Below are 123,241 nucleotides of genomic sequence, written 5' to 3' on the forward strand. Positions count from 1 at the left end.
CTAATTAGCTCTTAATACTCTACTGGCGAAAAATATCAGTAATTTTTAAACTGTTAGTCTCTCTAAAGTTGGTAGTATAATTTGATGTAACTAATCTTGGACATGAACTTATAATCTTTTTAAGGTTTGTTTTTATTGCAAAGGCAGGTTTACAGAGCAGAGGAACAGAAAAACTCGTAATTTTAATGAATACAGAAGTTTTCACAAACTCCATGAAAAACTACACAATACTAAATGTGTGTCTATATGCATAGTTGATCTAATGTTTAGTTTATCAATATATACAACAATACATCCAGAACTGTAAACATTTGTTGAAATCTAAAACCTAAATCCAGAGTATTGCTAAGTAAGACAATTCAACCATAAGGTCATCCTCTACAATAATTCTGTCCAAGCATAAATCCTGCACTGCATCTGTGACTCACATTCCACAGCTTGTTTGCACCATGTTTCCACAAACAGAAAATGTAATCAATGCTCCTAGCTTCCTCCATGACCACCACAGCAGCTTAACCCACTGCACCAAATCAGGCATCTCCCTACAGAGCTGCACTCGGCCATACAGCTGCTTCTGTGAGGGAGTCTCTATCTTGCTAATTTGGTACATGACACTCAACTAAGATCATGTATAAATGAGATGGTAACCTACAGAGGCCTGCATGAATATTTTTAGAATTCTAAGATCCAAATCATACAAACACATCCTGTGATTTACAGTTAAATTAGAACTCATCCATGACAGAAATACTGGAGCAAAGTCATTGGACCAGTCCAGTAAATTAGCCTTATCACCACAGCCCACTAATTTGGAGGAACTGAAATCAGCCGCAGATCAGCTTCTTTAACAGGATAAATTTTCTCTCAATTCCATGAAGGTTAATGCCAGCTTACATTAGAGACAACACCTATTGGTCTGAAAAATGCAATTCTCCACCCACTGTTCATCTTTATAAATCCACCATGAAGCAAGCTCTTGATATGTTTTCTACTGGTCTAACAGCCTAGCAACTAGTTCACTGAACAGCTCTTCCAAAAACAACCATCTTGACCCTAACCCTCATTGTGTCCGCAGAAGAACAAGCACATTGACAAGAGGTATCAAATTTAACAGCACATCAAGAAGGTAAAACGCAATTGCCTACAGACAGTAGGGTAACATAGGCATTCTTTCAATATTCCTTTGTTCCCCAATTTTAACAGGATTTTCTTGTCCAAAGATAAACAGTGTTTCTCAGCCAGTATTTACATTGCACATTTGATCACATACTCAAATTGAAAACCAACTCATCAATATATCCAAGTCATTAACAATGCTTTTGGACAGTTTTGTGAATATAGAATTTCAGCATAGAATCGGAAGAGACTCGGCCTTTCCCCAAGAGTAGGTATGGAGGCCAATAGTGTCATCCTCAACCCTGTTCAAGGGTAGGGAGGGCTTGAGCTGTATCCACACTCATTGATAAACTTTCAAACAACCCATCAAATGGATGTTCTAGAAAACACTGTGGTAAAGGGCCAGTTAGGATGGCAGGGACAAGCCTCCTGACATTCAATGAACTTGGTGAATTTGCCACAGCAAAAGCTGGTCTCGCTCTACAAAAACACCACATTGAGAACAAATTTGTCTTAATGGCACTTGTGAAATTGGTATTGAATCAGATTGTCGTGCTCGCTTCGGCAGCACATATACTAAAATTGGAACGAATCAGAATGTCATTCATCTGCAGTGAAGACTAAGTCTTTGAGGAAGGCATTTTGTCCAGCCACCAAGACAGCACTTGGGATGCACACAATCATCAAGGAGTTCTTGGGTTCAGTCTAGGGTATGCTATCTACTTCAGCTTTATGGAGGTAGCAGGTAACAGCTCAAGTGCTTGGTCCCTGCCACTCATGTGGGACACATGGGTGAAACTTCCTTTGGGGAATGAACAAATGAATACCAGTTTCTCTCTGCCTTTCACATAAAATTAAGATAAATAGGAATTTAAAGACAAAGGATATCCTTGGAGACGGGAACACGAAGTTTACATAACTGACCCAAACAGGAAGCCCATTCAGAATTGGAAAATAGTCTCAGAAGCATGAAATTAGACCCAAATCAATTAAAACCAAGAGAACTCATTAAAAGGCTGTATTCCAACTGCTCTCCCAGTCTTGGTTTCTGATGAAATGTTTAATATGGCAGATGTACTGTCCAATATTAAATTCTGAAGTCAAATCAGAGTGCACAATCTCACCAACAAATCCTTGGGATGTCTCACATCAGCCCTCAGCTAAGAGACATGACCCTAACTTCCCACCCTAACTCTGCACTGTTTTAATTAACAACCCCACACCTACCTCACAAAGTGTTTTCTACTTTGTCAGGCTCAGCAAACTTTCCCTCATTTAGAGAAGCCAGACAGGAATCTTATTTATGTCCCAGTATCTCAACTAAGACTGATTAAGGAAGCTACCGAGTGGGGTGTTGTGAAATGCCCAGATCCTTTTCCTGATGCTTTAAAAACTACCCTGGACTTAAGAACTCAGTGTTATTGTCACTCAAATGAAATGGTTTCTGCTGGGAAAACACAGATGTTCAGAAATATACAAACTCAGAAGCATTTAGCATATGCCATAGCTTCTTGCTGGTGGGACGTCATTGCCCTAGAGGCCATCAGGGCTGATTTAACTGGATGGGCCATGTCTTAGTGTCCCTGACACAACCTATGGAATGCACTTGTCTGGGGACAGAGTAGCCCACATGCCCTGGTGGACAGGGATTTTTTTCTCAGTCAAGCTTTTGCAGGCAGCTGCATATCCCTGTGGGATGCCCTAACAAGCTTTCCAAGCGTGTTTGGCAACCCAGGAAGCACAGGATTCTTGAGGTGTGCTTGGCAAAAGAAGAAACATGTTTTCAAAATCTGCTTCCAAACTGGCATGTAAGGATTTACAGCTCACTCCTGTGAGGTTCATGACTAGGAGCTGAAGCTTCCATTTCCAAGTTGTTCAAAGGTTCGGTTGTTGTGTTTGACCTGTTTCTACTCTAATTGAGAGGCCAGATAACAATGAACAGAACCACTCTGGTTTGCACCAGCCCCCATCACAGCATTTTGGCCCTTGCTGACATCTGAGTCTTTGGTGGTTCTAGTATGTGAATGTTTGTACTGAACTAAGTGCAGTAACATCATCCAAAGTTCAACACTGAACCGATATTTTAGCAGGCAGCTTGGAGTAGGGATATTCAAGTTATTCTTCAGGAAAAAATAAATAGGCAGAAAAAAACTTAACAGATGAATCAAACTAAAATTGTAATACACAATTTCCCACAAGCTGTAAAAGCTTTTTGAATTGTCCTAGAAATCAGCTTAGGATTCCATATTTTGAGGACACAGTCATGATTACCTGTGGCCTTTCTTTATTGGAAACCTTGACCATTAGATAATTTTTTCATTTTTCTGAGTTAAAGGTCTCAAAAAATTCCTGGATCTGACCCCTTTATCAGAATTTTATACTGTGTAATAAAATCTCTAATTCTAAGATCTCCAGTTCCATCAAAAGCACAAATCCTTCATTGCTTACTTCTCCACATTCCACTTTCTGGCACACTCTGTCCAGTGGGAGGTTATAACTGGGAAGGCTCATGATTCCTGAGAATTTCCTCCAAAGTAACACTTCAAATTCCATCTCTGAACAGTTAACACAAAGATTATACAGATGGAAAAGACTGCATCTAGTGTCCTCAAAATCAGTTGTAGTTGTAGAACATGAACGCATATAAGGATAGCTCTGTACTGAAGTAAGACCTTGTCCTTACCTGCCTGAGGATATGCAACTGCAAGGTCCCAGTTCCTCAGCCGCAGTTTACTGTTTTGCTCCCTCATCATCCCATTCAGTTCACAGGTGCCACTACTTCCAAGTATCACTTCTGCACACATCTGTCACCTGTCTCCATGAACTTGTCTCCTCTTACACCCCATCGAAGTAATCTCATCCAGACTTCGTCTTATGTGTAACAAGCAGTCTTTAACAAAGAATGGTCTCAAAAAAACCTCACTCAAAATTAAGTTAAACTTCGCCCTGTTCATACTTCTGCACTGAAGGAAGCTTTACAGAGCACTCGAAGGGGATCGCTTCTCAGCCTTTGGCTTGGATCACGTGTAGAAGAAGGGAGGTTTTCACCTTGTTTTCTAGTAACACATATATTCATCTGTTCGGCTCATTCTACCATTGACTAAACCAAGCCTTGGCTAAGAGAAACCATTTGTCAGGAAACTTGGAACGTTGATGGCACAGTCAGGAAAACATAGTTGGATCAACTCCATTAAAGCACACAAACAGGATGGTGTTCAGCTTAGCAGTTAGCATGCCCATGTCCAAATACCAGGGTGGACTCCCCAGTTCAGCTCCTGATTCCATCCTCTTCACACACACCCTTGGCCGGCACCAGGTGATGGCTCAGTTTGGTTCCTGACACCCACAGTGGTGACCTGCTTTGAGCCCCCGTCTCTCTACTTCTGTCCTGGCTGCTGCTGGAATTTGTATGATGAACCAACAAATGGCAAGTCAGAGTTGTGTCTTTATGTTTCTCAAATATATACATTTGTTTTACAAGCAAATATGTCCAATTATAAGCTGTGTTTTACACATGGGGAATATTCTTTTAAGCATTAACCTTTCCTGAAGATACAATATACATTGAGAGATCTTAAAAAGAGATTTTATACTCTCATAAAATATCACCTGGTAAAATTTCAACGTTTACCCAATCTGTCTCTATGTAGAGTTATTGAATGGCATTTCCTCCTTTCTATTTGGTATTGAAGCATCTCATTTGTTCCCTTAGGTCATGTCTGCAGTTTGTATTACCCCTCAACCTATCAATGCTGACCCTCCCAAGATTTAACATAGCAGGCTAATTTCAACAATAAAGCCAAACACTGCCCTGTTATATGTTAAGAGTTCAGTGCTTTTCTCATTTCTTCATGGCCACAAAAGCACTTGAACCATGTATTTTTGTAACACATACAGATAAGGAGAATTATCCTTAAATTTGTATTAAGCCATTTTAGGATTAACTTGGTCAGTATTACAATTCATTATCAATAAATTAATAACCAATTATTGTAACACTGATCTTTGTCCCATCATTATCGGGGTAATTTTTTAACAGATTCGTAACATAACACGGGGCCACCAAAAGTCATTCTTCCCAATGCACTCTTTTGTTGTTGTTGTTCTTTTATTAAATTTATTCATTAATTACATTGGGTTGTAATTACATAGAATCTGGGATTCTCCCCCCCACCCTCCCCCCATGGTGGGTTCCTCCACCCCGCTGCATAACCATAGTTCAAGTTTAGTTGAAATTCCCTCCCTGCAAGTATTTGCCAAGCATAGAGTAATGCACTCTTACTGTGGACCAAACTTTAACTTCTTCCCTTGCAATTCCAGACATACACAGCCACCTTTAAATGCTGCTCAAACATACCAAAGGGCAACAAACATGTGGAAGTTTGCAATGCACCAAAGAATGAAGATTGATTCAACTTTAATCACTTGAATATTAATTTCACGAATTTTACACCTAGAGGATTCTGATTGCTATAGCTCTTACTGTGAAGAAATTTTGCTCTTGAAAACTGATAATTAATTCTTACACCTTGCAATACTGAACAGCCTCCACTGCCAAACACATTTACATGAAAATTAACAGTCTTTTCTTCTGTTTGAAATTTCTTTGGTGATCACCTTTCCTCGTTTTAGTTCATACTGTATTAAACATCCATTAATAGTTTCTCTAGATTCTCACAGGCTTAGCATTTAAGAAGCCTTGAACACACACAGAAACATACCAGGAAACTGGACAAATCCAACAGTGTTAGCACTAAGCTGCTGTCTCTAATCTTGAAAATGGTAAGGAGAATGCTGTCAAGTTGAACTGACAGACTTCTACTTTGTAAGAATCCATCGTAGCAAGGATCCAGCATTGTCACCAAATGCACAGGTAGAAAGGGACAATTGTCTGATGCAGATGTGTCATGTGACTGTAGGACCTGGTAGGCAAGGCTAAAACGTCAATGAATGTTACAAAACTATTCCCATCAGACATGCCTAACAATTCCACTTTCCATTCTTTCTTCTTTCCTTTAAATTACTTTGCCTTTTTCTTTCACTGCCATTTATTTTTCAATCTTTGGACCATTTATTTTCCCATTAAACTGAAACCCAAAGAATGGCTTTCATGATATCCAAGAGGTGAAGTGCCGGTTGATTAGCAGCAACATATAGGTTCCCTAAGAGTCATCTCTATTTCTCTTCCTGGAGACCGACTCTTCACAATGCTTGAGTGATGTGAAAATCAAGCAGGCATTCCTGACGAAAGAAGGAGCAAAGGCAAGTGGCAATATGATCAAACCCATTATGATCTATGCACTGAGTTGGGAACAAGTAGACCAAGCTCTCCAAACAAAAACCATACTAACTCCTGTGTGAATGCTCACACTATCAAGTAGGACTGTAGAGGAACACCAGGCAGTGTCCCTTTGTGCTGTATGTGTAATTTGGGGAAATACTTAGACAAACTGTTGTGAACAGAAGAACAATGCAAATATAGTTCAGCGAAGTTTATAACCCCTATTCTTAGACTCTGATATTCTTCTGTCATAGACACTGCATGTCAGATTTCACTAATCTCATAGTCCTTTATAAAAACTTGCCTCTAAGTCATTAATTTCAATAAATTTTAATAAAGCAAGTTTATGCAGATTAAATTTATTAAAGCCTAAATATTTAAAAAAAAAGCCCATGCCTTCTGTGGATACATCAGAAATGCTGCATCTGACCTCATCACATCTGAAGATTGTCTGTCTAGGAAGACCAGATATGTTACAGTTCTATAGATGACCCGAGTCAGATATCTGCACATCATTTTTCTAATTGTAAAAATAAGAGAATATCACTAACAGATCAAATTTACCACCCATACAGTGGGATGTTCAGCCATTTTCAATTCTGACATTCCCATGTTTTGTAATCATCTTGTACTTATAGAAGAATGCAGTGGTGGAAATACTCCTTAGGACTGAAGAAGAAAGGGCTCTGTGTACCTTACTTTAACTCATCAAGATCAACATCTCCAAAGCTATAAAAAGAATTTCTTTAACTTCTGATGTACCATGTGAGATGCAAAAAGTTCCACAGAGACTATAATCTCAAAAGGTCTACAAAGATGGACACTTAACAGACCACAAATGGTTGACAGCTTTGGACAGTTCAGAAGAGAGGAACATCTCCAGCTTGTGCTGATTCAAAGAGACTTTCAGGAATGCAGTGTGCTGATGTGCAAGTTCTTAAACCGAAGGCACCCCAAGATCAAGCAGATGGGCACTGATGAAAATGTGCTCACAGAATGCACGCGCAGTGTAGACAACACCGCAACCAAGTGTTCAGTAGTTGAACAAGGGAGAGACTGGAGATTGTTCTGATGTACAAGGCACATCACTGTTAATGGGCTGATAAGCTTTTCTACAATTATCAAGTAATAACAAAATTAAAACAAAATCATTTTGGAATTTAAAATCCAACCACCCTCAAGCGAGCATTTCCTTTACTTTGTGTGGTCTTCCAGGGATTTGCCCATATGGCTGAATATTTTTACCTAGAAGTTGTCATACAATTTTGCACTCAGATTTCTTTCACTGAAGATTATAACATCGAACATATCTCTGCTGCTTCTTAAAACATTCTTTGAGGAAATACACTTCCCTGGCAGACAGATTTAGATCAAGTGAGAGGAGCTAAAAACAGAAATGATGCCTTGGTGGCTTTTAAGCACACTGCTCAGGAAAGGTCTCACCCTGATCCTACAGCCCACATCTGAGTGGCAGAGCTTCTCTAGTCAGTACTGGCTCTGTTGTCCTTCCCCAATTACCATTGCTCCACTCGGTGATCCTGCTTTCTTGACTGATCGTCATGCTGATCTGTATTTTTAGCATGTTTGTTTCAATCCAAGTATCCCCACGCTGCCGCTCCTCACACTTGCTCGTCTACAACTGAATTTCCTCCTATAGGAAATGGAGGCAATGTTCATTACCTGCCTTGCTGTGAAGGATCAGGAAGGGTCTCTGAGAGGCAGTGTGGATTACTCTAGCAACACGCTGCCTGCATTCCTAATCTTGTTCTACTCCTAGCTTCAAGGACCTGCAGCAAATTATCATCTTGCTTTACATGTACATTAGAATGACAATCACAGCACACATGTAATCTAGGTGTGTGAGGAACTAAGGGGAAAAGTAGGTCAAGTGGCTAGGAATGATAGCTGCAAGTGCTACAAAAGTATTTATCGTGACAAAACTGCACAAAGCATGGGACAGCCAACAAATGGTATTCACAAATACCACTTTTCATGCAAATAAACACTTCTATCACCTCCAGTGACTGATCTGTTTTCACTCCAGTAAACTGGAAAATGTGAGCTTAATTTATTTAACAAAAAATTATATAATATTTACCTAGTGGCGAGCACTCACAGAACACTTTACAAATAGCTTTCCCAAAAATCCCATGGGGGGAGGTGGGAGTAGGGGGTAGGAACTAAACCACTGTTGCAACTAGTAGTTCACGAGTTGAAATTACGATCCACATAGAGATGATGCAATGAGCCCAGTGTCACCTGGAGACTGTCTATGTCAGAGTGGGCAGCGCATAACACGGGGACTCTAACCCGCTATTCGCACTCTTTAGAGCCCAGGTTCCCCACTAGGACTGGGTCTGGTTTCCAGGCAAAAAGCACATTCACCCTGCAGGCATTTTTCTCAGGCAATCTTCTGGGCCACATGCCAGACACTGTAAGCCCCTTCTAAACGCTTCCAGTTCTATGGGAACAAGGTCTATAACCATTCAGGCTCCATGGCCTGTGGCCTCCCCAGCTTCTGTCACCAATCTTCCCACAGCACAGCAGCCATACACAAAAGCCTCATAGTTCAGGAGCTGTCCGGGAGGATCCAAAAACAGAAAGCAGATGCGAAGCCCTTGTGGGGAGCCTCAGCCACGAACGTCTTCACATGAGAATCTAAGTGCTGATGGAGGGCATGTTGCCCTCCATTGGGCAGAGACCAGCCCCTGCTGGCAGGAAGCTGGGTGCTGACAGCAGTCCCTGAAAAGGAGGGGAAGTGCCTTGCCAGCTGGGGACAGACAACTGGCAGAGGATCAGAGAGGCCCCACAGCAGCTAATCCAACCCAGAACTCGAGTTAAGAAACATTTCCCCTTGGTTCTATGCAAAGGCTTACCGAATGCACTGCCGAAATAATAGAAGTAAAGAAATCCACCCGGAAGCCCATCAGTTGGAAGGTAAGGAGGATGTAACTCCTAATTATTTATGCATGATTACAGAGCTCTCTTGGCCAGAGTTAAACTGAGGCTAGCCAGAAATGAGTCTGAGCTCCTCTTCAGAGGATACAACATCCTGAGACCAGGGTGAGTGCAAGATTTTTGTCTCCACCCAAGCCACATGCAGGCCAGTATTCTGACAATTGACTGCATCTCCTTCTCGCCTTCTCTCACCTAGTGAGGACCCCATCTTAAGCTTTTAGCACTAGAAAAAAGGTAGATAACTATTTTCACTCTGACACCTAAATTACAACCTACATACTCAAGGTGTCTTCATTTTAGTCAACAGAATTGCAAGCCTTACATTTCTTCAAAGCGACGGCTGAGTGCAGTTATGCAGCAATGAGGGCTGAGCTTGGCCCTGCATCGGCAATGCCAGACCCTGAGTGCCTACGTGCAATGTCCACTCTCTGGTTTGCCTGCTCCTCCTGTTCTCTGCCTTCCTGCAGTAGCCAAGCCCCTGAGGAACCCCCAGCTCTTCCACAGCCAGCCATAGATGATCTTGGTCTCCCCCACTGAACTTCAATGGCCCCTGCATCAGGTTCCTAAATAGGCTGCCTCTCAGTCCTCAGTCTGGTGATCCTGCCTTACGATCTTCCCTTGTTCCACACATTCCCAATGTTCTGTCCTTACTGTATTTTTATTTACTCAAGGACAAGATCCAAGCCCTCTAGTTACAGTATGTACACCTTGAATCTGACCAAATCCTTAATTTTAGATACACAGTCCCACGTTTCTGGGTGTTGGAATAGCATGTGAGATGAAGCCTATCAAAGTAGAAACTCATTTCTTCTCCTATAATACTTTCTCTACTCTTGAATATTCTATCAATGCCCCCAAAACTTCCAGATCTTTTAGCAAAAACCCTCAGAATCCATCTCAAGTTCTCTTTCTGCCCCCTTAAAGTTTTGCTTCTACCTTTGAACAACCACTTCAATTTATTTTTCCATCCTTACTTCTCCCTGAACTAATGACTTTTAACCTGAAACATCCTACTTGTCTTTGCAAACCTTTCTTCCCACTGTCTGACATCACTGTTCAATATGTTCGAAATTTGCTTCAGAGAACCTATTGCTAAAATACCCCTGTGGTCATGTCACTCATCTACTGAAAAATTCTTAGTACCAGTTCAAATCCTGGCTGCTCTACTCCTGACCCAACTCCCTTCTAATGGCTTGGGCAAAGCACTAGCACATCCTCTGCCCGTGCCCATCATGTGAGACCCAGGCTCTGACCTATCCCATCCCTGGCCATTGGAAGCACCTGAGAGGGTGATGCAGCAGATAGCGAACATCGCTGTTTCTCCCTGACAACCGTGACTTTCAAAGACAGCAGTCTGTCTTCTGTAAAGCAGTAGTATCAGTGATTGTGCTTAATTTGCCTTTGTATTCAAAGGGCTCCAGAATTTATTTCCAGGGTACTGTGATTATATCCAGTTAGCAACCCTGTCCAATAACCACCTTCCTCAACATCTCCAAGTTCCCCGTGTTGCCACGTTTCCCATGTAAAACCCGTTTCCCTTGTCAGGCCTTTGCTCATGTTCCTGTCAGTCTGATACAGCTCCCACCTCCTTCACACTCGCCCATTCTCCCAGGCCAAGCTCCCCATCCTCATGGACACTGCCTATGCTTCATTCACCAGGCAATGAAACTTGCACCTTGTTAAATGTGCTGGGCAGCATCCATGTGTCCTAATCATCTGTCTCCTCCCTCCACCTCCAGCAAAGCTGTTCTCAATAAATGGAAAATGTCAGGATATGTATTGAATGAATTTCTGTACTGACCAGGAGAATGGACTATTTTCAATACATAGAACTGCACTGACAAAGGGTCTGCACTGCTGGGTTCTAAGCTCTTTGCTGCTTTTGTGTCACACCCTTGCCCTGACTCAAGGTGGCATGGAGTATCAGGCAAAGACATTCCTAACTGATACGGAACTTCTGAAACAAAGTCAAGGACGTGTTCACACACATTCCTTCCTGTTTGCCTTCACCACTTAAGTTCACATCAACACCAGGCATGGCTGTCCTGCTCTCTTTGCATTTTTCACTACTATTTCCCCTATTAAAACTGTCACATTTGTTTCAGCAAGATGCCAAGACTGACCCAATTTCTGTATCTGACGTTACTACAAATCTTCCCTTATTTTTTTTTCTATTCCTATGCTATAGACACTTGTCTTGGTCACTACTTTGACAATCAGCTCAAGTAATTATAACAGTTATTTCACTGCAAATGTACTCTCTTGTTTCAGGAAAATTAAAAAAAAAACTTGACTCATTTCCATCTCAGAAGGAGACACCTTTAGAGATGATTGGTAATGTGTCCCAAATCGCCCAGTTAATGAAAGACAGTGCCAGGGCATAAAATCAAAGTCCAGCACAAACCTTGAGCACTATGCTATGCCAAGTAATTAACCTACTAACATAAATATATTGTTCTAAGTTTAACTGTCCATCCATTCAAAAATGTACCCTATTACTTACATAGCAACTTCCAAATTTCTTCCCAATTCCCAAAGACAACAGAACGAGTACTGACATTAAAATATAACTGATTCAACAAATGTCCAATCATTCACTGACCAAATAGGCTGGGAGTTACAACCACATTTCAAACAAATGGTTATGATTAAAACAAAGACTATTCTGTTGGAAGACGTAGAGATTTTCAAAGGGGGAATCCTGTTAAAGCTGCACTTCCACCTCCAAAGACCCCAGTCATGACTGTCTATCATGTGATTGTCACAAAAACCTTTGGGCCAAAATGTCCCCTGCCCATCCATTCCCAGGGTTTCCTTCATTTGGAAGAATTGCCATTATTCAGTTTTCTTCTGTCAGGATCCTGATGGTCGCAGTGACAAGAAAGACTAACTATAAGGAGAAGGATTCAAGCGCCTCCCCTCCTTCTTGCACCTGTCCTGTGTTGGCTGATCACCCATATCAGGAACCACAGAATGACACAGCCATGGCCAACCACAAATGAAAAGCGGCTGTACTGAAGTCTCAGACTTACCACCTCTCAGTTACCTCAGTTGCACTTAGCTGCAAGTCAAGATAGGCTATTAGTATGTGAAGCACTGGAGAATGCTAGAAAGATGAATGTTGGTATCAAACAGATTTGCATTTCTACTTTTACCATTTATTTACTGATTGCAGCCTGACTACAATGGTCCACCTGTCTGAGCCCGCTTCCTGATTTGGTATTTAAAGTGAAGTGCCTGACATTAGGAATGGGTGCTCAGTAACCACATCTTACAGCAATACTAGTCTGTCACCCTTGCGAGGCTGCAGGCTTCTTCCAGACTCTAAGGGTCTAAAACAGCATCTGGCAAGGAACGGATATTTAATACACAGTATGTATTGAAGGAAGGAATTGTGTGTGTCTGAAGAGTGAATTCTGTGAGGGAAAACCTGCACATGTAATCTCCCAGTCCAAATCTACTTTCAGCCATGACACATAAGAGAAATTTAAATAACCCTTGAGCATCATTTCAATATGCTGGTTCATTCTTAAGGGTCAGTTCTCACATAGTTAGAATACAAACAGGACATTGTGACTTGTCAGTTTGCAATGGCGTTTAAATATAAAAAGTGAAAAACAGGATGGCATAATGTTTGATAACAGAAGAGCCAGGTAGATAACAAACATGTGTACATACACAAAAGCTATTGCGATTTAATCTTCAAGACAATTTGGTTGCAGTACACATTTAATAAAATCATGGAAAGCAGGTACATGGCCTTTTTCACTTTCAAAGCCCAAGACCAACTGAAGAGACCCACCTTGCCTCAAAAAGAGCAATGAGGATTGTGTGTGATAGCTGGGGAGTGGCATAGAGACCCTCTAGCACATTCCCAGTGCTGTACCGGAAGCAAGGGCATCGACAGGAGCCAAGAGCTATGCTCCCAACAATAGACCGTCTGTGATCATCAGATGTCAAGAACAAAAACTCAAGGTCTGAGTTTGAGAAATGGGGAGAGGACAAAGAGAGAGAAGGTAAAAAAAGCTTTACCAAGCATTTATATTCATACATATGTACATATATGTGTGTGTGAATTCCTATGTAATATATATTCGATAGGAATGTGTATGACATTATATAGAAAAATATATAAAATTTTACATATTCCTCTAAATCACCTATGATGTGTGAATATTTAAGAAACTCAATCTGAGAAATTACTTTAAAAGATGTGACCAGACCGAGTACTACTGTCAAAGAACCTGGGATTCAAACTAGCTTCTCTCATTCTAGAGCTCAAGCTTTCCCCCACATCTTTATCTCCAAGGAAGAAAGCATGTGCAGAGAGCACGTGTGTAGGGTGCCAGTCGAGGTAGATCACAGCAGGGCAGCTCCCAGCACAGCAGCCCAACTCCCCATGCTGCAAATGGTTTAGGCACATGCAATTTCCGCATGTTCATTAAGGACACATTACTTAAGACAATCCAATTTCTCTGTTGGTTAAGTTTGAACCGTCCCAAACAGGAAAAATGAAACATAGTTCATCTTCCTACCTGCCTTATTGTAGAAACCAGGTTTATTTCAGATTTATGATGAAAGACCAATTTTTCCAATTATAGACAGCTGGGAGAACATAAAACTCTGGAGTTGGACCACCTGGGTCCGAATTTTGCCCCCCACCCTCCATTTATTAAGTTTCCTTGGACTATTTAATACTTTGTGTCAATTCTCTCATCTGTAAAACGAATTATACTACTAATATATCATCAGAAGATGATTATGAAGATTGAGTTCATGTATGTTCCAACACTCAAGGATGAATAAAAACCAATACTCAGGAATAAATAAAAACCAACTCATCACAAAATGTACCACTGGCTCAGTTTCTAAGTGTAGATCCTCCCTGGCAGGTCTGTGCTAACCTTCCACGTAGTCTGGCTACCCACACAAGGCAGGATGCATTTGGGGGTTAAACAAAAAGAGATATCATTGTCAAAAAACTGAGCTTGATGCCTTTTAAATGTCACCTCCCCACAGTGAAATACAACCAACTGCTCCCTCTTACATTCAAGTGTGTGTGAGTGATGACTTCTACGTGAATTTCTAATGGCTTTTACTACCTGCTATCTGTGGATTCAGACAGATAGCAGGGCTATGGCCATCAGCAAGTGCCTCCCATTTGATCCTCTGACATTTCTATCCACTTTTCTTCATCAAGCTCTCCTTAGAAAGAATAATTGTTGCCTTATATTGCAGATATAAATTTATGAGACCATTTAAAAGGTATTTTGAGGCTTTTATTGCTACTTTAAAATCAGGCCAACAATAAAAAGAATCGAGTTCTCTAGAAGAAAATGTAGATCCTTGTCTATGGTTAGCTGTTCTTTAATGTCTCACCATCTAAAAGCTGACCACTCCAGAGAGGAATTCTCCTAGTCAGTTCAAGATGGAGATTGCAAGTGTTTGCCGAGGCTTCCTGGACTCTGGGTTTGCAGAGCTGGGCACCAGAAAAGGGCCTTTGAAATATTAAAAAAAAAAAAAATAAGAACCCTGCTGCACTACTGATTCCAAAGGCACAGGGTAATATTCACAACGGGAAGAAGACATCAAAAAGCCATTGTCAAACTCAGCACACAGCCAGCTCCCCTGTCATCCACTGTAAGAAAAAAAGTGAGATCAGCTTTTTTTTTCTCCTGCTAGAGGGAAAAAAAAAGCCTCACTAAGCGCATGTTATTGCTGAGATTCACTGGCCAGGGTATCTAACTCTCAGGGGGTTCCTGAGACTGTCAGAAACCCTACGAGTGTGAACAGTGTTGTATAAGCAAAATTAATGTCTTCATTGCTGAGCACGATATTTTAGGCTTTAAATGTGCCTTATTAACAGTGTTTTATAAAAATGGAAATGTAAATCTGGTACCATTTCCATACTTCAGCCTACCTGACCTTAAGTCATTATTTCAGTCTGGCATTTCTCCTGGTGTTAGAAAGCCAGCAATTGCACCCATGCATGAATTTCACAGCACTATTTATCTTCACTAACCACTAGCTATTTTTGCATGTGAAGACCTAGTCAATTAAATAAACACTGGAAAACAAATGGAGGCTGTTAGCTTTTCAATTGATTAGCATCAGAGCCTTTAAGAAAGATGCATGGTTTGATATGGGGAGGGTGGAACACAGGACACAAAGGAGGGAGGGAGAGGAGAGCCAAGAATTCAAGGAACACACCAACTTTTCCTTGATAACCCTGACACATCACTGCCACTGGAAATAGCCATCTTGTTTTCAAACACTAGAGACTAATTGCTGGTTTGTTAAGAAACAATGGGGGTTTAATTTCCCATGGTAATGACATTGAGTACAGTCCTCTAACATCTTGTAGTCAGGTCCCAGCTCTGATAGGGCAAATCTGTTGAGAGACAGTGTACACCAGGATTGGAAACTAGGAATCAGCACACCTGGATGCCAGTGGTATTAATACTGTTAATTACTTCATGACCAAGGGCAACCCACTTAACCCCTCAAGGCTTGGCATCCTGTGTTACATATAGACACTTAGAACAGGTATTACTGAAGAAATCTTACAATTCTGCATTTTCTTGGCTTATCAGGATTGTTTGACAGGAAAACTGACTCCCTTGTGGTTTGTACAAAGGAAATCCAAACTGAGCCACCAGCACATTTGAGCTCTGAGCGGCACCAGTTGGCAGGCAAGGCAGAAACAAAAACATTTCTGAATTCATTTGGAAGGGAAACTACATTCATGTGTCAGCTTTGGAACACCTTTAACACCAAACCTGTCCCACTTTAGTTTGACCAAGGGAAAACTTTCCAATCAATTATTCACTTTTATACTTTAGGTTCTGAGCCAAGCAATTCTGAAATTTCATTTTCCTAATTTAACGGTAATTCTATCAGTAGAAACTGACCACATTCTCAAGGTTTAAGAAATAGGGCACAGCCTTCTGTCGTTACAAAAGAAAACTCTAGCTCCTAAGGATTTTGATATCCTAAACAGAACCTGTAGACTATAAATAGATGATACCCCGCTTTTTTCCACTCAAAGGAAATCCCTGCGCATGTCCTCAGGGCATCTGTTACTTCTGACACTCTACTAGGTATACAGGGATAAATATTTGTGTGGGTTTGCTTTGATCAAGGAGAAATGCAGAGAAGCAATGCCATAATCAAAAGGGGGAGAGGAGGAAGATATTATGCAAATATAATTGTTGCAACATAAGTTTATGCAAATGAAATTAAACAGATACAGGTCTAAAGTTCCCTAAAATTTTAAGGTCTTACAAACATGGGGCCAGAGCTAAGCCAATCCAAAGCCAGGACTTCCTGCGGGTCGTCCATGTGAGTGCAGAGTCCCAAGGCCTTGGGCCATCTTCTACTGCTTCCCCAGGCCACAAGCAGGGAGCTGAATCGAAAGCGGAGCAGCCAAGACATGAACTGGTGCCCACAAGGGTTCCCGGCATGTTCAAGGCAAGGATTTAGCCACTAAATCATCACTCCGGGCCCGAATTGGCTATTCTTGATGTAATCCATATAGCCCTAAATGACAGAGCCACTAATAATTATTCACTCTATGAAGCTTATTTTGCCTGAAACAAATTTATTTAGCAAAATTAACTCACTGATCATATAGAAATGGTGTTTGTTAAATTACTCTCAAGGAGATAATACTTCAATTATTTTCCATCTGGGTCAAACCCTGTGTAATTCATTATGAAAAAAGATGAAATCTCATGTAACGATGGCTCATATAGACATGTGGTGAGCCAAAGGAAGGAGCAGGAAACCTAAGAGAAAAGATCAGAGAATTTAGGATTCCATTGTCTGGAGATAAAGGCTGAGGAGGAATCAAGTTCTTCCAATACACAGAATGCAACTGGCTGAGCCTCATTTGAACTGAAAGGAGGAAAATGAAATGGACTTTATACTTACTGCCTTGTTAGAGCTAATCAAATGAGGGGAATTAATTGATGGTTAGAAATCACTGGCAAAATTGAGATCCAATTATCCAACAAGGGGAGGAAGTTACCATTCACTCAAGAATTTTTTTACTGTAGAAGTTAAAAACCCATCACAATGTATTTGCCCATTACTATGATGATTGTAGGTTGTAGGGCTATCCTGTGAGCGAGGACTCATGGGCATGCTTTTGAGGGAGCCCGACTTTGGAGTTGGACTCAGGTCAAGTGATTATTTTATCCAATTGCACACCATTTAAGTTGTCTGGGTATAAACAAGTTGTATCAAGAATAAGTATCAATACAGAAAGTATGCTTCTAGTTCCATCTCCTTCAAAGTAAGTTGCCAGGATGGAATGCTGCTGTTTACAAGCCATACCTATGACTATAAAACTACTTTATTCTTGAGAGGCTGTACTAGCTATGTCTGTGGAAGACTTGGGAAATGATTTTCTAGGCAAGGCACTAATTGTGGAGTTTCCTTCATTAGCACAAAATGTAGCCACAAGGTTTCAGAGCTCATAACATCTACCTGTACAGTTTCCAAACACACTGACATGGAGCCTCAATTTCCTTGGTGCAAAATCATTTTCCTGGGAACTCTTTGTTTCTTCATGGTAACACATTGGAGAACTCAGTAACAAACCAACTCTTTCATCGCTGGAAAGTCTTCCTAAATGAACACATCAGTTCAATCAGGGTTCCTGCTTTTCCAATGTGCATCTGAAGCCTCTGGGGGTATCTTTTTAAAAGTCAGAGTCTGATTCAGTAGGCCCAAGATGAGGCCTAAGACTCTAAGTCTCCAGAAAGATGCTAGTTCATTTCTCTGCTACTGATTGATGAGTCTACTCAACTGGAAAGGACTAGATAATTTGCAAAAAGCCAATTTAACACTCAGTTAATGAACATTCATTCTCTCCCAGACATTGGGTTCGTGTAGTCTTCCAAAAATTGCATCACTCATTACCTGTAATTTTATATAGTTCAGTTCATGTGTAATGGTATAAGAATGTTAACACATCTCCATAGATTTTTTTTTTAAAGATAAAATGATCACCTCTATTTGTAGTGATTAAGGATTAGCTCTCAGCACAGGAATTTGTACAAACACAAACCTTCAGTCCAAAACACTAGAATTTGTGCTGCACTGACACCTGCTATTGTTTCCTGGGACAAATTCCACCTATCCTGGTGCCCCAGAGGTCACTGAACTTCTACCAATTACATCCCTGTCTCCTGGTTGAAGTAAGTGCCTACCACTTCTAGTATATCCAGAAAGATGTTGGCCATAACCTTGCAGAGTGGGCACAGGTTAACTTTCAGCCATGGTAACGTGGAGTAGTTTATGCAGTATTTTAATGGCAGAACTGCCATTATAAGTAAGACCTGTTCCCTTAGTTGCAAAGCTCTGTTGAATAATGTACAAAGTCCCCCAAGTCCCTGGCTCTAGTTCCTGTCCCAGTGCTGCCCTCCCCACCAGCTCTATTCCCTCAGCTCTCTAACACAAGACGGTATTAGCTCCCGGAGCCGTTTCCCCTGCCCATTACTATTGCTCCTGAGACCACCATAGCACACATGAAAACATATTTATCTGCATTTATCCATCTTCAGCCAGCCAGCAACATTCAAGGAAAATATGACCATCTCCCCTCATCATCCTTGCATGTTCAGTTCCACATGTGACACACCACACACAGGGATGAAGCAGAGTCTGCTCTCAGAAGTCAGGAAATACACATTTTCATAAAAAAAAGTTAAGCGGGACCAGACTTTGTCCTAGTCTCCATGTGCAGATAAGCCTAAGTGTAAATGAACTAAACTAGGAAATGGAGAACTTCGCCGATGAACCTAACATGGTCTACCACTTGATTTCAGGCAGAGCATTTACTGGGATACACACATAGATATCCAAAGCAAGGTTGTTTTTAATTGTTGTCAAGACACAGTTGAGTAATTGTGACAAACACTGTAGGACCTGCTGCAGTTAAGATATTGACTAGCTGGCACTTTATAGACCACCTGCCAACATCAAGACGCACGACATTTAGTGTACATTACATCTCCAAAAAGCATCCATATGCTGCAGGTGATTTACATCGGCTCAAAGAGACTTCTGCACAACAACCTTCAATGTACTTTACTGTTTCAAAACCGTATTTCTATCAAGACCCTGGGCACACCTGTCACCCCCATTTAGTCTCCCACAATGGACGCCATAAGCTGGCATGCACAAGGTGCTTTCATTGGGTTTCCAGGAATCTGAGAATTGATCAATATAACTGGCAGGAATACAAACAGCTGCTCTGCCCCCTCAAGAGCAGATTAGCAAGAAAATCACATGACAGAGAAGTGTTTCTAGTGGAAAATGAATAAAATCAATAATCCAAGTCAAGCATGTTTGAACTGATATTTTTACCTTACTATTTTTTTTTAATCTACTGTAAACTGTCTTTGATAAGCCAGAAAACTACAGCATCCTGACACCTCTTTCCAGCAGTGGGGCTATTGAGTCAACCAGAGAACTGAACTGGCTTATCTTATCAGGCCCGAAGACTCCCCAAGGCAGCTTGCCTGCACTGTGCCCCACTACTGGCCTGCAGCCCCTCACATCATCAACTACCCTCTGCTCTGTCGGAATCTGCCTGTCCTGTGACTTTGGAGTACTCAGGTGGGAGTTTGCCCGTATGTTTATTGTCCTTCATTTGCCTCACACGGGGCAGGGCTTCCATGTCCACATCTGTTCTGTTGGATTTTATCACTTAGTTAATGAGTATGCAATTAAACTGGTGAAGTATCTGCAATTAAGCCCAAACCTCCCACTGTGAGATGCAATGGTAGAAACACAATCATTACAGGGTTTGTGGTGATACAGAGTCCAAAGAAACTCAGCTCATCCACTTCCAGTGCAAGTTTTGTTGATACACTGTTTCCTAGTGTAAAAAAAAGGCACTGTGAGAAAAAGAATCAACAGTTGCTATGATTAAAGCACTTTAAAGTATATTGATACTCCTTTGTCCACACCAGTTCCACCTTTATAGAGCAAATCCAAACAGTCTTCCAAAATTACTCCAGTTTTCTGTTATCTGAGAGCCTTTTTAAGTTGGAGAATGCTAGTGACCCTCACAGCGCCATCACAAGTGGTACCACTGAAAAGCAGGATTCCAGAACTGGGTTACTTAGTCAAATGCCAGGTCTACTCACTCTGGCACAGTGCTCTACAAATCTCTGCCATCTGCCAAGCGATGCCAGCGTTTACTGCCTCACTGTGTTGGAAGAAGATATGCACTCACACACCTCATCCATCATTCTTAAAAAAAGATGCTACATCATGTGTCAATAGTTTCCAGACAATGTCCCTGTATTATGTGTTGCCTGGCACAGAAATGACCCTGTCCTGTTAGTGGCAGACAAATTGGGCCTAGAACATTTCCCTCGTGGCTAAATTCTCACCTTGCATACTCCAAGATCCCATACAGATGCCGGTTCATATCCAGGCTGCTCCTCTTCCCATCCAGCTCCCTGCTAGTAGTCTGGGAAAGCAGCAGAGGATGCCCAAAGCCTTGGGACCCTGCATGCAATGTGAGGAACCCAGAAAAAGCTCCTGGCTCCTAGCTTTGGATCGAATCAGTTCCAGCCTCTGTGGTCACGTGGGGAATAAATCAGTGGACAGAAGATCTTCCTCTCTAGTCTCCCTCTCTGTGTATCTGACCTCTCAATAAAAATAAGTAAATCTTTTAAAAAATTGAAATGAGGTTTAAAACTGTAAGGAACCTATAGTTAGCAAAAGAAAAACACAGGCATGTTAGAGTTAAGATGCTGTATTCTTAGTATCTGAAGAACAGAAACAAAGTCCTGTGATGTCAGAAGTCAAGCATCCTGAGGCACAAGGCAGATGTAACAAAGGCAGAGCACCAAGTCTGACAGGTGAGAGCAAGGACATCAGAAGTGACCTTGGCTAGCGGAAGATGTTACTGTCCAAAGAGCACAACAAGTTCAGCTGGGATTCAAGCACAGGAGTCTGCCCACAGTTCCACACACAGGTGCAGTAAGAGTGTCATCAAAGGTAAGGAACAACCAGCAGGTCCAGGCATTTACTGTGCAAAGCCTCTAAGATGAATTCCACACTCACAACCATCCTCTATCAGTATTCTGCCTCTTTCTACATAGGGAGGCTAAGGCTTAATAAGACTCAATCGCTTTCAATAGTGACACAGGCAGCCCCTGCTATCCCATGTGGCAACTGGAAACCAGGAGCCACTTGTAAATACACAGAAGTTCATCCTTGGCAACCATTCATTTCACCAAAGAACAGCAATCCAGCAAGGCAACATCTAGCCCCACTCTGCAAGTTCAGGGCACTGTCATCATCTGCCCCACGTCAGTGGAGTGTAGATAGAGTGTTTGGACTCAAAGTTGGCAGGAAACTCAAATTCTAAACAGTACACCTGAGTCCAGACAGCACTACACAGCAGGAGATTCCACGGAGGGGGACACAGGGCTCAGGACACGGAGGCTCAGTGCTGAGATTTCTGGATTCCCAGTCCTGAGAACAATGACTGAGGCTAATCCTGGAGAATGGTGACTTTAACAGCCCCGTCATTCTTCCACCATGAAAGTACCAGTCACCCAGCACATGAAGAAGCTTCTGTAACTGCAGCAGAGACTAGATGCTCAGGTGGACCAGCAAGAGGTCATATAGAGAGCCCCCTCACAGACAAGGCCAAGGTTGATTTGCATCTAAAAGGAGGACTTCTAAGCACTGGGGGAAAAATGGAGTTTTAAAGCCATTAAGATGAAGCAGAGGAGCCCGGTGGCGTGGCCTAGTGGCTAAGGTCCTCGCTGGGATCCCATATGGTCGCTGGTTCTAATCCCGGCAGCTCTACTTCCTCTCTCTCTCTCCTCCTCTCTGTATATCTGACTTTGTAATAAATCTTTAAAAAAAAAGATGAAGCAGAGAAATGGGCAATCGTCCCATTCTGCTGAGGTAGTTATTCTTTGGGCAGAGCAGCCCCTCAACAGTTGATCTATCGGACTCGAAGCCCCAGAGAACACCCAGCAGAGTTTTCAGAACCACACACCCTGGGGACAGTGAAAGGACATCTTCTCCACACTTTTTAAGAATGAAAAACATTGACAATTAGCTAATGCTCACACAGCATGTGCATCTCCAAGGGCCTCATCCCTTTCATCATTACACACCTGCCTGGTTTTGGCCATTTCATGATCAAACTGACTCCTTTGAACGATCCTGTGATGGGCAGGTAGCAGGAATGCTCAATCTAATAGCTCTGCTACTGACTACCAGCTCTGCGAGGTGAAATTGGGGGTTAAATGGAAATTGAGATTGCTGCTCCATGCTGTTCCCCATGCCTGTTTTTGTACATAAAAAATGTGGAATTAGAGGCTGTTGATCTCGTCACAGACAATGTTGTGGTTAGAGAAGTCCAATATTTACTTGTGAAGAAAAACATTCCCACAAGTGTCACACAGGAAATCTCTCCATGTTCAGTCTATTTTCAGAACAAAGGCTTGTAAGGATACAAATGCCCTTCACACTCAAAGATGCAAGTGCACTCCTTACAAGTTTCAGAGACCAGAAGATACCCATCACATTCCTCTCTGCCGTATCTCGTGCCCACCTGTCATGTTCAGGGCATTCCACTTGCAGAGCTCTCCCTCCCCTCCACATACCCTACTGTCACTTGTACTGGCTCCAATTCTTGTATTTGTTTCTTTTCTCCCACTATCCTCAGTGGAGAGGATTAAAATTGTAAAAGCACTTCAAGTGCTAACCGTGTGAAGGCTCATCATTATTAGTGTCAGTAATGGTTGCACATACTTTATCAAAATGGTTGGAGGGATGAAAATAAATAGAGCAGGGAGGATAGTCTATTTGCATATAAAACTGGATGAAAGTTTAAATGCAGCAGTTAAGCTTAATCTACAAGAGACTGCAGGGATTTGCACAAATCTTAAAATAGCTGGAATGGGAAGGACGAGCCGGCCTCGTTAATGATAACATCTTCCTGCTGAATACCTGCCTCGCTAATCAACAGAAAATATACCTGGCTGTAAATTGCTGCCTTCCTAAGTGCAAGAAATTGTCTTTACACAAAATGCTTATATACAATTTCAACATCATAGAAATGTGAGCTCAAAGAAATCACTGGGTGGCATACTTCTGTCTAATTCCTTTTATTCTTATTTCAAAGGAAGAGACAGTGTTTATACACTCTGCACTCCAAATGCCTGCCATGTCCAGGTCTATGCCGGGCCAAAGCCAGAAGGGCAGAACTCGGCGCAGGTCTCTCGTGTGGGTACTTAGAGTACACAGCTGCAGCCAACTAGATCTGAAGCAGAGCTGGACTACACACTCACACACCGCGATACAGAATGCTGAGGTCCAAAGTGGAATCCTATCCACTTCCCTAAACACCCATCCTATGGCATCACACTTGCTAAGAAACCTTATCTGACTACCGATTGATAGTGGCTTCCAATTCTTCATTACCGTTTACCTGCTTCTCCATATCCGTTGTTAACTGCCAACACACATGCAGCTACAAATCCTGGAGACTGCTCTTCCAGAACAATTCTTTCCAGTTACTCTTTCAGTGCCCAATTTGTCAGTTTTCTTTTGTTTTTCACAACTCAGCAAGGTAGACATCACTATCCAAAATTTACATATAACATCAAGTCTAAGCAATTTGTTCATTGAATTGCTTAAACCATACAGTCTCCAAATAATGGATAAAAGAACAAATTGGTCATCCAACCTGTTTAACATGTCACAGTGTCTTTCACAAAAGGAAACCTTCTGTCATGCAACCTTCTTTACTGCAATGGGCTCCCATGTTTTTTTAATCTACATTATAGTTGGGATGCCATGCATAGCAGTTTCTAATTGCTTAGAAATGTTCTCCACAATTGTAGGTTCGTTCTCAAATGAAAGAAATTACACTGCAATTAACCGCTTTTCACAGGCAAGCAACTAAGAATTGTGGGATTGGCCAAGAGGAAATGGTCAAACAGAACTAAGTCCAGCTTCCTGTTCTCTCCCAGTTTGGAACAGTCAGCTCTGAAGTTGCTGAATCAAACTCACCTGCTAGGAATGAGCTGAACTGAATGGCGATGTCTGAGCTATACAGAAAGCATGCTGATACATGCAGCAATCTTAACAAGGACTGCCAGCAAGTGCCTGCTGGCCACTAGGGAAGTTGTGTGAAGTTCTCATGGAGGACAGGAAAGCAAAGGCAGGCAGGAGTCGTGATCTCTGGGGGCCATGAACCTCAACACAACAAACAGGGAGAGAGGCAACTTTCTTCAACACAAAGTTATCCTGATGACCAGGCCGGCCAAAGTTCATCACATCCGACACACACACAAACACTTCACAAACCTCCCAAAGTGACAACGCCCCAACACAAGGTCACATTTTGTTCGGGTGAACTCTACTGAAGTATTTCTGGAGGACTGATATGATGCTGAGACCCAGGCACACCCCCAGCAGAGGCTCGGCTCTTGTGTGGACAAGCCTTCCTCTGCTCCCAAGTCCACACTCAGCCAGGAAAGAAAGCTAGCATGGAAGCTGCCCCAGGGGAAGGCTTGCACAAGATGTGTCCTGCTTCTGTCTCACGGCAGTGTTCATCACAGTACCACGTGCAACCGCAAAGACAGTAGACACACAGAATCTTACTGTATCTACACCCTGCTATCTGGTGTGCCATTTACGTACGCCCACTTTCTTAAAATAACCTGAACTGACAGAATACTCCAATCAGAAAAATACCAATTACCAAATTACTGTACTATGGTGCACAAAGCAGAGGCCACTCAACTCTGACTCAAAAAAATGAACCTATCTTTGGTTCCTTCACAAACAAAACTCACCTACCAGAAGTGATTTTAATTTAACAGAACATGAAAAAGCATCACACTGGGTGTGAGAATGGACTCAGAGATAGACCCAGGTCTGAATGTTAACTCACAGCTTTTATTGTTAACAGTTCACCTTCAGCAAGCTGTTCTCCAACAGCCAATGCCAGGCCTGATGCTTGGCTTGCACCACTGCTCCAAGTTACGCCTCACAGCAACACTCTTTGATTCTACATGTATGGATGAAGGCGTAGGAAAAGTAGATTTGCTACCCTTGCCCAAGAGCTTGACGGGACAGAAGTGCAGAGCCAGGGTTAAGGTTCCAGGGCTGTGCTGGCTCTGGAGCTTTCTGAGCCTCTCTGAACAAAATTTCCTACATTTTTAAAGCAGGAAAACCACCTACTACCTTTTACATTTGCTGCAAGCAGGAAATGACCACCTGAACCACTTAACACAGTGCCTGGAAATAAAGTGTGCATGCTATTTATCACTGAACACATCAGACACCTGCTTTCTCAATGTGCAATTCAGTCTACCACAGCTCCCTTTGCTCAGTTTCAGAAAGAAAACACATCTGAGAATGATCCAATACAGTCCTGATGATACACCCATTTTGAACGTCCAGAAATCTCCAGAAAGTCACCTAAGGGAGGCTTTGCTTTCGCTAGCAGTTACTCAGAGTTCAGACAGCTTCTGCAGAAGCAGCCATCACAACAAGATAACACAATCTGAAAAAGTAGCTAGAGAGAAAAAGGATGAACTGTAAAGGCAGAAACATGATGTAACAGCTCATCTATCCAGCAATCCTGACACCCTCATGATTTCTGCCTGCTCCACTTTGCACTCATGAAATCTCTGGTGCCCAATCTCCTGGCCATTTAGTCATCCCCATGTGAGATCTGACATGAGAGCATTTCCCAGATTTAGAAGGTTTGCTCTGCTGGGAGTTCTGTGGGCAGTGACATACAGTGCAGTCAGTGTACTGGGTTGAAGGTCAAGGAGAAGGACACACAGCAGCCATGTGCTCATTTCTTCGGGATGCTCCATGCCTGCCACAGGGATGGACACAACAGCTCAGAAACCAGGGACTCAAGAACTAGCAATTCAGGAACTGGTGATTAAGTGATTTCACACTGAGTTCTCATCTACTGTCATTGCCCAGTCATTCAGGAACCAGCGATTAAGTGATTTCACACTGGCTCAATACCCACCCTTGGCTGTTCCCCCTCCGCAGCTGACTCTTCCGCTCCTAGAAAGAACAGTTGGCTCTGTGCTGGGACACGCCAAGGCCACATATTTTGGCTCAGCAATTAAAATGCATGGATGCTTCTGAGCCAAGGAGAACAGAAGGGCATGGTCACAAACCTAGGAGGCAATCAGCCCGGTTCTGGAAGAGGTCATTGTCAAGGACCTGAAGCAAGAAAGGCCAAAAACAAGGCCAGACCCTCTACCTTTTAGTATGTCATCTGGGTACTACAAAATTCCTCTTGGAAAACCTTAAATATACGTTTCTTTTGGTGCAAAAGAAATCCTAAAAATCTGTATTTTTAGAACATACTGTTTTGAACACCACTGCATCTCTCAACTCTATTTACTCTTTGCAACTTTCTGTAAAACTGCACGTTCTTCTCCCCATGTTGTGGATTAGGACACTCACACTCACTGGAAGTGACCTGCCCAAGATCCCCTACCTGATTCACAAGCACAGAATCATCTCAACTGAAACCAGCCTGGACAGGAGACACTGCAGGGCAATGGAAGGGTTCTGAGCTTGATCACAGGACAAACTCATTGCATAAAGGGAACAAAACTTTGAGTTTTAATCCTGGGTGATTTCATGTACAGTTTCCAGCAGCATTTCAACTGTAGACAATTTCAGTAAGTGATTTCTAATGCCAAGTCCAATGTCTTACATGTGCGTGGTGGTGCATAGTGAAAGGTAGCCTAAAGCTTTGTCCACCTCCTCAGAGTTAGCAAGCACAGCTAAAGTCACTCATTGTTCCTCACTCACCAATTATCAGCTGGTAGAGCTGCAGGTGAATCTTTCTTGGGAAGATACACACCTGGGTCTTTTCATTCCTAGATACCTGTTACCAGAACAGCTCAGTGGGTTCTTTCCTCAGCTAGTATGGAGATAAAAGTCAGGAATCAGCAGGAGACAGAGAAGTACTATTTGCCAAGTGACAAGGTGAACGTAGAATAGAGAAGGGGAAAGCACCTCCCAGGAGAGGGCCGGGAAGTGGGGTGCCTGTTCAAAGGAGAGAGACAAAGTTTTGAGGGAAAGTCTCCAGGTTTTAAGTATTCCCTAACCCTTCTTGGTCTAGGCGGAAACCTGCAGGGAAGACATTCCCCATTGGTGATCTCTCAACCAGTCAGAACATGGCTGTGCAATTCTTATGCCATCCACTGGAAAATGTGGCCAAGATTTTAACAGGCATGGATGATCTCACCACCCACACAGCATCTCTGCTTGCCTCTCACACCAATACTGCTCTTCCTAATACATTCCACCTTGTTCCAACTCGCAATCAGCTTCAATTCTCTGGTCCTGTTTTATCTTTTTGAAGCGATTCACCCCCTAAACCATGTAACTAGCATCAAGTCAAGATCTCCAACAGACCCCGTGCAACAGTGAGTCAAGAGTAGCTGGTTTTGGTTAACACTGAGCACACACAGAGAGTATGAGTGAGCTGACAAAGGAGAAGGCATTTGGCCTAGCACTGAAGACACCACCCGAGACACCTGAATCCCATCTCAGTGTCTAATCCCCAGCCCAGTCTCCCACTAACGTGCAACTTAGGAACTGCAAGGAGCTGAATCCACCTGGAAGAGTTTGTGGCTCCTAGCTTCCACTTGGCCCAGCCCTGACTATCACAGAAGTTTAGGAAGGGAAAAGGATGGCAGATCTGTCCTCCTGCTTTTCAAATAAGTCCGTAATCTTAAAGCACACAATGGAAGATGGCCTGCAAATTACCACTCCCTAGTGAAACCACATCCACACTACCCCGTCTTCCACAGCCAAAAGCCACAAGGAAAGAAAAACGGCTGAGCCAGCACAGCAGCCTTTGGTGTCACTGAACCACTCTGACTCGATTTTTGCCTCGAATTACTGTAGCCAAATGCAGACGAGGAAGACCAACGTCCCCAGGTCTATAACAAAGGGTGGCAGTGGCCTCCTCTGCCAAAGGTATCACAAAAGCATGACAAAACCACCTTCACAAACAACTCACATCACAGCAATCTCTAGAAAGCCAAAAGAAATACAAAGCATGCAAAACTCTTTCTAGGAGGCAAATGCATCTCTCTAAGGATTAATATTACATTTCAAGTTGCCAAATGTGAACAGAATTAGTTAGGTAGAAAGGTTTTACCTTTACAGGAACGGAAGAAAGTAAGTTCTTCTCCAAATTGTGCCTGACAAGCAGCAGCTACACCCACCAAGAGCTTGTGAGAAACAGAGCTGTTGCAGACAGACCTGTGCTAGCTAGCGCCTTATCTCTTTTAAGTAGAAACTGAAGGGGTGGAGCCCCAGGCAATTGGTAAAGGCAGTGTCCTCCAGCTGATTCTGATCAAGAGAATTCCAGAACTATGCTAAATTGTTGGCACCTGTGGGAAACTCAGCCAAAGGAAAAGTCAGAGGCAGGAGGAGAGCCAGAAGACAGGGGAAGTAGCTTCTGCCTGGAGCACAAGACATTCAACTCTTGATCAGTTTTCACTGCTGAGCTACTTCATGATCTTTTTCCTGCAATTTCCTCCAAAATGGAATAATGGGCTATCCAGCTCATTAGGATACCACAAGGCTGACACAACAACTATTGTAAGTTTTCCTTCACCCCAAAGGCAAAACAAACCTCAGGGCCCAGTGCGAGAGCATAGTGGTTAAAGTCCTGGCCTTGCGTGTGCCGGGATCCCATATGGGCGCTGGTTCTAATACCAGCGGCCCTGGCGGCCCTGCTTCTACAGAAAGTAGACTCAGGAGTCACACCTGGACACTCCCGAAGAGAGCTGGGCATGCCAAGTAGCTGCTAAACCCCTGTGCTAAATGCCTACACAATCATGGAAATGTTCAGAGCAAAGAATTCTCACTGCATTCTATCTCAATAAGAAATTACATTGTGATTAAGGATGATTTTTACAGAACTCTGTAGGGACAGCATTTGATAGGCCTCTGTGATCAGGCTCCAATCTTCTCATCTCTCCTCGGTCCTATTGCTACAGATTCCAGAAGGACAATGGGAGGAGTGTGAGGTGCAGTGAGTGCAGACATTTCTGATGTAAGGTGAGCGCTAGCTCTAATGAAAGCAATTGGAGAGCACTGCAATTCTCTGCTTTACAGATTTGAAGGCTGTAGCTCAGAAATTCTACAGAAATTAGCCAAAGTCAAAAACCTGTAATCCATGGGAGGATAATTAAAACAAACTTTACCTGACTACAAAGTGAGGACTCTTTTCATTATGTCATGTGACACGGCCCCATCACTGTGAAGGTTAAAACTTTATGACATTATATGCTTCATGCAAAAAAAAATGCATAGTGTAGTAGTCCCGCTCTACATTGATTTTTAATATCAGATAATGGAAAATGAAAGCAAAGAAAGATTCAAGCAAGATTATCTGTTAGAGCTTGGGAAAAGAACTTTTGGGGAGAAATTGGATAGGTAAGAGCTATCCCAGGACACCACTATATGCAATATACCCTTCTATCTCCTCAGCCACACACCGAGACACATAAACCAACTCAGGAAAATGTGTTCTGAAGAACTGGAAGAACCTCACCATGTTCCAGAGAAATTTTGTGCACACTGCATTCCTTCATTATTCCCTAAGAACACTAATCCATTAGGCTTCAAGCCTTGGGTTTATTCTCCCTTGACGCCCCATGTATTATTCTGAGATCCAGTTTGAAACCTTAACCTCACCCCATCCCTGTGAGCAGTGAAACACTAAAAGGTTGCCAACATATGTTTCCAGAATTTCTGTTGCAACTGTTCATTCCTACGCACACATGGAATACCCTCTACAGACTAAAAAATACGTGTTTGCACTAAAAGACCTGCCAAAGGGACGTGCATCCCTTTGAGAGGCTGGGTATAAGTGAGGTGCTGGGGACCAAGACATCAATTGGCTAAAGACAGGGTTGTGTACCTCATCCAAATCCATCACATCCACACTGGTAGCTACTTAATATCAAGTCTGACCCAAACCACTTCTATAGGTGCAATGACTCATCCTATGGGACAAGGATAGTAAGATATTCTACTGACACTGTGAGGTTGTTTTATCATTCATGAAACACATTTATGAATGTTATCTTATAGCCTCACAAATAACATTTTAAGATAAAAAAAATTCCCTGCCCTCATAAGCCCAGATCCTAAGGCACCCCAGCAATAACAGCTCCCATTTCCAGGTCTTCCCCCTGCCAAATCTACTATAAAAAGCAACCCCCTCCTTCCATCAGGGCATTGCCCCATGCCTGGCACTGGGCATACCTCATACATACTGCTAACAGGATGCTGTGGCTGAGGCTGACCCAGGAAAACATTATTATTTTATTGTTTCCATTTAAAATATTTTGCACACTTTAATTAATTTATTTATTTTCATTTTAGTTAAAAGATACAGAGGGTCAGAGCCATGGCATAGCACGTTAGGCCTCCACTTGTGGCACTGGCATTCCATATGGACACCAGTTCAAGTCTCAGCTGTTCCACTTATGATCCAGCTCCCTGCGTATGGTCTGGGAAAGAAGCAGGGGACGGTTCAAGTCTTTGAGACCCTACACCAAATGGGAGATCTGGAAGAAGCTTATGGCTCCAAACAGGCTCAGCTCCAGCCGTTGTAGCCATTTGGAGAGTGAACCAGTGGATCGAAGATGTCTCTCCTCTCTGCAACTCTGCCTTTCAAATAAAAATATAGCTAAACTTTAAAAAAAAAAGAAAGAAAGAGACCAACACAGATAGGGATCGGTCTCCATCCACTAGTTCACTCCACAAGCGCCTGCTACAGCCAAGGCGGAGCCATGCAGAAATTTGGTTCCCCAAACTCAATCAAGATTCCTCATGTAGGTGGCAGGTACCCAAGTATTTGAGTCCTTAGCTGCTGCCACCCATGGGTGCACTGGCAGGAAGGTAGATCAGAAATAGAGGAGGCAGGACTAGAACCACACACTCTGACATGTTACACAGGCAGCCCATGTAACAATGTAACCACTGTGACGAATGCCTGCCCCTAAATATACATGTATTCAAACATAAAAGAAACAGAGAAACAGTTCCTAAGGTGGGCCAGCCAGTGTGTCAACACTCTGGTGCTTGAATAAGGAGCTGAATGCAATATGAAATGATCCACAGAAACCGGAGCACGATGACTCAAACAAGTGTTGAAACTGATTCTCTAACACAAACAATGTGAAGCCCCTAACAATAGATACATGCAAAGGCACTCCTGGAAGTCTGCCAGCGGAAGCACAAATGGGTTTTGCTCTATTCCTCACACTCAACCCTGGGATTCCTAGCTAGCTGCTCAGGTTGTCTCTCCTTAACTGACACAAAACTAGCTATCTTGACTGACCTGGCATTGCATGGTCCAGTGTGGTGAGTGGTTGGTTTATGATAAGAAGGAAAGCCAAGCTTTCTCATTTGCATTTTTTACCTTCTGGAAATTTCCCTTCCATTCTAGGACTCTCCAAGTGCTGGCATGCGGGTCATTTTCTCCTACAGTTGGCTTTGCTAAATGGCAGCAAAATGACTGGGCATTTGGCCACTGCAGAGGGGCAGGCAATGCTTGACCGAGATAAAGTCTATCTGACTTGGCACATGTGCCCAAAGCCCCTGAGGGCAAAGGGAGCTGTGATTTATCTAATTATTCTCAGCTTTGCTGCTGGGTAAACGTGGCATTGGCCAAACAATAAAGGAAAAGGCATTCCCATCTTAGCAGCGGCCTACGTTGGAGAATGGAGGACCAAATTTAGAACACTACTCACTAAACCTGGAAACAGGGACACCATAAAAATCTCAATGCCTGGTCAGCAAGGTGAAAGTAACATCCTAGAATCTTCCTCAGACACATCAGACAGCACGGATCCAGGCCATGGAAAAGCCGCCAATGACCTGTGATAGGAGTGCTCTCCTGCAGTGGGGTCACCAAGAGTTTAGCACACTAAGAAGTTTTTGAGAGTCAGAGCATTTGAGATGCAATATGCTATGCCATCATTAGAGTAAAATGAATAAGCACCAAACTTTTCTGTCATTTATGACAAGAGGACATTTTACAACCTGAGCCACATTTCCAGAAATTGAGGATAATGTTTCTTAATGATCACACAAGCTCCCTGAGAACAAAGACTTCATCTGAACCCTCCACCTCTGCCACCTGAGTGTCTGGCTCTGAAGTGTCCTGCTTAACACCACTTTCAGTCCACGATACAGAGGGCAGAATCAGAACTCGACGGATTTGTTTAGTCCCATGGCTGGAACGAAGCCAACTCTTCATAAATACTTCTTCCTCTCCTGTGTGTGTGTGTGTGTGTGTGTGTGTGTGTGTGTGTGTGTGCTCTGTTCTTTACGGAGGCACTGAGAGGGAAGTGAACCAGTGAGAAAGAGCAGCAGGATTGATGATGTGTTCCTTGAACACAGGGAATGAATTCAGATAGGTGACCAGTAGAGGGTCAATGACACAGCCAGCCAGGCGGACGAAGGGACAGACAGGTAGGACTTGTATACTAGATTTGAGAAGAGAAAGGAGTGCTGTGAGGTTCAGCAGACAGGGTAATTTAATAACAAAATACCAATCCACACTAAATTTAGAATTAAAAAAATAAAAGGTGTAGAGGTTAGAAAGCACCTGGGAGATCATTCAGCTCAGCCTCCTTGTTCTACAAGCCTCAGAGACTTTCCAAGGTCACATGATTCATAAGGGTCCAACCATGGTATTCATCACCTCTGTCTCACCTCCTGAACCAGGATGAATTCCAAGCCTGATACCTTTCATCACGCCAACACTCAGCAGAGCTGACTTCATGGAGCTTACGCGACCTTATTCAGAAGAAATACTGGACAGAGCTCCAGTGGTATCTTAGTGACTCTTGGTTAAAGCGGATCGTTAGTAACCAGCTTCTTTGTGGAGTAAGGTTGATCCACAGCATGCAACTCTGGCCTGATGAAAAGTTGAGAGGGCCCAGTGGTTCACCCCGGCTTCAGATGCTTTTGTATGGCAGGCATCACAGTTAATAGCTCTCAGTGCAAGCCTGCAGGTTAAAGAGGTTTAGAATTCATTCACTGAATTCTAATCCTAGCTCTGATATCAAGCGATTTAACAATGTGGACAATACTACTCCACTCACTGCTCCAGGCCTCCAAAGGAGTTGGAGGAGCTATTTTACAAGTCCCTTTCCACACATAATTGTCCATGATCCCATTACACATCTAATTATTCTGAGAAAAATGTAAGCAGAGAACCCTTGAGCCATGGGGTGACAAGTAAGCTGCCACACTGGCCTAACTAACTTTCCGTATACTCAACAAAGCACAAATGTGCCCTCTGTTACAGCGCCTGTATTTTCATTAACATAACCTGAAACAGAGAGATTAGTAAAAGACCCTCTGATATCTTAGGGGTCAAAAGGATTTCGAAGCCATTATTTTAAGAGAAAATTGACAGGGATTTTTTTTGTCTTTTACATTTTAAAGCTGTAATTTCAATGACCTTACTTCATTTCACATAAAGACTATTGTCTAGACAGAAGTGATCATCATTATTTTTAGTCTTCTTCAAAACTTCAGATCTCAGCTCTCCCTGCAGGGAGGGTCTGTTACCTCAGCTTCTCCATCACCTGGCATTAAGAGTTTTAGCCTAGCCTACCTCACACTGAATCCAGGTGTAATTTTCATTGGAGGCACACAAACAGGTTAAAAAAACAAGACCCCAGGGATCCCTGGCACCATTAGCTTTCATTCGCCAGTTCAACTCCAACCATTCCTGCTTCTGCAACCCACAACGGTAAACACCCTAAATGGTTAAGATCTACAATCCTGACACAGTCAGCATGACGATAATCAACTGTGCTTATTAATGATTTCCCCAAGAACATATCACAGTCCAGTACACACAGAGTTCGGCATGGTTGTTCTAAAAGCAGCTAATGCAGGCTGTAATTGGAAGCAGCCTCAGCTCACTTCCCAACTCTTGCTCTGTTAATTGTGATTTCACACCCCACTAACCAGCACAGCCCAGAGCTGATGTCCATGCAGGGGACAGTCAGTGCTCTGTACTTTGGTGCTCTCTCCCGATGTGTTTCCTGTGTCCCTGTGGTTAACTTCTTTGTCGATTGCTTGGGAGACAAAAGTGGTTGCCTGTCACAAGGCAGCTTCTGTCTCCCCTCACCTGGCAGGAGGCAGCCCACGGACAGAACTGCTATTTTGGTGCTTCCTTTTGTTTCACTCTTTACTTTATCACCATTGTTCTTGGAGCAGCAGCATGTGGCTGCCTGTTCTCGTCCCTGTGACTAAAGGCTAGAACGCCTCCTGGCCTGCCTTGTCAGCCCCTACAAGAGCCCCTGAGTCTTCCTTTAATGACTTGTCCCCTTGCAGAGGATAATACTATCTAACAGAAACAAAACGAGGGCAGGAATTGCAAATCATTTGGACACAACTAATATCTGACAAAGGACAGATTATGCAAGAACCAAGGACAATATGTTATATTCCCAAATACATACCACATGCAGGAACCCTTAAATATGTTTGAGCGAGACCCCAAAACAGGAATACGTTTGGATTATCCCCTTCTCCAGGAAAGCAAATTCTTCTTGACTCTTGAGAGGATCAGGGTTCAGACTGGAGGATTCCTAAACGCTTTCTTACTGACACTTTTAATATCTAAGTGCTCAGAATGTTAACACAGGAACAGGAATTCAGTGCTGGTAGAAGGAACAAAGGGAGAAGAGCTCCTGGAGCCAGGGGAGTAAGGAACGCTGAAGCTACCACAGCTTCCCAGAGTTCGCAGGTGTCGGCGACTGTGCTGTCCACTGACTGCCAAGAAATCAATTAAAAATCCTCAAAAGAATACTTACATGCTTCCTGTGGCTTGGCCAGGCCAAAGACAGTGTCATTGTTCTTGACATCCTGTGTCAAGTGTCCTCAGCTAATAGTGCATTCCAGCAGAGTGACTGAGGACAAATGTTGAACTGTTTGTTTAGATTACCACAAAACGATCACGCAAACAGACTTGCTTGCTAACATTCTAACAGGTCCCATCCATCAGTAACATTTCCAGACACTCTCGGGCTCATCATTTGCGTTTTTGTGCTCTTTGAAAGAAATGATAAGGTGCTACTCCCCATCTAAACAATCAGGTTGTGTTTTCTAATTCTTACCACTACAATGTGTTTTTTGTTTGTTTGTTTGTTTGTTTTACTCAATGAAAAAAAAACAAATGTTTTTAAATACAGATCTTCTTTTCCTTGCCATTCAGAGTTCCTGTAGGCATCCAACGGGGGCCATCTTCTGGGCCCCTCCCCCGGTTCCCCTCACAGGCCCTGGAAAGTGGGTGCCCTCCCACTGCGAAGTGGGTCACTGGAAGCCTGTGGAGAGGGATGCTTGGATAGCTCAGCATCCATTCCGCACAGGAACTGCAGTTCAGGGCTTTCAAACCTCCCCAAGGTTATTACCCCTTATGTATGCAAAACAGCAAGGTGTAAATGTCTTACGCGAAGCCACAAGTTAAAGCGACATCTGGAGAGCGGATGGGGCTCCAAAATGGTGTTCACGAGAAGGCTAATAATGGGCACCAGATGTGGAAGTAAACTTACACTCAAAGCTCTCCTCCCTAGGTAGGGTCATTGCCACCGCCTTGGCCTAGAAGAAAATGTTTTCTTAAACTAAACTGGAACACATACAGGTTTGAGACCAGACAGATTTTTGAGGTCTTAATGCTAGAGTAGCTTAAGTGAAATCAACATAAAAATGGTGAAGGGAAGAGAAGCAGCAGAAAGACAAGCAAGCCACTGGAGGTACCTAGCCTCAAAAGACTCAGCACTTCCAAAGGCCTAAGAATGTTAGGGCCTGACTCAACACTTCCAAAGGCCTAAGAATGTTAGGGCCTGACTCAATGGGACAGAGTTTTACAAGAAAGACAAACAGCTGGGCACCAGGAAGGTCTGGTAGTCTCATCCCAAAGCTGGTTTTACTCATCTGCTCATAGCAGAAATCTCAGAAAAAGTAAATGAACATGTGCGGAGTGATCTGCATAGGAGTTCAATAAAATGTAGTAAGTCATAAAGTATAAAACAAAAAAGAAAATGCTTATTATATACTTAGTCTGTAGATGGTTGCTGTACAGCTGCTTTACACCTAGCCATGTGGTATTTATTTCAAAGAAAGAGCACCTGCAGCTTATAAATTCAGCTGCCACTGATTTGTGAAGAGTCTGCCATGAAATCTGTATCAGAATTGATTTTATGGCCAAGACTATGCCATTGTAATGCAGACTATAACTAAACATGAAGTGCAAGTTCTTTCTAGAATAATGTAACTTGGACAAATCCAATGCTGCAGCCTTTGCTAGTTCCAGCAAAAGCTAACAAGCTGATTTCACCTGTCCAATCTTGGAAAAGCATGTCAAATGAAGAATGAAAAGGAAAAGCATAAGGAGCTATCTTTGTGTTTCTTAGGAGCAAAAGAAAATGGACCACAAAAAAGAAAAGTCGGTGAGTGGATTAAATCATCGCAACAGTGCTGAGGAGGTGAAATTTAGAATGAGAGGAGATATTTAAATCTGTTCAAGGGACCACAGGTAAAGGACACAAGCTTAGAAGACGATTTTGAATAGATGGGAGTAAAGAGAAGAAAGCGTGTGAAGTCCAGGTGAAGGAAGGGCTGGCTGCAACAGTCAGAAACCATAATCAATAAAAGATTGATGCTATCTAACAATAGCAAGCAACACAGAAAAGAACGTCCAATATTCAGCTACTGTGAGCCACAACTAGGAGTGGGCTTAAGCCTGAAAGGCTCTTCTTTAACTGAAGAAAGATTAGGACAGGAGAGGCAATCAACACCAACATGTTCTACCATTATTTGAGAATATTTTAAGCAGGAAAGTCCCCTGTAACCAGAAATGTGGAGCATCAAAGAACATAATCGAAGCAGATGCCTGGGATGTTGTGCCAGCGCTGCTCCCTCCTGACATTCTGATCTTGGGCCAGAGAGTTCGTCTCTGTTGGCATCAGCTTCCCAGCTGTCTGAAACAGCATCAGGCATCACAACGGGCAAGACTGTCAAATCCAAAGGATGGCGGCAGCAGGAAAGAGCCATCAACACCACGCTGAGACAGTCTGCCCATCAACTTGAACGGGGCCTGTATCCCAACCTGCAGGGCAGAAATAGCCAATCACGGCAAAGGGGGAGGCCCTGCTCAGATGTGTCGCATTTCTACTGTACTTCACAGCTCTGCTGTCTGACTCTTCCTTGCCCACTTACGATTTGGCAGTTTCTAGCACTGGATAGATATGATGTGTGAGTTGTTTTTTTTTTTTTTTTAAATAAACTTGATGAACAGAACTCCTTAAACATCTAGACATAATAAAGCCAGAAGTCAGATGATGAAAGCCACAGCTGTGTAAGGGGGAGGTCTCTGCAGGCCCCGCCCTCAATCACAGGGAGCACAGACGCCTCACTGGTCACCAGGGCATCTGGGAGTCTCACCAGTTAATGTCCCTCATAAGTCCACAGCTGCACATTGACCTCAACATCCCTGCGTTGTCTGCAAATCCCATTTTAAAAATACACACTGATGTGCTGGCCATTTGTTTTCAGTTCAGCCTGCTTTTAGTTCCAAGGTTTTCACTGACATGTAACACGACACAGAAAAAAATACACCTATTGCAGTGGTGCAGCTTTGTGAACTATCACAAACTGAAAGCTACCTCCAGGAAACAAAATTCCAGACCACAGAAACCTCACCAGTGCTCAAGACTCCTTGCACCTGCCATTCCCCCATGAGCAGAATCCACCCTGACACCTAACACCACAGATGATTTTTTTCTTGGTTTATGCTTTTATACAGACAGATGCAGACACAATGTACTTTTTCACCGTTTTCACCTAGGGAACACAGGAACACCACAGTTTCACATCATGCTGATATGCTGAGTGTACTGTAAGGAAAGACAGATAAACCTAGGGGTTATGTTGTCTGAGGGCTTTGCATTATCCTTAAGCTTTCAGAAGCACAAGTAAAATGTGAAGCACTTTAAAAGTTCAGTACTACACAAGAGACATGTCACTCTGCTCTTCGAAAATAAGTCTCAAGCTACAGCTTTATGTTGGAGCTTGCCGCACTGAGGCATGTGCTAAGACGGTACGGATCAGCTGTTCCTGAGATGCATCCACTAAGAGAGGGTAGAAGGCAGCCCAGACTTGTCCAGGCAGACACTGTAGTTGCCATGGAATTTAAAGGCTGGCACTTGGAGCAGGTCAGGTTAAGCCAGTTCCTGGAATACCTGCATCCCATGGCACAGTGCTTGACTTGAGTCCCACTCTGCTTCTGATCTGACTTCCTACTAATTATCTCCCTGAGAGGCCCAGGTGATGGCTTGCACACTTTCTGTAGTTTCATGTGTGAGGCCAGAATGGAGTGCTGGATGCCTGGCTTTGGCCTGGCCCTGATGCACTTGTTGAGGGCTTTTAGGCAAAATGAAAGACATCTTTCTCCATCTATCCCTGTCTGTCTATACTTTCTGGAAAATAAAAATAAACTTTTCAAAGGTATATGTATTTATTTGAAAGTCATAGTTACAGAGAGTGTAAAACAGATTGAGAGAGAGAAATCTTTCATCCACTGGTCCGTTCCTAGGTGGCCGCAACAAGTCAGGGTTAGGCAGGTGAAAGTGTGCGATAGGAGGTGCTGCTTGTCTCCCACCACAGGCTCAGAGGCCCAAGCACTTGGACTACTTCCTGCTGCTTTTCCCAAACCAAAAATAGGGAGCTGGATCAGAGGTGGAGCAGCCAGTACTTGAACTGGTGGTTACTTGAGATGCCAGCTTTATCCACTATGTCATAATCACAACACTCCAAAATAAACTTCACAACCTAAGATCTTCACATTCATTGGTTTGCTGCCCGAATGGTCACAATGGTCAAAGTCAGTCCTAAGCCAGGCGTTTAGAGCCTTGTTGGAGACTTCCACGTCGGTGGCAGCGGCCCAACAACTCGGGCCATCATTTCCTCCTTTCCCAAACACATAAGCAGGGACCTGGATTAGAAATGGAGCAGCTGAGACTCAAACCTGTGCCCGTAAGGGATGCTGACACTGCAAGTCAGAGGCTTAACCTACTATGCCAGCCCCCAAAATAAACTTAGAAAAAAAAAACATGTAATTGCTGCAGAGGACTCACATACCCTGTAGGTAAGACTCTTGATGCCTTGTAAACAAAGGTAAGTTCAGAGACAATTTGACTGGCAGAACCTTATGAAGATTTCTGTCCTTGGCCTCAAGAGTCTGCTCATGTCCTAGGCCAGACTGGTTTAGAAAAAGAGGCACCCAATGCCTTTCAAAAAAAGCTCAAACTAACAGAAGGAGCTCAAGATGAAGCAGCAAGAATGACGATAAGCTGCAGCAAAGAAAGTAAATCAAGTTGTTTGAGCACCTTGTAGACCAGAGGGCCAGAGTGATCAGGTTCCATGTTTTGCTATTTTACGGTATTTGCCATAAACCCTGAAAAATCCAGAATTCAGTGGACTCTTTGGAGTTCACATCAGTCCTTGTATCCTTCTGACAGCCCACCCTGTTCCCCAGTTTCTCAAGACGAAACAGCCACTGAAGACGAGTAAATTAGCAGAAAGGCAGGATAGCAGCAGGCTATCACCCGAAGGCCACAGTTACACTTATCTAGACCTGGAGAACAGTGGCCCTGGACCATGGTGATAATGTGCACACCCGGAATACCCACCAGTTTCACCAGGGTCATTGATAAATTGCCCTCACTATGAACGATTTTAGTAATGGTACCATTATTGAACTAATGTACTGTATATTTCATTTAGTCCTGAAAACGACTCCAGGGTAAGTACTACTATTGTCATCGTGCACATAAGCAACATGAGGCGCAGTGAGGTGGCCAAATGCTGGACCTCAGGGTCCACATTCTGAAACAGCGACATTACGAAGTTTTTAGAACTGTGACCCAGTAAGACATCACTTCATACTGCAACACAGAACTTTGATCTAAAATAAAAAAGAAAGGTGATTTTGGGGGGTGGGGTCTAAAGCCAAATATTGAAAAGCCTTTCTCCTTTGGGCAGTCTACACTAGTGCCCCATCTGCCCAATCCCCTATCCCCATTCAAATCATGTCTCCCTCTTTCATGCATCAACGGGACCATTGGGTTTCATGGAACAGAGGCCTAAGAGAGGTGCTCATCAATTAATCCTTACTACTTTTCATTATCTGAAATTATATGTGTGTCATGGGATTTAAATACCCTAAACTCAGGAGATTACGAAGAAAGTAGAACTCTTCTCTCCAACTTCCAATCTTAATACAGTAAGATTAATGTTACTAAGTGCTGGCTCCTAGAATTCTGCCTCATCCCTCATGTGTTTGAAGAACATAACCTATAATTTATGTTCTGTTTTCCACTCCTAAACTCTCTCAGAACAACATGTATTTTGTTTCCAGCTTCTCCAAATGCTCTCAACATTTAATTTATACTTTCCTTCTCATAAAATTCAAACAATAATTCAACTACAAGAATTCTGATCAGGGGCCAGTTTGGTGGTGGAATGAGCTAATCCTGTGGCTACTCTGATTTCGAATCTAGCTCCCTGCTGGTGCCTAGGGAAGCACTGGCAGACAGCCCGAGACTTCCACCCCTGTACCCTGCGAGGGGGGCTCCTGGCTCCTGGATCTGAATCAGCTCGGCGCCTGCCATGCTGCTACTTTGCGGGGTGAACCAGCAGATGAGGAATCTCTTTCTCCATCTCTCCCTCTCTCTTTGTAACTCTGCCTTTCAAGGAAAATAAATAAATCTTAATAAACAAAAACAAAAACCAGGGCCTAGCACAGTAGCCTATCAGCTAAAGTTCTCACCTTGCATGCACCAGGATCCCATATGGGCGCCGGTTCTAATCCCAGCAGCCAAGCTTCCCATCCAGCTCCCTGCTTGTGACCTGGGAAAGCAGTTGAGGATGGTCCAAAACCTTGGGACCCTGTACCCGCGTGGGAGACCCGGAAGAGGCTCCAGGCTCCTGACTTCGGATCAGCTCAGCTCCAGCCATTGCAGCCGCTTGGGGAGTGAATCATTGGTTGGAAGATCTTTCTTTTTCTCTCCTCCTCTCTGTATATCTGACTTTGTAACGAAAATAAATATTTTTTTAAAAAACAAACAGACAACAAAAACAAACAATCAGATCAGAGCTATCTGGATCATTTTTGTCTAAGCTGAATCTTGACCTACTACAACCTCATTGCTTAGATGGCAGGACTTGTTAGTGGCTTGTCTGTTCCAAATGAAATTTCTAAATTAATTTTCATTTTCTCAAAAAACTTACATGCTGTTAGAATTTTATAATTTAACTAATATGTGACAACTTCAAGACACTGTGGAAAATAGAATTTTTAAAGCATTGTCCTTGATATACATTGAGTAAGTTAGAGTCTAATGGGGAAGAAGGAGCAATTTTCAATTTAAAAACTACGCAAATAAATTAATTTTCAAACACACAAATAAAATACAGAACAAAATTTGATCCTTGTGACAAATAGCACAATAGGAGAATTCAGCAGATGGAAGGACATCTTACAACTGGAGCAAGACAGAAGGCTACAAGGAGCAGACATCGTAGATAGACCTGCTGAAATGACTAAGTTTTAAACTGGCAATTGCTCACAACAGCTTCTGAAAGGCTTTTGGGTAATATGCACCCCTTTTTCTGTAATGAGAGGAAAAGCATGGCAAACAGGCAAGAACATACTCTACTACTCAAAATTCACATGTGGCTGCAGCTTCCACGTACCAAGTTGAAAAGCCTCGCAGTCAAGAACAAGCCCTCCAGCATCTTATTGTCTAGTCAAGTTCAACGGCTTCTTAGGTATACCCTCTCTGGTCTGAAGACAGAGCCAGCAGAGTATCATCCCAGTCAATTAAAAGCTCCAACATACCATCAGCAAAAATTTACATCATTATGGAATTAATTGACATAGTAATGAGTAACCAATATGGTAAAAGTAAATGCGATTTCTTATCCACCTTCTGTGACCACCTCATTGACATTTCAATTTTGGTTTATACACAACATATAACATTCATAACATAACTTGTTATACATAACATCATATCAAATTAAGGCAAACATGTGGTATTTAACCTTTTGGGATTGGCTCATTTCCCTTAGCATTATGGTTTCCAGTTTGGCCCATTTGGCCACAAAGAACTGCATTTTGTTTTTTTTAATAGCTGAGTAGTATTCCATGGAGTAGATGAACCATAGCTTTCTTATCCAATCCTCTGTTGATGGGCATTTTGGTTGTTTCCATGTTTTTGCAATTACTGATTGTGCTGCTATGAACATAGGAGTGCATGTTGGTTTCTCATAAAACAAGTGTTCTGGATATATTCCTAGGAGTGCTATTGCTGGGTCATACGGTATGTTGTATTTGAGTTGTTTGAATGTTCTCCATACTGATTTCCATAGAGGCTGTACCAGCCTGCAGCCCCACCAGCAGTGGAGTAGGGTTCCCTTTTCCCCGCAAACTCGCCAACAAGTGTTGTTGGTGCTTTTATTCATGTGGGCCAGTCTTACTGGCGTTAGGTGGTACCTCATTGATGTTTTAATTTGGATTTCCCTTATTGCCAGGGAACTTGAGCATTTTTTCATATGTTTATTTGCCATTTGGGTTTGTTCCTTTGTGAAGTGTTTGCCCATTTCCTATGTTTGGTATATGCTTGCAATGGGGGAATCTCAACTGAACTTGAACTGTGGTTATGCAACAAGGTGGAGGAATCCACCATGGTGGGAGGGTTTGGGGAGGGGTGGGGAGAATCCCAGTACCTATGAAACTGTGTCACACAATACAATGTAATTAATGAATTTAAAATAAAATTTAAAATTTAAAAAAAAAAAAAAAAAAAAAAAAAAAAAGAACAAGCCCTCCGTTGCCTGTAATTCTGGTAGCTGAAAAACATCAAAGAGTCCCAGCCAAACTGCACATAAAGTGACAACTCGAACTTGGCTTCCGCCCAGCTCAGTGTTCAGACTTTGAGCATCCTCAGAAGCCCATCAGCGACTTCAGAGTCAATTTCTGGGAAGGAAGGACCATGGTTTCTGGCACTGTATGTCCCAGTTAGACCCTCCTCTCCCCCCTTGATTCACTACTCAATTATTGAGTCAAAGCAGATTTCATTTCCGACACCAAGTCCCTGGGCAAAGCCAAGAGAAGAAGGCAAACATGTATTAGCATACACGGAATATAAAGACGCTTCCTGCCCTCTATTTTAAATGCTATATTCACAGCAACCTCAGAGATTGTATTAATGCATGGATTAATAAAACGTTGGTGAGCAGGCTGCCCACAGAGAGGACTACACAGTCTTGTTTAGAGTTGACACGCCACTCATCCTCCCTGAACGGAGAAGTAGGACGGTGGGGCAGCAGGCCTCCAGCCGCATGTGAATGTGTCTGTAGGCAGGAGCCTGCTTATCTGGACAATGGGTTCTTGGCTGACTGACAATGAAAGGAACCTGAAAAGAAGTTGTTGGTGCCCTTCCCACAATCCGATAAGCTGTCACCCAGAGATAAACAGTTGTACTGAATTAAACATGTTTGTCTCTTTTTCCATGTTAAACTTTAATTTCCTCTTCTTTTTTGCTTTCTTAAGGCTTCATTTTAAATAGTTCCAACTATGTCTAAATTATGCATGGCCCTACAGTTTTAATCATTATAAATTCTGCTTTAATGAAACAGTAAATAAGAAAATATCAAGATAGTATATTTAACTATTACTCTAATTGAGTATCAATTTACTTATAATTCTTTAAACCAATTTAAAATGTTATCCTGTCAATGGTCTTAAAGAAAAAATATTTTATAAGATATTGCTATCGGTTAAATTTTTATCTAACTTAAATTTATGAAAAAAATTATATAATGTGACCAGATTGTTTTTTTGGGTCAAGCACTCAATAACTCAGTAACAGAGCCCAGTGCGAGAGCATAGTGGTTAAAGTCCTCGCCTTGAACGCACCAGGATCCCATATGGGCGCCGGTTCTAATCCCAGCAGCCCCACTTCCCATTCAGCTCCCTGCTTGTGGCCTGGGAAACAGTCGAGGACAGCCCAAAGCCCTGGGACCCTGCACCCGGTGGGAGACCCAGAAGAAGCTCCTGGCTCCTGGCTTCAGATTGGCTCAGCTCCAGCCATTGTGGCCGCTTGGGGAGTGAACCATCGGACGGGAGATCTTTGTCTCTCCTCCTCTCTGTATATCTGCCTTTCCAATAAAAGTAAATAAATCTTAAAAAAATAACTCAGTAACAATTATGCTAAAGGAAACTCATAGAATGCATATTTTCTGGATTTTCACAAATGATGGAAATCATGGATGAAAGAGATAGAGGCAGGCACTTTTCCATCACTCCCTCTATAAAAATGTCTAAGTATTTACAAAGCTGAGAGCAGGACTAACATTTATTTATTTATAGTTAATATAAATATTCAGCTCATGGCTTGGCACACAATATTTGGTGAGTGAATGTATCTATCAATCGTTTGAAACATATGTACAACCCTTCCTTAGCATTCTCCTGATCAAAACCTAAGTGAATATAGGTCAGTTCATGGCCACATGTATCTTGGCTTTATACTCACCCATGTCTGTTATCATTTCCAAGCAGAAAGACCTCATTATTCTCTTACAGACACACTGGTTGGGCACCCTTGTCTGAAAATACTTGGGACAAAAATGTTTCAGATTTGATGGAGTGGGGTTTGAAAAAAAATTTTTTTTATTAAACTATTCTTCAATTCATGAGTCACTAGGCATGGGACCCAACCCTCAACATGAAATCCCGTGATACTTCTTATAAACCTTAGCCACACATTCTGAAGGAGTTTTATACAGTATAGTAATGCCTGCATTTTGACTTCCATCCTTTATAAAAGGTCAAGTGTGGAGCTGTCGACCTATGGTTCTGTGTTGCTGCTCAAAAGCTGTCGATCTGTGGCTCTGTGTTGGTGCTCAAAAAGTTTTGGATTTGGAGCAAATCTGATTTTGGATTTTCTGATTGAAGATACTTGAACTAAACAAATTGATTCTTATATTTCAACTTGTCTATCTGGTGATTCACCTGGTAATTAAAAGAAAGCCCATTTATCTTCTTTAACTCCCATTTTACATGCCACAAACAAAGTAAGGGCAAAGGACCATTTATAAATATAATCATCGTGGACTTTTATAGTCCTTGGAGATATATTTCCTGAACATCTTCTGAACTGTAGACACTAGATACACAGATAAATAAAACAGCCTCTAACCGTAAAACAGGTAGACATATACCATATTTTAAAATTTTGATATTTAGTAAATGTGCATGTTCAAAAGATACAGTATGATGTTTCAGTACATGTAATCATTGCATAATGATCAAATCAGAATAACTAGCATATCCCTCAATTCAAGCGTGTATGATTTCTTACTGGTGACAACATTCCAGATCCTCTCTTCTGGCTTGGAAGTATACAGTACATTGCTATCAGCTATGGCCATCCTGAGTCTGAATCGCCATAATGGAAAAACACAATCCAGTCCGTCATCTTTCTCCCTTATCCCAATTCTCGAAGGAATTCACTGAAGTGAGAGAGTTGTACAACTGGCCCTACAAGGTTCTAATCACAAGACTTAAGCAGTCCTTTGCTTTTCCAATAGACAAAACATCAATGGTCAACAGTCTCCACGGAGGTTTCCTACGGAGACTTCTAGATTCAGTCAGGGAAATCTCAGGTCTGCAGGAGAAAGTAACTACCACTTACATGTACCCATCTCTCCCAGGCTGATTGGAGCCGGCCCAGCCATCACAGATTCCCTAGCAAGCATGGCATTGCTGTCCAACCAAAAAGGAAGGTCATGTGCATCATTAGCAACCAGCAACTTGCACATCAGCTGAGATTGCACTTCTCTGTGCCAATTTCAATCTGTAAGAACCTTCATTTCTGACCCCTCCTGGGCAGCCAAGGACTTGAGCAAGGGCTGCCCAACTCCTTGCAATAAACACCTACTTTTCCCACCACCTCAGTGTCAGTGCTTAGCATTCTGCCCACTGGGCACCTGACCTGGTCAAGGCTTCCACAGAAACATCCCCAACAGGTCTGAGGTGTTTCTTCTGCATCTGTCCTACTCTGTAACAGGACAGCACAGCTTGGTCTTTGCTTCATGGGAAGTCCTCTTGGCTAACAGCACTTTGCCAACAGGAAACTAAGCTTCCTACAAACTGTAAGGTCCTCTTTACTCTGGGTATCCACACTTTAATGCATAGGAATCTCTATCTTTTATATAAAGACACAGGCTAAGCCTTCTTTTGACTAGTCCTCTTTATTATTAGATACTAAAAACAGTTATTTCATAGGGCAGATTCTGCTCTTTGCGTTATAGCGGTTATGATTACAGAGCCTTTTGCCTTTTGTGGAAGTGTCGCTTCAAAAGGAACTGTACCTAAAGATCAAAGAGAGGCCATAAACTGATATGAAGTGAAACTAAAATATTAACTTTAAAAATTTGTTATTATTATTATTAGACTTCCTGGTGTCCTGCAGCTCTCCCAGAACATCTCTGGGAGAACAGTGAGCCCCTGGTGACTGCTGTCGTCATCGGCAAGACTCGCACCTAAACAAATAAGCAAAACCAAACCCAGCTGTCTGTGTGTGTGTGTGTGTGTGTGTGTGTGTGCACGCGCATGCAGGAAGACAATTCATCACTTGCTCCCTGTGAGAAGAACTGAAAGCACGTGGAAAGCTTGGCTTTAAAGGGCACTGTGAACATGAGAAGGGAGAAATGTCAAAAATGTTCAAATAAACACTAGCTCGTCTCTTGATATATTTTTGTTGTTGAGATTTCTTTTTTCCATGGTATCTTAAGAGTCCTAATGCTGTGCTATTTCATTTCTTCCCAATGAGCACACAAGGAGACAAACAGGACTTATAATAACAATAGCAAATCTTTCTTATGCAAGCTATAGCAAGAATATAAAGCAGGAAGTAAATGCTTAACTGGGCCAAGGAAGTACAAAAGGATATTTGGATGTTCCTGGTAAAAACCACTGAGTTTTAAAATGACAATAATAAGAAAGTGTTTCCCAGAGAAATGGGTTCAAAGGACATTCCCCACAAAGGGGAGAGCATAAGTCAAAATGAGGAGTCATTAACACACTGGGCACCTACTCAAGGGCCTGTGCAGTCTGGAGCTCATGTGGGAGGAGTCATTAACACACTGGGCACCTACTCAAGGGCCTGTACAGTCTGGAGCTCATGTGGGAGGCAGATGCAGGATGAGGCTGTTGGGTATGGCAGTGGAGACCTGACAGGCAGTCACTGAAAATATCAGGGAGCACTGAGGAATTGCATTAAGAAATCAATTCTTAACCTGCAAGCAGGAGACAGTATGGAGTGACAGGACACAGGCCCTGCTGAGCAGGAATTAAGATTAGGTTTCATGGTGAGTCCTGCATTGGGACACCCTTCCAATTGTGAACATTTGCTTGTTTATCAGAGAGTGGCTGACATTCTGAGCCTGACAGCAGCGGTCGGAGGCCTCCCTGTGAAACTCATCCACATACTATCAGGTCTAAGCTGTAGAGAACACAGCTAACACAAGGGCATGGAGCTGTCCTGTCAAGAGGAAGAATGCTCCTCTGACAACAACAAACTCAATTCATCTAAGGGAGGTGGAGGCAGGTGAACAGTGAGTGTGCAGACTAAATGTCTGTATGAGTGCTAGGAATCGGTGTTGAAGAACACAACAGTAGGTCCACGTGCAGACAACTGGACTGCTCGGTCCGTGCCAGGATTGGGAGAAGCTTGTGGGGAATATCTCAACCTACTTAAAAAAGAAAAAACATCCTCACTGCAGGGTTTCGTCTCATTCCCCTACTGGAGGAATGTGCTGTGGCCTATAATGTGAAACAAGAGTGGATTTACAGGCCTGCCCTGCGCTGCCGTCTCCCATGCAAACTCCAGCGCTGGAATTCATGGCACTCCTTGGAATGTGAGGGTCATGTGAGCAACACCTGACACTGGGGCTAGAGGAGGCAGACACCAGCAGGTGGTTGTACAGATCACACACACACAAAGTTTTGAAACTTTGTACATGAGAAAGAAGCAGCGTTTCCACGTTCATGACAAGGTGCTTTGGGGAGCTGCGAGCAGCTCCAGGCAGCAAATGCTAGGGTCTTGCCACAGAACCCAAGAGCCCGGCACTGAGGAGCTGAGCGAGGCAGTGCTGTTGAGAACAGCTGACAAGGCGGCCTTCGTGCCAGTTAGTGGAGGGTCACAAGGAGGGTTCTGGAGTGTAGATTTCTGGCTAGAAAGCCAGGATAGAGATCCATCCACAAAGGTAATGAGGGCAGGTGTTCCACAAAGGAATCTGAGATGTAGTCAGAAAGTAAGTGTAAAAACTAAACTGTAGCAAGTTAAAATAGCTAGAGAAAAGCCAAAATTTCAATTAGAGTCAAGTAAAACAAAGACCACAGTGAGTGGATTCAGAAATTATAAGACAGGAAGCATCTTTTTCCAGAATTTTTTTTGTCACAGCAGTGGAGGCAGAATCTGAACTGCAGTAGGGCAAGGCCAGGAACACCTGTCTCAGAGAATTCAGCTATGAAGGGAAGGACAGGGTTTGTGGGGACAGAAAGCCAGAGTGGTGGCAGAGTTCATTGTCCCTTGTATTCAAATAGAAAGGAAGAGAGTAAATACAAATACAGCTGTAGGAGAGTGAATACAGGCTTCTGGTCCAGGGGCCTCTATAACAAAAGCAAAGGCAATGACTGGGTGTGCACAGTAGTGGACTGTGCGCTAGTTAGAACTTTGCCTCCATTGTAAGTACACTTATCAGGGCACTTCAGCTTTTGCAACCTCTATGCCCATCTCCTGGAGATGGGCACACTAAGGGAATACCACAGCATGCTTGAAGGACTGGGTGAGAGAACGGTGAGTGCCTAGTGCAGGAGAGCAGTGTGTATTGGGAAATGGTCATTTGGGTCATTACACCATCCCATGTCTTATCAAAGACCATTGATGTTAATGATATTGCATTCCTTACATTGTAGCTCATACTGATTTTGTCTCTTTAGGAACTCGGTGACAGACTTGGTTAGTCTGTCCCCCACCCATCCCCTTTTGTTTGAAGGACTGGTGGCCAAAGGCTCAGTGTGGAAATGAGAGAGAAGGACTAGTGGGCAACGTTGGTGCCATCCGCTGTACCTCCCAGAGAGCCACAGCAGGACTCACAAAGATGTTGACAAGACTCCAAGTTCTGACCTTAGCTTTCCTCTCAAAGGGATTGTTGCTCTCCTTAGGGGACCATAACTTTATGAGGAGGGAGATTAAAATAGAAGGTGACCTTGTTTTGGGGGGACTGTTTCCTATTAATGAAAAAGGCACCGGGACTGAAGAATGTGGGCGCATCAACGAGGACCGAGGAATCCAACGCCTGGAAGCTATGTTGTTTGCCATCGATGAGATCAACAAAGACAACTACTTGCTCCCAGGGGTGAAGCTGGGTGTTCACATTTTGGATACTTGCTCAAGAGACACCTATGCCCTCGAGCAGTCACTGGAGTTTGTCAGGGCATCCTTGACTAAAGTGGACGAGGCTGAGTATATGTGTCCTGATGGATCCTACGCCATTCAAGAAAACATCCCACTGCTCATTGCTGGAGTCATCGGTGGTTCCTACAGCAGTGTCTCCATACAGGTAAGACTGCCCCATGCAACTGCCAAATGGCTATCTCTGTGTTCTTATGGGTTTTTCTTATGGGGAGCAGCAGGTACAGGAAGCAGAGGAGATTACCTTAAAATCATTGATGGGTGAGGCTAGTAATAGTGATTGAATTCTGTGAATATATAGGTTTTCAGAGAGCACATCTATTTGCCAATGAAAAGTGTGTAGAGGTACATTATGCAGCTATTCCCACATTACAGACTGCTATAAAAACTGTTGGTGTGAAGCAAGTTTACAAGATCAGCTGGACTTCCCTAAGAGTGTCTATGATCTTCCTTTTATCCCCTCCTGGGAAAAATGAGCTAACGTAGGTGTGTTCATTTCAGAAGAATGGCGGGGTGCCAGAGGACACACGCTCAACTGCACGCACTTCTTTCAAAGTTCTTTTTGCCTCACATCTACCACCATCCCATGGGCCAAAGCAACTGGCACAGCTCATTCCAGAGGCAAGGAGCGGAACTGTGCCCTGCCTACCACAGAAGCACTGCCAGGGATACACACAGGAGTGTGCAAAAACAATGAAGTGATTACCTAGAAGTCAATGGTCCAGTAAACCACAAGAAGGTATAATAGCCCTGTTTAATCCTCACTGAACTCAGAAATAAGTATAGAACACCTTCTCAAATCATAAAGTTAAAACTGCATGCACAGAAACCAGATCACTGCATCCCCCTGAAAAAGGGAATGATTCAGCATACACCTTAAGCCAGATAAAATGCCGCTAATCAGCTCTCATCACCTGTACAGTGCCATGGACTTTGGGGGACAGAAAAGGCCTGGGAAACATGCCACCAAGCTCAGCCTCCTCATTTCCCCACTGTCACAAAGCCCCCAAACCCCAGAGCTCAGGCGTGTCTTTCCTCTGCATTCTTTTAGCTGCCCACAGTGAGTCTACTCTGTTCCCTGAAGATAAATACATTTACTTTCCTTTTGAGAACACTAATGTCTTAGAAATAAAAGTGCATGAGTCAAAGAGTCAGACACTTGGCCTTCTGCCAATTATTACACTGAAAGCCCCAAGGAGGAGAGGGAGCCATGTGACCCCATATTGTCTTCACAAGCCACTTAAATGGGCTCTGTCTGCATTGGAGTAGCCTTATTTCTACAACCTACATTTGTGGCACTTAAAATTCTATGTATAATTCTGTGCTGTTCTAAATGAGCTACTTCAGATTTCTTTCCTTCTTCAGAGCACAGAGTCATACTATGAGTAATTAGGATAATTGGTTTTTCATAAACACCTTTGACTTCATTTGATAGAAAATATTCGCCTATCTCAATGCACACCATGCTAACTTTCAACACTAATTCTCTACTTGAATTAGGAGTGGCATAGTTTGCTATTTTAGAAGACAGAACTTAATACAGGTATCTACTATCTGAATACTTCACTAGCAATTCCACCAGATGCATGTCATTTGTTTCAGCAGTACTTACATTATTACACCAATACTACCTCTACTGTGTAATTCCACACATGATTTTTCTGACCTTAGCTTCTCCCTGTGTAGGAGTAAATGGTTCTGCACAGCAGATGTGTAAATATGACGTGCCCACAGTCATTAATACCCCATAATTTGCAGATATATAAAGCCACATGACTGTACTATATATTATGTAATATACATATATTTAAATGTCTGTATCCTTTACCCATGTACACCACAGAAGTCAGACTTGTTAAATGCCCCAAAAAACAACGGTAAGCAACTCTGACCTGGTACTTGCTTTCAAAAGGAGTCAATTCTCACCCACCCAAAGACTTTGACTTATTATTTCAATTATCTGCTCAGTATTACCATATTGTCATAAATGCTGATATGGTTTGTGCCTCCACAGTATAAATAAATCAATCAAAATTATCATGCTACCTAATGGGAAGAGCACTTGTTTCAGCATCAGAAAGACCTGACTTCAAATTCCAACTCCACCCTTCACCGGTATGGCTATAAAATGAAGAAAATGGCATCTACCTCAAAAAGTTGTTGAGGGAAAAAAACGTAGGAACCCCCCCGCAAAAAAAAGCCATACCAAAGAATTAACAGATTTAACTGATGATAACTGTCACGGCCCTAAAATCAGAGGAAAACTCAGTGGAAGAGCCCCAAGTAAGGGCAAACTCTAAGGTCATCCCAGGGACCTGGCAATCCCTTGATATCAACTGCTCATTGCAAATATACGCTCAGCACATTCAGCTGCACTGAACTCCCACTGCATGCTCTGTGCTGGGAAAGCATGGGAAAGAACACTGAGGCCTCATCAACACGGCCTCCCCCTCACAGGACTGAAAATCTGGCAGTGGGTATGAGACTCTGTCAAAGAATAGCCAGTGTAATACAAAAACACATTCACACAGCTCACAAAGGAAGAAATCGCATCTAAAAGGTTTTGTGGGTCACTGATAGGACGGAAGTGGTACTGGAGGGAAGCTAAGAGGACCACAAGGTGAGAGCTTCAGGCTGTGTGGAGCTGGTCACTGCCGGGACAGATGTCCACATGCCGGGGGACAAAGGCCTTCACAGAAGTAGCAGGGTGGGCTGGAGAAAGAGTGCAGAGTGTGTAGTTCCGCTTCCTCTCCTGTGGTTTCCTGGCTGCTCAGCTTGGATGAGACCACACACCGGTCCAGGCCAAAGCAAAGCCAGGAGTTGAAACAACTGGTCTATGTCGACCTCTGAGTGTCCTTTCAGGGAAATGACCCAAGGAGGCTGTTGTTTTGGGCTATGCACGTTAGGAGGCTTGTATACAGCTAACAATGAAAATACCTTCTCCCTTTGAAACACTGAAGAATTCTAAACCATGCAGCCAATGGCCATCCCAAGCAAGGTATCCCTAATGGTGGAATGAAGGTACTTGTGCCCAACAGCAAGAGAAATGTTTCTATAAATCTCATACTCCCCTGCTAGTCCTCCATGACTGACCCTGACCATGTGCCCAGGCGACACTGCCATGCCTTCTTTACTGGTCTGGACATCCCACGTAGGCACTGCAAAGGATCTTTACCTGAACGGTGCAGGCAAAAATGAGCTTTAGGCTGTGAAGACATAAGTGAGTGCAAATCCATTCCATAATTTCAACATCCCTGCCATCCAGCCCTAACAGGTAATCCCAAACCAGAGCCCAGAACTTCGAGTCTCAAAATTCTGTGTAGAGAGAACCTTTGGGAACAAGCATGCTTAAGTCTCTTTCCTTCTTTGGTTGAGTCAATTTTAGACACTAGAAGTCCTTTCTGGACATTCTTTCTTAGCCCAGTATTTGGGGTGCTGGGGGAGGGAGGTATTCTCCCAGCTTCCTCTCCTTCCCTTACAGTCCTCTTAATGGGAGAGGGATCCTGGAAGAACTCATACCTGCTGTGTTAGTTCATAAGACAGCCTGAGTTTGTGCAGTTAAAACTGCATGAGAGGGGAAATGTACTTAAGGACTTGCTGGGTTAAGTTGTGTTGCCATTGATTAAGACCTGGATAATTATTTTCCCAATGCTTTTAGTAAGTACAGCAAATCACTCTGTGGTGGTATCTTGTAAAAGCAAAAGCATTGATTTCTTAATTCAGTAATTGATGAAAGCTAGCTTCAAAACCCTTGTTTTAAGGATTTTTTTAAATTTTTATTAGAAAGGCAGATTTACAGAGAGAAGGAGAGGCAGAGAAAGATCTTCCATCTGCTGTTTCACTCCCCAAATGGCTACAATGGCTGGAGCTGATCTGATCAGAAGCCAGAAGCCAGGAGCCTCCTCCAGGTGTCCTACACGGGTGTGTAGGGTCCCAAGGCTTTGGGCCGTCCTCTGCTGCTTTCCCAGGCCACAAGCAGGGAGCTGGATGGGAAGTGCAGCACCCAAGACGTGCACTGATACTCATGGGTTCCAGCACTAGGGGTGGAGGATCAGCCTGTTGAGCCACAGTGCCAGCCCCCAAAACCCTTCTTATATTAGCAAATATACAAGGGATCTATCTTCACCCCCTCTAAGTATATTTATTTTTAAAGCATTTTTAGAGCTATGTTCTGATCTTCCCTACACACCTGCAAAGCACCCACTTCAGGGAAGACAGTACTCTTTCAAGGAAAGGATCAGGTCAGTTGCCTTTAGCTGTGAAATTATCTACCTGGCACTTACTCTAAAGCAATGTGCATGTGTGTGCTTTTCAGCAAGACTGTGGTTATCCACTGTCACGCAGTCCAAATGTGCCTTGAAAACATGTTCCAAAAACACCCCTCACTATTTTCTGAGGATGCATCATTTCCTCAGTCTCTCTCATCTAATAGAGCAGCTTTTACCTGGAACATGAAAGTAGTAAGCTGACTTGGTTACTGCTTTGCTCCTGAGAGTTTAAGCAACCTCAGCCACAAACGGGGACTGGAGTCAGACAGCATCTAAGCGCTGAGCTTGTAGAAGACGACCTTGACCCAGTCCTGCTTTCTCTTCACCACGTCTGAGACGGTCAGAGCCTTTCTCGGGACGTGCAGTCCCACCCACTCCCATGTGCCTCTCAGCTCTTAGCCACGGTCATCCTGACAGAGTCACGGCAGGCCAGCACACCTAGAGTCCACACAAACAAGAGTTCTCAGGAATGAAATGGTGTGGACGGAGCTGGGTGGAGCCAAATGTGTCTTCTGTCACAGGAGCTAGTCAGGCCAGGCCAGGCTGCATATTACTGGACAGTGAAAACACGGTAGCATTTGAAATACATGCATTCAAAGGAACTTCTCATTTTTGTAAATTCTATGTATATATATATATACATACACACACATACATATATATGCATACACACTTGACGATTGAGTCACTTATTTCCCCCAAATTTATAAAAATCATAAGCAACTGAAATAATTACTGGCTGGACTTTTGTTTCAGAATAATCCTGATAAAAAGTTTATTATTTATTGTAATTCATGTTTTCCATACTTCCTTGGCAATCACTTTGACCATTATTTTAGCGCAATTTAGTTAAGAACGATTTTTCATCAAAAATGTACTGGGCATGTGTATTGTAGATACACTAAAAACACCAATGATGTAGAGCAGAGAAAAGTACACAACCTTTAAAAACAGTAGACATCTTACAAGCCCCTTTGTCATGAATAAGTAAATGAAACAATAACATATCCAAGCATCAAACAGGTGCAAGTGAGGACATGAATATCAACTGACAACGAAAGGACGCACTGGGAGCCCAGAGGAATAACAGAAACAGTGGGTAGGAAGGGACTGGAGCAAGAGAAAGTGTTAGGTTTGTGTAAATACAAGACTTGCCTTTGAAGTCCCTGATTTCCTTCTCGAGCTCCACAAGATGTTGTCTGTACATTCTTTCATAAAAGACAGAACACGGTTTTTCTTCTACCTGGAATGCAGTGTTCTTTTCACTGTTTGTACACCTCACCAAATCCTATTCTTTCAGTCCTCAGCTCAAACCCTGGCCCTTTAGAGAAATCTTTCTTGAAGCCCCACTACATAAACACATAACTCCATTACCTTCCTATTAAATACAACTGTTCATGGGCATATCTAGTTTTCCACAAAGACTCTAAGCTCCACACATCTATGAGCCACGTCATTTTGCTCCTGTGTTACTAGCACCTAGGACAACACTTCCACCATGGAGACACTCAGTATTTGCCAAAGAATTGAAAGAACCAAGAAGTCTTCCTTGCAGAAGCCTGAAACCTCCCTAGGTGAATCCTGGAGCGAGAGTTACAACCATGACTCACCTACTGTACGTCAGTCTGGAGGTTTATAAATGAGAATCAACATTTTCCTTTCTTGGAAAACTGGGCTTGATACAAAGGACAGATGGTGTAGCAAGATGAATGTGTAAGACACAATCGCCCCCACCCTGCCCACCTCCACGGACTACCACGTATGCCACAGGATGCCTTCATTTTGCGAGCAGCTCTAGGAAATCCACTCCTCCATTTGTCCTCAAACCAACTGTGTGGAGAACACCATACAACAAGATACAGCACTGCAGATACCTAGGGTCACTGTGGAAGAGGTTAGGGCCCTATGAAGTCTCTCTCCATAGAAAGAATGAGTAGAATGCTTAGGCATTACCCAAGCTGTGCCTGTAACCCACACAAAGGAGAAGGGAATATTACCTTGCCCTTGACTAAGCCAAAGTGACAGCATTAGAAATACACAAATTAATCACTGGTATCCATGTCTCCAGAAAAACAATGATAGTGCCAAATTAGTAAGTTTACTAGTGCAAATACAATGATTAGAGCAGGGATAAGTTTAACTATGAATATTTAGTGTGCTTTGCTTTTTTAATGAAAGATGTATTTGTTTATTTTTAAAGTCAAAGTTACAGGGAGAGAAGGAGAGATGGAGAGAGAGATATCTCTGCCCACTGATTCAATCCCCAGGTGGCCATAACAGTCAGAGTCGGGGCAGGCTTAAGTCAGGAACTTCATCCAGCTCTCCCACACAGCCTCAAGGGCCCAAGCACCTGGCCAAGTACCTGCTGCTTTCCCAGGTACATTAGTAGAGAGGTGGATCAGAAGTGGAGCAGCCAGGACACAAACTGGAGCCCAGATGAGATACCAACATCAGAGGTAGGGTTTAGGCTGCTATACCAAAATACCAACTTTTTGTGCTTTTTGCAAAAATCTCCAGCATCACTTTCCACATATCTAAGCTGGAGTTAGTACTCGTACTTCCATTACAGCATTATTGAGAGAACTAAATAAGAAAAGCCATGAAGAGCAATGCAAAGTTCGTCACGTAATAAGCATTCGGCATTCTGTAGATATCACTAGCTGTCAGCTGTGCTTTTTCACCTCTAACACCTCGAGTACAAGAGGAATGCTTCCAAGGAAAACGGAAATGAACAAAGGTCAAGTGCCAAATTTAAGTTCCTTTTACTCCACAAGCAGTGAAATCAACATTAGCATCAGACAGCTCACCTCCTTCTCTGCTGTTCTGATTGCCCCTCACAGAGTGCAAGCCTTGGAAAACCTGACTTGAGAGCTGTCTCAGATCGAACCTCTATTCCCTTCCCAGGCCTTTCACTCTGAAGCAGTCTCACAAAGCTGCTTGCTTGGCAGCCTTCCTCCATCGCGTGCATTCCACCTGCCCCAAGCACGGGCACCCAAGGACTTTGTCACAGGGAGGGAGGCACTGGCAACAGCACCTGCAAGAAGCTTGGAGCATGCTGCCTCATTCCCCATATCTCCCAACACAGGTGATTATCTGAAGTACAATACCCCACTCTTCGTCCTTTGATTTGGATTAATTTGTTTCTTCATTAATCCCCCTTCTGACATGTGTTTATTTGGAAAATGTTCTAGTGAAAGACAAGAGGTTGCGAGCAGGACTCCCGTTCTCAGGGCTCCAACTCGCAGAGCTATGGTATGGCTCATGACTGTGAACGAAGCTTGCATCCCATCATTCCATGCCTGCAACAGAGCTCATGAATGAAAGGCAAAAAATACAGGTATCCCTGAGAGAGCAGTGAGTGAGTATAATTACAGACTGAGTAAATGAATCAAGTTTTGACACTTATAGTTAAATGGAAGATAGAATTTTGCTTTTAAGATATAAAGTTCTCTAAATTTCCAATTCATATATGCTTTTTTAATGGATCAACCTGAACACGTCATAGTATTTCAACAAGGGAAGATTCGACTCTTAGCAGATTATAGCAATGAAAGTACACAGGTTTAATGCAATAGTTATGTGTCTACTGATCTATGAAAAATGCAGCTAAAAACTCACAAAGTACTTTTCCATTAGTGGACCTTAGGAGATACAAGGACAGAGTTCCAACGCCACCTGCAGTTAAAATAAACAGTGATGCTCCAGGCAGTTTATCAGTGGACTGTGAACACAAAACGTTGGTGGCTTTGCTATTTTTGATGTCACCACCTGGAATCCTGTGGAGCTCCCTCTGTTGGTAGTGATAAAGCCTTGATTCTCGCCAGCTCTTTCAGTTCCAGCAGAGGACATGGAAACACAGGAGGGAACAAGCAGAAACAACACTGAATTATCAGATCCTAAACATATGTCAGCTTTTCCTGCCAACGGGTCAGAACGGCAAAACATTCTCAGGGATTTGCCATCAATTACTAGGACTGAACTTTCAGGATGTCCATGCCAGGGACTACTTGGTTGTACCTACAGACTGGTTAAATGTCACAAAGTTGACAGGGGGACATCATGCAATACAAATCAGAACCACCAAGCTCTCCCAATGAGAAACACACGTGGATGAACACGTGATCTACATTTTTTTTCTAAATTATTCTGGAAAAAAGTTACCTTTCATTGAAATAAAGAATATACTTATGCATTAATAATGCAACGCCCGTGTTTATAAATTAACTTTAAGGAATTTGATTTATGCAAGATTTAAAGAAACACAATCATAAAATCAGGTTGGTGCCACCCAGAGAATTTCAAATAATACTAACTGTTATTTAACGAACTCTTGGCTCCAATTTCTACTCCTGAAACATCTCTGTGTTATCCTTTCGGAGGCGCTTCCAGGGATTTGACCGTTCTTCACCCTTCCACAGTCCCTAACAACCACTGTTATTTAGGACCCGTTTCCTTCTGACTTGAGCAAAGACTGTATCAGCTTCCAATCCATATTCCTGCCTCCCACAGAGGTAAAAACACGACACAGAAAGAGGTAGTATGTGAAAATAGGAGCAGAATGTGTTTAACAGTGAGAGAAAAAGTCACATATTCATGCACATGAGATACCCAACATGAATAGGCCAGAGAGTTGCCCATAAATGAGAGAGAAGAAGAAGAAGTAGGCTCAATTTTTTTTCTTAAATTTCCAATTTTGCTATTTCTATTAATAACTTCTTCAATGTCACTGAATTATACTGTCACATGTTTGTAAACATGTGGCCTAAGTCAGAACTGTATCCTTACAATGATTCTGTTTCAGCTGATATAACCCATCGTGGTATTTTTAGAAAACAATTTTAGTTATGTCATTCCCTTAATTTAAAAACAGTAACTGATTTTCTTGAAGAATCAGGTTCAAAGTACTTATAATTTCACATAAAGTACTTAGCAGTCTAAACCCAGCCCTCCTATCTCTCCCTTACCCTCTGATAATTCCAACAAGACACCGGGGAGCCTGCTAACTCGGAGCTCTCGGATGCTGTTGGAGTGAGCGGCTACTTTCCCATCTCGGACTTTGTGTCCTCTCTTCCACCTAGGGACTTCTCTTCCCCTTCCTCTGCCTGGAAACATCCACTTCCTCTTGGAGATCAAGCCTAGATGTCACCACATAACTGAATTGGCACTCTTCCCTTCTTTACAGATGCAGAAAGTGAAATTTTAAATGTTAAAACAAACTGCCAGAAGTCATACAGCTAGTAAGAAATGGAGCTAGGATTTCAATGCTGGCCTGTCCAATTCAAACCCTGTGTGCATCGAACCATGTCACTGTGCTTCTCCTGTGACTGGTTGCTATTGACATAAGGAACAGTTAACAGAGAAACCAGGGATAACAGCTCTGTTTGCTACACATACTATGGTGTGTGTCCCCCTGCCCTTAATCATTGTAGAAACTCAGAAGTAAATAATGATCATTTAAAGAAACATGAGGCAATAGCCCTCAGCTTTGCTGAGCATGACCAACAGCTTTTGACTTTTGGCTAACAACCAAGAGGAATTTTGCTAATTGAGGCAGTTGTATTTGTCATAGTAGCACTATGCAAGTGACTGCAGGTGCCACCGAAAAATACAGACTAGTTAACTTGTGACTTGCTATAGACATGGTGTGAAACCAAGGGCTAAGGCCCCAAGGGATGTACGTCAAGTGACCCTGGGAGCTTTGCTTTTTCAGGCAACACTGACGAACACTAATGCACTCTGGACCAGCTACAACACAGACCTTTTGGTTTCCATGTTAGTCACTACAGCCCAACCCAATTCAGTCCAGTGGCTTCTTTTGAAAATGAATTCATAGGGAAACCTGCTACAGAGATACAAAGTAAATCATGGGCTGCTAAAGTACAGACTGATTCACTGGGAAAAGTGCCTTCCAGTTTGCCTTCAACATAGCTCCTAAGGCTGGGTATGGATAAAGCATGCCTGAGAGAGTAATCTCAGATAGTAAGGGAGCAAGTTAGACCCCCACTGAATGAGAAGTGGCACCTGTTGTAGTGAAAAGTCCTGACATGTCTTATAATGTGGGTCTCCTGAAAAAAATCATTCAGCCTCAATATGAGCTATGAGAATATCCAAATAAGTGATCTTAGCATCCATCAACCCCTTCATTTCAAACGAATAAAATGAAAATTCTCTGACAAACTGTGTTGCAAACCACAGGCCCTTAGTGCAGTGACCTGAGGGAGGTGTGAAACAGTAGTCACCCTGCCTGAGGACCGGCTGTGAGGTTCCTTCCATGAGCACAGAGCTCTGGGTCTGGATATCCACCTGAACCCACTGGGACTGAGGCATGCTGTTGAACAGGAAAAGCAATACAGATCTCTGACTCAACTACTGTTTGAGCCCATGGCATATAAGGGTTGGTGGCTTATGCATACCATCCTGAATCAACCGGAATTCATTGTATTTCATCATGCAATTTCCTAAATCAAGAATAATCCATTCATCTATGGGTTCTTGTCAGCTATTTTCAGACAAAAGTTTCCTCCATGTGTTGCAGGTATTGTGGCAAAAAAAAAGAAAGTGATTCATCTTTTCTATGATAACAACATGATTGGCACTCTTTGTGCACAGGTACCTCACATGCATGCGAACAACTTGAATTCTTCAGGGATTTTCTCAATAACATAACCCCCTCCTGCTTCAGCTTAAAACACAAGGGAATGTTGAATTTTTTTATAGCTAATGGTTTAAACCTGACTGATCTCAGCAGGAAGGTCACTGAAGTTTCTCAACACCACAACTTGTAGAATTTGTTCTAATCTAGTAACCTGGCTATAGGTAGCACACAGTTCAAAGTGCAGCAATTGGTGGTACTTTTTCAGACTCATATATAAGCATTTAATGAAAAGGCAGACAAAACATTCGGTGCTGCACATACGACAAAACCATTAGAGCTGGAGGCTTATTCTTAGAAAACAGCTTCAAAGAGAGGCATGAGGGGGGCAGAAGACAAATGCACATCCATAGAGGTTATTATCAAGACCCAGGATAATAGCAACGGTTTATTTTTCAGATGCATATAAATAATCTGTAAATAAAATGTTTCTGGGAACTATTTAACGTCTCTTTGCCATCTGGAATTTCTCGAGTACAGAATCAGTCTACAGAGAGGCAGTTATTGCTGTTTCCCGTGAAGCTAATCACCATGAGACTTCCAGAAAGAATATTCATGATGGAAAACTATCTTGCAGGGAAACACATTTTGACTAAATACTAAACATGAATGGCCCTTTTTGTCTTCTATTGAAAAAGCCCTGCCATTGTACTGCCACAGTAGGCAGAGGGCTCATATTTGAGATGGGTTTATTATGTAATATCTTGAGTGGCAAGAAAGGAAACAGGACCAGTGTAGTAGGGCTCGCAGATGACTCTCAAATTTTCCAGTTGCTATTCTTTTTTTTTTTTTTCACAGCATGAAAAGGTTTGCAGACTGCCTAAGGCCATTCATGTGTTCATACTCTTTGGTTCTTAGGATCAGAACATCATGAAATGAAGCATGACACCTGGGATTCTGAAAATAAGAGATGTTATGACTTGCTTAAAAAAAAAGAAGAGAAATAAATCTCCCAAATAAATTGGCATTTAACTCAGAATGCCCAGAAGTGAATGAGCAGGGTTTGGAGACATGGTCATCAGCCAACTGTGGACTGTCCATGGCTGCTTGTGGAAAAGACCATTTTCTGTAGTCCAGAAAAAGGAGCAGCTGATGTTGCTCGAGTGTTTAGCTGCGCATGCCCCTGGTGACACAGATAAACCTTCCCGCCCAGCCAACTTCAGAGCAGGCTCCATGGTAAAGCCTGTCACACCGACACGTCTACTTGAACCCCACCTCAAGCCGATGTGATCTGAGGACTCAGCCTCAAGGATGAGCCCTTTAGTTTGTCTTCCTTAAAAGAACAGGGTAATTGCTCACCTTAAGAACTTGGTTCACAGGACACAGAACTGACTTCCTTTTGTATACTCCTAGTTTACATCAACTGGAAACATTTTGTTGAGGGTCTGAAAGTCTACAGATCCCTGCCTCATGCCACCTCATTTTGAATGTGATTCCGTTAAAGGCCACGTTGCGTGACACATTGTTTGACAGCAGTGTTTGGGAGTAGCTTTATATCACCTCTGGTGGCCATTCTTTTTTCTTTTCCCACTCACATAAACCAGTGCTGATAATTAGAAGATGTCATACCATAGATCAGCAAACTAGAAGCTCACTCAGCAGTTTACTCAGCTAGCCAACACTGGGGGACACCGCCGAGCTCTGCGAGGCATGGAGGAGAGTACAAAGACTCTGTATCCAGCCAAGTTCCGCTGATCGGGGGGAGTACTGGGGGAATGACGGCGGATGTCCCACCTTGGCTTGTTGGCCAAGGACCACAGATGAAGCCCAACCTAAATTATGCCAACTTGCAGCTCCAAAACCTGAGGGAGAGAGGCAAAACGCCGGACTTCAGACCACTGCATCTACTGCAAATAGTACTATCCGGTCTGGCCGTGTTTAGGTTCCTAAGCATTTCCTCTTGGGTCAAAATATCAAAACATTTGTGACTTGAAAGGTGAAAAAAGAAAATATTGTTATATCTCACCTGAGATAAATTTATGAAAGCGTACACCTCAAAGTATCCTAGCACTGACTTAACATAAAACAATCATACATGCTGCCCCTGGAAAGGGCTCAGGTGAAACCTCTTACCTGCATGTGGCCTCTGGGGCCCCAGCTGTGGGGGCGGGGGGAGAAAATGGGCTCTGCTGAAAGGTCAGTGTGCCTCACACGTCAACCGCAAAGCCCCACTTGGTCAGATAGACAGCTTGTAGCTTTTCTCCTCCCAGTGGAAATTTCCCTGTAGACTCTTAGCCAATCATTGTTATCTCTGTAGATGACCTGTCAGTAAACAAATGTTGATGAAGCCACCACAAGGATAAACTGACAAATGAAAAAGTATGTCCTGATAACAAGGAATGATTGCTCATGGCTCTCAAATAAAAGATTTTATGGCTTCTGAAATCCAATGAGACAGACATGCTGTAACTTGAAATAAATCATCTCAAAATGATAGTGAGGAGAGTCAGCCATGAGCTTAGACAGACCACGCCAACGTGGAAAGAGTGGCTGCACCAGCGGCTGATCTCTGAGTTCCGGGGATCGTGTCCTGTGCCTGCAAGTAAGGTTCTGAGGCCCCTTTTACCTCAGTTTCTCAATCAGCATATATATATATATATATATATATATATATTTTTTTTCAATTAGGGAACTTGGGTTTCCCAAGATATTTTTAAAATTAAGGATCTAGGGTTTCCCAAGAAAGGGCAATCTGGGAACAGAATCTTAGAGTGTAGCAAGACTGGAATTGCCCTTCTCTGCTCACTTCTGAGGACCCAAAGTTGAACTGGGGCCTAAAGAGAACACGTCACTGGATAACCCCTTTCTGCCTTGAGCCATCCTGGGATTTCTGGGACATGCTCATCTGCCATTGTCAGCTCTAAATTATACCTTCATGTTTCCTAGTTTTCCACTTCATATTTCATTATCGTACCCCTTGATTTAAATCAAGGAACTTAGGTGTCTCCTCAGGTAATATCATCTGTTTCCAGACAGGGGCCTGGACTTGGAGGAAACCGAGAGCTTGGGCTCTCAGCTTGGCTTTCCTGCTTACTGATGGTGTAAATCTTGAACTTGCGGTGAGCCTGTGTTGCTTTACCTGTGAAGCAAAGGACTGAGATCCTCCTCATGGTCCTTCCAGTCTGATTACATTTGTATGTTTTTCCAATGGCATCAACACAAAACAGATCCTAACCTGAACATTGTCTATCAATTTTGAGTCTTTTGGCATTTGTACCTTTGCTATTCAGCTCCTTCCCTTTCCCTAAGGCCTGCGGGAGCCATGGTCCTCCAGACTATGAACTTTCCAGGACATGAGAGCCCTCCTCGTGGGGCGGGGTATGCCCTTTACCACCCCCTCGATTCCTAGAGACTGTCGGGCACCTCCCTGGGTGCTTGCATGCTACAGTAAGAAAATGCTGTTCTAGAAAAATCACTGCAGCACATCAGACTTGTTTTTCTATATTCTTGATCTGTGCTTTCTGCATTTGTCTCTCCACTGACTTTAACTTAGGACACTCTTCCCACCGTTGATTGCTCAGATTATTAACACTGATTCTAGCATGCAGTATGCAATTTCTTTCAGAATACACTAGTGAAGGCAAATTCAATTCAGTTTTGTGGTTTCTCCTAATTTGTTCTGAGGTAACTTTTTCATGCTATTTTTGCTACCATTTCCACGTAAGGATACATCCTGGATGGGAATCATGACAAAGCAAGCAGCACATTTCTTTCAGTCGTACGTAACTCACTTCTCTATCCATTGGTTCTTTCTCTTCTGACTACATCTTGTGAAACAGAAATTCACAACACCCAAAATGTCTCCCATTTCCACAGTCTGTCTTCAGTGTCTCTCTTCCATGTCATGTGTGGGAATGCTCCCCAGCACACACCCCTACAGCACCCATCCCTATCACAATTCTTTTTAACCCTTAAACACCCTATGGCAGTGCAGAACCACACTGGATTCTTTGGAGCCCTGTCTTTTCTGTCAAGACTATTCTACATTGCATGAATTAGTTTTAAAGTCCTGTCTCTCCCAAGCTATATGCCTTTATGAAGTATGCTTCTGTGCGAAGCATATCTGTGAAACATGCTTCTAAAACACAAATAGCCACATTCTTATTTTCCCTTCTTCCACTCTTATAAATAACACCATTGCGTAGCTTTCTTCCAAAGTGTCACCTGACTTCTCCATCCTAAAGGACTCTTACCACTCCAAATGATGCTGCATGTAAGTTTGTCTTGCTCCTTCATGCTTTCTCAAAGAAATCCTATGGCCAGTAAAGCAACTCAAGAACATTTCCAGAGTTCTCCTTGTAGACTAACAGGCAACTCAGCTGTCAACAGCATAGACATCCCCCAATCCTACTGATTTTGTTAAAAATGAAGATCTTCCTAATGACAGTTAAGCAATCTATGTCATATCCCACCACCTGGCTCCTGTTCCTCCCGCCCATTCTTCATATCTCTATGCTTTTCTGTGCTTCTCGCCTCAAATTCACAGTGACACAGTAGAGTCACAGATTCACAGTCTCATGGTTCTTCTGACCCTGCATGCCTTTCTGTATTTTTAGCTTTTTGTACTTCTGGACAAATCAAGTGCTGATTTTAGTAAGAGGTTAGATCTGCAGTAGTACATCATGTAGGAAACTTCACCAGCCGCAACGACAACGAATCAGGGCTTACATGGCAACTGCTTTACAAGGTTTGTACTGTTTGCTAATGATTGCCCACTTCAACCTGCAACTCCTGCATGTCACACAGCAGCACAAAGCCACAATACCCAGAAGGCAAACTGCAAATATTCACCCCAGTGTACTTAGCAATATCCAGCATTGATTCTGATTAAAGTGCACTCAGTGGTTATAAGGATTTAATTGAAGTCAGTACAGGGATGCACATTTTCAGAACATGTAAGGTAGCCAAGGAAATTTTTAATAAAAAATATAATCAGAAGAGCACATTTGTGTGCTATCTTTTTCACATAGATCAGGTAGAAACAAGTTTTAAAGATGAAAACGAACTGTTGGTCATGCTTTTCAAGAGTTTAGGAAAGTGTTTGTGTAAAATTTGGGGTACACCAAATACAATTTTTAGCAGAATTGATTTTTTTCTTAGCCCAGATAATAAATGTCTAGTTTGGACTGTCCATGTGCACACAGATCCCAAATTAAATTCTTTCAGAGGCTGCCACGTTTAGCAAAAGAGGGGGAAGTGAGAATGAGACAACACCAGAGCTCTTTCTATACAACTGCAGCCAAGTTGCCTAAAAACTCAGCTTGGCCAATTCTCTGTGGCTAATTGTTTGAGCTGTGGCAGGACCCAGAAGCTTGGCCACAAAGAACACGCTGCAGTGGCCTCCTCTATGCCTAGGGTCTGCACAGCCAAGTGCTGCCAGCTCTGTCTCCATTATGCCCCCTCAAAGCCCACACTACCTGCATGGACATGTTCCTAACAACCAAAACAGGATTCCCCACCCCGGGCGCTCCTTTAAAGCAGTATCCAACCAGAGCACGCATTTGTCTCAGGAGCCAAAGTCCACATCCCACAAGGTGCTTCCCAAGGTCCCGTCCTCCCAGCTCTGTTCTCCAGTGCAGCCTCCTGATGATGTAGTTCCACCCCAACCTTTGACCCCACCTCTCAGGCAGGTCATGGGTCAGACGCTCGGGACCCTGTCCCTCGGCAAGAGTTGGACTGATTCTGGCTTGTTTGGAGCATCTGGTGCGTTGGCCAATGTATGGCAGCTAGCCCGCGCTGTTGCACTCTACCTCTCCATAAGTAAAATAACTCGTCTGTGTATAAAATATAAAGGAACTACATAAACAGTGCCACCACCTGGGCGCGAGATGGGGCCGGGTGAAGTCGCGGGTGGGTCCCTAACACACGACCCTACCCCCTCTCTCCTTACAGGTGGCCAACCTGCTGCGCCTCTTCCAGATCCCCCAAATCAGCTACGCCTCCACCAGCGCCAAACTCAGTGACAAGTCACGCTATGATTACTTCGCCCGGACCGTGCCCCCAGACTTCTACCAGGCCAAGGCCATGGCCGAGATCCTCCGTTTCTTTAACTGGACTTACGTGTCCACCGTGGCCTCCGAGGGTGACTACGGAGAGACTGGCATTGAAGCATTCGAGCAGGAGGCGCGCCTACGCAACATCTGCATCGCCACAGCCGAGAAGGTGGGACGCTCCAACATCCGCAAGTCCTATGACAGCGTGGTGCGGGAGCTGCTGCTCAAGCCCAGCGCTCGTGTGGTAGTCCTCTTCATGCGCAGTGACGACTCGCGGGAGCTCATCGCTGCTGCCAGCCGCGCCAACGCCTCCTTCACCTGGGTGGCCAGCGATGGCTGGGGCGCGCAGGAGAGCATCGTCAAAGGCAGCGAGCACGTGGCCGACGGCGCCATCACGCTGGAGCTGGCCTCGCAGCCTGTGCGCCAGTTCGACCGCTACTTCCAGAGCCTCACGCCCTACAACAACCACCGCAACCCCTGGTTCCGGGACTTCTGGGAGCAGAAGTTCCAGTGCAGCCTCCAGGGCAAGCACAACCACAGGCGCGCCTGCGACAAGCACCTGGCCATCGACAGCAGCAACTACGAGCAGGAATCCAAGATCATGTTTGTAGTGAATGCAGTGTATGCCATGGCGCACGCGCTGCACAAGATGCAGCGCACATTGTGTCCCAACACGACCAAGCTCTGTGACGCCATGAAGATCTTGGACGGGAAGAAGCTGTACAAGGACTACTTGCTGAAAATCAACTTCACAGGTAAGCGTGGGGTCTTGGGGTGGGCGGCACCAACAGGTGCACTCAGACCAGAATCAGGTACTTGTGCCCCTGCCGCAAGTGCTTAAATCAGAACCGAAGAAATGGGGCCGGACAGCTTAGAGGCACTAGGAAGGCCTGTTGGTGTTCTAGCTCATTTCTTAAGGAACAGTAACTTTTGCACTACAGGATAAGGAAGGACCCCAGGCTGGGCTGGTGGCTCCAATGCGGAGGCTGTGAGGTGGAACCAGACCGCATTTGCTTTCTTTCTGTTGTCAGCCACAAGGCAGGGCACAGGAGATGTAGGTATTTACTCTTCAGTGGAAACTGGCAGCTCTGTAAGAAGCTTCCAGGTTTCTTGTGGGTGATCTGAACCAAAGACTTTCATATCAATGAGGACATCCACATCACGGTGACCTCCCACCTCTGAGCTCAGTTGTTTATTTCTTCTGCTAAATAAAAACATTTCCCTATGGGTTTTAAGAATTGTAGGGTTTTGCCAATTATGTTATGCTATGAGCCTGAGTATAAGCAAAATGGAGACAGATTTGAACACTGGTGAATGTGCATGGGTGCGTTCAAAAAGTGGCTGTTTCTGCCTCCTCGTTTGTTTTGAAGTGTGGTCTGAATCTCTAAATACAGTACTTTGTTTTAATGGCACACGTGGTAGCAATGCAGTAGGGTCCTGGTTTGGGACACTCCAGGTTAATCCTCACGCATAACGTGAAAGCAGTGCTACTGGGCACAAGAGATTCTGATTCCAAACAACACACACCGCTAACACTCTTCCATTGGTCTAAATGCTGATCAAGTTCTCATCTGTGGTCGGCTTCAGTGAATGTGTCCCCCAACCTCTGAAAGCGCCTGTGCTTCAACGGGCAGCTCTTGGTCCTCAGCGGAGGCCTTCGAACTGCAAATGCTCCACTGAATCATCAGCGATGGAGATAGGGCCCCACGGCAACAGTTCTTGTCCCAGAATTCTCACCCCTTGAAATAAGTACAGACATTTCCACTATGTATTTTTAGGTATTATTCTTTTTTCTTCTTTGTCCTAAGAGACAATGTAAGTAGTGGAAATCAGTTAAATCAAGATTCCACCATCTCCACCACCACCACCACTTATCTGATGGGGACTCACCTCTGCCGTTAGAATGACTACTTACAATGGTAAACAGTCAACTCTTTCTGTGCCTCACATTCCTAAAGGTGGGTTTCATGTAAAATAAATAAATAAATAAATAAATAAATAAATAAATAAATAAATAAGTAGTTTATTAGCATTTATCTCACAATGCCACATCAGCTCCTACTGACATCTCCAGGAAATAGGAATGGGCCCTCGAGTCCACTAAAAAAGGATATCTTTACTCTAGAAATAAATGAACTCTCAGGCATCCATAAATAGCATCTACAATACAATTAATTCTGGAAGATGAATAAGATACTTCAGCTTGCACTCTCCCCCTCCAGACTACCTTTAGAGTTATCATCAATCTTTATTCACGACATGCATTGATTAGCTTTGTTATTCTGATTTTGTCCTCACTGCTTAGCATGTAAATATACAGATACACAAAATAAGAGGACCCAGATTTCACACAGCCACCATAAAAAAAGGTATTCATATGACCAAAACTTTTGCCTGGTCCCACTGCTTGGGTCCAGGCAAGGACAAGGGCAGAAATAAAGTTCTTATTCAAATAAACAGAACAATAGTGCCTCCTTCTAGTCTGTCCTTGGCAGTCACTGGCTCCGATCCAATGGCTCAGTATATGCAGGTCCTATCTCATAGGACAATTCTCACTTTCTCAATTTGTCAGACATTAGGAAGAAGAGCAGACTTTAGACCACAGAAAGGACAGCAAATGTAGACCAGCCACAAGGCACAGATGCTCAGTAAGGAGAACTGGACAAGAAAACACATTTCTGTGAGAAGATACTAAGAAGCAAATTAGCAAATATTAAATTAAAAATAAATCAAAGAACAAACACAACATCTAGAACTTCACTAAGAGAAACATACAAAATAGAATGTACAGAATGCTGATTTGAGTGTACAATAACCTGCGTCTGACTAAATAAGTGCCTAATTTTAACTTGAAATAGGGAAAGATTATAAGCCTGAGTGTCACGTTACTGCCCTAAGACGAAAAAATAAATACCAAGCATTTCTTTTCCTAATTAGCTACTGCATAGCATGTTTGTTTTATTTTTTCTGAAATAGTATTTCTGCTTTTCTAACTTGAATAGTGAGGCAATGAACTAAACCCAGTAGTTCAATCTGCTCAATTAAGTTGGAAAAAAAAAAAAATCCTCTTCCAGCCAGCTGCTTGTACCAAACGCATTTACTTCAAGATCCTTCTCAAAAGCAAAAGGGGCAGCCAATTCCCTCTGGCCCTTACAGGATGAAAGAGTGGGCCTTCTGAGAATTTTAACTATGTCCATTAAACAATCCCTTGGTGCTTTGTGCATCCCTACCAGCTGATTCCAGCGCTAGCCGACAGGAATCTCATTGGAACCTAATTCATTTTGTTAGATGTTTTCAGGACTCTGCCTTGTGAAAATTATTTCAAAGTGGTGAGTTCTTCTGGCACTGGATGTACCCACACACATCTCTAGGACATGAGGACCCACAAGTGAACAAGACTACTCCACAGAGTGTCCACTGGTCTCTAACCACCATATGAGTCTGAGAAGCAGGACCCAGGGGAGCTACAATAGTAAGGTGTTGCTCTGGCATCTTCTATCTTGGCGTTGGTTTGGGCCTGGGAGATTATTCTGCATCATATTTCTGGAACAGATGTAAAGTCCCTGAACAAAATCTTATTCCAGGACTTGCAAGCAGAAAACTCCCTGCCACAGCTGGACAGGTGGCTCCCAGAGTAGCTGACAGCTTTTGTTAGTTTGTTTCCTTGCTTGAGTATGTGCTTCACTTTGCTTCCTTTTTATTCACCTCTTGGTACCAGGTCAGACACCAAGTGCCTGGTGGAGATGGTCCAGCCTGATTCTGGTGTTTCCAATTCTCCACACGTACAAGAAAAGCTGCAGACAGAAGGCAGGCAGTGCAACCTCACCGCCCCACTCACCAGTGCATCAGACTCAAGCAATAGGAACAAGATCTGCCCATGGCTGGGGCTGTCATCACAGAGCCCAGGCCAGAAAGGGCAGATTTTCTGGGACATTGCACTTGCCCCTCTTGAAAAGTACAGGGCCATCCAAGGTACAGCGAGGAAGCCAAAATGGTAATGGCCACATCTTCCCATGAATGGGCTTTGAAGTTCCTGAAAGAGCAAACTGCTCTTGATCTTGCTTCCTCCCCTGGAACACTTGTAGTTCCCACAAATGCTCAGAAACTTGTTCCAGCACCCGCTGATCAAAAGCTTCTCCAGAACATCAAGATAAATATCCTGCTCTCCTTTCTTCCCTATTCTCTCTGGCCAGCTTCCTGGGGTCACAAGAGTAAGATTTCAATCCCCCATGGGCACCGCTAATGTGGCTGCTGCTTTGTGCACCAGGCATCTGCATTTGGTGCCTTGGGACCTTGAGAAACGATTCCCCTTCAAGGGTCACGCAGTGGGGATAGGGAGGCACTAGGAACCTGAGTTCCACCTTGGCCTCTGCTCTCAGCTGCTGCTGTGCTTTGTGGGTATTACGGTTGTCACTGCAGTTTCTATCACCTCGGGATTCTTAATTTATGACAGAGCATGCTGTCTAAAGTAGGAGACATCATCCTCAGTGAAGTGTGGAAGAAATGGATTCTGCCACCTTGCGCAATGAGGAAAGTATCAAAAACACACCATTTATCCTCTGTTTTCAGATGTTAGAGACCGTGTTGTGTTGCTAGGAAGCACACTTGCAACAATACCTGGGTACTGTGCAAAAAAAAGTTGGAGCATCTTTTAGTCATTGGAAATCATTTTGCTCTATGTTCTGACATTTCAGACACTTTTCATTATTCTACAACAAATGGCCTAAAGGTTTCTGATCTCTGGAAACTTCTCCACCTTGAATTGGAAACACAGTATTTCAATTTTAATTTACCTTTGGACTACTGCTCATCTTTAGAAGGACTCTAGAAGCCAACCTAGAGAAGGGAAGGATGTTTAGCAGGTTCAGGAAGACATTCCTGATCTGGGTGTAATCCCATACTGCAATAGAGGACCTTTCTCCAAAAAAAATTCCTAATGTAAAGGATCAGGTTGTCATTCAGTGGGGGCAGGGAAAGGCGTCAGAGCTGAGTGGGAAGCTGGCAAGCCCCACCTGCACATCTGAGCAGTGACTACCACTGCGGACCACTGCGGATGGCTAAGGATGCTGGTGGGACACCCTGAGAGGGCAACTGAGAGGACCAGCTGAGAGCTCAGGTTGGGCCATCCTCTCACCTCCCTCTTACGTGAAACATTCAACAAGTGTCACTCGATGTAACACAGCTGGAGAGGCTACTCAGCCACTTTCCATTCCCTCCCAGATGCATGTCATTGCACCTGGAGCATGGAAGTTTATCACCATGAGAGCAAAAGGTTTCATTTCACTACAAAAAATAAATGACGATTTGTTAAGTTGGCAGAGTATCTAGAAGTTAACAGTACTGCAAAATAGTCCATTATTTACCTCTTAAAAATGCCCACAATTTTATAGTAGAGCTCACCATATCTTTTTAATATTTTTTTTTAATTGGAAAGACAGATATACAAAGAGAAGGAGATACACACAGAGGAAAATCTTCCATCTACTGGACCACTTCCCAAGTGTCCGCAATGGCCAGAGATTAGCCTATCCAAAGCCAGGAGGCAGGAACCTCCTCCAGGTCTCCCTTGAGGGTACAGGAACCCAAGGCCCTGGGCCCTTCTCTACTGCCTTCCCATGCCACAAGTAGGGAGCTGGATGGGAAGCAGAGCACCCACATGGGATTCCGCACAAGGCAAGGAGTTAACCACTAGGCTGTCACGCCGAGCCCCAACCATATATTAAATATGCAAAATAACACCTGAGTTACAACTGATGTAGATATTATTTACTTCTCTTTTATAGATTTATGTGAAATCAAAGGAGTTCAAAGCCTATCTCCAATTTGCAAAGTTTAGTGGCCTATAAAGCCAACGTTAACTCTGTCCCCTAATTTACTTCTTATTTTCCCCTACCACTTCTTAAGGAAAAAACAGTATCAGGAGTGTATAGAACAAAAATGAGTGTGGTCCATTAGTGATCTGACTCTGCTTCTTTGTGCAGTTGCAGTCACCATAAACAAGTGTCCCCAGACGCCCATGGCCCAGATTTCTCAGTTCTTATTCATCATTCTAACAGAGTCTTCAATAAAGGATAACTCATAGCAAAGACGTCCGATGACATATTTCACTTCTTTCTCAGAGAGCTTCAAATTACACTAGATCAATGTCCACAATACCATACTGTGATTTCCAAGAATCAATAGACGGTTGGGGGGAAAAAAAGCCATCAGGCAACACGTCACCATGTCTTGAGTGCTGTTTCAGACCACTTTTTTCTTCCATTACACCCCATCTGAAGCCAAGTTAAGTACAAAACTCAGTTCATAGTACATTAAAGCAAGAAAGGAGTGGTGGGCATTGTCACAGTGGGTAAGACGCCACCCACCTCCCACATCCCATGGGACCGTGTACTTCCAGTGCCAGCTTCCTCCTCATGTGTATCCTGGGCAATCAGAAGTGATGGCTCAGGTACTTAGGCCCCCACCCCCCCATGTGTGAGACCCAGACTGGATTCCTGGCTCCTGGCTTAGGTCTGGCCCATTCTTGGCTATTGTACGCTTTTGGGAACTGAACAAATGGGTGAGAGAGCTCACTTGTGCAGTTTCTATTTCTATAAAACTTAAAAATATCACAAATACCTTCACAGATTAGGACTATGAAAGTATTCTGTATCACAAAGTGTGTCTCATAGGGTTTTCGACCATCGGTCATCACAGGACGGCAAAACCAGGGTTAGTAGTGACATCTCTGTCCCTAAAGTGGTTAGGAGTCTAATAAAATCCTAAACCTTGATTAGCTCGGTTTTAGTAAGAGAAGAGAACCAAGAAAAGCTACCAATTCACAGTCACCAAAGAGCAAGCCTTTGGACAGTGCTGACATTGCATCATCTCCACTTCTACACTGTAGACAGTAAAATATAAATGTAGTATTTGTAAATGCAAAATAAGAACACCGGTGTCCAGGCACGGCTTCCTTCACTGACTCAGCCTACTCAAACTCTCCTCAAGACGCACCCTGAGGCTAACTTCCACTCATTTCAATTTCTCCCTTTCCAGTGGGAAATGTAATGCATTCCTTTTCCTCCTCTTGCTTTGGGAGTATCTTTCGAGACTGCACTGATCCAACACTAGACAGTATGCAAAGGGAAAGAAAAGGACACTTTGTTTCATTTTCCTTGGAAATACTGCATCACCATCCTCTAATATTATAGAAATATTTCTGCTTCCAATGGTCACTGTCCAAAGGGAAGTAGGATTAATTAGTTTGACTACAAAACTGGGAAAAACCAAAGGCTAGGGTTCCAGCCTTCTTCTCTTGACTTGGTCTGTAGTTTACATTTATTCAGCTAGCTACTCAACCAGAGATTGAGTTAATTCATGAGACTCCCCGAGTAGGCCAGCTCATCTCTTCTGATCAAGTCCTGACCCATCGTGTGGCGAGGAGTCTGTTTTCTCGTCTTGTGCTGCATGGCCCTGCACAAGAAAAGCTCGGCCTGTCAGTGGCTCAAATGGAGACACTGCTGGAAGTGCAGACTCCTCAGGTCCCAGTGAGGGCAGTGTCCATGTGTGTGCACCTGGTCACTGACTGCTTGGGAACTCTCCTGTCACTGAGCTCAGGCAAATGCAGTTCCGCACATGAAAACTCAAGGGATGGGAGAGACTAAGGCACTCACCCGAGAGCAACAGGTGTCCCCTCGAGGAACAGAATCCACAGATCATTAGCCCCTGATTTGTCCCCTCAGCATCCAAGGAAGTAGGCAGTATGGCAATTCCTGTCTGACCATCCTACCACATGTGATTGGAGACAGAGCCATCCAACTGAGACTTTAAATCAGTAAAGCTCATATTTGCCCTGATGTCCCTCAGTCTGCATCGCCTGAGGACTGAGGTGGACTCCACAGTCAATCCAGTACCCATCTGCCCATGTTGTAAAACACAGCAGACATGTTGAGTGACAGAGTTTGCAGATCTCACATCCTGTCCTTACCTTGCATACAGTTAATATGCTGCTGTTTCTGGAAGGATCTGAGATGCTAACTGTATAGAGAAGGTTAACATTCATTCCACTCACACAGTGAAGACCTCCTGAAGGGAACAACATTAGAGGTAGGCTGACAGGGGCTGCTGTTGTGGCACGGGGAGCTAATCCACTATCGGAGAGCATCCCTGGCTACTCAGTTTCCCACCCAGTTCCCTCCTAAGTGGCCTGAGAGAGAGGCAGAGAATGGTCCAAGCACCTGGGCCTCTGCCACTCAGAAGGAAGATCCAGGAGAAGTGTTTGCCTCTTGGCTTCAGCCTAACCCAGTCCTGGCCCTTGTGGCCACTTGGGGGAATAAACCAGTGGATGGAAAATGTCTCTCTCTCTCTCTCTCTCTTGCTTTTTCGTTCTCTCACTCTGTGTATATGTGTGTGTAAACTAAATCAACAGATCTTTTTAAAAAAGAGAGGCAGAGATGCTGAAGAACCATGGGAACTGCATGTAGCCATTCAGCACTGACTGAGGCCCTGCCCTCTCCTACAGCAGCCCTGCCACTAGACCCCAGGGATCACACAGTGAAGCCTGACAAAGGGCCCACGCTGCCACTGCCTTATTTTTCGCCAAGAAACATGTTCCACACAGATCCATGCAGGCAAATAAAGCAAGCCAAGTGAGTGCACGTGCATGTCTTATGGCCAACACATGTACATGCATTGCTGTTAGGTGTGAAATGTTCAGAAGAAAACTCGCTGGCAGCTGGGTCCGTGAGCACACGTGAAGCAGGTGAGGGAGGAAGCAAGTGGGAATTCAGAAGGGAGCCTTCTCAACAAGGGAGCAACAAGGCTGCGGCTGGAGGGGAAATGAGAGACCAAGATGGGGTGATGGAGTTAACGTGGGAGGTCAGGAAGACTATGAGCTCCAATCTTGCAGTCTTGGAAGGGTGTTGGCATTCACTCTGAGATGGGAGGACAACAGGAGGCTCTGAGAGGCAGCAGGAACAAATCAAAGGGTTATCCCCAGACACATCATTTGTTTCTGGTTATGCATCCAAAGAGCTAATCAAAAAGCCCAAAGAGCCCTAACAATTGTACCATCCTAATTCATGGCTGCCATGAAGGTTTTTGGCCATTAAACTTCTAGAGAGTCAGCCATTTGTTATGCCTCCTTGATTCCTGCCTAGTGCCAACCCCAGTCCTCTCTGTGCTGAGCTGCCAATGAAGCCCAGGTGAAGTGAACTCATTTAACTCTACCAAAACATCCTCTTTATCCTCATTAAAACACTAGACACAAGTACTTACCAAAATAATGTGTTGATTTTGGACACTCTCCATCCAGACTTTCTACCATACAACTGTTGAATCTTGCCTCAAGAAAAACCAGAAATCACCAAGTGAGGTTTGCGTCTCCCTGCATGTCATGATCCGGGTAGGATCTTCTCTGTGTCTTCCCCACAGCACTCCGTCACCAAGCTAACTGTGTGACTTGAAGCAATCCTTGCTCTGTCTTTTGCACATCCTGTGCATAACAGAAATAGTAAAGTGGCCTACTTCTGTCCCCACAATAATGCATTATTAATGACAGGACCATCGGGGAATATTATGGACTTCAGTGGTCAATGTGTTAAGTCATTCCCACAATAATTATTGAAGCATTTTTCTCATGTCAAACACAAAAAGGGACAGAGAAAACAGTTGCTGAGGAGACAAGCCTCAAACAATCAGACCCCAGGGAAAAGCAAGCACAGTGGCATGCCGGGAGGGTAAGAGTGGCAGGGAACGTCAAAAAGTTCATATAAAAGTGGCACTGACAGATTAGTTTGTTTTAGGGCAGACTCCTGTAAGAGGTCTTCCTTGAACTATCCCTCTTAAGAGGAGCTTGCGGGATAAATCAAGTTAAAATTGGGCTGACATTTACATAAATATAATACACAGAATACTTTCATAAGCCCCACAACTAGCAGTATGGAATTTTTTGTTCATCTCCTACTCTCTGGTTTGTGATATATTTGTGTTTTAAAAATGTGTTTTGGTTTTTGGCTATGTTAGTTTGTTTTTATTTTTGTTTTTTATTTTCATTTCCAAAGAAACCACACAGATTTCTGCCCCAGAAGGTTTATTCAATCTCAGCCCTTGTCAAAAATGTCAAAAAATTATAAAATTCTGCTCAATTTTGCTAAAGACAGAAAATATTGAAAGCTATTATACAATCATACTCATCATTAACATTTAACATTTGGAAACCTGATAAGCACCAACTTTGTTTTCAAGAATAAAAGGCATTAATCAATCTGAAATGGAAAGATGCAACACTGCAGAAATTAATGAGCAGTTATTGATTTATTCTGAACAAAGTAATGTTGATGTATTCTATGTTTTGGGGAGTTTCAGACTTTTCATTTTTGTCACTGAACATGAAAAGATACTTTTCTTGGTTCCTCCAATTATGAAACAGCTCATACAACGTGCTGACTGAAAACATTCCCTCTCTAAGTTTGAGAACATCTTCTTTCCTGGAGTGAGTCTTCGTGTAACGACTTGGTTACAGAAGGTGACTCAAGGTAACTGGCATATAATCCCATGTGGTGATATAAATGAAATAAACTGGACCGAGAACTGGAAAATACAAAGTCTGCCCTAAATGGTGACGTCAACTAGAAACTCACTAAAACCCATGGGCTTCATTTAAGTCATATATCAAATTAGAGAGTATTTCCAGGGAAAAAGGATCCTATGCTTTTCCTCAATTTTATTATTTTCTTGTGATAGGCACACACACAGAGCACATAAGATACACCCATTACAATAGTTCCTTTTTTAAAAATGGAATCATCATGGAATAGTTTCTTCTAACTTTTTATTCATTCTCTTTTCATTTTTAATTGAGATACAGAGAGTCAAAGAGAGCTATTCCATCCTTCAAGCCCCTCAGCAGCCAAGACTAGACCTGCCCTAAGTTAGGTGTCCAGAACTCAAGCCAGGCTTCCCAGGTCCAAGGCCTCCCCCTGAGCCTCCAAAGGCTCAGCTTAGCAGGAGCCTGTTGTGGCAGCAGGGCCAGGACTCAGACCTGCCGTCCAGTACAAGACGCAGACAACCCAACTGCATCAAACACCTGCCCCCTGGTCCATGGAATAGTTTCTGCATTTTATCTTTCAGAGACACTAAAACAATAGATCACTTCCCTCATGTCATTCAATTTTATTTAGTCAATACTGTTGCTTGTCCTGAGGGATCATCTTTAATTGAAATGACCCAGAGTGTCATTTTCCCTTTTCCTTTGGCGTTCAGTAAAATCATCAAAACATCTATTTTCCTGTGAATTTCCCCATAAGGGAGCCATCAGATAAAAAGCAGGGCGGAGGAGGGCAGGAACTAACAGCAACTCATTTCAGACATAAAGCCTCATTTACGGTGCATCAGGTGCCATGCTATTGCTTCACAAGCCAACATTAGAGTACAAGTTCATGATGAGCGACAACAATAAAGGTTTGCTGGAGGACTGGAAAAGAACATTTAGTTTTATGTCTTTCCGAATTTTTTTTCAGATTGCTAATATAAAGAATCAACTTTTGAACTTGAAGTCAGTTTTATCCCAGTCCTAAAAGAAGCTTTATTGTTCAATGACCCCATGACCATTTTTGTTTCTCTGTCCTGTAATGTCTTCTGGTAATGGGTCCACTCACCTGGAATGTCACCTCCGGGGACAGTCAAGGTTGACAGAGATGCAGCAAGCAGTTTGCACAATCCTCACCTCTCAGACACATCCATGATAAGCATCCCCACACCCCAAGCCCTAAACCACACTCTTGACCCTTCCAAAACAACCTGTGTTGGCAGAATCTGAAGGGCCTTCAGAAATTACCCAGAGCGTTCAAGCATTTCTTAAACAGTACTATATTAAGAATGATAGTGTTAAAAACTGGCAAAAGTAGAGTGCCTTTGATTCAATAGGGAGCCCCAACCACCAACCTCCTTCCTATTCCCCCTTTAGAGACCCCTACATGTGCTTGTTCTTTGAGAAAATGGGGCACATTTCTAGCCACCTAAGAGAAAATTCATGTAATACACTAATAATCAATTTATATATAAGTTGTAAGATAGAGAATTCTCAGCTTACATACTTTGAAAGATTTATTTTTTAATTTTTATTGTAAAATCAGATATACAGAGAGGAGGAGAGATGCAAAGCCAGGAGCCTCTTTCGAGTCTCCCACGCAGGTACAGGGACCCAAGGTTTTGGGCCATCCTCTACTGTTTTCCCAGGCCACAAGCAAGGAGCTGGATGGGAAGCAGGGCCACTGGGATTAGAACCAGTGGGCCATATGGGATCCGGGGTGCATGCAAGATGAGGACTTTAACTGCCTTTAAAAAGACTAGCAAAGTTAGAATCTAGAACAAAAAATTTTACCCATTCTACCCCCACTGAATGAAGGTATGAGCAATTGTATGTCGTCATCAGAATCATGCCACTGCAGTATATTATTATTTTTTTCATTTTTTATTATTTCATTTTATGACATAGTTTCATAGGCTCCGGGATTACTGCAGTACATTATTAACTTCAAATGTTGTATTTTAATGATTTGCACCATTTTGATTAGTGAAAAATATTAAAACTGCTAGTAATGTCTATGATCATGAGACAAGAATCCTGGGAATGCTCTTCTGTGTTGAGGAATGTGAGACCCTGAGTTAACTGGATTCTGATGGCACAGACGGACACGGAACAAATCTGTGCACCTGCGCAAAGGGACCATGCATGCAGACAATAAACATCTGCTGGGAGGATGGGGAAGCCTTGCAGTGTGTGGACAGACACATCAGCATTTGCTTCTGATGCTTGTCAACTGTGTGCTAACTCAAAAAGTGAGTTGAGTGCCAGAACTTAACATCTACTCTCCATGGAAAAGTGACTGCGGGAGTTTTCGGGTTCCGAGCACACAGAGCTCAGGGGGTTCAGAACCTACCCGAATCTGATTCTGAAGGAACTCCCAGAGAGGGTGGGGCTGCACAGGAAACGGGGGCTGCCAGGATGCTCCTCAGAGCATCTGCAGGGATAGACAGGGGGCTGCATCTCTGCATGCAAACTCCAGGTGGGAAAAAATGGTATATTCAGGAAGAGAAGACCAGGAGTGAAAATGACAGACTGGTAGGCACAACGCTTGTTAGGGAGCAAAGAGGTTGGGGAACTACTTCTCAACCATTGGGAACCATTGGGAAGCTGTTCAATGGGCACATAAATGTGTTCATAGCAACACAAGCCTCTTCTAAAATGAGCCGATCTACATGGACCGTTGTCTGTACATTTTTATTTTCCTTCGATGGCACCATGTGGAGAAACCAAAATCTAACCCCAGTGCCTCTCATCACTAAAAAGGAGGTCTGGTTACCCCACAATCCCAAGATTGTTTTTATTTCTCTCCTAATTTAAAAGCACAACAGAAAAATAAATTGTATTGTGTTTCAAGTAACAAAATCTGTACTCATTTGCAAAATGTGCAAAAATCTCCTTGAAAACTAATTAGCCAGATAAAAGGTCCGTATCAAGCTTTAAGCAGATATTGTCTCTGAAGACCTCACTTGGTAATTAATGAGTTTTTCTCAGAGTTTCTGAAACACTTTTCCAGCTTCATGGTCTTTAGAAAGGAAATATCTTGGGCATCCTCCAAAATATCTTAATCTCTCAATCTACTTAGAATAGAGTCAAGTACTTCAAGGAAGTGGAGTTGAATGTTTTTACAATGAGGCCTATCTAATTCTCATCACTTAGTTATTGACCTCAAGGCTCAGATAACAAGATGAATTTCTAATCAACCTCATTTTTAAAGCATTGTTAACATTAGAGTGGCCATTTCTTTGGGGTCTGCTTAGCATTTTGGTTTGGTTGAAATCAAAGAAATGAAACAGCTCAAGGCTGGCACTGAATAAAGCCGGACAGTGAACACGTGTTCCTGGTCACAGTGTTAACAGAGGGCTCTTTGGTCTACAGTGAAGTTTAGACGGATTTGTATGGAAATGTCTTGGCAGCCAGAACTCTTAGGTGACATCATCTGTCAAATGATCATGTTAATTTCATTTCTCTGCTAAGAAAAATATTTTGGTAATTCAAGGCCTCCGAAGAGAGTGATATTTTATCAGCTAGAACCCTAGTCAAGCATAACTTGGTGAGATGAGGGTCATGAAGAAATGATCTTCAACAGGACCTAAAGGAATCGACACACAAGATGAGGGAGAGACAGCAGCCTTACCCACTAAACCATTCTCCTTGGCTTTGTAAGTAGGGCTCACCTTCCCCTAATTTTCCAAAATCACATTTTGGTAAAGCTCATAGGAAGGATGACCATACCTTGATCAAAAGATGCATCCAGGAGGCCCAGCCCTAGTGGCTAAAGTCCTCACCTTGCACATGCCGGGATCTGATATGGGCTCCAGTTCATGTCAGGTGGCCCCACTTCCCATCCACTTATGTGTCCTGGGAAAGCAGAGGAGGATGGCCCAAAGTCTTGGGACCCTGCCAAGCTCAACTCTGGCCATTGCGGCCATTTGGGGAGTGAACCAGCAGATGAAAGATCTTTCTCCCCATCTCTCTATAAATCTGCCTCACACACACACACACACACACACACACACACACACTCAGATACACACAGGAATAGACATTTGCCACAGCATTTCCAATGTTACCAGCTTCCTGCTACTGCACTCTACGTAAGAGACCTGGACTGAAGTCCAGCCTCTGGCTTCAGGCTCCTGCGTGGATCATTGCAGAAATTCAAAGAATGAACCAGTGGACAGGGGCTCTGTGTGTGTAGGGGGGAGGTGTGGGTGTGTGTCTGCCTTTCAGATACATTTAATCATATTTTCTAAAAAGATGTGCCTAGATAACACCGATTCCTTCTGAAGCCTATGGCTACCAGCTAACACCCTAAATTGTATGGCCATGTCACTGTCAGTGTCCTTACCTCCTTGGCCATCAGTCTGTACTAGTGACAGCTTTGAAAAGTCTTTTTAAAAAAACCACTCTTTAGAAATAAGTGTCATAGGAATGGCTTTGTGGTATGGCAGGTAAAGCCACTTCCTGTGGTACTGGCATCCCATGTGAGCATTGATTCAACTCCCAGCTGCACTTCCAGACCCCTGTTAATGTGCCTGGAAAAGCTGCATAAGGTGGCTCAATGGCTTGGACCACTCCACCCAAACAGGAGACCTGGCTGAAGCTCCTGACTCCTGCCTTCCGCCTGGCCCAGCCCTGAGTGTTGCAGCAGTCTGGGCATCGAACCAGCAGATAATAGGTCTCTCCCTGTGTCATTCTCTCGGGCTCTCCCTCTCTTTCTGAAGTTCAAAATAAACACAGAAATAATAATAATAAAAAACACATAGTAAGGATAAAGTTTCAAAGTAAAAATAAAGTTCAAGAAAACTACAAGTATATGATAGGGCAAATGCTGTCAGAAGAAATACACCCGAGAGACCTGACACAATGGCCAGGTGGCTAAAGTCCTCACCTTGCACGCGCTGGCATCTCAGATGGGTGCCTATTCATGACCTTGCTGCCACAGTTCCCATCCAGCTCCCTGTCTGTGGCCAAGGAAAGCAGTCGAGGATGGCCCAAAGCCTTGGGACCCTGCACCCATGTGGGAGACCTGGAAGAAGCTCCTGGCTCCTGACTTCAGATCAGTTCAGCTCTATTCATTGCTGCCACTTGGAGAGTGAACCAGCGGATAGACGATCTTTGTGGCTCTCTTTCTGTAAATCTGACTTTCCAATAAAAATAAAATACACTTTAAAGAAGAAAGAAAAGAAACACAGCTGAGGGCTTGGAAGTCGCTCACCCAACACTACTTGAAATGACACTTTCTTCCCCATCCCTTAGCATTTAAGAGTATCACCCTAGCACAGCTGAAGAGGGTCGACATTTTTAATTACAGTTTTCCTTTGAATGTAGGCTCCCTTGCTATGTTTACCAAGCAGCTAGTAGCCCTGAGGGTGGAGTTAGGCTCTTTAAAGTCATGTTTTAATCTCTTCTGTAATTGCGATTTGATTGCTGGTGTAAATTACCTAGTGGGGTTGCCACCTTCAGCGCCAGCCATTTCCCAGAGCGCATAATTCTGAATTAAAAGGCTGATACCCATCCAAAAGTTCCTCAGAATGCTTCATGTGCTTGGTGAATTATGCATTAAACAGAATTCTTTAAAAAGAAGGCAAGAGAATCTTTAGATGTGAGCCAGGATTTTTCATCATATTATGGACTATTAATTTTTAGACCCTTTTAGAGGAGGTTTCTTGAAATTTGTGTTCAATTTAGGACTTATTGCTGATCTTTCTCTAACCTTTATATTTTATTTGAACATCATCATATGTCACCCTGAAGGTGGCAGGTTCTGGCAGAAACCTGGTGGTTAATTTCCTGGGGTGGTAGGAACAGTGGAGAGAACAGCTTGCAGCAAGCACGCCATCTGCTGGATAGCATGTGTATCTGCTTCGGAGCCAGCCTTCCCAGCAAAGTGCCTTAGGAACCTCTGGAAGCCAAAATCCCACTAGGGAGCCCACCATGCCCAAATGCCGCCATCCTGTTTTGATGATTTAGCAACCCCAATAAAAAATAGCCTTTGGTTAGTATGATTAATTTTAAGTCATATTCTATATCAGTGTGAAACACTACAGATCGCTGGGAAAAATAAACATAGTTCTCCCACACCTAAGGCAAAAGGAAGTAGGGGTGGTTAGGTTTCCAGCATCAAATAGACACATGATTTCTGGTGGAAAGTCTTTTCAGTCCATGTAATTGCATGTTAATATGTTCTCCTCTTTTTTCCTGTACATAAAAGCACTTTGAAGTGCAAGCATTCCTGCACCTTATAGATAATCACCTCAGAGATTAGTTGAAAATAGCCTTCTTGGGCCAGGCGCAGTGGCCTAGAGGCTAAAGTCCTTGCCTTGAACACACCAGGATTCCATATGGGCGCCGGTTCTAATCCCGGCAGTTCCACTTCCCATCCAGCTCCCTGCTTGTGGCCTGGGAAAGCAGTCGAGGACGGCCCAAAGCTTTGGGACCCTGCACCCGTGTGGGAGACCCGGAAGAGGTTCCTGGATCCTGACTTTGTATTGACTCAGCACCAGCCATTGCGGACACTTGGGGAGTGAATCATTGGAAGGAAGATCTTCCTCTCTGTCTCTCCTCTTCTATTTATATCTGACTTTGCGATAAAAATAAATAAATCTTTATAAAAAAGAAAAAAGAAAAGAAGCCTTCCAGTCTAATGCTGTGACTTCTGAGTGAGAAGAACCTGCACGACCTGTGTTCCAGAGCACATGTAAACCAGCAGTGTCTCCCAGAAGCCACGATTAAAGTCCCTCTGGAGTTCCAGTTCAGGAAACCTCTTCACAAGCAAACCTACTGCCACCTCACATTATGGGAGGAAACAGTGCCAAGCGAGGCAACGATCCTGTGCAGTGAGTAGAAGGACTCGGTTTCCATCACAGACAGGCCAGCACTAAGGTGATGTGATTCTTTCACATACTGATGTGTGCATGGCCAAGCCCCAAAAGGAGGTCCCATAACCTTCAGCAGTCTGTTGGAAGGGAAGTACTTTCCAGCCCAGAGGACACATTGTGTCACAGAGAGTGTGGCATTTGTGGGGTGAGTGGGCACTCATGGGCCCTTCTATGCGTCAAGCACTGATAAAGAACACAGATGCCCGTCTCAGCTTTTCGGAACGGCCGCCTTTGGGGGCAGGATTTGAGTGCCTGCGTTCCAGCGGCCCCTAAATGAGATACCGTTACAAATCAGCAGCATATTCAGGTCAACGACAAAGATCAACATCACTTAGACAACAAAGGGAAAGAGGTTAACAACAGATCCCTGAGTGGCTCCGATACTTAGGGAGAACATAAAGAAGTTCTTAGCCAAAGACAGTTGCTACGGGAAAACGAAACTAAACAAACAAAAACCCCACATAAACTTATCTTCTTACTTTAGTGTTTTATTCCAATTTGAAACAGTGCCCTGAGGAAATAAAGCTTATTGAAATATAGATTAGATGTAACTTCACGCATCCCAGTCAGCCAGTGACTGCCACGATAGTCTAACAGTCCTGAACAGCTTAGTCCAGGGAACCTAAATGCTTCCTGTGTCTTTCAGGCTCTCTCTCTGGGACTGACATTAAATCAGAAAAGGACACATTAGCAAAAGCTAAGCAAAGCCACCGTCCCCAACACCTATGCTCTATTCTGTTCCGGACTTCGTGGAGGGTGTGTGGTGGGGGAACTCACTGCTCTCTTTTGACTCTCAGAGAAGTGGATCAAACCAATCTTGCTCGCGTATGAGTTGAACTCACACTACAGCTCGAGCGCTCCGCCCAGGTCCCTCCTCCTGTCCATCATATTTCAGTAATGTTCTTCAGTAAGCTACTGTGGGCCACTTTTTCGATTCCCCATTACTTGGGCTGGAGGTCTGTACAAGGAATAGGCAATGCTTCCTGGATTTTCTGAGCCTCATCAGGATTCAACTTCTATCTTATAAGGCTTTTGAATTGAGTTGCGTATCCACTCAGCACAAACTTTCATTAGGCCCTGTGCCTATACCCTGAGGCTAGAATGTGACCAAGTCTACCTTCAGTGAGTCAGAATCTACCAGAGAAAACAGGCAATGATAGAGGGGTGACAAATATGATCCCTTGGCTACAACTCAGCACCCGCTTCCTCATGCCCCTCAGGCATCCACAGCCTCTCTCCTCTTCACACACCCAATCTTCCTCAATCTTACAGTGCCTCACCTGTCCTCCTCCCTCCTCACCGGCTCTTCTCTGACAGCCTGTCCAGTGTCCACCTGGAAGGACACCCCGAGATCTGCTCCAGCCTGCTATGGGCGTGCCTTCCTCCCAGCAGCTGACACAGCGTGCCATCCATACAATAAGCATACCACTCCCTCACTTCCACCCCTAGCCTTTCAGCTGATACCTATATTTGCATTTGTAATGACTTCTGCAATCTCATCTTAGATATTTTAGAAGGACCTGAAGGTTAGCATTCCATCTGGATTCTTATTTCCATCTTTTTAGCTCTCTCTTCACCTGTCTGCCTTCCAAATCTCACCCCCATCCCCACATAAAGAAAACATCAACAGTTCCCCTTCTTGTCTTCCTCATTTGCATTAATGATGTCATCTATAGAAATAAAATCTATGTAAATATAACCCTGAATTTGTCCCTGCTGTTTCTTTGCCATGCCCATTCTGAGCCCTTCAGATCACTCCTCTCCCAACATCCATCCCCATCCCTCCAGTCTTGGAAACACCAGCCTATGCTTTCCCTTGTCTCCATACCTAGGCTCCCAGAGTTCAGGCTCCACAAAGTAATAAGATTGGGCCATTAAGATGCAAATTTATTCATATTCTGCATACTTCTCATTGATAGGAACTAATATTGAAACAGAGATTCCTTAAGACCAGGCATGCTCTACTTTCTTGCCAGCCGCTGCAGTTTCGCCTCTTGCTCCCCCGTCCCCTGATCCCCCATGCATCAGCTACTGCTCAGATACACCAAGCATGTTTCCCTGCTAGAGAGTCTGTATCTGTTGTTCTTCCGCTCTAAACTATTCTTACTCCAGAACGTCGAGTGACTGGTTCTTTCTTAAGCTCAGTGCCAGCATTTTCTCCCTAAACACGCCTCTGTGACCCCCATCAGAAGAAGCCTTCTAATCACTGGCACCCAGCCTTCCCTACACCACTGCCTTCTTTTAGCTTCTGTCGTAGGATTTAGCACAATTTGAACTTGTTTGTCTAGGTTTTTGTTGGTGGTCTAGTAGACTAATCCCTGTGAAGCTAAGGGTAGAGGTGGGTTGTTTACATTTAGTCCTAGTGTCTGCCAAGCACTGGATAAGCAAGTAAATGAACTGAGATTAGAATTGAGGAGTGTGAGGAAACAAAAGAATGTCACTGACCCTAATTTTGGAGGGTCAGCAAAAATAACACACACCTTGAGACATACCTAAGAAGCAGTGGAGAACACAGAGATCCAGGCAAAAGGATTCAGATATGCAAAAGAATAGGAGCAACACAACACATCACTTTGAAGGAATGGGAAACCGTTCAGGTCTCCCAGAGCCCAGGGCTCGGAAGGGTGAACCGGGGTCAGAGTAGTAGGTCCACATTCTGGGGAGAAGGAAGAAAGCCGGGATAGTCAAACCTTTGTGAGAAAACTGAAAGAATCCCCATCCCAAAGATGCCAAGCCTGTTGAGTTTGAGCTCCTTTTGCAGAAGACACAGGCTACTGAAGGGTTTTGATCAAGCAAATGATATCGTAGATGTCATTTTAGGAAAACTGTTCTGACTGCAGTTTGGAGAACAGGTTGGGAGACAAAGTTTTGAGGAAGTTCTCAGGCTTAAAATAGCTCATTGGCTAGAAATCTATAAACACGGTTGTTGTGGCTTGCATTAGTAAAGAGAGTAACAGATCTACCTCAGTGGGTTGCTGCTAACAGTGAAAGAATGAACATGTGTGAATAAGGGAAGATTAACAAAACACAGGCCCTCTAGTTTCCCAACCTCCCCCCTTTATGCTAATTAATAAGATGCAATTCTTTTTAATTGCTCACAATTAAAATTTACAAATATGATCTCAAGAAAAAAGCTCACAAGGATGGTCTAAGAAGTTATCATCTGAGTTGAGAAGCTCAGAGCAATAGTAATGTATCCAGAAGCCATTGAAGCCACAGCCACAGCAACCTGCTGTGCAGGCTAGAGACACAAAGGGAATTCGGATCTACTGAAGTGGAGCATGCAATACAAGCTAAGATAAACTACACACACGCCGAGCCTCCTGCCCTCCACATTGGCCCGGCCACAGACCAGAGCATTTCTTCTGATCTACATCATTGCTTTCCAAGGTGACAGCAGGGAAACAAAGTGCTTCTACAGAAATCCTCAAATCCCATCATGAAGGTGTTCCTGTCTCGCTTGAAAGACATCCTCTGCTTGTCATAATGGTCCATAAGGAACTAATACACTCACTCTGTGTCAACTCTCAATAAGGACACCATTGTCAATAAGAACAGACTTTCACAGGTTACAGCAGAAGAGATGATATACGGCACAGTCTAATCCAGAGCAGCTTGTCAAGTAGATGCATCTACAGCTGCAACCATAAATCCAGCCTATGATTCCTTCCTCATCTGAGTAAGAGAAGGAAGTGTTGAAAAGAAATGAGTGGTGTTTGTTCACTCTTAGCCCTAGCAGGGCTGCTATTTACAAGAAAAGGCACACTTAGACCAGGTGTCTTAATCCAGCATCTGCCTGTTTGGTCATTTCCCAGCAGCATCCAGCATTCCAGAAAGTAAACGCAATAATTAACAATGAAAGAGGAAGATACAGATCAACCCAAGCACACGGAAGATCCAAGCACACGCTGTGGATCACAGGCTTCTCTTCTGGGCCCCCAAATTCCTGCCCTTGCATCAGACCTCCTGTTTGGAACAGGACAAAGAAGCCTTTGAATGTCCCCTAGGCCTCATCCAATAACGCCCTGCCCCACCCCAAGCACCTGTCTCAGGTATCCTGCTAGCTGTGTTTGCTATAAAATGAACCCCCTGGAGCCCATTCCAACAGCTCCAACTACTGAACTTGAAAGAGTGCCTCACTTTACACTGCAATTATCACAGCCAGGGATGCATATACCATTTGCTCAATTCATTGGATGGAAATTTTTTTTAAAGAGAGAAAGAGCGAGTTGTCATTGTTTGTATGTCTTTATACACATGGGGGAATCAGTCAATCTTAGGAAAAATTAGTTTTTCACCTTTCCCCCTTTATTCTGCTGCACAGCTTTCACAAATGCCTCTCTTCTCAAATCACACATTATCAAAGGAAGCTTTGAAAAGAAAGATTTCACATTCATTCCAATTGCTACCTTAAAAACGTTATTGCTCGTGCTTCCAACAAGCTGCCATATAGTGCTTTCAAGAAGAACAATCATACATCCCAAAAGCTACAAAAGAAGTGCTCCAGGGACAATTATGAAACTAAAGAAAATGATTGATAACTGACCACTGTAACCGCAGCAATCAGAGATGGAGAGGCTGCTTGTAGCTAATGCTCTGCTTCCCAGCAGGCCCAGGGGCACAAACACATCACAATGGGCTGAACTCAACAATGCAATTTCTGCAGCCCAGTTACTCGAGGGCATTTGACCCAAGACGTGTATAATGTTCCAGCCCATGAATGCCTGAATCACAAACCATTTCCACCTCTTTCCAAAGTCATTCATTACCAGTTCCAAAATGGAAAGCACTTGCTATAGTGAAAATATGAAGGCACTCCAAAAGGTTTGTGGAAAAAGTGGAATTAAAACAGAAGTTTATTCTGTTGCAAAAAAGTTTTGAAACTCATGCATGCACAGGATCTTCTAGAAAGTTCCAAGAAATAAATTTTACGACACACAAAAAAACCTATATATAAATATCAAAATGTTTTGCAAATGGGCTAGCACTGTGGCACAGCACATAAAGCATTCCATGTGGGTGCCCACTCATGTCTCAGCGGCTCCACTTCTGACCCAGCAATGAAGTGGGGAAAGAGGCATCAGATGGTTCCAGTGTTTGAGCCCCTGCCCTGGCGTTGCAGCCATCGGGGAGAGAAGCAACAGATGGAAGAAGATACTCTCTGTTTCTGTCTCCCATTGTATTTTTGTGTAGTTCTTTCAAATAAATAAACACATTTCTAAAAATTGCACCAAAATAAATTTATTTAATTCTACTTCCCCATCAGTTTTTATATTTAAAAACTCCCAACTCTGCATGTGGTACTGAGAGCATTAGAATCAAATGAGACAATATAGATACACAGGAATGGAATCCAGCAAATTCTAGGTGAGCCCGGAGACGGGAATGATTCCCTGCTGCTCCCATACATATTATTCAAATAAATCAATCTTTTTAGAAAAATATACTCTCCATACCCTTCCAAAAATTACCTATCCCCACATAATTATATTAAATTGTTAAACTTAAAGCCTGAATGTGAGTTGGTGCTATGGCCTTGATCTGTGGTCCATTTGGGTGCTGGTAATCCTGGATGCTCCACTTCCAATCCAGCTACACGCCTGAGAAAGCAGTGGAGGATGCCCCAAGGACTTGAGCCCCTGCACCCACCTGGGGGGACACAGAAGAAGCTCTGGCTTCTGCTCGGATCAGCTCAGTTAGTAAACCAGTGGATTGGGTGAGTTCCCTTTCTGTTTCTCCTTCTCCCTCTGTAACACTGACAGATTTATTTATCTGCTTTGAAAAGCAGTTACAGAAAAAGGGAAAGACGGAGATCTCCCCAGATGGCCGCAACAGCCATTACTGGGCTGTATTGAAGCTCAAAGCTTTATGCAAGGTGGGTGCAGGGCCCCAGATGCTCGTTGTTGCCTTCCATTGCTTTTCCCAGGCCATTAGCAGGGAGGTGGATCAGCAGTGCAACTGCCAGACTATGAGCCGTAACTTACAGGAGATACAGTGACAAATTTACACAATTATGGTCTCTACAACCAATTATCCTTTTCTGCAGGTGAGTCCAAATGTAAGAGAGATTAGACCTATACCACAAGGAGAGGATGTTAGTATTTTGGAAAAGCACACCAGTAGGCAAAACCAAACATGCCATGGTGAGCAGTCATACCATGGGGCAATAGGCCAGAATTGGCCACCACAGAAGGACAGGGCACACCCTGTAATGGGCATGAGGGTCCCACTTCACAGGGTTTAGGGAGTGGACAAGGAGGTGCTGTTGTTACCTCTCAGTCATTATTGTTAAATGGATAGCAGTAATGAACATATTAATGTGGGTTTCTGAAATAAATGCAGCAGGTACTATGAACACAGTTCTTTATACAAACTATTTACTTCCAGATGATTTTCAAATTTTTAGATAGAGGGTTTTAAGTATTAACTCCACATAAACCATGCTCCTTCATAGCTCTATGACCATGGTTTAAAGCACCATGCAGTAACAGAACACTACCTATTATATTCCTAAGAACTATAGCAACTTGTCCTCAGACAAGTCCTCTGGGATCTTTCACATGTCTGTTCTTGAGGAAGGCAATATATGTGGCTCCTAGTGCTTTGGTGAGAGGTGGTTTGTCTGGAGTCTACATCTGGAATGGGTATTAGGAACAGAAAGGTATGCTGAGAAGAGAACGGGAAGGCAGGTGTGTATGGGAAGAAGGAAGAGGAAGAAACACCAGCACGACTGTGTCTACCTCATCGGCACAGCCCTGGTTGGATGATGGTAGGTGAACGCCACACTTCTCATACGCACATCTAAATGCTAACTCACTCCAGCTGGTTCACAGGTGACTGGGAGTGAGGGTCTGGATGTTAACAATGCCACAACCCCTGCTTTATGAGTAAGAAATGCATCTCTAAAGGGCAGTTGTGTGTGTTTGTGTGTGTGTGTACTTCCAAGGATGTCCATGCTATGCTATGCACAGCACACGTGCAGTCTGCCTAAACAAAACCCAGGACACCGAATCCCAAGAGAGCACTTCTGTACTCACCAACATATTGGCACGCCTTTATCTCTGTGCACCAAAATAAACTTGGCTTTTAATTCCATTTTTCCACAAATTTTTTGAAGTACTTTGTGTATAACTGTTCTGCTTAAGAGCCATGTTCAGCACTATAAGCAAGTTAATTAAGTTAACTGAAGCTAGCTTATTAGCTGAACACAACTGGTAAAGGAGTGGAAATAAGTCTCAAATGAGCAAAACTGATTTCTGGAGCTCACCAATTGATAGAATTGAGGAATATTTCTTACAGGGGAAAACTAACCCCTATGGTATCCTCAGCACTATGATTTTTAGAGTAATTCACAGTGGAAATATGGCATAGAGGGGAATATTTCTAAATTACAACCTTAAGAAAGGGATGTTTCTTAATGATTTCTGGTTATATAATAACCCTTTGGGATGATGGGATTTGGAATTTCCTGGCCATGTATGAATATACTTGTGACCTGACAAGCCACTTGAAATCCATGGTTCCTTAACGCAGCTCCTCTCTGAAGACAAAAGACTAACCTATGCTACGGTGGCTTAGGAAACCCTGACAACTTAACAATACAGCACCCGGCTGGCAGGAGAAGTAATTTATTTTCCCTTGTATTCTTTTTACATGACACTACACAGGGAGTCAAATGCAAGTACACGCATGAGTAAGGCAAGAGAATGGAAATTAATTTGTTTAACCTACAGTAATTGCAGATACTGCATGCTCAGCTGTGTGCTTATCTTTAGAAAGTTCATCCTCACAGGCTGAATACAATTTTTGCTAGTTGGCTTTTCACAGAGAGAAGTCTACTGCTTGCTTAAAAAGGGGAAAGCTCATTTCATTAAGCATTCTTATTCCTGTGATTGCATTCTAAGAATGTTAGCCCTGCTACCGAATTTCCAACCCTGGTTTTTTTTTTTATTTAATTTTAATTAATTATTTTTTTTCCTGATTTCAACTGCTGCCTTTACGCTAACATTCCTGAATGGGGTTTTCCCAGACATTTACAGCTCGCTGTCTTCTTGTGCCAGCTCTCAGGCACAGCAGGTGGAGAAGCCGTTTAAAGACAGAGCAACTGGAAGGTGGTGACTGCCTTTTTCAAAAGTCACAGACACATATTCCCAGCCAGCTTTGTTTTAGGGATAGCATTGTTTTTTCCTCTTCTTTCTCTTTTTGAATCTCTGCTCCACTACATAACTCTGTCACATTAAAAACCATGAGGATAAATTACATTTGTCTTCAAAATTCACAATTTCCATCACACAATTAAAAACCTGGGGTGAGTGTGGCAGAGTGACATAGCGTGCCTGGACCCTCAGGGCTGTGCTGGAGATGGTAAGGGAGGAATAAACGTCCTGCAGAGACCCCACTCGACACGGCCTTGCTGAGTGGGCTCCACGAGGTGCCTGTGTGGCTCCTAACCCTGCTGCAGGCGCTACGTGGCTGCTTTCCTTGGAAGTCATTATGGAGGTGATTCCAGCCGGGTGATGAGGTAAAAAAGGAGAAACCCTGCAGAACTGAGGAAAAGGGGAGGTGGTCCTGTGCTGAAGGAGGAGCTAGGAGCCACAGGTCTGGACAGTGCTCTTGGGGAACAGGAAAGCGGAGGGCCTGGAGAAGGGAGAGCTGGACGGAAATGCCCGGAAGAGCCAGTATGCTCAGGAGGGCACAGCCCTCCTTTACCTGGCCCATGGAGTTTCAGCTTAAAGAGCAGTTTAAGATTTCTAAACCATTTCTGAAAATGCAGACGGTGGTTCCCTTGGGCCAGGATTTCTCAGCAGCAGCGCTGCTGACAGCTCAGAAGAGATGCCTGGGCTGCCTTGGAGGCCGACTGGTTGCGAGCAGCACCCCCAGCCCCTCTCTACCCCTGCCGTGACCAGCATGCTCCTGCTACAACCCATGGCTCTCAACCTCAGCTCCCTAGTCACACAGGACAGGGCTGAGATGCGAGTGCTGGGCCTCATTATTAAGATTCCCATTCCACTGGTCTATATCCTGGCTTTGATTCTCCTTTTTATGGGATGAAGGAGTCTGATGAACAGTTTAAGAAGCACTTAGCAAATTCCCACTGCACATCCAGCATTGCTGTAGATGACAAGAGGACAAAGATGAATGACACACTCCCCATTTCTTAAAGAGACAGATCCACAGTGAATTATTTTTCAATATAATGTGGTCATCTCCCTCCTAGGAAATGCATGGCACACCACATCCACAAGTGAAGAGCTTAATGGCACAATGTATGACACTTGATGTCCAGTACTAAAACTCCCACTACACAGAATTATATATTCATGATCTTGGGATAGGTGAGATTTCTTAAACACAGTGCTAAAAGCATTATTCATTAATAATTCACAAATTGGAAACTGGGTATTAAAACTAAGAATGTGCACTAACCCAACAGCTCTTGTTAAGTGGGTTAAAAGGCAAGGCACAGATGGGAAAGGATATTTGCAAAATATACTCTGAAAGGCCTCATATCCAGGCAATCCAATCCAGGCAAGACTAGGAAGGAAATTTTATAACCAAGTAATTCTAAATATCAAATTAGTTTATGGAAAGGTATTCACCAACATTGGGTATCTGAAAAATGGGAATTGAGAAAAGAACCACAATAGGATCTCACTACATTTCTACATCATAATATCCATCAAACCATAACACCTAAAATTAAGTGACATCAACATTCAGAATGTGGAACTACTGGGACTCACATACATTATGACTCTATTACTACAGTTGTATACATACATATATACATACATACAGGTTTACCAGCATGCATACTTAGCAGGAATTCATCCAGGCATATGCACTCCAGAAGTGACATGCAAGAGTTCTCACAGTGTTAGCATCTGTGCTCTTACTATGCACTGGTGTCAGCAGTGCCAACGGCTTCCTGACGTAAGCATCTGTGATTCATGTCTGGGCACCCTATCTTGCTTGCTGCATTTACAGCTGGTGTTAGCTTTTTTCACCACAAACCCAAGATGCCATACACAGCAAGTGAGAGAGGTAGTCTGGAGCAGAGCAGAGAGAGACAGAACAAAGGCAAGAGGCATCCATTAAGTGTAGGATATGGAAGGGCGAGGTCAGGGATTGTCCCATGAAGCTAAACACCTCAGGGGATTGGTGGAGTGCACAGTTGAAACCTGAAGGTCACTGAATAATCTTAGGAAAGTGGGCCTTAAGGGTGCCGAGACCTAGATTTACAGGAGTGCTGGGTAAACAGGTATTCAAGGGACTTGGGACCTAGGGGATTTAAGGTAGTACTGGGTAAGCAGGCATTCAAGGTGTTCAAGTGACCCTGAGTCCAGGGTAGTGGGTTCAGCCCCTCCTTACAGCTGGAACAGACCAAATAGGCCATGAAGCTATCACTCCTAGGGCACCCATCAACCAAAGACAAACAAAAGTTGTCCCAACAAAGCTGACAAGTAAGTTGGGGTTTGTACTTTCTCATTCTGCCTTGACCTCCACGAGGCCTCAGGGAAACAGACACATTTGCTGTCAGAATAACTGCTGTGTGCATACACCCTGCATTGGACTCCCTCCAGCTGGAGTGTATTCCTCCGTTGCCCTGTAACCTACCAAGTCACCTACTTGAACTCAAACTTCAGGGATCCCCCAGCTTAAGATACAACAGTCTTACTAAACCAAAATCTGAAAGAAAGCAAATGTCCACCAACAGAAGGATAGTTAAGCAAATCATGGCACTCTCTGTGATTAAATACCATGCAACAAAAAGGGAACAGGCCCTAACTTCTCACTGCTCCAGGGACCAAGCTCACAAAATTCAGCTATCAGCAAAAGTTGGGGGATACACAATAATACATCACTTATGCTTCCACTAACATAAAGTTTACTGTCAAGCACAAACAGCCCACGGTAGGGCTGAGTGGCACTCCACTGCCAGGAGACAAGGAGTAGTCCAAACCCCACCCCCTCAGAATGGAAGCTTCTTTGGAAACGGGGTCTTTACACATATAACCGAGTTCAAATGAGGCTATTCTGGTGGACCACAGTCTAAAATGGCATTGTTCCACAAAGGGGCTGTCTGAGCACACAGAGAAAGCGGCGCAGGGAACGCCAGGTGAAATGTAGACAACCAAATGGATGCTTTTACAAGCCAAGAACTACCAAAGACTGCCAGCAAACCAGCAGCCACCAGGAAAAGGGCCTGGGACAGCTTCTCTCTCACAGCCATTAGGAGAAACCAAGCCTGCTAGCACCCGATTCCACATCTTCAGTGAGACATGACTCGCTGCCATTCAAGTCACCGGGTTTGCAGTACTTCCCACCGCAGGACCAGCTGACCAACACAGCAGGGGGAGGGAGGTTTTAATGGGTGTCATGAAGAGAACATGAGCTGGGGGGAAGAGGGCAGAAAAACACGATAATTAACACTCACACCCATCAAAGAGGACTGGCAACCCAAGACAGTGTGCACCGCCACACTCTGAGCTCAAGTACAGTAAATCCAGCCCTGACTCTGGCCGCAGAATGTGGGGAAGAAGGGGATAACACTGACCCATTCACAGCTCTGTTCTCTAAGCCTTCTTCACACCAGCCTGAGAGCAGACCGGTTGCCTCAAATGCTAAAACCGTTCACTATTAACACAGAGAATGCAAACAGCACCCAGTAAAATCTCCCTTCTGGCTTTTCAGGGAAAAGGAGAGTCCTGTTTCATGGAACCCTTTAAAAATGCACAGTGCTTTCCCATATGTGTTCACAAACACGCGTTTTCACAGTTCAAGACAGAAACTGGCTGCGTGATTTTCATGCACAGACCTGGTGCTTTGAACCCAGATGTTGCTCTCCTCCGCTGCTGTGAGAGACGCCTCAGAGGACTAATCCCTCACACTCACAGGCGCCCCTACCTTCCCGCACAAGGCTTTTGAAGGAGGAGTCTGAATTCTTCGGCTCTTGGCTCCTAACACGGGTCTTCGAGATGTCACGTCTGGGAGCTGTTTTTCCCGCCCAGCACGGGGCTGCATTTCTCCCAGCACGCGAGCCTTTTCCAGGGGCCCCCTTGCAGAGCCACATTAGCATCTCACCTTAACTTCTGTCTGAGAGGGGGAAAAAATGGGTTGCATTTGCTCCTGCCACTGACCTGTGATACCTGTCAAGGCACCGACTCACCTCTTCCTTGGAGAGCTGTCCGCCTCGGTAAGGAACGCGGTCGGTGCTAACCAGAGCAGTTCTCCTGCCCCAAGGCCGCATTCCACGGCTTCCCGACCTGACTCCCAGGCGCCAGGAAAACGCGGGCTGGAGGTGACAGTTCCTAGACAAGGACGGCAGTCTAAGTGTGTGGTGCGTGTTGGCATGTGTGTAGGTCTACGGGTGTGTGTGTGTGTAGATGTACGGGTGTGTATGCGGTGTGTACCTCTGCCGTCTGTCTTCCTGGGTGCCTGTGCGGTTTGTGGGTGTGTGCGCGTGTGTGTTGGGTGTGTCTGTATGTGCTTTGTGTGTTGGGTTCATGGTGTGTGTGTGTGTGTGTGTGTGTGTGTCTGTGTGTGTCTGTGTGTGTGTCTGTGTGTGTGTCTATGTGGTGTCCTCCTCCGCCCGTCTTCCTGGGTCTCGCCTTCCGGTTGAGGTCATCGCGTGCTCCCGGAAGGAGATGGGTCGCTTTCCGCCACTTTGCCAGCGGGGCCCACTGGTGCTAGCGGCCTCGCGCTGCCGGGTGCCTGGGCTCGCACCGCTGTCCCGCTGTCCCGGTACGTCGGTCCCTGGAGGCCCAGGGCGAAGGTGCCGGGGCCTCAGGAGCCTCCTCGGTCTCTCGGGCACCTGCGCCCCAGACAGCCGCTGGGTCGGGGGTGACAGCAGCTGCTCGCACTTGGCACGGTGTGTGACAGAAATGGCCCCCTTCCAGGTTCTCGTGGCGTTCTTGCCCTCTCTCATGCGGACACGACAGCCTTTCGTTTTAAACCAAGGACCCACACAATTCACCCAGGACCTTTACTTCTCTATAAAGGAACTGGACTGGGGGAAGGGCAGTGTTTACTTCCCCAGGGCCTGGAGCAAAAGGAGCCTGGGAGAATGTGGAAGGGTGTTGGGGAGGAGCGCAGCAGGTGCCCCACATCCCGTGCTCAGTCCGCAGCACTAAGCCGCAGAGCGCGAGCTCAGCTACGTAGGACTGTCTCCCTCAATGACATGTGGGCTCAGCTACATGACTGTCTCCCTCAATGACATGTGGGCTCAGCTACATGACTGTCTCCCTCAATGACATGTGGGCTCAGCTACATGACTGTCTCCCTCAATGACACATATAGCACCCCGCCTCGTTTCTGCTGCATGAAATGTGAGTGCAAGATATGTGCCTCCCTCATGCTCTGTCTGCTTCCACTGGCAGTGCTAAGGGGAGCCTAGGAATTGGCACAGCGGCCAAGATGTAAGGAAGCCGGGCTCTTGATTCATCCAGAGGAAGGGAGACAGCTGCTCACCGAGACGGCAGACTGCTCCCTGCAGGAGAAGCAAGCCCTCTTTTTGTCAGATCCAGTGAACAGCTTGGGGCCTGGGAGTTGGGAGGAGGGGTCAATTTACCAAGACAGTCTACATATCACAGAGACAGTAATGTTGTTCTAGGTTTAAGGAAAGAATGAAGACTGGCAGCACAGACTAGTTAGCACGAAATGAGCCGAAGCAGGTGAGATAAAAATAGGTGATCATCGATTCACTAACATGTTCTGGGGCCAAACGCAAATTCAAGCTGCAGCCACATCACATCCTGAAGACAACTGCACACTGGAAACTTGAGGAGGGCAGGCATTGTAGTGGGGCAGTGGGAGCAGTGCGCAGGCCGACTGGAAAGTCATCACAATAATTAAGAAAATAGGAGAGCAAGACTGTCCCTTAGTGAATGGCGCTCTGCTGGTTAGGGTGATAATTCTAAGACATTCAGTAAATACAAACTAAGATACAAAAAGCTGCACTAGAGATTTTTTAAAAAGGAAAAAAAAGTAACCAGAGTGGCAGTGAACATTGGCAAGTGAGTCGTGGTGAACGGTATCTGGAAGAGGAGATGCTCACAGACCTGCTCCTCGCGGGGGCTTGCAGATATACCAGAAAGGGACCGGGTAGAGGTCAGGGTGCTGAGCTGAGGGCTGTTGGCCATGTACAGACTAACTCGATCCTGCATATAGCTGGTCCCTTCAAGGTATCCAGGTTATCTGTGCTTATATCTGCATTTATATATCATGCAGGAGTATGATATATAAAATATATATATGATATATTATAGCTGGATTTCAATTGTTTTCTGATTCATGTGAACTTTATAAGTAGCTTATATTAACTAAGGGAATGTTTTCTTCATTTTAAGAAAAATATTCCTCAGTCATATTTCTATGGAAATATTTAAAATAAGACACATTTTGGTACGTATGTAATAATGAGGAGTTTTTAAAAAGTGGCTGGAGGGGAGGACATTGGTTAAGATACACATCAGGGTTCAAGTCCCTGCTTCCTGTTACCACAAAAGCTTGGTGGTGTCTTCCCTCAGCTAAATATAGAAATGAAAAGCCGGGAACTGGTTGCAGAGATGTTTTATCTGTGAAGGGACCATGTGAGCAGGGAAAGAGAGGGGAAGGGGAACTCCTCCGGAGGGACAGCCGGGAAGTGGGGTGCCTCTTGAAAGGAGAGAGGTGGAGAGACCAAAGATTTGAGGAAGGGTCTTGGGATTTTAAGCATTCCCTGACCCTTCCATGTTGGGTGGGAACCTACAGGTAAAAGGTTTTCCATTGGTGGTCTCTTAACCAGTTTGGAAATGGGTGGGCAGTGCCTGTGCTACAAACTTGAAGGTGTGGCCAAAATTTCAGCAGGTTTGGACTGCCTCACTTGCAGCTCAGCCTCTAGCTTTCTGCTAATGCAGACCCCGGGGGCGGGGGGCGGGGGGGGGGAGTGGTGCAGTGATTGCCCACGTGACCGGGTTCCTGCTACCCATGAGGGACACTTGAGTTGAGTTCTCAACCACCCCACTCCCCAGCTTCAGTTGTTACCTAGCTGGGCTGTTGTGGGTGTCTTGGTAAATAAACGAGCAGAGGGGAGATATTGGTCTCTCTCTGTCTGCCTCTCAAATAAATATATTATTTATTCTGCAAAATAGATATTATAAAAAATTAAAAAGAGCTTCAGTGTTTCTCAATTCCAAAATAGTTATTTTTAAATTTAATTTTCCATTTACCTTTTCAAGTGCCCTCCTATAAATATGTAGTAAGAATGAGACGCAAAGGTTTGCCCAATTCCTGTTGTGAAATCTTGCAAGAGAAGTTTATTTACATATCACAGAAAATAAAGCTGTGTGGGTGCCAATTTCCCCTGTTGCTTACTGAGCTCCTCGGAGGGTACTGCTTACTGTATTCCTGACAATCACTGGTGCCAGCAGACACTCACTGAGGCTTGGCAAATGAATCTGTGAACACTTGAAAAACTTGGAGTTTTCAATGTATATGTTTCCGTGGTGACTGAAAAATTACTTCAGCCTCGGGATCCCGCTCCTTATAGTGTCAATTTTGGTAAGTGTAGCACATAAAGGTAATTATCACCTGCAAGCTACTTACACAAGTGTTCTGTTTTTCACTTGATATATCACAGCTCCATTCAACCCGGATAATGGCGCGGATAGCATTGTCAAGTTTGACACGTTCGGAGATGGAATGGGGCGATACAATGTGTTCAACTTCCAGCACATGGGGGGAAAGTATTCCTACCTGAAGGTTGGTCACTGGGCTGAAACCTTGTCACTAGATGTTGACTCCATCCACTGGTCTCGGAACTCACTCCCCATTTCCCAGTGCAGCGACCCCTGCGCCCCCAATGAAATGAAGAACATGCAGCCGGGGGATGTCTGTTGCTGGATCTGCATCCCCTGTGAGCCCTATGAGTACCTGGCGGACGAGTTCACCTGCGTGGACTGCGGGCCCGGACAGTGGCCCACTGCAGACCTGTCTGGATGCTACGATCTCCCCGAGGACTACATCAGGTGGGAAGATGCCTGGGCCATTGGCCCAGTCACCATTGCCTGCCTGGGTTTTATGTGTACGTGCATGGTTGTAACTGTTTTTGTCAAGCACAACAACACGCCCTTGGTGAAAGCATCAGGCCGCGAGCTGTGCTACATTTTGCTGTTTGGGGTTGGCCTGTCCTATTGCATGACGTTCTTTTTCATTGCCAAGCCGTCACCCGTCATCTGTGCGCTGCGCCGACTGGGGCTGGGCACTTCCTTCGCCATCTGTTACTCAGCCCTGTTGACCAAGACCAACTGCATTGCCCGCATCTTTGATGGTGTCAAGAACGGCGCCCAGCGGCCCAAGTTCATCAGCCCCGGTTCTCAGGTGTTCATCTGCCTCGGTTTGATACTGGTGCAAATCGTGGTGGTATCTGTGTGGCTCATCCTGGAGACTCCAGGCACACGGAGATACACCCTTGCAGAAAAGCGGGAGACGGTCATCTTAAAATGCAACGTCAAAGACTCCAGCATGTTGATCTCTCTGACCTACGATGTGATCCTGGTGATCTTATGCACTGTGTATGCCTTCAAAACGCGGAAGTGCCCGGAAAATTTCAATGAAGCCAAGTTCATAGGTTTCACCATGTACACCACCTGCATCATCTGGTTGGCATTCCTCCCCATATTTTATGTGACGTCGAGTGATTACAGAGTAAGTCTTTGATTTCTTCTTCTTTTCCTTGTTTTTTTTTTTTTTTATCCTACTGATGTTTTATTGTGCAGGATTTCAAGTAGACTTCAGTTATTTTGTTGCAGAAATGTGTTAATCACAGATAACATGATGAATCCCCTTTTTATAAGGACAAATTAACTGAGTACATTTTATAATCAGGCAGTGACTCTCTGTCATGTGCAGGGTCCTGTACTAGACACAAAGAGGAGGACAGAGTGATAGGGTCTGTCCAAACAATTCATCAGCTAGAGGAAGAAGGAATACAATACATACACACACACACACACACACACTGCTTAATTAAATTTAAAAAGTGATTGACAAAAGATGAAGACAAGTCACTAAGAACCTAATGGGAATACTTCAATGAGACACAGGAGGACCTGGCTACACAGATTTTTCTATAGATTTAAATGCAGCTTAAACTTCAAGCAAGAATCCATCTAAAATTATAAAAACTTGACTCACACTTCATTACAACTCTGAAACAAATTAAAATACAATGTTGATTTTCTGTGCCTTTCTACAGATTTCGTTATACACATGAAGATAGTATATTTATAAAGATATACGTATACAGATACAGTCCTTGGAGCTAGTCTGTCCTATTTTGTAACACCCCTAGCCAAAACTTACACAGTCCTTGAACTAATTAAAAATTTTACTGTATAATGCCAATAACCTAATCGTGTCATTACTTGGAGTGTCTTAGTAATATATAAGTAATCTGGACTTCATATGATTTTTATCTCTTCTGAAAGAAACTTCACCATTCCGTCATAATTTCTCAAGTCACTGAAATGACAAGTCATTTTTTCTATTCATAATTTTGCTTAGTTATCTTACAATGTGTGAGTGTAAAAATTTTGATCTCTTCAAATAATTTTATTTTGCTTTGTCTTAAGTTGTCAGAAATTAAGTTTTCCAGAATCATAATAGTTTCCTTTTTATACCACAATTTCCCAGAATGATGTCTGTAGGTTGTAATAATCCCCAAATCTTCTGTTTACCAACACTTCCTACATTGCTAAAATGTGGGAAATTGTAGCCCATAAAGAAAACTAAGCAAAAAGGCAACTGCATCAAGGTTGGAGCAGTCTGCTGAAGTGATCTGCTATCTGACATGGTGACCATCAGATTTCCTGAAAATAACTGAGGGTGTATGTAATGCTTTCATCATATCAAAAATGTCAACTGTGAGGTAATGCGCATGGTGTTAGCTTGATCTAGCTTCACAGATTTCAAGACAGCGTATCAAGAAGAAAAACATTTTTGCCAACAAAATGAAGCACTTTCTTTTTTTTTTAAAGAAGAAGACAGATCTGTTGAAAGCATGAACTCAAGAGACTGATCAAGTTCAATGTATCTCGTTTATTCATATTGTTTACAATCAAGTGACTGAAACCCTAGGGTTGCTTTAAGGAATGACCAGTAAAAATAAAGAATCTAAGTTCCATGTTGGGGTAATGGTCCAGCATTTTACCCATAAAAAAATGGAAAAATTTTAAGAAGAGGTAACATCAGAGGCAGATCAGAAAATAATCAAAAGACGGGGTGTAAGAATCACTGGAAAGTTTGAAATTTTAAGACCTGGCAATTAGAGAACTCTAGCTAATCCAAGTTAATGTCCTTCATCTATCATTTGCGTTTATGTAGACATCACATCCACAGGGTTTTTTGTTTTACTCCCCTTAACTGCTCAGTTTTGGATCTGCAGAATAGTTACAATAGTCCTTCTGCTATGTAGGCATGTAGACAAATGCCTAATGCCTTTCCGTCTCAAGAGAGTGTCCAAAAACCAAATAGGACCTTAGTTTGTTGTTTGTTGTTTTTGTTCTTTAACGTGATACAATAGTAAAAGCACCTGTTTTAGCAGAAGCCACTAGGCCAATGAAACCTGAGGCGATAGGCTGGAGTTTGTTTAAGGTCCATGCTAATTAAGGCATCCAAACAACCAAAAATGAAAGGACTCCTCACACACAAATAAAGCCAATTCTAAATTTACAAAAGAAATGAATTCTGTGGACTGAGACCTCCAACACAATGTGTTTCAAATTTATTTTAAAACAACTGAGCAGCATTATAACACATTGATTTTCTGGGACACAACCCCAGAAATTCTGATCTCATTGTCCTAGTCTGTCTCCTGGGCACGGGGACTTTTGAAAGCTTCCAAGTGACTCTAATTTGGAAAACCAGTTCCCTAGTGGATCTGAAGCTCTTCCTATCACTCAGATGTCAATATCTTGGCCTGCACTCCTCTAAAATACCTACATGTGTCAGCCCAGGATGCTGAGATGTCTCACAGATATGCAGAGTCTTGGCTTCCCCTGGCGAAGTAGATTGCCTGGTGCAGAGTGCTACAAGGCCTCAGTACCGGTTGCCCTGGGAAGGCAGAGTGCACCCACTCCTGCTGCCCACACTCCCACCTATCGCTGAACTCCTGCACCTGGCTCCCTCTCTTACGAACTTTCATGACCCTGTAAACATGTGACCATGACATCCTTGCTCAGGAAATTTCAGAACAAGACTGAGATTAAAGATGTATCTGTAGCATTAGAAAAAATGCCTAGCAATTTAAGAGTAGTTGCCATAAGTTTTGATAATAAGTAAGTTTTGAGCCTTGGCACATTTGCCACGTATTACAAATTACACTTTAATGTAAAGCACTAGCCCCATCTTCACAAGGTTTACAGCCCAGTTTCAGGACAGAGGGCATCATGCATGAAAGAATTAGATTAACACAGAATTATTTGTACTTAGACTGGCAATACAAATTCTGATTATCCGTGGACATCAAAAAGAAATCAGAGCGTGGTTTTTCTAGAAATATCTCTTGAGAACATTTGATTTTACCCTGTATCTTGGTAGCCCATTCCACCAAGACTAAAGAGCATATTCCTAAGATGGGAATGGAGACTTGGTTTTTGTATCCAGTAAGTAGAGTATAGCATCTGAGCTTCTCCCCAGTCTAAGTTCCCAGGGGTCTTGGACTGGTACCTATGGTCTTAGCCAGCACCTTTATAGATGGAGAGGCCTTGCCCACTTTCCTTAAAGCAGAAAATCACGGCAGAGTCTGATGGAATCAGGCAGTGTGGGCCAACAGGACAGTTGCTAGCCATTTGCTTCTGGTTTTAAGCGCTTAGAATCTGCTTGTGGCCCCACTGACTGAGGGTGCAATTTTTGTGTGTCATCTCACACCTGAGCTAGATAACTGCCACTCTTCATTTCTACATTGAGAGCCTAATTCATGACTCAGAAGTCAAGAATATGTAGCTTTGTGGCTGGGATTCAAGGCTTGGAAACTTCAACTGTATCTGCCTTGATTAACACGGCAGAGCTTTTACTAAAGATCACCTTGATCCACGGCACTCACTACCTCATCCTGGCAATATCTTTGGGATCTTGCCTGTTTTTAACACAAGGGCTGGGGGAGTTCTCCAGGGCTGCTGTTGCCAGCAAAGAGATTTCTTTGCATTACTTCCTCATCCTTTAAAAAGCACTTGTCAAAATTTGTAAACCCTGTCTGTAAGAAGCCACGTAGTAGGCACTGCCTCACTGTGTTCTTCCAGAGTTCATGTGTCTCAGGGAAGCATTAGCGCTTATTCTTGGAGCCAGGCCCCAGTGCAAAAGGCTTTGAGTCCATTGGCTGGCATGGTGGAGCGGGTCTGGGCACAAGGCCCACGGAGGTCCCTGCTGTCACTGCTCTTCCTGCACTAGGACTTTGGGCCACCAGCCACATTCAAAGGGACGCCCTGCTCTTCGCCTTTTCTGAGGATTCCACTGTTGAATATTCCATGACAATCTGTCCATCTGCTTTTGAGGCCCTCAGATTCCCTTTTGGAAAAAGCCATTTCTGTGTTGCTGTCCCACCCTTGCCAAAACCGTCAGATTCTGCAGTGTCCGAGGTTCCCACCACCTCCGAGATGACACATTAGCTTGGCATGATTTTATCAATGCTGACAGTAAGAACTTTGGGAGTCACAGCAGCCTAGTAGCTGGAGTGTCAGCATCTGTGATGATCCCTCACGGGGTTATACAAAGAAGGTCAAGTGACCCTGCCCAAGCAGGGGACTGCCTTACAGGAGATGGGCTTGGGGACCACCTTCTGCTTCACAGGCAGGCACTAGTTCTATCTTCTTACACTCTTTGCTCTACCAATATCCCTGATAACAAAAGCCCAAAGCAAAGGCAGTTTGCTTACTCTACTAACTCTGTAAAAACATGGACATCTCCTCTGTAAGAACTATCTCCCAACAAGCTGACAAGTTTGCCATTGGGTTTTCATGTGTGACTACAAGGGTGATTGTGCAATCAAGGATGATGCCCCAAGTTTTGGCTCACACAGCTGGGTTGGGAAAACAGATCAAGGTTTACTTACATCTGAATTCTAACATGCCTATTGCATACCCAAAAGAGGATGGCAAGGTAGAAATAGAATTTGAAAGCCTGGAAGTCCAGAAGCTGCAACTCTGAAATAGCAGTAAGTATTTAGGCATTATCAATAGAGACAGTATGTAAGTTTAGAACCCACTGAGATGATGAAGAGAGTCCAAAACTGAGGTCTGGCACACTCCAGTACTTAAAGTTCAGGTGGAAGAAATAACTGATAAGACACAAGCAGGGAGGGAAGGTTATGTCCAGGAAGCCAAAAAGAAGGACGGGATTAACTGGGTAAATAGAGACATGAATACAGTACAGCAGGCACCCACAGTCAGCAGACAGAACAGAGAATTGTAGATAGACACATTTTTAACAGTGTGACCCATTAAAGTAACTGGACAGTTGAAAACTGAGTTTGACACTTGGGCCTCAAAAATAGAAAGAAAAAAAAAGGCAAAGGGTTTCAAACTGATGATAGGTACAATAAATAGCATGAGGAACTGTGATCACAGTGACACTTTAGTTCTGCTCCGAAGTCCCCTTTAGTGTTCCTTGAGGGTGGCCATCCACCAGCTCTAGACACAAGTTCTAAGAGACGCATTCAAACACTGAAATCGCACTGACTATGAGGCCTCAGTCCTGTGTCACAGACAAAGCAAAGGAGCACCCGGGACTTCAGCAGGCCCTTACACCGTGTGCCCTTAGGCAATGTACGACCCTGCAGTCCTTTCCAGTTGGAATTTGTCTCTATGAAGACTCTGAGAGGTCTAGTTCTATGCTGTGATCAAAACCACTTTTGACAGGAAATCCCAGTTGCTCCTGGGGCTGACAGCCTGCGGAACAGCCTGCCTTCTGCCCCTGGCTTATGCTCCCCAGACTACCAGTTGCTCCAACCGTCTCAACTCTGATCTTCTCGGGCTCCCACACACAGGCGAGAGACAACTCCCAGTGGCTCTTGTGTGGTGCACGACTCCATCTATCCCTTACAGATACCATCGCTGAAGCAGCTAGAACTCTGCCACCTTGTAAAGTGGGAGGGAATCAGGCCCAAGCCCCTAGGGCAAAGCCTCCATTAGCATGTGACCAGCCCCACTTCAAAGCCCCTTACTGGGCATCAGGCCAGGGGGCAGAATGCACAGATCTGCTTTATTTATTTATTTGCTTTTTCTTAAATGCCTCTCCTCTCCTCTTAGAATATCCTAAGGTGTATAAGAAATTTCAGGGCTTACAGAAATATGCTTTGGGAAATATCTCCCCTGAAGTGTGTGCCTTTGGCTTTGTCTCATCCTCATGCTGAAATCAGATGAGGCAGCAGCAGTCCAAATGCAACATCATACGACAAAAATGTGTGAAACACCTGTTACAATTTAGCAAGGCTTCAGTGTCATAGAATTAGCTAAGGGGCCCTTCCCTGAGAAGTTGGGGAAAGGGACAGGAGCCTAAAACTGGAGACTCCAAGTCAGAAGATTCTAGAATAGTTAAGGAAGGCAGTAAGTTTAAAGGGACAAGGATAGAAGATGTGCTCAGCATTTACAGTCTGAATAATTAGTCCACAAGTATAGCCTGAACTATTTTTTAATCAAAATCAGAGTGAAGTCTATTAAACTGATGTTAACTGATCCTAACTTCTCTAGTTTACTGGCCAGTCTTCAGCTCTTCTTGATGAGAAAACAGTTCAGAGACTTAAAGGCATTAGAAATTATGTCATTTTAGGGATTTCATTTGCTTGAAGGAAAAGGCAGGGGGGTGGGGAAAGTTCCAAATTTAGATCCCCAAGGGGCATCTGAGTGTTGATGGTAAATGTTCCAAAAACTGATAGAAGTCATTAATTTCCAACTCTCCATATGGAAAGAGATAAAATATGTAGCCTTGTGTGGAATTTTCCAGAAAGTCAATGGATCGGAAGCCAGGACAAGTGATGAAACCAGAGAAGAAGAAGGAGAGCAAAGAGAATGAGAGAGATGACAAACTTTAGTTACAGGTTATGCTTTCTGGGGAAGGAAAGAGGGACAGAGTAGAACTTTCTTGCCAAGACTGGGTATGAAGAAGCCCAGGAAACACAAGAATTAAACAGTGGGAACAAAGCACATCAAGACTCCAGAGGGATGGAGACACAGTGAGTAAAAGAGAAGGGGCCAAAGAAGAAAATCCACAGTGTCCTCCATGTTGAGTAGGGAAACCAGTGCTTGACTGGCAGCACTCCCAGCAGGCCAGGGATATGGACACCTGGAAAAGGCCCAGATTCATTCATTATATAGTTAACCTCAAAGAAACCAAGTCCATTTACTGGAACCATCAGCAGTCTGGCCACCCCATCACTGAACATTTCTATTCTACTGTTCCAGATTCCAGCCTCAGTGGTTCTGCACAAATATCTTGGTACAAATAAAAAGACAACAAGCAAAACAAGAAAATCCATGCAAAGTCTTGGCAAACATCCAGGAGCATCCCCACACAAATGGTGTTTGCTTGCAAATCCCAAGCAGTGTTTCCATGAACACCCAAAACACAAAAGATCCCAAGTACTGACTGAATTGATCAGGCTAAAGTAAGAGGGGGACAAGAGCAAAGCTGGGTTATTCACCTTGAGCTTGTTCTAGGGCTCTCTTTAGGTGGCTGCCTGATTGACAGCCCAGCACTCACCAAGTAACCTTTTCTTACAGGTGCAGACAACAACCATGTGCATCTCCGTCAGCCTGAGTGGCTTTGTGGTCTTGGGCTGTTTGTTTGCACCCAAGGTGCACATCATCCTGTTTCAGCCCCAGAAGAATGTGGTCACACACAGGCTGCATCTCAACAGGTTCAGTGTCAGCGGGACTGGGACCACCTATTCTCAGTGTAAGTATGGAAGGCAGCTCTGATTCCTCACAAAGGTCTGTCACCAGGGACCAGGGTGGCAGGAGCAGGCCAGGGGTGCATCTGTCCCCAGGAAGAATCTCAAGCCCTGTGTATCAGGTCCTAGGGGCTGGGGACACAGTGGACACCAGTTTCTGTTTGAGCAGTCTATGTTAGTTCCTTGACTACAACTAGGCTTTTCGACCATGCTGTGCTTTTCGACTCTAGTTCAGCAATCAGCTCAACAAGTAATCATGAGCAAGTAGCTACATCTCCCTACCCCAGTTTATTCACTGGATGAGAGGTTTACGTGATACTGGCAATTTACAGACAATATTAAAAAAGTATGAGAAATGCATATTATGAATTTCAAACATTTTTACATCATACCAGACACCTTTAAATTCCATTTCCCATGAATTATTGAAGTTGCCTTTAATAAAGTAGGTTTTGTGCCACACAAATGCTGAAGGTGCTTCATAAAAAGTTAAAGGGGGAAGGTTATCAAGTAAGATGGAAAAACACTGCATCCTAAATGTCCCCTTGGGTGCTGAGAAGGCAGCATAGGATTTCAGGATATGTCCCCAGCCCAAAATTTCTCTCTCTTGCTGACCTGTGAACGTCTGAAACACTATTGAAACACTATCCTAAGAGAACCACTGATTTAATGCCTTAGAATTCTCTAGGCACAGATGTACCTAAAGGGGACAACCTTTTCAGCCAATTCCAGCTAATCTGTAGTAGACAGCAAAAGAAATTTGCTGACAGAGGTGGAGCGGGCAGCAGTGGGTGGAGCCACTGGGTAGCGGGCAGGACTCAAAGTGAGAAACAAATGACTGATTCACAATTTTGCCTCAAGTCGATCAGAAAGATACTTCAAAATAGCTCATCATCCCAGAGTCAGCAATCCTATTAGTGTCCCAATTCCTCCTACAGAGTACAGATTTGCCAGAGGAACTCATTGCCCAGCACAGAGGGAAGACTGGCAGGCTGAGAGTGTGGGTTCAGTGACATGTGACACACACCACTCCTGGCTGTCAGCTGCTGCAGGGGTGGGGTCATCCCCAGGGTATGGTAAGACCTGCAAGAAGCTTTTCTTGGTTCTTAGAGCTCATCCCCAAAGCTAACGGAGCTTTCTTTAGCAGTTCAATCATGACAGCTAGCTTATCTAAGTAAGACGGGACTGGCAGGAAGTCATGAAAGCAGTAACAATAACAGCTAATGGGAGCCATCATCTACTGAGACATTTCTGTATGTTGGGTGTTGCACCAAGTCCTCTATACATCCGTATGTGTGTGCTTGTGCGTGCACACGGTATCCTACAAAATTCACAACCCTGTGAACTGCAGAATTTCTGAGTGGAAGAATCCCAATTTAGCCACTGCCTCTGATTTCCAGGCCTGTGTTCCTGAGCCTATAGTAGCAGGCTGCTTGCAGGAAGCAAACCGCAAAGGTTCACCTGGTCTCAGGCACTCGGCAGGCTTTACAAGGAGAACAAGAGAAAAGTCATACCACTCATGTATGTATGGAAAATAGTTAGCCCTGGACAAAAAGTCTTCTGTTGGTAGCTGGCAGGAAGCCATCGCGGGCTGTTGCTGGAACCGTTTCACAGAGCCCATCAATCTCCAACAGGTGTTCAAAATCACACACATCCAGGCCTGAGAAATTTATAAATGGCATCATTTTCTATCACAGACACTAAGGTTTAAAAAATGCCTGAGACAAAAGCCAGGTCATTTTGTGCAATCAAGTTTCTGCAGAAATAGCCAGTAAACAAAGACAGTGACCTGTGACTGCTTAAGCCAAAATGCAGTCTGTCATTCTGACAGAAACTTAGTGTTTCAAGAGGCCGAGCCAACCCAACACTTTTGGGATATTATGCTACTCAGTGAAATTTAAAATAAATTGCCCTTGACTTAAAAGGTCTAAACGTAGACCCCCATTGTTTCAGTAATGTTCCGCTAATTAAATCAGACATGGACCAAGATTGTGTATCTTCAGCCAAGTAGAGAATGATATTATTAGACTTTTCAAAATGTGTAACAAATGCATTCACCTGTTATTTACAATTCCATTTTCTTCAACGTAGCTTTGTAGACTCAGTTTATCTTCTTGAATATCAGGCATCACAAGTTCTATTTTGAAGATGAGAAAATTACTTCTCAGAAATATACAACAATGCAACAGTTGAATTTTGACCCTGGATTGCCTTTTCATCAAATCCCTTCCACCTTAATAAATCAGAACTACTGTCATTAAATTCATTCATTCATTCATTCATTCATTCATTCCATCCTTGAGTATTTACACTAGAAATTTCTGAGCACTGTGCCCTCAGGAATGCACAGGACAGAGTCCTTAGCTCCATGAAGCTTTATGTCTAGGGCAGTGTTTTACATGGATACAAGGGGGAAGGGACTGTTTTTCCTGCCATTCGCCATTTGGATATTTATAACATCACTTACAGACCACACAAAAATCAAATAAAAAATGAGCCTGCCATAGTTTTATTGAATTTCTGGTCCCATCTGTAGTTGTCTTAGCAGGGTAACACCAATCAATTTCACAGGCCATAGGTAGCCCCAGGACTGGGGATTCCCTGCCGCTATAAAGGTAACGCACTAATGAGTCATGGATTTACTCTAGTTTATCAGTGTTTTAAAACAAAAGCAAACTGAAGAGAAAATCTTAGTACATACACTACAGGAAATAAAGGTAAGTCACAAAGAGTCACATGGATGTATATACCAAGTCCACATAAAAGCTATCTGTTGCCTTTGGAAGACACAGGTCCATGCAATCTCACACTGGCTCACTGGTGGGGACTTCAGCAATCTGTACAACGTCTCAATGTCTGTGTCCTCCATTATGTGCTCAGCTCAATTTACACCTGATTCTTTCTGAAAAACTAGGCAGTACATTGTTTTCTAAATCAAGGGGGGATCCCTAAGCTACTCTGAGTTCATCAGATAAACAATGTATTTCACTTCTGTGGTACACAACTGATTCTATTGCAATATTATGCCAGCACTTTATGACAGTGGGGGACAAGAAGTTCTTAATGCTACAGAGGGAGTCATTGCAAGGTAGTTTCAGTGACCAGCTTCTCCTCTGCTGGTTTATTCTCCATATGCCTGTATAGTCAGAGCAGGGCAGGGACCAAAGCCAGGAGCCAGGGATGGAATCTGGGTTTCTTTCCCAAATGAACCACAGGGATCCTATTACTTGACCTATCACTGCTGCCATTCAGGATCTGCTCCAGCACAAAGCTAAAATCAGGAGCCCAAAACCCCAGCAAGGAACACAGAGACTTCTGTGACCAGTGCTGCTGCTGGCTTTCAGACTTAGCCTCCAGAATTCAAGTAACAACCACCATGTGTGTAGATGAGGGGAAGCTAGAAGAGCAACACCAAGACGTCTCTCACCTCCACACTTACTTATCTACTCATTCATAACAAGCTTCCCTTTAAACTAGAGGCTTACGACAACTCTTCTATCATCTCTCGTGGTTTTGGGGGATAGGAATTCAGGCAGGGCTTGGCTGGGCTGCTCATGTACCCCAGGAGGAGGCCTTGACTGGATGCTTCTGTGGTTTTCAGCTCAGCTAAGACGAAGCTGAACTGGCACCTGCAGGATGGTTTCACTCTTATTCTTGGCACATTGATAAGAAGCTTCCCCATATACTTCACAAAGGACATGTTCCATGAAAGCGAAGGCAGGCACGGGCCTGGCCAGGTCACTGGCATGTGTAACTAGTATATTTGCTCATCAAAGCTTTGACAGAGCCTGCCCAGACTGAAGGGCAGGGACACATCTCAACCTTGTAAAGAACTTGCATCTATTTTTATTACACCCATGGTCCCCAAATCTAAATTTACCCAGTTCTGCATTCTCATCAGGGATGAAAGCTACACACACTTAACCCCACCTGACACCAAGATGTCATCCAGAGTGGAAGGTACGGCCCACTAATCCCCAGTTAGTTCTCTGGCAAGACGACAGACACATCACTCTGGAGCCTCAATGAGCCTCCTGGCAGTGGCTAAGGTGGCTAATAGCAAAAGGGACATTGGCTTTGAGTTTTCAGAGCTTAATAGCTACTCGAAAAGGATGGAAATGCACAATCAAGCTTAGAAAAAAGAACATTCTCACAGTTTGAGAAATGTTTTACATATTGTTTTGTGCAAAAAAGAACCAGTTGTGGCTCATTAACTATACAGTGGAAGTCAGAATAATGAAAATAAATAAAACTTCAACCATTCTTCATTAAGGTTATCTGTAAATAAATGCTTCCAAAATATTTGTGTACAAAAAAAAAAAAAGATCTCTTTAAAATGGAACTTCTCTGAATGTTCACATTCCTGTGGTCTGGAACAAAGGTCAGAAATCTGATTTGTAACAGACACCCCATCTGGGTCAGCGGAAGCAGTCCAAGTGAAATATTTTGAAAACCTCAGCACAAAACATCCTGGTGAGTTTCATCTGCTGCTATCAGCACAGTGCAGAGAGGCCCCCTCCGGTGGCCATCCAGGAGAAACTGGGCACTGGGTTCAGAAAGGGAGTGATACCCTGAATGCCCATGCTTTGTCTCATGATGCCAGTGGCCACAACTCCCTGCCATCATTAAGAGGCTTCCAAGAATTTGGGGAAAATCAACATTACCTTCTAATTCCATTCCTCCAAGATCTTTCTAAGCTCTGTCCCTGGAACACTCCAAGGAAAGGCACTCCAAGCAGAGTCAGCCAGCCACTTGGAAAGCAACTCCTTTCCTCGGCAGTATAATGCAGAGATCTTGCAGTCCTAAATTCGTGCCATCTGTCATGCAGCTCTCACGCCCACACACATGAACAAGCATCCTTTGTAATGCATGCAGAGGAAGATGTTACTCTTCATTCCACTGTGCTTTAGGAGCACAAAGAGAGGCAATCAAGACTTTGCACCAGCAATACAAATGGTTTAGCACTCAACTGAAGGAGCAAAGCTAGGAATACACATGAGGTTTACAGCATAAACCTCCTAGGAGCCACAGAGATCACAACACTGGCACAATTCCTCTCTGCGGGGAGAGAGGTGAGAAGCTGGGCACACTCATCGTCTTCACAGTTGTCATGTACCTGCGCTGGGAGCTACAGGGTCACATGTTTCTCCTGCTTGTGGTGATCATTCAGGTGGATGCATGTCGTTTTCATTAAGCTCAGCCAAGAGGCTTCTGCTAACTAGCGATGCCAGGACATGGGTCCCTGAGGAGCTACAGGCATATGGAGATTGATTTTCTCTGTAAAACCTTATTTAGAAAGTCACTCATCTAAGTGATAATGTGTGAATTGCTCAATCCACAGAATTATTCTTTGTTACATAGTGCTTTTACATGATAAAAATCATGCAATAATATGAAAGCATCAGGTGAATTGCCTCCTAGAGGCACGGCCTAATTTTCAACAGAAGGCAAGCAGCAGAGGGCCAGACTGCTCACCAGTGGCCAAGCCTCGGTGACTGCCCTAATTAGCAGGGGGCAAGCCACTGCTGAAGTCTGAATGTGACATTATAAAAGACTCCACATAATATCCAAGTTTCTTTCCTACAACACAGCTCTAAAGAACCAGCATGATATGTCAGCATAGTGAGTTCAGTGAATGCCACAATCACACCACACACTGGCCTGGCCAGGGAAACTTAGCAAGTTATTCTGCAGCTCAGACTGCATCAATAGTCTTCCTTGTCATGAGCATAAGAACACAGTGCAGCTAAGATCTTCACTGGATGATGCAGACACCATCTCTGGTATTCATGTGTTTCCAGACAGAAGATACTTCCACTTCAGATGCATTTTCCCCTTGAAGAGCTACCTCAAAGCAAAGCAAACAATGAGTCTAATACCATTTTTGCTTTTCTTCTCCCACTTTTTTCACTTTCAGTGAACCTCTGTGGAGAACATTCCTAAGAGGAGAGACCTGTGTGCATGTAAAACATGACAGTTTCTAGCCATATTACAAAACAGTGGAGGGTTGCGGATAGGCCCCTACCTGCTGTAATCTCAGGTGGTTTAAAAGAACACCACATTACCACGTGAGTGTGGCCAGTGTGATGTTAGCCATCTTCAGTTCACTCATTCACTGGGGTAAGAGGGCTCAGGCTCAGCCCCAAGAACCGGAGTTATGCAGCAGAACAGAACAGATGAATTCTACACTAATGGTGCTTGCATTCTAACTGGGTCAGAGAAGATTACAAACAAAGCAATCCTGGGTGATGTACCCAGTGGAATAAATTATGTGGTGGGAATGGACAAGAAAGGCACACTAGCTAGGGAATTACCATTTTCAACACATATCTAGGGAAAACTTCTCTGACAAAAATGACATCTGAGCAAAGATACAAAGGAAAGAAAGTGAGCTCAGATGAAATTTAAAGGAAAGGCATCCCAGGTAGAGGGGAGAGAAGAAGGTAAAGATTCAGTGTTAGGAGGACATCAAAGAGGCTGATGTGGCGGTGGAAAAGCAAGAGTGTGAGATGAGGATGGAGAGGGAACAGATCCTGGAGTGAGGAGTTTGACTTTCCTGTTGAGAGACATGCGAAAGTACCAGCAATCGCTTCTCGGCCTTTTGGCTAAGGTCAGGTACAGAAAGCACCAGCAGGGTTCAGCAGCAAGCATGGTATGTCCTGACCGCCAAAGCATCCCTGCCCACTGAGGCCCTGTGGACAGGCAGCACATCACTTAGGAAGCGACTGTGTGGTCCAGCTGTTCGTGGCTTAGACCCAGCTGAAGGCAGCACAAGCTAATCCAGTGTGCAGACACTACATTTAATCTGAAATTGCAGTTCACAAGATTAGATCCACTAAAGGAGGACTAGTGTGTGTGCCTCATTTTATCAGTTTGACACTTTGGGCTTTAGCCCTTGGTCCCTGGGCAGTAACGGTACATGCAACTCAAAGCAGCTGTCTGAGTCTTAGAGTGAATCAGTGCCAGATCCTTGTCTAAAATCACCCTGGATAAATAGGAGGGGAAATCAGAGATGTTGGGCAGCCAAATAGTGGAGAAAAGGTGTGCATTTGGTAGAACAAGATAGAAATTATTAATACCTTCCATTTGCTGATTATTTACTGAAAATCCACTTTTGTACTTCTTGAGGGAGGGAGGGAGGGAAGATTTTTTTTAAAAAATACTATATAAAACACCATGTTGTGGTAATAACCAGTAATGTGCTGAGCCAAAGACCAAGTGAAATTTTCACTGACACAAGGTAATCAATTTGTGTCACAGGTCATAAAATTGGCTCCTGGCTTATCTTCTCTTTTCAAGAATCTTGTGTTACAAGAAGGGAATCACAGAATAAAGTTAGTGCTTCCTCATGGTTTTCCCTCCACATTTGGAATCTTGGATTTTCAGCTTTCTGTCCCATAGCTGAACACAGTGTCCTCTGAAAGCCACTGCTTATAACTTAAGACCACTCACTGAGTCAGTAAGAAGTGCTTCCGATGATCCAGCCTGTGTTTCTCATATTGAATTCACTGTGCTCCACTCTCAAGTCCCTGAAGTAGCAGGGCTACTGAACCAGTGGCCATCTTCCAGCAACATATATTAATGAACAGATAAACATCTCCTGGAAGGTGACTCATGCAGCTTAGCACAAGTAAAATGGAGCAAATGACTGAAAAAAAAAATCCCATGACAAAAGGGAAAGGCACCAAACAGCTGGCGGAAACTGAATTCCATGACCATAACATACAAATATCTAAATACACAGATATCCTGGGAAAAAATTATTTGGGGTCACCAAGAGCAAGGAAATGGAACAGCTGGGGGAAAACTGGGATATCTGTTGTGTTGAAATGCTTTTTTGTTTGTTTGTTTTGTATGTGTGTGTGAGTCTTGCTTTCTAAGTATGATGTTTTACAGAGTAATACACTCATTCTCAGGGACCTGTCTCAGCTGCCGAACTAACAAATCTGGCATCCATAAAACATGTATTAAATAAGTATGTTTAGCTTTGGTTGAGTACCAGTTAGCTGAAAAAAAAAGTAGTTTTCTGCAAAGCCCGGCCAGTGTGTGTGCTGCTGCTGGAAGACACAGAGACAAAGGGGCCACTTGGCTGCACACACCTCCTGTGCTTTTCCCAGCTCACCAAGCAAAACTGGCCTGTTGATTGGTGTGAACTGACCTTGTCTGATCAATAGTAGAAGTGAAGAGGCCTTTGGTGTTTATTTTGAATGTCAAAGTCACTTTAGGTAAAGTAACTAACAGCCCCTACTCACCCTGCTCCTAGGAAACCCAAGGCTAAGCTTATGCCTCTCACTTCTGGAAGTCACCATGATTATAGAAATCTACTTATGTACTTAAGAAGGTGGGCAAATCTTCTACCACTAAAAAAGAAATCTAGTGAGAATTTCGTCAGGAAAAAAATTAGCAAAAGCTCATCTCACATATACATTAGCATTTTGTTCTTCCATATATTTTACTACGTTGAAGAATAACAGATGAACTAATATAAAGGCATATGTAAAATATTTATCAAATGCACAGTAATTGAGTCAGTAAACTCACAAATAATTCTACCATACTTAGAGCATGTACAAAATGAAAATATGTTTTTATGTGAAAAAAATAAAATAGATTGGCAAAAGATACAGATGAAATAATAAAAGGGAAGCAGAAAAATTGAAGTTAGAGTTCCCTTCACCACATCAGAAGGTTCTGGGGAAAAAGAGCTGCACAGAGTCCCATGGGTGTTTTTGCTGCTGTTGTGTCTTGTAAGATAATCTTGAATTTGTTTTATCTTCCTCTCAAAGACTTTGGGTGTTCTGGTTCTGACACAGGGCTTTCCGTTTCCTGTCCCTGTGGAGCAAGTGGATGATTCAAAATTATTCCAAAAACTTTCATAATGATGTCCACAGGGTGGATGACAGAATACTGTTTTAAGCTAAGACCTGAGGATTTCCATACAGCTAGCTTTTGCAACCCCCACACTTCTTTATCACACCAGTCAGAACACACTGAAGCTTGAAGAACTTAGAACGTAATGAGCCAGCAGACTGCAAAAGCAAACCTCAAAGAACAGAACTACCTCAGATTGCATAATGGAAACGGGAACATCAGAGTGTGTTTCTGAAACAACCTTGAGAAATGCAGGTAGCAAGGGTGTTTGATCAGACTGGGATCCAGAGAGGGGAAGTTGCATCTGAGTCTTCAGTGCTCCTAGACTTTGCCCTGTGACCCATCATGCCTCTTCCTCAGGCTCTAAAAATGGAAAGCCTTCACCAAAATAATAAAATCTGATCTTGGGACAGATAAAAGGATTGGACAGAATGCCAAAGACAGCATACCTGGCGAGCTCAGGCTAAGCCATCCTCCATGCTGAGATATCTGCCTGTCATTGTCCCAATGTGGCTTGTCCACAGAAATGGCTGCCTACAGCCTGACATTTGTTAGACATTTCCTCAGGTTAAAAAAAACTCTTCATTTCTGGAAACTTCCATTGGTTTCCTCATTCTTTTGCATGCAAATATTCACAAGATCTCTCAGGACGTATTTTACAGAGGGTCTCTTCCGTGAATACCCCTGAAGGATAAACAATGAAACAGGCAGAGCTCCTGTATGTTTTCAAGTTGAGAGTGTAGGATAGAAAACAATCAATCAGGCAGCAACAACTGGGCTGGGCTGAGGTTTAAAGGAGAGCAACGTGACACAGAGCAACCAGCTGGCCACTTGAGTTTGGGTGACCTGGTGACAGCCTTTTTCAGGAAGCGGCTTTTCAGGTGTGTATGACAAGAAGGGGCTAGGCATGTGAAGATGACAGTCCTGCCTGCAGAAGCCACTGCAAAGCTGTAAAGTTGAGACACAAACTTTGGAGGACAAAAGCAAAAAAGGAAGAAAAAAACATGGAAAGAAAGAAACATCAGCACACAGACAAATCCCCCTTGGGATTTATAAGCCAGGGTAAGGTACTGACACACACACACAGAGACTGACGGTGTGTAGACTGGCAACTTCTATTATACTTCCATTCCTGTGCACAAAGTATCCTTCAAGGAGACAGGAGTAGGAACAGCCATGTCAGCACTGCAATAGCACAGCTGTGGCAATGTGCAAGACAAAGATGATGGTAACAGACACGAGGCAGACGGATGCCGAGATCAAAGTGCTTACGATGTGGAAAAATAATTAACTAGACCCGGGTGCAGGTCTGACATGGGTAGAGGGACGAAAATGAAAAAAGAGTGAAGCAGATATTTTGGACTTTTGGTTTGGGCAACTGGCCAGATGGTGAGACCATTTACTGAGGAAATGAATGGAACACAGGTACATGCTAGGGAATGAAGGTCTCTGCTTGGCCACCAATTGTAGAATGCGTGTTCAACGTGGAGGCAGTGGGAGACAAGGGGGCTGCAGGAAGAGCACGTGTGGGTTGCCTACAGTGCTTGCCTGCATTTCCAATGGCCTCCAGGATTGTGAATTTCACCTCATCTTATTCTCTCTCTTACCTCACCTAGCTTTGATGAAGCTGGAATTAGATAAAGTACATGAAAACACTTTGCAAAGAACCTAGTGAAGGCCTCACATTTGGAATTCTTATCCTGACTACTTCCCATCAGGTATTTATCTAGCACACGCTGTGTTAAACATTTCCTCACTGTAGCAGTTGCACAACGCGTAGATTAGGTCACCCTTGACCTCAAACACAGTGTAGCTTTGAGGGAGCCCACAATGTAAAGAAAACCCAAGCTGGTCCTTACGAGAATGAGATGGGGAAAAAAAAACTTCCAAAAGATTTATTAGCCTGTCACCCGACTCCAAGGTGATGTCAGGAAGTCACTGATCTGACCACACAGATATCCTCACATACTATCCACGTCACCAATTCAAAATTGAGGGGCTGCAGCTTCCCTCAGGTAGACCTGCTGGTGAGGACTCATGCCCTCAAATTCTGTCATCAGCTACATCTTCCTGTTTACAGACATTCTTATGAACATTTATGGGGCAGGAATGCATCCATTATCAAGCATAATCATTTTGCCATAACATCAATGTATGTGATTACTAACTGAAGAATATGTCCTTAAAGAAGAGGGCAGAAGACTGGTCCATCTGATTTGTACTAAGTAGCCCAGAAAATCAGCTCTTGTTGGTCAGAGTATATCCAGATAGATGGGCCCAGAGATGGATGCTGAAAAACTTGAAAGGCAGTGTAAGGTCACTCACTTGTACTCCTCACTTGTTCTTGCTAAATAGTTTCCTCTTGAGGAGAATGGGGGAGGGTTGATGAGATTACTCTGAGCCCACACTTCTCGTAAAAACAAAAACTTTATCAATAAGTTAACAGCTAAGAAATGTATTTGGGAAAATGAGGTGTCATAAAATGAATGTGCATACCTGTATTATACACACACACCATAACACTATTGTCCCTATTGCCATTAATCATGACATTTTCCCTCTGGAATAGCCCCCATTTAGAGAGCTCTCAGGCGTCAAAGCTCCCTGCACCCCTCCCTTGCTAGTATCGTCACTGGGATTCCCAACTATGAACAATGAAAATATTGTATACTATTCTCCAAGGCAGCAGAAATCACAGATGATTTGCATAAGAGTCATTCCTGATCAGATCAAACAGAACTAGTTAAGGTGCTGACAGTGGTGAATCATTCAACAATCTACAAGAAAACTGCTGTGAGCTTTCAATGTTGTACATTGTATCTTAACTGATTCATAAATGACAAAAGCTCATTTTTAACCCACAAATGACTTAATAATAAATTTTCTTCTTTCAATGTAAAGTTTCTCTTCAAAGGGTATGAGATTAGCGAAGGGAGGTTTTAGGACAGAAATCAATTTTGAGCAAGATGTATTTAGAAAGTTAACATTCTATAGCACTAGATAATTTATCATCTTTTGAAGACAAATGAAAATTAGTCCTTAATAGACTTTTAACACATTGACTGAGATTATCTGTGCCAATATATGTGTGGCCCGCTTGACTAACTTTGAATTTCTATGCCTCTGTTTTGCAGCCTCTGCAAGCACATATATGCCAACAGTGTGCAATGGACGGGAAGTCCTCGACTCCACCACCTCATCCCTGTGATTGTAAATTGCCGTTCAGTTCTCGTGTTTTTAGACTGTTAGACAGATGTGCTCAAGTGCAGCTCCAGAGTGTGGAAAAAAGAGCAAAAGAACAACCCTAGTACCTTTTTTTTAGAAACAGTACAATAAATTATTTTTGAGGACTGTACAGTATATAGTGATGTGCTAGAACTTTCTAGGCTGTTTCTAGTGTCCCTATTATTAACAATACCCCTCCCCGCCCCGGAAATGGAAATAACCATTGTTTACAGAGCTGAGCATGGATGACAGGGTCTGACAGGGTCAGTCTACTTAAAAATACGGTGGCAATATTAGGTAACTTTTTTTCCTATGAAGTTTTTGTAGTTCCTTGTTGTAACTAATTTAGGATGAGTTTCTATGTTGTATATTACAGTTACATTCTGCGTAACAAATTGTTTTTCTCAGCACAAAATTAAAAGCATCTGTATTAATGTAAAGATGTTGAGAATAAAACCTTCCAGGTTTTTCAGCATGGTGGATGATGGCTTGTTCTTTTTTAATCACTCAAGGTATTCTAAGTGGGCTTCAGATAATGTGTTCTTTTTAATGTTATTTATTGATTGATTTGTGAGACAGCAAAGTTCTTATCCTCTGGTTCACTTTCCAAATGCCTGCAAAACTTGAGATCAGATCAGACCAAAATCAAGATTAAGGAAGCTCCACCCAGGTCTTCCCAAGGATGGCAGAGAGTTGACCACATGAACCATCATCAGCTGCCTTCCAGGGGGTGCACTCACTGAATACTAGAAACAGAACTGCAGCCGGAACCCATATCCAGGTACTTTACTCTAGGACACAGGCATTCCAACTGTACCTGAGCTGCCAGGCCATCTCCATTTCTACTTTCCGAGTTGAAAAATGTTGTCTAACTATGCTTCTTTTCACATCAGGTGAACTTTGAACTCCACTTGTTACAGTCCTGGGGAGTTGTGAATGGATCTAGACTTCTGTACATGTCTCAACAATCAGAAGTTGACTGCCAGCAATATCATAAACAGGCTATATCTCTATGTACAGGTGGGCTGGTTTTAAAGCCACATCCTTCTAACACACCAGAATTGCCTCCAGTAAGGTTCTTCTAAATCTAGGGACTGCAACTTTCCATAGAAGGGCTAATGTTCTCACTTCCAAATCACAGCTTAACCACTAGGAAAGAGACCACAAAGGGTCCTTTTCTCTACATTAGAAAGTTACTCTGTCCGTTCCCCATTGAATACACAGACAGGCCGCTCCCTTCCCAATGCTGTTCTGAAGTTCCGGTAGCGATATTCAACACAGGCTTCTCCTAAACTTGAATATTTTACTAACCTGAATAAAGGGAGTGAGCAAGGGAAGCATGGAGAAGCTAAAACTGGCTTATCCTTACCAAGTGCTGTCCTACTTCTGTCAAGCTTCTAGTTATAAATCATCTATTATTAAACAAGGAAAAGTTAGCTGCCTGCCAAATCCTGCCCCAGGTACCAAGGAGAGAGCTGCTGATGGGAGAGACTACCACAAACTAGGAAACTTGAACAAGTACAGTGTCCTGGCAAGCAGACTAGCCAGGAGTCAGGAACTAAGGTGTCACCAGGGCTACCCTCCCTCTGAGGCTTCATGGAAAACATGTCCTGTGCTGCTTCTGTTTCTAGAAGCTCTCAGCTTTCTTCGATTGTCTCCAGATCACTCCAACATGTGTTTCTTCTTCACATCACTCTCTCCCCCGTGTCTGTCTCATCCTTTCTCTGGTTCTTCCAAGGACACTCATCACTGAATCTGGGGCCCATCTAAATAATCCAGGGAGATCTCATCTCAAGATCCTGAACTTAAATCTGCACAAAACCCTCTTCCATACAAAACCATGTAATCAGGCTCCATGAATTAGATGTGGACATTCTTTTGGGAGATCACTATTCAGTCCTGTGGCAGAAGTAAGTGTGAAACAAAAATACATAGTTCCAGCTTTTAAGAATTAAAAAGACTTGAAAATATTTTCATAGGGAGATGATGACCAAGGAAAATACAGAAAGAAAGTACAGAAAAAGAGGAGAATCAAGGATATGAAGGGACCATGAGCTGAACAGGCAGGACCTGAATATTCAAGATACACTGATGCTATTTTTAAAACATGCAAAAATAATGAGCAGGTGCACAAAAAGCCTGTTGGACTAGACCTGAAGGAAATTAAAAAAACTATTCATTTCCACTTCAGATGCATCTGATTCTGCATCCTCATCCATCAATCCAAACCCCACCACCTGCCTGAAGACACATCACCCTCCAGTCCCTGCATTCTCATATTCAACTAAGAACCTAGTATTTGGGGGGATGGGTGGGTTGGACTGGGTAATCAATTCAACAGCCCTAAATAACAAAAACAAATTCTGCCATGGCTGGAACTGGTCAGTAGGTGTGCTCAAAATGAGCAACTGTTCAGGATGAAAGCTGAAGCAAGGCTCACACAAGGCAAGATTAAACTCAGCCAGTATGAGGAAGGCAGTAGCAGGTAAATTGTGCAGCATGTGGAGTATGACTCGGTCAAAGTGATTGGAGATCTTTGGCAACAAAATGAGGCTTGGTGTATAAAAATCCTGAGAAAACCATTTTTAAAGGCCTGGTTTTGACCCTTATCCATCATGTCCCGTGCCTTGCCAATACACTGAAATGCATTAATCGATAAGTGGGAGGATTCTCTCCTTCCTCATCACAAGCTTTGTCCTAACTGGAAAATACTTTATCTAATATGGAGTCCTGAAAAACACCATTTTTAAAGAAACTGTTCAACACAGATATAGAAAATAGCAGCCATAAAATCATTTGTATTTTTCAGATTTTTTTTTACCTCAGCAACACCATTTTCTCTTTCCAGAATATAAAACCTAGCTGAATC

The 123,241-nt window shown here is 43.6% G+C and overlaps 1 protein-coding gene across 2 annotated transcripts; it reads left to right on the forward strand.

Moving 5' to 3' along the window:
* The first annotated feature begins 49,678 nt into the window (after window positions 1-49,678).
* GRM3 (glutamate metabotropic receptor 3) lies at window positions 49,679-120,646 on the forward strand. 2 transcript variants are annotated; one of them, XM_004582272.2, is made up of 5 exons: window positions 49,679-50,140; window positions 66,805-67,660; window positions 99,973-101,039; window positions 108,107-108,281; window positions 120,282-120,646. In XM_004582272.2, the coding sequence occupies exons 1-5, from the start codon at window positions 49,679-49,681 to the stop codon at window positions 120,353-120,355; spliced, it is 2,634 nt and encodes an 877-aa protein (XP_004582329.2). In that variant the 3' UTR covers window positions 120,356-120,646. The 2 variants fall into 2 exon arrangements, with proteins under 2 accessions (XP_004582329.2, XP_036349549.2); XM_036493656.2 differs by lacking the exon at window positions 99,973-101,039.
* The last annotated feature ends 2,595 nt before the right edge of the window (window positions 120,647-123,241 follow it).

Source organism: Ochotona princeps, chromosome 20 (genome assembly GCF_030435755.1).
Source record: "Ochotona princeps isolate mOchPri1 chromosome 20, mOchPri1.hap1, whole genome shotgun sequence".
NCBI lineage: Eukaryota > Metazoa > Chordata > Mammalia > Lagomorpha > Ochotonidae > Ochotona > Ochotona princeps.

What these genes read in the sequence shown, in the direction of transcription:
- GRM3 (XM_004582272.2), top strand. Translation starts at nt 49,679, where the DNA reads ATGTTGACAAGACTCCAAGTTCTGACCTTAGCTTTCCTCTCAAAGGGA. An exon ending in TGACGTCGAGTGATTACAGA is followed by an intron (nt 101,040 to 108,106) that starts GTAAGTCTTTGA and finishes CTTTTCTTACAG; the next exon opens with GTGCAGACAACAACCATGTG. An exon ending in TGGGACCACCTATTCTCAGT is followed by an intron (nt 108,282 to 120,281) that starts GTAAGTATGGAA and finishes TCTGTTTTGCAG; the next exon opens with CCTCTGCAAGCACATATATG.